This window comes from Amblyomma mixtum, chromosome 10 (assembly GCF_055824585.1).
Source record: "Amblyomma mixtum isolate Tamu chromosome 10, ASM5582458v1, whole genome shotgun sequence".
Lineage (NCBI taxonomy): Eukaryota > Metazoa > Arthropoda > Arachnida > Ixodida > Ixodidae > Amblyomma > Amblyomma mixtum.
In genome coordinates this window covers 25,940,075-26,072,930 of record NC_143021.1, presented here as the reverse complement: position 1 = coordinate 26,072,930, position 132,856 = coordinate 25,940,075, and the positions used below count along the sequence as shown (strand labels likewise).

At 47.5% G+C, this 132,856-nt stretch overlaps 2 protein-coding genes and 1 pseudogene across 2 annotated transcripts; 2 read left to right on the top strand and 1 right to left on the bottom strand.

Moving 5' to 3' along the window:
• Positions 1-18,060: 18,060 nt before the first annotated feature.
• On the top strand, positions 18,061-82,999 carry LOC149325424 (solute carrier family 41 member 3-like; annotated as a pseudogene).
• An 18,107-nt stretch (positions 83,000-101,106) lies between these two features.
• Positions 101,107-102,888, top strand: LOC149325423 (endothelin-converting enzyme 2-like). The gene has a single exon (XM_089564279.1). The coding sequence runs from the start codon at positions 101,107-101,109 to the stop codon at positions 102,886-102,888; it is 1,782 nt and encodes a 593-aa protein (XP_089420405.1).
• Positions 102,889-111,212: 8,324 nt separating this feature from the next.
• On the bottom strand, positions 111,213-127,258 carry LOC149325422 (sodium-dependent multivitamin transporter-like). Its single transcript, XM_089564278.1, has 6 exons — positions 127,196-127,258; positions 122,111-122,197; positions 117,605-117,771; positions 114,537-114,640; positions 112,525-112,625; positions 111,213-111,230 (listed from the first exon to the last, which is right to left on the bottom strand). Exons 1-6 carry the CDS (start codon positions 127,241-127,243, stop codon positions 111,213-111,215), a joined length of 525 nt encoding a protein of 174 aa, XP_089420404.1. The 5' UTR covers positions 127,244-127,258.
• Between the last annotated feature and the right edge of the window lie 5,598 nt (positions 127,259-132,856).

Genomic DNA, 132,856 nt, shown 5'->3' with positions numbered 1-132,856 from the left:
GGCACCATTACGTCGTCGTCAACAAGTCGCAGAGCAGTGATGCGTGAGTCGTCTGTGTCAGTGCGCGCCACGGCCCGTTTAGTCGAGAACGTGACCCGTGCTTCGTGCAGGTCAATGACAGCACCGTTCGTGTGGAGAAAGTCGAGACCGAGGATCAAGTCCCTCGAACACTCACGGAGGACTACAAATTCGCCGACGTACACCAAACCACGGATATCGACACGAGCTGTGCACCTGCCGGCGGGGATAATCAGGTGACCCCCAGCAGTGCGAATGCTAGGCCCCGACCACCCCGTCAGTACTTTCTTCAGTTGTAAGGCAAGGCCAGGCACATGACAGAATAGTCGGCACCAGTATCCAGCAAAGCGGTCACGTCGATTCCGTCAATTTTGACGCACAAATCGGAGGTAGCGCGTCGGATGCTGTCGCTACTCGCTCCCGGAGAAACATCGTCGCGTGGTAGTGGCGAAGGAGGATCTTCCCAAGTCCCGGCATCAGCGGCCTTGCCTACAGAGGCCGCTGGAATCAGTTTTCCCGGCGTGGACTGGGAGAACGGCGTCCGGAGTAGCCTGCGGCTTGGCGGGGGCTTGGAGAACGGTAGCGTCTCGGCGACGGTGATCGAGCCTCCTGGTGGCCTGACGTGATGTGGTTCTGGCGCGACGACAGATGGAATGCTATCTCCTGCGGTCGTTCCCCGTTCTGAGGGCACGGGTCGTCCGGCGCGAAACCACGCAGGCCCACGCGGCGGTATGGGCACGCCCTGTAGAGGTGACCCGCCTCGCCACAGTGATAGCAGAGGGGCCGGCGATCCGGGGCACGCCACACTTCACTCTTTCGCGGTCGCTGATAGGCTGGCGGAGCGTCACCACGAGGGGAGCTCGACGAGAGCACTGCTGGAGTCGCGGCAGTGACGTCGTACCCAGGGGCCTGGCGCAGGACGGACGCATACGTGGGCCTTGCATCAGGCTGGCGAGGAACCTCGGAAATGTAGTGCTGTTGTGCTGCCAGGCGCACCTCGTCCCGGATGACTTCGCTCAGTGGCATGAAAGATGGCGTCTCGGACGGCGTACCGAAGGCCTGCAGTTCCTCTCTGACGACAGATCGGACCAGCTCGCGTAGAAAGGCCGCGTCGATTCCGGGAGGCATGGAGATGGGATCAGGCCCGAAGGTGCTGACGTCGCGATTGTACTGGCGGGCTCGCTGTTCCAGCGTCTTCTCCATAGTTGCCGCCTCGGTAAGGAACTCTGCCACAGTGCTTGGTGGGCTGCGCACGAGTCCTGCGAAGAGCTCTTGCTTGACACCCCGCATGAGGTGGCGAAGCTTCTTGTCTTCTGTCATGTTGGGATCCGCGCGCTTAAAAAGGCGAGTCATGTCCTCGCAGTACATGCGTACACTCTCGTTGTGGCGCTGGTTGCGCGAGTGTAACGCAGCTTCTGCTCGCTCTCGACGGTCTGCATTCGGAAAAGTGGCTTTAAGATTGCGGCAGAAAGCTTCCCAGGACGTAAACGAAGCTTCATGGTTTTCGAACCATGTCCGAGCCGACTCTTCAAGTGCAAAATAGACATTGTGGAGCTTACGGTTGTCACTCCAGCCGTTGTAACGGGCAACCCGTTCGAAGATCTCGAGCCAATCCTCGGCGTCCTCGAACACGTCGCCATGAAACGACGGGGGTGTTCGTGGCTGATGACAGAGGATGTGCGCCGGGAGCGTGGTCTCAGTTGCCATGGCAGCTGGTGCCTCCGAAGGCCGGGGTTGCGTCGCCCTGGTTGCAGCCGGAAGGAGTCCAAATTCAGGGGACGCTCCACGGAGGCGGCGGCCGCGGCGCTGGTGAACTGGGGTGAGATCCGTATTGGTCGGTAGCCTACGCGGGTCTGGAAGCGTACCCAGCACCTCCGCCAGATTTGTCACGAATATTGCACGGCACACCGTTAGATACACAAGAACTGTTCCAGTCTGCCAAGCGGTCACCAGCAAGCAGGCGAAAACACTTCTTCTTCCTCGCCACAAGCGAGATGGCGGAGCACTTCTTCTTCGTCCACTTCTAAGCTGTATCAATATTACCTACGCACTCCTGCATGAATAGGTTTCTAACGACTATACTTTGGAGACTTCAGCCATCTTGAAGATGATGCCTCCTAGTGGAAACTTGTGTGAAATACAATCAGTTACCGTTGTCGATTAGAGAAGTACGGTAGAAAAGAAGTGCTTCCTGTCAGTTGCCATCCGCGTTACAACAGCGCAGTAAATTGTGCTGACAAAGAATTTGGCTTTACCACCTTTATGTTCTTTGGAGCTCCAAAGGCAACCTTCAGCAATGAGTGACATTCCTCGAGAACACCCAGGCACAGAAATCAAATAACCATTTCTCCAAGAAGATCGTTCAAGAGGTCCTTCAGTACTTTAGTCTAAGGGGCCTGGGCCCATAGAAGACAATTTGCTTCTCATAAAGAGGCACCACAGTTTGCAGGAAAAGGCAGCGTGCTCTGCACAGCTGTAATCATAATAAATGGAACAGGCGCTCCTCACGCAACGCATTGCTAGTTCTGCAGATTCCTCAGTGAAGTTTCATCCTTTTCGGTAGAGGTGCAAGGTTAGTTACTCTCTAGTGAGGGTCCATCGTCAATGGTACATTTTTGTCCGAGGCCGGCAGCAGTTTTTCCAACGCGTGTAGCAAGCAGCATTGGGCGTCAATGAAATTTTGGGGACTGCCTCAAAAACAAGCTTTGCTTCTGGCACGTCGACATCTCCGGGAGAAAAAGCTAAATGGCGTCCACTGGTAGCGAACCCTATCCTAGGTATTCTTGTGACGTCAATGGCGCCATTTTATGGTACAGCACGCTGCCTCAGTAGTGCAAACCTTAGCAAGTGGCGATAAGCCGCTTAGATATGCTTGCAGCCTTTCGCCGTGTTACATGCTCCACAAAATGGCCGTCACTGCGGCGTGAGTGCATACTCCCTATTCAAGTACTTCTACAAAGACAGCCAACATGTTGGCGAATGCTTCAAGATCTCCCTTCCCTCGACATAATGCAATATTGGGAACATGGGGAACTACGCACATTAAAACCTGGCTTAGCCTCCCCCAGCACTGTACAAACGCAGTTTTTTTTTGCCGACCATGACGTTTGCATTGTCGTAAGATATAGCCTGCAGGATTTTTATAGGTAAATTCGGGTACATTTTTCTTCCAGAATGAAGTTTTCGAACTGTGCCGTTCGCTTGTTCTGTTGTTAGCATATCGCAGCTTTGCTCTGACTCAGTCAACCGCTGGTAACGCTATGCAGAAAATATTGATGGTGATTTAGCACTGCTAAGCGCGAAATATTTTGCAAAAGCAGGTGTTTGCGCTTGGACCCCACAACCACCGGTAGCTGCTGCGAAGGCCCTGGCACGGTATCTTTCTCGGGACATACTGAGTCGCCCCGGCCCTGTCAAGGTGTTTTAAAATCTCAACCACGTTAGTCGTCTCTTCTAAATCAAGTGTATTTAACTATTTTTTAATTGTCGTTACCAACTTAACCAAAGAACGCCTGCGGCCGATTGCTTAAAGGCTGTGTTTCTGCAACATATTTGTCAACACCAACACCTTTTACTACGGTGTCCCATTTCTGCCAACGCATGCAGCGCACATCTCTCTGTAGATACCGTTGGTCACTATCGCCACGTAGCTCAAAGCTCGAATGGGGTGTCCATTGACCCAAAGAGGCAGGTGTGCGCGTTCATTTATTTGTGACTGTCTCAGAGGCTTCATGTCAAGCTGCGGAATTAGCGGGGTAGGAGGCTAAAGTGATTTTTACGCACGAACGGAAGCTGAGGAAGACGACTACGTGCAACGCACGGCTCGAAAGTGTGGCAGTTCAACAGAATGCCGTATGGGTTCCGCAGATAGTATGTGCTCTCGTGCAGTGGTCAGCGAAGCTGATCTGTTCGCGCCGCCCCGGGTTCGAATCCCAGTCGCGTCAATGTTTGTTTTATTTCTTCAGGTAATTAAGAGGCTTGGTACAGATGTCAAATTTTTCAGGATTACTGAGAGCTTGTGCACAAAAAGGACGCATAGGGCTCTAAAATCCAGTTTTTAAACATTATTGAAGGTATTATGTGGAACACCCTGCCTGTGTACTCATGTAGCACAAAATGGGCTATGAATAGTATGCGCAGTGAAGGGTTAAAGTAGGTAGCCCTACATAGCCTGCCCACATTCACCCTGCACTGCGAAATGCCAGCAACCTACCCATCCCCTCCATCGGTTGTAGTTCGGACAGATGGGGACAGCGCCTGAGGAAGAAAGTATGTTCTTCATCGTGGTTATCTCTCAAGTACCGACATGGGGCCGACGCCAGTTTGGTCCCAGCAGGGGCAACTTTGGCTAACTTACACATTCCCCTGAGGTGCGCGGTGTGGGTACTTTAGGGGCAGCCCTAGACACAGTTCCTCCAATCGAACCCCAAGGGCGCGGCATCAAACAAAAATTTCTGCACGTCAGCCTGATCTAGGCAGCCCGCATCAAGGAACAAGGGCATGCGCACAGTATGAGCTGCGAGCACTTATTCCACGTCGGGCTTAGTGCAGGCAGGTTTTAGAATATTGAAGTTATTGTTGCTGTAGCGAGTGAAAGAAGAATGAAGAGGAAACTGCACGGGCCTGTCCACTGAGTCGAGGTAAGGAACAATCGCTGCAGCGTTCGGTCAGAGGAGGATTGAAGAGATGTGCGAGGAAATGCTGAAAGAAAAGTCGCGTGTAGCATCAATCGCGTGTGCCGAATCGCGACGACAGCTTTACAAACAGATACCCCATTGGCAAGAAGTCCTTGCCGCAATTTGCGACAGCCCCTACATCCCAGACTAGAACCGCCATGGGTAGCTCGCCAATCACTATCATCATCATCCCCTCCCCCTATGCTCGTTGCAGGGCTAACCCCTCTCCCATGATCATCATCATAAGCCCGGCTATGCCCTCTGCGCGACAAAGGCCTCTCTCCTTCCTGTACAATTAATCGTGTCCTACGCCAGCTGGGGCCTTCTTAGTGGCACAAATTTGATCTCATCCGCCAGCCTAGCTTCCTGACGCCCCCTGCAAAGCTTCCTTCTTTCGTATTCAGTCCGTTACCCTTAACCACCATCGGCTATCTTGCCCTCGCATTACATGCCTTGCCCAATCCCATTTCCTCTGGGCTTTGACTAGATGTCATTACGCCGAGTTTGTTCTCTGACCCATTCTTCCCTCTTTCTGTCCCTTAAAGCTACACCTATCATTTTCCTTTTCATAGCTCTCTGCATTGTCCTCAATTTAAGTTGAAATATTTAGTTAGGCCTCACCTTTCGGCCCCATAGCTGAGTACCGGTAAGATACAGCTGTTGTATACTTTCCTCTTGAGGGATATTGGTTTACTGCCATTCAGGATATTATTGAGCCTGCCATATGCACTTCGCCCCATTCTTATTCTTCTAGTTATTTCCCTCTCATGAACCGGATCAGCAGTCACTACCTGCCCTAAGTAGACGCATTCCTTTACATTTCCAGCCCCTCTCTACCAATTGTAAACTGCTATGCCCTTCCAAGACTTGAACATTACTTTGGCTTTCTGCACGTTAATTTTTGACCCACCGTTCTGCTCTGCCAGTCTTACTGACTGATCATGCTTTGCAGTTCATCTTCCGAGAGACTTGGCAATGTACACTCATTAAATAATCACAGATTACTTCGTTATTCTTCATTAACTCTTATCCCTAGTTGTTCCCGCTTCTTGCATCTGAATACCTCTTCTAAACAGGCGGTCAATTACATTGACGAGATCCTGTCTCCCCGCCTGACACCCTTCCTTATTTAAATTGCTGGCTTTAAGATTGGCTGTGGTTGCTGTGGAGCCATTATATATATCATACAGCATTTTTTACATAAGATTCATCTGCAGCCTGGCTTTATAACTGCTTTATGACAATTTCTTTATAACTGCTGAGGTTTCTCCTGTATCAAGTGCTCTGTTCTATTCCATGAAGGCTATACATAGGGGTTGTTTATATTCTGCGCTTTTCTCTATTACCCGATTGATAGTGTGAATATGGACTATTGTCGAGTAGTCTTTGCGAAAGTCTGCTTGATTATTTGGTTGAATGAAGTCTAACACTGTGCTGACTCTATTAGCGATTTCCTTAGTAAATGCTTTTTATGAACCAAAAGAGTATGCTGGTCGCTCTGCAAGCTTTCTAGTCCTTGACGTCCCTTTTCTTATGGATTAAGATGATGCTAGCGTCCATCCATGTTTCCAGTACACAACTGGTGTATTCATATAGGGGGTTGTGGCAAAGTGCTACACCAGGGGGGCCAAAATCCTGCGCTGTTGAGGAAGTTCGCTTTCGGTTCTGATCACCATGTTCAGGCCGAACCCCGTCCCTGGTTACGCAATTGCATCTACAAGCTGATTTTTTTTATCCGGTGGAGAATTACGTGGCACCTGGATTTCAATCGCGGTCTCATTGCACGTGGGGAATATGCTCTACCTCTACGCCGCCGCTGCCTCTCCAATTAACCTGTCTAGTGCCAGGTGCGGCCACTCTATCTCCACAAACTTGTCAATCTCATCCGCCAACATAACTTTCTCGCGCTTCCTGCTATGCCTGCCTTTTATTGTAATCCAGTCCGTTACCCTTAAAGGTCATTGGATATCTTGTTCTTACATTACGTGCGCTGCCCAAGGCCATTCTTTCCTCTTGATTTCGATTAGGATGTCCTTACTACGTGTTTGGTCCATCGTCCCCCTTGCCCTCTGGCTTTCTCATAATGTTACACTTGTCATTTTTCTTTGGAATGCTCACTGCGTTGTCTCTAACTTAAGTTGCACCGTTTTCGTTTCCTTCTCCGTTTCTGCCCCATAAGTGAATGCCGGTAAGATGCAGCTGTTTATACTTTAATTTTGAGGCATATTTGTAAACTTTCCTTAGTGATCTGAGAGAATCTGCCAAATGCGCTCCATTGCATTCTTCTGATTATATCACACCGTGATCCGGATCTGCGGTCGAAACCTGACCTAAGTAGACGCATTCGATTACCACTTCAATCTCCTCCAACCAGTTGTAAACTGCTGTTCCCTTCCGAGAATGCTCAACATTACTCAGGTAGCTCAGCACAACCTCGTACAGCGGCACAGTTATTCCCAAGCATAGTGTGGTCACTTTGCATATTTAAGTGAGAATTAAAATTATGAACACACAGCTTTTGTAATCGATTAACACCTCTTTTGGATAGTTGGATAGTTGAATTAGAAAAAAACTAGCGCCACACCATGCACACCACAAGAAAAGAGCGGTGACGAGACACAAGCTCTAACTCACAACTGAAATTTTACTGAAGCCAGGAAGCACCTTATATAAGGTGAAGTTTCAAGGGGAAGGAAGGGTGACATGGATGAGAAGGTGAACAAAGTCAACCATCTGGGAGCGCAGAAACAGGCAGGCAGCCAAAAATCGCACAAGTAAAACAGCAGTTACTTGATAGCAGAGTCTGGAAAATTGAACTCGGAGGCAAAAGGAGATAAAGATGGAGTGCTGACACACCTAGAGCCAAATATATTTATGTAAAATGCCTCCAGAGTAACACGTGCAGTTTTATCTGTACTCTTGCAAAGAATCTTAGTCTCATTTAACCGCGCCTCGCACCCGTCGTAGCTCATTACGTGCGCAACCAAATGTGCGTACTTATCTTTGAAATGTGATAAATTTCGGGCACGGTAAGCGGAGTCTCGTGATTCATCTGTCAACCCCGCTTTCTTGAGTTGAAGATTCGGGGGCACAACTTTTCCAGCTTGTTAGGATCCGAAAATACAACGCTCAAGCTATACCTGTTGGCCACTTTCCTCAAGTTGTGCAAGGTTTTGTGTGCGTAAGCCACAACTAGCGGCCTCTGTGTCGTGAAACGACCTTCTCCGGTATTTCTTCATGATCCGTGCATCAGTTATTGAAGGAGGGTTTCGCAAACAGCGATCAACACATAGCAGGGAAACCCAGCCGCCGAAAGTCGGCTCATCTGATTTTGAAAGCTGTCTTGCAACTGGTGTGGGCACAATTTCTAAGGAGAAGACTCTAGGCACCGCGACGTTATTGCTCTTTTTACGGTCTTAGAGTGCATAGAATCGTACGGCAAAAGTTCTTTTTTTGCACGCGGGTAATAACCCCAGCAAACGTGTCTTTCAAGGAAGGTTAGTTTTAAGTCTAAAAACTGTAAGACATTAGTGTCGGGTAGTTCATGGGTAAAAGTGAGCCCAAGTCTATGATTGTAAAAGTATTTAAAACTTCGCCTACTTTAGAGCGGTAGGCGAAGGACGTCTCCGTTTTTAAAAGCACTTACAAATCGTGCATGTACCTAAAGATATTTAAAACCACCCCCACCCCCCTTACAAAGAAGTTTATCTAATGATTGATCGACCTTTGGTAAGAAAAAGTCGCCAACGATAGGCGCCACCTATGACATTATGCGCACTCCGTTGCGCTGCAAAAAAGGCAGGTTGTCAAAGCGTATAAAAGTAGAACTGAGGAAAATTGCAATAAAGCGATAAAATTATCAACCGAGAGTCCTGAAGAATTTTGAAAGGACACGTCGCCATTTGGTTCTATGCATTCCTTTAAAGCCATCAAAAGTTTATCTTGAGGAACAGAGTAAAACAAATCTTGCACATCTACCAAAAACCCAAAGCCGATGTCATTGGTACTCTGTAGGTACTCCGCGACAACTGTCGAATTTTTTGTGAAGAAGGGGTCGTCTAAAACAAGTAATTTTAGATTCTTCTGCAAGAAACTGCTGACATTATTTTGTCAAGATCCATGTTCTCTTACAATAGTCCACAAAGGGATATCTGGCTTGTCTCTCTTTCTTCTTTCACTATCTCCTTCCGCCCTTCTCTCATTGCGCGGTTCAGGTGTCCGCCGAGATATGTGAGACAGATACTGCGCCATTTCCTTTCCTCAAAAACCAATTTACCAATTTATTTATATCTGGCTTGTGGGTCTTGGCTGTAAAGAAAGCATTCCGGCAATTACCCTTGCTCGTTTTTATATCCTTGGTAAGAGGTCTGGTTGGGACCATCCGCTTAGCGCATGAAAAAAGGTCCCTGCGGAAACATTTCTAAGTGTGCTAAGCTGCGTCGGTGGTGCTGGTGAAAAGCATTTATTTAGTAATTTACAGAGAGGTGCTCGGGGAGAGGCCCCTAATGGGTCTCACCCCTTACAATACTAGGCGGAGTCCCTCATTCCGGGATCCCGTTGGTCGAGACCGCTACACAAGTCTGCAGAACCAGGGCCTGTTGGGCCGATAGTTCCTGGCAGCTGAGCAGGGCCGCCTCCCAGTCCTCTCGGGTAGGGGAAGGGGTGATTGGGGGGAGAGAAGGATTTCGTTTCAGAGTCATCGTAGTTTACATGTCTGCAGGCGTCTGCGTACCACTCATGTTATCTGGGTGAAATATTGTCGCATTTTGTAGTGTTGCTCACAGCAGTGACGGGTATTTGAAGGCCATGAACTCAATTTAGAACTATAAGCTATTTACCACGCTGGTGAACTTTAAGCCTAGTGGTCCCAGGACAGATGCTGCCTTATTGTGGGCCTTGTAACTAGGCTTGTATACGCGCTTTCTTGTGGAGGTACAGTGGAATTTCATTTCGGTATTATGAACGCCTAATGGAACAGCCAGTCATCGCATCTAAGTCATGGTTTCAAGCTTAAAGGTCACGGTGATTTTTAATTGCTGTGAACAGTATGCAGCTATCATCATTATCTCATGTCTAATAATCAGTAAAAGCGAGGAATCAAAGCGGTCCTAGGCTCGAACCTTGTGGAGAACCGAAAATGAGGAAAGAGTGCCCTGATGCGCAGCCATTGACGACTATACATTGCTGCCTTTGTGGCCGCTGCTCGGACGCTCAAGTAATAGTATTCTCTTTTTCTTTTCAGTCACAAAATTTGGAAAAGGAATACACAGCATGAAATGGTGAGCTGCGTTGCCATAGAATTAATTATAAGTCATTTCCTAATGACACTGATGGGTCTTTCTGTTTACAAAGAGTTACTGTCCCATACCGTGTTTTGTGGGGGCAAGACCGAACACAAGGAGACCGCTGTCGTTTACTTTCACCTTTCCCTTCCCCCTTATTACTGTCCGGTAGGGCTTAAAGTGTAAATGGGTAAATTGGTAAATTGGTTTTTGATTAAAGAAAATGGGGCAGTATCTGTCTCACATATCTCGGCGGACACCTGAACCGCGCCGCAAGGGAAGAGAGGAAGGTGGGAGTGAAAGAAGAAAGAGGTGCCGTAATGGAGGTCTCCGGAATAATTTCGACCAGCTGGGGATCTTTAACGTGCACTGACATCGCACAGTACACGGGCGCCTCTTGGGTTTCGCCTCCATCGAAACGCGGCCGCCGCGGTCCGGTTCGAACCCTAGTACTCCGGCGCGGTATACGAGCGCCTTACCACTTAGCCACCGCGACGGTTACCAATGTAATGATTTCTATGTGGATATTCCAGTGCAACAGATCTGTAGAGGCGGCCTTTTTGGGTGTTCGAGTAAAATTTCAAATCTCTGCGTGTACACCATAGCTTACAAATAATTTTTAAAATCGCTACTCGGAGTACCTCGCAACCGATTAGGGCGACATCTAACCGCGCGTCCCCTACCCCGATGAGGTCAGTGGGCAGTCTGGGCGAGCCCACTGAAGTCATCAGGCCAGCTCATGGAGCGTGGGCGAGTGGGCGAGATGGGGCGCGGAGCGGTGCAGTCCAGGCCAGTTTGGTTGCGAAAGCAGGGCTATGTCAGTCGCCGAGCCATTTCGCGGTACTCTGGAAAGGCCAAGCTGCGCATGCGTGAGGAGCGGGTGACGTCACACGGCGCACAGCTGGCGCTCCGGAGCAGCCATGGATAGGGTGCCACGATGCCAGCTCCGCCGTTCAGGGTGGAGACAACATCGCGGGCGCCGCCATATTGAATCACACGGGATCAGCTGCGCTAGCGTGTGTAACGACGCCACTCTTACTCCCGGCGGGCGTGAGAGTGCTTTTGACTAGAACAGTCTTTTTCATCAACATCGCACTGCGTATCTTTTCACTCATAATAGCCATTTTAACATCCGAGGGTGGAAGGCGTAATTGCATGACTTAATTTTACAGCCCCTGGTGGGTGACGTTGAACATTTACTTGTTCCGTCTGTTGGTTTGAAAAACGCGCTAATATTTTAAAGATCTGTTGCAGGGCAGGTCCTGCTGCTCCATGCGGATAGAATAAATTGCTGCCTCTGTTTTTCCGACGATATTTTGAATTTTAATTCCCAAGTTCTGTTAACGCCCGCGTGTCGTCAGCCGCCCGAGTACTGCGGCTGGTTTCGCTATCGTCGCGCAGGCTGTTTCCGTTTCTTCTTCTCGCAAAAACTGGTGTCTGTCTACTTTCTAATCTTTCAAAAGGTAACTGCGAGTTGCTCGCCCGTTTATTGCTCACAAGGGCGCAATTACATCTGCTTATGGGGTGGGCGCTGGTATATACAAATGATGCCGCCGTATACCGACGTTGCCACTGCTCCTGCGTTTTCTTTCTCGAGGCCAAAGAAAACGAATCGCCCCTTGTTGGCGATAGCATAAAAGATTACTGGAAGTTTCTCACTCGTTTCATTTTTATGAGGAGCGCACAACCACCGAATGTTCTTGCGTGCGCTCTCATCGAATACACACTTCGCTTGCGCCATGGACATACGCACCGGTTGCTCTCCCGCAATTCCTCAGTTTGTGAAACACCATTCTACACATATTTTTTCATATTTTTTTTATTCAACCAAATCAGTATTCATTAATAAACCATGCATGTCAACCTGCTCTAGAAAGGGTGGATTTTAGTCATTAAAAAACTGCAGTAATTCTGAAAATTTTAAATTCGAAATCGAATTAATCGACAGTGAAAAGTCACGCTTTAAAAAAGAATTCGACCATAGAGGGTTTTGTTAAAAAAACGCGGTTTTTAACGTTGGCTATACGTGTATTTCCTATTCTGTCTACAAAATTGTGTGCTGATGGGTTAGGCTTTTCGAAAAATAACTCCTACCTAAAAATTGACGTTTATTACTGATGAAGACAAATATGCAACATCGCTTTTCAGCCTACTCTCTAACAGAGGGTATAGAGAATAAAACAAATGACAATGCAAATTATTCATTTAATTCCAACTGTAATTGCAGGCCATGAAAAAAACACGAACTACAGTATAAGTAAGCTAGACATTGGGACAGAAAAGTGGGGCATGTACTGTGCGGTGTAACCTTAAAGGAAAACACAAAAGCAAAGCATGAAAAAAGGTTCAAACCACGAAATAAGTCAACAAGACTTAGGGGCAATATGTTGTTGTGCGCAGTGTGGTGTAACCTTCGCCGCAAACATGAAAACAAAGTATGAAAAAAAAAGATGCAAACCGCGAAATAGCAGAACGAGACAGAGTGGTAAAAAGCACAGTGAGGTGTAACATTTGAAGCAATGCACTCTAGGGCTGATCCCGCTTTACTTGAGCTTCCCATTTTTTCCTTCGCTCGGAGTCTCGGGGGAAGCGAAAACAGCGTAGACCTTTACGCGTTCACCTGGCACACATTGGCACGCAACAACCCGTCATGCTGCCTCGGTGGACTTGAGAAGCTCTTCAGTCATGCGGTAGAGCACCGTCAAACAAATGCTCCCCGAGGAGCAGTTCCTTCGGCGTTGGAGCACTCGCTTCATCGCCGTCGACAGGGGCCGCGTGACCGTACGGCTCCTGCCTTATTGAGTGTGTGCAGTGAGCGGTGTTGTTGCGCGTTTCTTATTTATTTAGGGAGCGTGCTTCCCCCGCGGCATCCGGACATTATGGACACTGTGGACATTATTACGTGCAGTGAATGACTTTTGTTTGCAGGGCGACAGGAGTCGCCGTCGTGTCTTGAGTGATCGCTTTTCGGTAATCGAGCGACACTAGTCGCGAACTGTACTCTTGTATTTTTTTGAGGGACTGTCGTCCCTTATCGTGTAACCATGGGGTCCAATAAAATTCTCTTGTAAGCCACCAGCGATCGTCCGCAGCCACTGGGCCTCGAAAAACGGAAGCTCAGCTGCTTGCACTAAGCAACTGAGACCAGCCCGACCGACCGCTGTGATTCAAAATGGCGCCGCAGGGAGAGAGGGGTGGCGTTGGAGCGGTCAAAGGATGGCACCACCCTGAACGGCGGCGCTAGCATCGAGGCACCCTAGCCATGGAGCCGCCGCCGCCACCGCACGCTCTCCATCTCCTCGCCGACAGTCTCCCTCTCTCTCTGTCTCTCCCTGTCTGATGCGTAGTAGCGATTGCGCATCGGCATCAGCGTGGTTTGTGGTGTATAAAAAATTGGCAGAGGCTTAGCTCTGCTATGCCAGGATATAGGTATCGCGAGGTGAGCGCGAGGTGTCCACATCTCGGTGGACACCTGAACCAGAGGGAAAGCTCACAACTGCCCTCTTGGAACAGTGGACACCTCAACCATGTTTAAAGCTAAGTGGCGTTAGTGACAGGTGGGCGCTGCATGCTTTGGCATTGACAAATTTGTGCCAGAAACACGGCGCTGAAGCCATAGGCCATCGGCGTTCATTGTATTCATTTGTGTTGGCATGTCAACGCTTTACACTCCGATCATTTTAAGGAAAGGAAGGCGAGCGCGCGCGGTGAGGCACACCAGCTGTGCGTAGTGACGTCACTTGCTCCTCGCGCATGCGCAGTATGGTCGTGCAAGCGCACGCGAAGCGGACACACTGTGGGCAATGCAGCTCACGCAACAATATATGACTGCGCGCAGATGTTGCTTTCGCAATACTCCCGGTTTAACCTGAACTAAACCACAGCCAATGTTTGATTATTTTTGTTTCTGGCTGGTGCATGTTTTTTTGAAGGAGCAGGATTTTAATAACCGATATCTTCGGTGTAACGAAGCCAGCTTAAAAAGGTTTGCCATCTTTATGACGAGTGACGGAATACCGATGGCTCATGCGCTTTTAACAACGTCAGTTGGTACCATTTCAGAGTCCCTTTAATATCCGCTGCAGGCCTGGAAAGGACACAGAGAGCGGGTTCCTTCCTGGAAATTCGGGAGTAACTCCAGGGGGGCACAAAGGAACCAAGTTGTTGTGACCGATGCGTGGAGCTACGGAGACGCACTCCGCAAAAAGCTGGCTCCGCAACACGTTCGCATCGGGTGATTGACTGCGTGGGCATAGGGCCAAAACTCCGCGACCGGACGTGCGACTGCTCTCTCCGCACGACGACGATGCACCCCGAAGCCATCGCGTTGATCTCGTATGTGGCGATTGCCTTCCGGGCAGTACATTCTCCTTTTTAGAGCGCAGCTCTTTGGCGTCCGTTCCTGGGTTTCGCGTCGTCGTCGTCGTCGGCGTCGGCCTCGTAACCAGCTCCGCCCCCAATGTAACGCTTTTCATATGGTCGAAATGCTCGTGACGTCACAGTGCGCGAATTTCAAATGGGGCCAATTGTACTTTGGCTAGTTACCATGCAACCAATCAAAGGGATCGTATAGTGATGCTGCAACTAAGTTGGTCTGAGTTTAGTTAATTGCTTAATTAATCAATTACCCTAATTAATATAGAGGAGAATGAAGAGGTCAGAAGAAAAGAAAAGAAAAGAAAGACGCGCGCCGCAGCGACAACAGCGTCCGCGGAAGGAGACGCTGCTGAAAAAAAACAGATAAGTACGAAGCCGCGTTCCCTCCACCACCACGCACTTCCCCACTCAGTAAGACGTTGCTCGTTTCATATACGTTGTGTCGAACATCCTAGACAGTTCCAACAATTGACAGGTTAATGACAGAACACGATGGATAGAAATACAAGAATATAAATATGAAATAGCCTAATTAACCTTTCTAGTTAGACCGCATAAATCAATAAAACCGAGAACGAAATTGGTTGAGTTGGGGAATCGAACCAGGGTCTCCGGAGTGCGATACGAGCACGCTAGCCACTCCGTAATGCAAGCTGAATGGTTTGGAATGAACAAAGGCGCGTCTAGCTAATACGGCGTCTTCGTTCACTCCCACCTTCCCCCTTTCCCTTACGGCGAGGTGCAGGTGTCCACCCAGATATGCGAGAGAGAGATACATTTCCTTTCCTCAAAAAATAAATTTACCGTCCAGAAAGGCGTCCAGCAAGGCGTACAGCCGAATTGGCGATGGCGTTCTGTGGACTCCCTGGCAGCGTTGCAAGACGCTGTCGCGTTCCACTCTTACAGGCGAAGCTTAACATGTTAACCACACATCAGTAACACACGCAGACAGCCAATGGACGCGTCATTCGCTGGCAGCACTTGATTCATCATTCACAACAACATTCTTAACGTACGCTCCCTTGCCGCACATGCCAAGGACGTACACCACGATCACATTCTGCGCCATTCCTCTGTACTTTGCTTTGCTGAAACCTGGATGGATCCCGAAGAGCCTCTCGAAATCATAGATTTCCTATACTGCTGTGGTGCTCGCAGAGACCACAACAGAGCGGCGGGAGTCGCTATCTACTTGCGCACAGGTCTCTCTGCAATACCAGTCGAAATGTTTGGCACGTCACATGAAGTTGCCGAACTGTGCGCCGCAAAGTTGCCCAACGGCTTGCTGGTAGTAGCTAACTACTTCGCCCCTACCGCACTCACGAAAGACGTCGTGCACTTCCTGCAACTCGCATTAACCGTCCATCGATCCACACCGATGTTAGTAGTGGGGGACTTTAATGTTGACATAAAGACAAACAGCAATTTCCTAACACTTATGCGGGAGAACATCCCGTTCCTCTCGCTCGTAACGCGTCCCACGGCTGTGACAACCTCGCGAGGCACTTGTATAGATCTCGTCTTTGAGAATCAAGCATTGGTGTACCAAGTCGAACATATATCAGTCTATTTCTCCGACCACAAAGCTTCCTTCATGACTGTCAAGAACTGTTAGTGGAGTCTTTGTTAAAGGAATACGTGTGAAAAATAAAAAAAAAAATCTGTGATAGCGCATACATGTGTTGCTCGATTTCTTTGCCTCAATCTATCGAAAAGGTGAAATAGCTTATTTGCTGCGCTCAAATTTCGCATTAGGAAGTAACGTAATCGTCGGTAATTTTTTTAACATTCTAACCGTGGGTCTGTTTTGTACGGTTTGTGTTTGGTCTCATAGTTGTAAGTTTACGTTTTGTTGTGCTCACACTCGTTCCTTCCGCTTTTTCATGCATTCGACTGCGTTGGCACGTTTTCTCTTTTTCTTTGTTACATTGCTTTGTTGTTGTCTGTACGAAAATAAATGTTTTGTTTATTAACCTCGCTTACCAAGTTTACTTCGTTACAGCCAACTCACCGACACATTTCCACCCCGCATGGGCTTATGGGCCATAAAAAATTAATGTTGTTCATTCTTCGCTTTTGAATAAACAGGTTAGGTGCAAAGCGACCCCTTCGTCACTACGACATGCCTTGCGACAGCAGTTCGCGGAGCAGTTTGTTGGCAGGCACCAAAAAAAATGACAGGCAATTCTTTTAAAATGTTTAACTTTCAATATATAATTTACGCTGCAATATCCTCTGTGCGCTGCACATTCGGCTCCGTGAAGAAGAAAACCTTGTCAATCAGGGCGGCCCGGCGCCTCCTTCACCTGGCCACAATGTCATAATCCGGTATTAAACTTTGTTGCTAGGTCTTTTCATGTGTTGTGTTATATCTGTTTGTTTCTTGTTTGGTTTACCTTTTATCCTTTTGTACTGTATTTATTGCCCCAGTCGCATATTCTCTCGATCCTCATTTGCCGTTGTTTGTTCTTCTGTGAACAGCAGCAGCACCCTAGAGTGCGCTGGAGATAGACAATTCTGGTGCGCACGTGAGAATGCGATAGAAGAAGAGGCAGAAGAATAGAAGCGCTTGCTGCCAAGAGGCCTGCTAGAGCATCTTTCGCCGAAAAAAGTAAGCATCGCCCCCTTCATGGCAGCCGTGATCACAGACGGAAGTCGCGTAGAACAGGGAGTGGCAGTTATAGGGTGGCCGCACGAGCTTGGGAGCTAGTGCTCAGACATTATACCTTGATACGTGGCCGAGCTGAGCATATTAGAGAGCACTGTTTGAGGGGGAGAAGGCACCCCGTAGATCTGTTGCTGCTACTCTCCTCAGCTGGGGACGGTAAAAAGTTCATTAGGTTCCAGTTCTGTTTCGGCCCGCCTTCTGAACAGCACGTCACTGTTAAGGCTTTTTTCAGGCCACGCTTAACAGGTCAAAGCCCGGGCTGAACGTGAAGTTGGAGGCTACAGGAAGGGCGGTGCATTATGTACCGCAGCCGGTTAAGGGTGCCGGTAGAGGCTGGCTGAAATGTGCCGAGAAGATTGGTGTGTGGTCAACGAGATTTCAGCAGGGGAATAACAAAGCAACGGGAGAGTTAAGCGTTCTTCAAATGGATGGAGGTCGCTTCACTTACACACGCCTTTTATTAAGGCATGATGCTCCTTCAACTGTTAGTAGGGAGGACTTGACGGCAAGGAGGTCAGCGACAAGGGCGAGAACAAGGCACGACATGTATTACGCAGTTGTCTAAAAAACCTTCAACGCGACTGCGAAACATGACCTGGAGTACACCAGCTGCACGCTGTCTTTACTGCCACCTTACCGGTGTTAAAGGCATGGAATGAGCCCATCAGCCTGCTGGCGCAACGTACAGCCACATAAAACTAGAGCTTGCATGACTAGTGCACCTGAGTGTCACAGAAAGAGAAGCGCAAAGAAGTGAAATAGCTCGTTGTACGTGCCTCTTTTCCATTTATCTTGTTGCGACCGATACCGCAGTGGTGTGGCAGCGGCCACAGTTATGTTTAGGTGAGATAGTGGGTACCATAGCACATCGGAAGGAGCGCACAGACAGGACAACAGTAAACGGTAAACATTACAGTAAACGCCACTCGTGCCGCGGTTCAAAATTCCTTCACTGCGCGCTGGTGGGCACTTCTCTTTCGCGTATGGTCTTCCCCGCTTATTCAACGCTTGATTTCACTTCATTTTTGCTGAAGTGCGCATGGTTGAGGAAGCCATCCCGCAATCTTGGCTCCCAACAAGTGCGGAGGGGAGCCGCATATCCAAGAGCGACGACGAGCGGGCGGTGGCGACTCCGCTGTCCTCGCTAGTCTCGTCGCAGCCGGTCGCCGAGGTGCCTTCGCCGGTCTCGGACGCCTGTGTTGGCACCGCTGGCGTGGACAGCGGCATCGACCCTTCGTTGGGCACCCACCTGACCACCACCGCAGCGCAGGTATTCGTGCCGTTCCTGCTGGCTGGTGTTGGCTCCACCTTTGCAGGATTGCTGCTCGACGTGGTCAAGGTACGCGTTCAGTGACGTCCTCCTGGAGGGCTCATGCATGACCTGCACGGGATGTGGAGGCGCTTTTTCGTTACGCTGCAACAGAATAAGAAACAGAAGTAGCTTTGGCGGCACACTGCTTGGCTAGCTTTAGCAAATGTGTGGCACCATTGTTGCTGCTATCAGCCACAGCGCCTGCTTTCGCCTTTTGCAGCTAAGGTTTGATGCAAGTGGTAGCCTTATATCAATCACTTTCGAATAATCAGCTCAAATGATGAGCCACATCAGACCAAGTATTGTACAATGTTACTTGTTAATGAAAACTGCCCAAGACTCCAAGCAGTGGAGCTTGGGCCGCATGTTCGTCTATGTCTCGACTGAAGGACATTAGCTACAGAAAAGTGTTCGTACGAAGACTAAAGCACAAAATTTTTCCTAATATTATTTTTGTTTCTCGTTGGCATACCCCGAAACGACGAGCGGTTGGTAGCTTCCAATATTTTCGTACGCTGGCATTCCCGCACATATTTTCTCCTTTGTAAGGAAGGGTGCCCTCGCAAGAAACGGGTGTCAGCTTGCATACCATGCTGTAGACCTTTGGAATGAGGACGGAAGGCATTATAGATATAGCAGTGTTGTTCCTCTTTGGTACGAGAGCAATTAGTGCTCTAAAAAAATTTAGAACCTCTTGGACTTGATACGCTTTGGGCGTGCAGGTGGCTGAGGGAGTTCAGCATAGAACCATTGACATTGGATGCACGAGGAGGCTCTTACTGCAGGAAGCTATTCGTGCTTAATCGAGCTCAGCTCGTTGTTGGTCGTGAAACGGGAGATTTTGAAAACTTGTTGAACGTCTTGCTACTATCAAGCTAACCGCTGCTCAGCGTCAAGGGCGTCTGTCACTGCGGGCGTATAGTTAACGGGCTTGGCGAAGGAACAGAATTTGATTATGAAGACATGCAGTTTATAAAACGCAACGCAAACAAAAAAAGGCTGGAGGTGGAATTTTCCGAAGTGAAAAAGCTCGCCGTCACCTGGGTCGCACATTTAAACGAGGAAGATAAAAACCACATGTGTGACCATGCCCGTGCTGCAATGACTACAGAGTCCCGCAATTCGTTTGGAATTCCTAATCACTCATGGCATGCCACGTGGTTAAGGTAACCAGGCTCCTATTTCGGCATGTTTGAACCGCGCGCGATTCACTGAGGAGGTAACCTCTAAACCACACAGGCTTCAAAAAAAATTCAGGGGGCACTTTGACTGTCTAAAGTTTGTAGAGGCGGAAGCGTTTTCCGCACCACCTTCGCTGTTTCTGTGGCACTGGTGGCGTCACATATAATTGAGTACTAATTACTAAGTGATGACAAATCACTAATCAATGGTTAATTACTGATTAATGCCTGAAAACTAATTAACTGCTAATTAATGACGCTTAAGCTTCGCCTTTAGGAGTGGAACGCGACAGCGCGTTGTAGCGCTGCCAGGGAGTCCACGGAAAGCCACCACCCGTTCGGCGCGATGGCTTGCCCTTTGAACGCAACGCTTTTTGAGGAAAGGAAATGGCGCAGTAATTCTCCGTCATCTCGGTGGACACCTGAACCGCACCATAGAGGAAGGGAGGAAGTGGGAGTGAAAGAAGATAGATAAAGAGGAGCCATAATGAAGAAAATGAAAATTGTATTTGAGGAAAGGAAATTACCCAGTAACTGTCTCACAAAATTCAGGGGGGCACTTTTTTGACCTGAAGTGTGGTCACTGATGTGTCGTTAAGATGTTAAGCTTCGCCCCTAAGAGTGGAACGCGACAGCGTCTTGCAACGCTGCCAAGGAGTCCATAGAACGCCATCGCCCATTCGGTTCTACGCCTCGCTCGTCGGTAAATTGGTTTTTGAGGAAAGGAAATGTATGTGTCTCTCATTTGTCGGTGGACACCTAAACCTCGCCGGAAGGGAATGGAGGAGGATGAGAGTGAGTGAAGACACCGTATTCACTAGACGCGCCTTTGTTCATTCCAAACCATCGAGCTGGCATGGCGGAGTGGATAGCATGCTCGTCTCTCACGCCGAAGACCGGGGTTCGATTCTTGACCTCGACCAATTTCTTAATCGTTTTTATTTATTTATATGGCCTGACTAGTAAAGCTAATTAGGCTAATTGGGTAATTAAGCAATTAACTAAGCTCAGTCCCACTTACTTGGAGCAGCACTATGCGATACTAGCCAAAGTACAATTGGCCCCGTTTGAAATTCGCGCACTGTGACGTCACGACCGTTTCCACCAATTGAAAAGCGTGACATTTTCTGTCGACAACTGCTGCTTACAACGATGAGACATTAAAGGCTTCCGCCTTAAAAAGAAATTGATCGATGCTAATGAATAACTCATGGCCATAAGTGCGGGCGGAGCAGATGGAGCATGCCTGGCACAGATACTGAGGCACCCCGTCGCGTTCTTTTTAATTGGAATTAGGCACTGCCGAACCGTCCATTTCAAGACATCAGTGAGAACAACCGAGACATCCTTGATGCGTGATGAGCGCACAGTTTTATCAGGTGACGTTGTTATTGAAAGAACCTTTGAATTTTCACGTGTATACCCACCCACATTGTATCCGTGCGCCTGTTTACCCAGCGACTTGCTTAATATACCTCGTGGCAGAGCTCGTCGGCCCCGGAAATGATGAAATCTTGAAAATCAAAACCAATGCTTGTGAGGCGACTCCAGTTATTGTTCCCCTTGCTGAGAGGTTTACTGGGGATCTCAAAAGAATTTTCAATTCCCCTCAGCGCACTAAACGCTTTGTCGTGTGTTTCTTCTTTTCGTGTGTTTTGTGTGGGCTGTGGCGAATTGAAGCATATACAACCAACTAGCCGAGCAGTTCATCATGATTTGAGTAGAATACACACTGATAACAGTGGCCACCTTTGTCTACGATGGGCACAACGCGCTCCACCTTGCCAGAAAATGCAGCCGTATTATCGCGCTTTTGTGACGAGATGCTTCCTTTCAACCACCAATAAGCGGAAGATGGTTCAGTGAGGTGCCCCTACGCCCTGGTCACTTCTTCTTGCTGCTGTGGTCGCCGAATAGTAAACCCTTGTAGCTGTGAGCGCCGTGACATATCCACGAAAGCTGTGTCTTTTCCCTTCGGCAATTACTCCAAAAGCTTCGTACTCTTACCCCGAAGCAAATGTATGATTAGCAACTAGCTAGGAGCCGTCAGCACTGACAACGTGTTACTTGTCTAAGGCAATGAAATATATGTTGCTAAGAACGCGGGCCGAGGGTAGCAGTGAGCGCTTCGAAAATACAGGAGGCAGGTACCAAGGACGGGAATTTTTTCTCATCTTCGAATCAAACCTCCTGATCTCTAGAATTGTTAAGCTAGGGTAATGAATTACCAAAACCCAAAGCACACAGACGTGTGCATGTTTCGTTCATGCAATTATGGAAAATTCTTACATTTTCTTGTTTGAAAGCGACAACCACGAGCAACTTCCAGTTAATGTTGCGCCAAGCTATTTTTGTGTTGTGTTCTTCTACTGTCTTCTAACTTCTTGTGTTCAATTTTACAGTTTACAGAACTCAGTAACATGTAGCGTAAATGTTCTAGGGACGTCTCTTGCACACTTGCGAGAGATGGGGCTATACATTTCTTTATATACTGATGCGGTCGCCAATATTTAGACAGATGCAAAGAAGGTATATACTTCAAGTATGCAAAATGGCACGCATGCAACACCTCTGCATCATATTTTAGACAGCAAATCACTGAAAAATGCAAGCTGATCGTGTCATTTCGTCACCAGGAGCACAAATCACTCTCATGCATTATTTGACGCAATGCAGTCAAGCAAGTCACAATCATTCAGTCCTGTTGCAGTTGCTAGGAAAAGAAGTGAGTTCAGAATGGAACACATTGTTTTTTACCAACACCACACGGTTGTCCGAAACGGACATCTGACACCACCCACAAGGTGCCCTAAGAGACATTTCTGGCTGCTCTAGGCACCCACTGTCAACGGCGTGTAATACTTTACCGTGACTGCAAGTGACTCTAATACTCTACAGTCGGCCTGTGATGCAAGCGGAGAAGCTCACGCATTTTCTACGGAGATCCAGTTCTTCGCGTGCCTCACACCCTTCGTTGACCACATGTCTGTCCAAAGGCAGTTAGGCCAGAGCCAACAAGTAGAACTGTGGCTAGTATGGCAAAAGCAGTGCGCACGTATCACGCAAGAACGCAGCAGTAGGATAAAAAGTAACCGACATTTCAGATTGACATCAAAGGTTTAAGAACGAGGGAAAGGCATCGAAGTTGAATTCACTCGATGACGAGCACTTCTAAGGCCGACAACTCTTTTAAGTATTACCATTAGGCTCCTTAATTATTAAGAGGCGTATAGCCCACCGTATGTAGTAACCATATCAGTGTTTAGAATTTCGAAAACGGGGTTACCCCTGGCGCTGTGGCCCAACAAATTTTGGTTATTTTGACGAGTTTCGTCCACTGGCGAGGTTGCTTTGCCCTAAAGTTTCTTCAAAGAGCATCTGTTTCGGCGTGATGTAGCCAAATTTTTTGGAACTACAGCGGCGAGGGTAAGCGTGCTTTCAAAATTCTAAAATCTGGTGTGAATATTACCTGCCGTGGACTACAGGCCTCTCAATAATTAAGGAGCCTAAGAGCAATAGTAAACAGTTAACTATTCAATATTAGCTAACCATCTTGCTAGTTAGCACGTCTTAACTGTATTCTGATTTCTTACAATGCTCTGCCGTAAAAAGCGGTCTTCTAATTATTCAAAAAAGACTAAAAAATTGTATACAATCTTAGGCGAAACACTCTGTGTGTGTGTGCGCGCTTGTGTGTGTGTGTGCGTGTGCGTGTGCTTCCGCGTGCGCGTGCGTGTGTGTGTGTGTGTGTGTGTGTGTGTGTGTGTGTGTGTGTGTGTGTGTGTGGCTATTTATTGATTTACATAACAAGTGTGAACGTTCTGCACATTTTTCCTGTGGGTCTCTGTGTCTGTGGTTCGTCCCGTGTTTGCGCAACCTTCACGTGTGTGTGTGTGTGTGTGTGTGTGTGTGTGTGTGTGTGTGTGTGTGTGTGTGTGTGTGTGTGTGTGTGTGTGTGTGTGTGTGTGTGTGTGTGTGTGTGTGTGAGAGAGCGTGTGTGTGAGAGTGTGAGTGTGTGCGTGCGTGAGTGTGTGTGTGTGTGTTTGTGTGTGTGTGAGAGAGAGTTCGTGGTTATTTCTCGATTTACATAACAAGTGTGAACGTTCTGTACATTTTTTTCTGTGTGCGTCCCTGTGTGTCCTTGTGGTTCATCCCGTGTTTGCGCAACCTTCACCTAAACAGAAACATGTACCAACTGGGCCCAACCGAAGTTTTACTGAATTTAATGAACATATCTTTTTCAAGTTATGTTTTAGTATAATTTAATATTGTCATTCCGTCTACACTGAATTTATTTTCTGTGTGGACAAATTTGGCATGGAAAATATTGAAAACAATAATTTTGGTGCGACCTTTTAATGCATAATTGAGAACGGCATTACTTGTACCGTGTGTGAACCTTTTGCCTTCGTTACAGCTTTTGATGGCCGAAATGGATTTTTTTCTCAGTATTGAAGCAAAACGCAGAGTTCGCTCGTTGTTAACGCAGTCATAACACAAAGAGCATTGTATGAAATCTCTTGGTCATTGCTGAGTGCTAATGCTGGGTGTCCTGTTTTGTGTGCTTTCCCGTTTCAAGCTGCAGCGCTAATCGCGGGTATTTCTCTATTAACCAGAGCAGCTCTGTTTGCACCTATTTTTACTGCTTCACGCTTCCGCCTCTCTCACTCCTACTGTCATTAGCGATGATATTCGAGACTTATTCAGCCTCTACCCTTCGTCTTGCTGCGTTCCAGGACTGGGAAGTGTACATGCACGTACGAGGGCTGTTCATCCTTATTCCGCCCCTGCTGGGACTCAATGGCAACCTGGAGCAGACGCTGGTCGCCAGGCTGAGCACGCAGGTGAGCTCGCCTCCTCCCTCTGTTAGCCTTCTTTCCGACATCATTGAGTTCATCAGAGGCTGGAGTAGCATTGGAATCGTTCTCCACATCGATGCAGGTGAGGATTGCGCTTTTATCTCGTCTGCTTAACTTGCGTGCTTACTCTAGGCCGCCACCGCAGTAAAGGTTCCCAAATCAATTCTGCATCTGAGTTATGACGATGATATCCACTGCCCTGTTTTCCTGCCGGCATAACTGTGCCGGAAAAATCGCAATGCTTCGTTCGGAGTTTCTTAGAGAGCATCGCAAAAAAATTAAAACTAGTAGCGTAGGAAGAGCTTTGAGCAGTATTGAAATAGGTAGATTCAATAGAGCATATTATTAACTCCCTTGTTACATCAGAGTCTGCTAGTACTCTGCTGAAAAAGAATGCTGAAACTTAAACTTACTCGCCTGGAAACACTGCGGCGCAGACGGCAACTAATGTAATGGTGTAAGACGGCAGGCGGGTGTAATGCGCAGCAGGTCACTCATTTATAATTACTGCAAACACGCAGTCAAGTTATGGTCGCTTGATGAGACACCCACTTAATGACAACTTGAGTGAGATATGTTACAGAGACAGCATTTTTTACGGTAAATGGCTTCGGCATCGGCGTAGTATTTAGTGGTGCAAAAACTCCCGCAGACACCCCCCTGTCATTGTGAATTTTATTCGGGTAGGAAAAGAAAAACGCAGGGGGAGCGGGAGGGAAATGTTGTCGGTATAGTTCTTTTTGTTTCCATGCGGTTCAGCCTGGCGCTTAAAGACCGTAGTGTGGCTTCTCTAAAGGGCCATAAATTGCGGAGACAGGGGGTTGCTACCACTTTCGTATATTTTTTTATGAATACTCTAAGCTCTGTTGGGCATAACATGACGTCTGTACGCACTGGCTGTACCGTCACAAAACAAGAAAACGCCACTATATTGAACTCATCTCTCGGTGTGTACTAGTTTTAGCGCTTCATAAGGTTGGTTTTGTAGAAACGAAATGTGCAGCAACGGTCTCGCGTCTCGGTGGTCTGCTCAACCACGCCGGGAGAGAAAGGAGTGAAATGCGCTGAATGAGCGTTTGATACCAACATGTCCAGGCAGAATTTTGTGGTCATCAGTTGGCGCTTACTTCGCTGAGAGCGGCTCGCTTTAGGGAGTGACAACGGTTGAGAGAGAAAGAAGCTCCAGCATCCACGCTTTGAAAGAACCAACTGTGGTTACAATTCGCTTTTTTCGTTCATTCATTCGGCTAAGCTCACAACTATGAGCCCAGTGTTGACCAAATGTTTAGGGGAATCCCCCAAGGTGGAGTAAATTTGTAATAAGGGAGTAATTACTCATTGGCATCCACCCAAGCGCAGCCATACGGCTACAAAGGAAAACTATACAGCTTTCTCAGAAACTTCGCAGTTAAAGAAAAATTCGTTCTGGTCCGGGGTTCGAACCCGGGACCACCGCTACACCGGAGCAGTCGCTCTACCAACTGAGCTAACCGGGACGGCAAGCTTATGGTAGGGCGAGAGCGAATTGATCAATAACTCGAAGTGGGAACAGTGTTGACCAAATGTTTAGGGGAATCCCCCAAGGTGGAGTAAATTTGTAATAAGGGAGTAATTACTCATTCGCATCCACCCAAGCGCAGCCATACGGCTACAAAGGAAAGCTATACAGCTTTCTCAGAAACCTCGCAGTTAAAGAAAAATTCGTTCTGGTCCGGGGTTCGAACCCGGGACCACCGCTACACCGGAGCAGTCGCTCTACCAACTGAGCTAACCGGGACGGCGAGAGCGAATTGATCAATAACTCGAAGTGGGAACAGTGTTGACCAAATGTTTAGGGGAATCCCCCAAGGTGGAGTAAATTTGTAATAAGGGAGTAATTACTGAGAAAGCTGTATAGCTTTCCTTTGTAGCCGTATGGCTGCGCTTGGGTGTATGCCAATGAGTAATTACTCCCTTATAACTATGAGCCCAGCATCTCTGTTTTTTATAATCCAGGGATTAAGGGTTTGCTTCCAGCACTTGTCATGCTCTGTGACCGCCCGGCTTTAGAGCACTGTCTGCTCACAATTATTAGCCAATGAGACAATTGTTTAGTTAAAACCAAAGAAAAATGCGCCAGGCAGATGCGCAGTGCTTTAACAGCAACGATAGAACTCCTACCCATGTTCAAAGTGATAATAAGAAGTACGTTTCGTTTTCCTCCCAGGCGAATTTGGGCAATCTCAACCGGCTCGCTGACCAACTACCCATGATATCTGCAAACATTGCCCTCCTGCAAGTAAGGATTACAAGTTCACTTATCTTGACTTACGTGCTAACGTTAGTGAAAGGTACAAAACATTGCCGAGCCCAAACAGTAGATTCGATGCGAAACTTCACTGTTCATATATTTCGGAGCTAGCGACGCAGGCTGTATTTCTACCCTAAGTGGATTGTGCTCAGCACGTGTGCAGGTTTTTATATTTTTGTCTCCTCACAGCCACCGGTAGATACACAGGCCATAGTAGCGATGCGGCGGTTCATTGCGGACAGGAACCTTGTAACCTGTAGAAGTGCACACAGCTGTGTAACGCTTATACTTTTTCTTTAAAAATAACCCAACTACCAGAAGCTAGCAAAAAATAGTACACAACACCTCAGAGCCTGGATCTAGGACGGCCTGTGCATAGTAAGCTAATTCGCGACTCTTTCCAAGCGGTGACATGTACTCTTTATAAAACAGTAATGCCTCTAGCAACACTGTACTGACTCAAAAGGAAAGCACTCGAAACAAAAGTAGAACGAACTTCCAGCGTCCTTTGTCCTGCATTCTGGGCACATCATTGCTTCTGTGTGGGCGTCTTCTTGTCCAGCATGCAGCGACTAACACCAGAGAACGCAGTTTGAATGTATGTCTTGGCACTGAGCATCGTTTATGTCATCTGTCATCGTTCAAAAGTGAGCCATTAATGTACGCGTTCATTATGATTCATAAAGTTCCTTTCAGACATGCACAAAGTGACCCAAAAGTAGTTCTTTCAAATTTGTTCTTTTATGCGAAGCATATTATTAGAGCTACACTACAGCCCGTCGAGCGCGGCGGTGGAGCTACCATTGACCTTTAGCGTGACCACGTGAAACTACGTGACAACATGACGTCACAGCAGAGGAGAGATGGCCTGCCGGCTCGCGCGGTCGGCCGCGGCGGTGGAGGCTCCACATCAGAGGCGCTGCAGCTGACCACGTGACGCTACAGCAGCGGTATAAAGCTGAGCTTGCCTCGCTCTCCGGGCACTTACGAGGCGGCCAGGTGTTGGGATGCCGCCTAGAAGCAGGGCTGATTTGAACGAGAAGCGAAAGCTTCAGCGTGCCACAGAGACCGATGAAGAGCGGGATGAACGTCAACCAAGGAAAGCCATGTATTACCAAGCCTAGCCATCAATATGCTTCGCATCTGACTAGGCTTAACCTTAGCTAAGCCTCAGCCATTTTTGTTAGAGTACTACCGCAAATTTTTTTTTTCACATCGCGTCATTGACTGTAGAGAGCGAACAATTTCCCTGCTCCTTCGTATTTAACTTGAGGCAATTAAATAACCATCCTCTTAAAACAGCCCGGTCTTTTGACAGTGCCTGTGCACTGAGCTCGAGCTTCAGGGCTCTGCGTGCCCTTTGCACGTACAGTATTTGCCAAAAGTAACCAGGATGCATGGTTTAATTCTCATTCGTATAGTAGAGCTCTTATGGCTTTCTTAAAGGTAAAAAAGTCCTTTGAAGGTGAGGACAAGGGTTTTTCTTACCATACAGTGATTTAGAGCTTGAGGGCTGGGATAATAGCCTTAATATACGACTTAGAAGAAAAAAACGTGCAGCATGGTTACTTTTGACAGACTGTACTTTACATGCACTTTACACGCACGGAAAGTGCACAAATGCAGTTACGTTGGTCCTAGAAGTCCGATGTATGGGCGATGCCTCGCAGTGCCAGTCGACGGTGGCGACCATGGCGGCCTGTACGCTGGCGCTGTTGAAGGGATTGGCGCTGAACCACGACATGGATCTGACCAACGTCGGCATCCTCTTCGCCGGTGCGCTCGCTGCTGTGAACACCGCCAGCCTGCTTCTCAGTTGGGTGGCGCACGGTTTGTTTGATTCCGGATATGCGAACGCAAAGAAGATGCGAAAGTGCGTAGACACACACGGAGGCTTACAAAAGTCAGATTTACTATTCAATTTTGAAAACTATCGAGCGATGCCTGAAAAAATGTTGCATCGGTAGACGACATCAAAGGTGCAGCAACATCCATCCAGCCATCCAACATCCACCTTTTTTGGCTGCCGCCGCGGCGGCTCAGCGGTTATGGTGCTCGGCTGCTGACCCAAAAGACGTGGGTTCGATCCCGGCCGCGGCGGCTAGAATTTCTTTGGAGGAGAAATTCTAGAGGCCCATGTACTGTGCGATGTCAGGGCACGTTAAAGAACCCCAGGTGGTCGAAATTTCCGGAGCCTTCCACTACGGCGTCTCTCATAGCCTCAGTCGCTTTGGGACGTTAAACCCCATAAACCAAACCAAGCCTTTTTCTGCTAGCCAAAGAGAATGTGGTGATCGTAGGCCCGTCACAAATGACGGGGATGCCGGGTAGCTAATCTTCTCGATTTACGTATTGGCACCTATAACATCCTTGGTGAAGTGTATAGTGAACAAGGAAGCGTTCTTGGTGAAGGTGAGCTGTGTTTTTAAGTTTTCTTGACCGGCAATGTGTTCTGAAATATCGAACGTCAAAAATACCCATTTGAAAGCCCGTTGTGGTCGGATTCCTGGATTACAAAATTATCGATTGGCGTCTCTCGCAATTCTTATGCGACCGATACAGGCGAAGGTGGTGTGTTTGATAGTGTACAAGTTAGCTTCGTTTAGGCGACGGTACCACGTATCGTGTAGCGACGCCATTTTGCAATTATCTAATGCGAGAAAACCAACTCAACGGGCATTAAATGTGTGTTTTTGAGATGCGATAGTTAGAACCACATCGCCAATTAAGAAAATTTGGAAGGAGTGCTAACTTTCGATGGTGACGGCCATGCCATCAATTTTGCTGTATAACTTTTCCCTCCAAAATCAAGAATAAAAAGGATATTTATTTTAACCTAATTATTCGTCTAATTATAAGTCCAATTGAGGTACACCCCCCCGTAAAAAAATGCACGGCCCAAGAAGTCTGCTTGTGAGGGCTGCTGCATGCCTCTTTATGCATCCTCAGCGACCGTAGCCTCTCGAAAGAGGAATGGCATCGCGTAATCAATCCTATCAAGCTGTGGACTGCTAGATATGCTAGGAAGCTCCGCTGAACACAGAAGCAAACCGCTTGGGCTGTATACTTTTGACGGGGGCTGTACATTATTTACGCCTTGCTGTAAAATCCACCAGATCGCACCGACTTATCTCTCGCGGCGTTGCAAATGAAAATTCTTAAAGGTTAAAAGGAATAAACCTCCATACACTGAGTTTCGGGCGCGGGTGACCGGTCTAGTTCGTGATTCATGGCTGCGAAAAACGGAAAAAAACGAAACCTTTACGACAAGAGCGGACAAACGGCGCGTTGAGTTTCTCCTTTTCCTGATCCTTGACTTAAAATTTACGTTGTATTTCATTCTTCGCTGCTATTAATGGCGAGGTTTCTCGGAAAGATAAGCTTTCGAGGGGTCCCTTTTTAGCAATACTTGTCTTAATCACGTTGAGTCACCGTCGGCATCAAAGAGAGTGCGCTCACCAGGTGGCTTACGCGTATCATCATTGTGCAACTTTATCGAAGTGTTATCTCGCTCAGCACTTTGAAGCAGTGTCGTCAGGCTGCCTTAGAAGAGGTGCTTTCAGGGGCTATGGTGCAGTTTTAAACCACTTTTGTCACTTGATTTCCACTCAAAAGTGTTTTTTCTTGGTTGTATAAACGGTAAAAATTAACACTTTCGCGTGAAGGTTGAAGAAATAAGCGTGTGGTTCTCCCAAACATCGCTTAGATCTCTATTTTACTAATGATTCAGTTTCATTTCGCATGAGTCCGATCTGAACGTCGTAGTTGCAGTATTGTTTGGCTGCGGTTGACGAGAATTTGGGCAATACAATGCACGCCACATATGACCTGTAACGTATGCTTGGTGGTGCACATCAGCTGTTATATCGCCATATCAAGCGTGAAATTCTGACCTTGTTTTAAGGGAAATCGTTGCTGTAACGTTCTCTAGGGCTTGATGTTAATGAAAGAATAACTGGACAATAGTGAGGCTACGTTCGGCTAGAAGCCTGGTAAATTTACGAGACTGCGGTTTTGTCGCCGTGCATAAGCTGCTGGAGAGGGAAGCTTAGGCGCTCACGGTGCACGGACGCGTGTGTTGCGCAGGCCTGCTGATGTCCTCCGTGGTGGTTCTCACAGCCAAGTACCGCAAGAACCCCGGCCACATAGCGCCGGCCATCGCCGCCTCGTTCGGCGACCTCACCACCCTGCTCCTGCTCTCCTTGTTCGCCTCCTTCCTGATGCGACACCCGTGTACGCCTCAGTTCGTGCGCTTCTCTGTGTCAGCGCTTTTCTTTGAGCGAAAAACACCTGCAGCTGCTGCGCGTTCACAGAATCATGCCGAAAAAGAAATTGCTTGCAGTGCACTGCGACCGCATGACGTGAATGAAAACGAGATCCCTGTATCGCCGAGCCGCAGCAGTGGCTCACTGGTTATGGTGCTCGGCTCCTGACTCGAAACATGTGGGGTCGATCCTGGTCGCGATGATCTCATTTCAATGAAGGTGAAATGCGAGAGCACCGCGTTCTGTGCCGAGTTGACCGGAGCCTTCCAATGCGGTGTCTCTGACATCCTGAGCCGCTTTGGCACTTCGAGCGCCTTAGGTCAAATCCTCCAATGTTATTCTTTTTTTTTTTGCAAATTTGTGCGTTGTGACTGACGTACCGAGTGGGCTGTTTTGAGTGGATTTCTTAGGAAAGGTAATTCACGTTAGATGAGAAGAGGACGAGCTCCACAGGTCGAGCCAGTCCGCGCGGCACCTCTCGCTGGTCTCGTTACCTTGGAGGTATTGGCGCGAGAATGATGCGAATTAAAGGTCCTGTCACTCTAAAAGCAATTCCAAAGCTTCCAAACTTTTCGCCTACCCTAGGGCCGGTGCATACAGTTATTCCAAGCCTTTCAAATATCAATTAAAAATTTCACTTCCATTTACGACATACAGTACACTTAAAAAGGGCATTTATTCGTGGATATAATGCTTGAAAACTGGGCAGATAAACATTCGTAGCCTGAGCACACTGGCTAATTGATATAAAAATGAAAAATTGAGCAAAATATATGCATAGACTTGGCTGGTGCAACCCAGAAGCTAAATCGTTCCATTTGATGAAGCAAGAACTCTCTGAGTAGCCAGATAGATTTTAGCGTTCTGATTAAACGCCACGGTTTGGAATTCAAGCTGAGGCCAGGATTTGATACTGTCTGTGCTTAGAAACGCTCCTATACACATGCATATCGGATTTATTATCGTAGCTGGAGACATTGTGCTACGTGGTAGTACACTGAAAGTATTAGACATGTGAACCATTTTTATATTTTCTCAACGGAAATATTTTTAGCTTTAGGAAAAGTTATACTTCCTACTTGAAGTTATGTTTACAAAGAAAGAAGGTGGATCTGCTTGCAGTCTGCTAAAAGGCAGAATAACGTATTCCTTTTTCGCGCTTGACTACAGGATGACCCTGCGGCCTGAGCCTTAATCTCGTGCTTGGGAGATGCGGGATTTGATACCCATCGCCGCCGGGCACCCACCGGCTTCTTTTAGATGCAAGCTTTCTTTTGGCCTGCTTCTTGGCCTCTCTCGGGTGCAGTATTTATAAAGGGCCTAGATTCCACCTGAAGTGTTTCAAAGACCTTTTGCCACAGTGGTTTCTGGCCTAGCTGGACTGCGCACCCCACGCTCTTTTCATTTCGGATAAGAACTTCCGAAAATTTCCCTCCTGTATGGCATTTCAGCCCCACAGTTTTATTGCAGCGTACAGCCCTCCTTAACAATAGAAAATTATACGAAATTTCACTCGTCCGTATATTCCTGACAGGCTTTAATTCCATATTCAAATTCGTCCTCACTGCGCATCAGGACCTAAGCGGGCAGTTATTGTGTTCCTGCGCTGTTTCGCCCACCGCCACATCTAGTAACGTTTATAGTTAGATAGCTCCGCTAAAGTGCCCACCACAATCATCAACATTCAACGATAGGTCATATTTTGAATTACAACTCACTGCCGATGTAAGATGTGCGTGTGGCGGCTGTGTGCGCCAGCCGTGCCAGTTGTGTGGAAGTCAGCGCATCCTATGCTACTTTGTGGTACAGTGTTTCAAAGTAATGATGTAACGTCTTTGTTTTAAAAGATCGGTTAACTTTTGTCGCGGTACTTTCGTTGTGTCAAGCGTCGTGTTCACGGCGGCGCAACGCAGACCTGACGCCGGCGGTGATCCTGAGCTGCGTAGTGCTGCTGCCGATGTGGGTTACTCTGGCCAGCCGGAACAGCGTCTCCCGAGAGGTGCTGCGTGTTGGCTGGCTCCCCATCATCGTCGCCCTCACCGTCTCCAGGTACGCGCGGTAACACCGGAGGAAGCGAAAAGGAAGAACTACTGACGATATTGTTACGGTAATACCGTAACATCCCCGTAACAATATGTTTAATCAGATCGGCTGCTCTAGAAGTGTACCCACTCCCCTCTGTAATGCTCCCACCCTTAGAGTATCAATGAATAAATTGAATTGAATTGAATTGAAATTTATTCCACAACAAAAAGATGCTGCGAGGAGGACAGGAGAAAAGCTGTGTGAACAGCTTGAAAAGCCCTGACCCCCCAACACACGGGGTAGGACAGAAGCGTGCGGCAAGAGAACACAGTCGGATATGGCAACATCGTTGAAAAAGTTAGTATAAAACAGGCAAGAAGAACTAGAAAATCATATCACAACATTATACAAACAATAAACGCAGTTCTTTTGGTGTTATATCTGATATGTCAATGTTAGCATCCTTTATCATGTGATTCAGAAGTGTAGGCAATTTAAATTTTATCATTTGATTTCCATAATTGGTTCTGCATTTTGGAACATACCACATCTCAGGATGGCGCACATTATAAGCAGAAATGTTTTTCTCTAGCCTTGCTAGGCTAGTGATGGCATCATTATTTTTTATTAAACTGAGTTTATATAAGCCGCACAGTCTGTGATCGTTCATCGATGAAACTTGTATTATGTGGTACTTCTTGAATAGGCCTGCTGTGTGGAAGCGATATGGAACTTTACAGGCGAGGCGTAAAGCCCTTTTTTGCAAGACAGTAAGTTTGCTAATGTTTCCAGCTGTTGTTGTTGCCCATACAGAAAACGCGTAATTTAATAAAGAGGAAAATAAAGAGTTATATATGAGCATGTTAACAGGTATCGGAAAATTGTAGCAGTAACGGCGCATAACGCCAGCTGTCCTGGATAGCTTACCAACGATATAGTTTACGTGATCATCCCATGTCATGTTTTCTGAGAAATACACGCCCAGTGATTTAAAGCTCTTTACCACTTCAATTTCAGTGTTATTTAAGAAAATGGAAGGTCGCTGGACATGTGTGTGTCGGGGGTGAAATAAAATAGCCTTCGTTTTATTAATGTTTAGCTTTAGGCAGTTAATTTGAGCCCAGGCATTAATCTCGGACAACGTTCTATTCGCTCGGATACCTAGATCAACACACGATTTGCCTGAAAAGAATAAACTTGTGTCGTCAGCATAGATTATGTAATGTGCCGTTGCATCAACGCGAACTATCTCGTTAATACAAAGAATGAAAAGAAACGGTCCCAGGATGCTTCCCTGTGGGACACCTGTTTTGATTGACTTTGATGTGGAGTGTTTTCCTTCAATGACGACAAACTGAGTACGGTATTGTAAGTAAGACGATATTAATTGATGCGAAATGCCTCTTATGTCGTAGTGATCGAGTTTTTGTAGGAGAATTTCATGATTAATGAGGTCAAAGGCTTTGGAAAAGTCCAGAAACAGCCCAAGTGCCATATTTTTACACTCAAAGTTTTCGAGAATGAACTCCTTTTGGGCCAGCAGTGCGAGTTCCGTAGATTTGTTCCTGCGGAAGCCAAACTGAGCAGACGTTATTAAGTTGTAACGTTCAGTGAAAGAGGTCATGCGTTTCAGATTTATTTTCTCTAAACCTTTGGAGAATACAGGTAAAACGGATATGGGGCGGTAGTTTGACATGTCATTTCTATTTCCCTTCTTAAACACAACTGTCACTTTTGCTCGCTGCATTTTTTGAGGAAAGCATCCTGTGGACAAACACATATTAAAAATGTGGGTAAGACAAGGTGCTAATACATCAATGGAAAATTTTACAGGTTTCACTTGAATATCGTCCGCGTCAGCAGCTTTACTATTGCTTAGGGTTAAAAATGTCGCTACAAGCTCACTATTAGTGACTGGGTCTAAAAATATAGTTGGATTACTTCGCTCCTTCATATATCTTAAATCAGGGTTTCTACTGGTAGCACCACCGATTGATAAAAAGAAGTCATTAAATGCGTCAGCTAACTTAGTGCCTTGAAGTTCTATGCCATCTTTTACGATTGTGGTTACCGCTTCTGAATCATTACCAAATACAGTGTTTAGTGCCTTCCAAACGTTGTTTGTGCGTCCTTGTGTTGCTTCGAACAGGTTAGAGTAATATTGCTTTTTTGCATTACGAAGATGTTTTGTGACTGAATTCCTGTACTTCTTAAACACTTTGAGGGCTTCAAGGGACTTACTCTCTATAAATGCCTTAAACAACTGGTCCCGTTTTTTAATAAGCTTGAGGCACTCTTTATCCACCCAAGGCTTCCTACTTTTCTTACAAATTCTAAACGTCTTGATAGGAAAACACGCAAGGTATACCTTAGAGAACTTGCTCATAAATAACTCATACGCTAAGTTAGGATCGCTCACTGCGAACACATCGTTCCAGTTTTCTCTGCTTAAGCAGTCTCTAAAAGCGGAGAGCGTATCAGGAGTAATGCGTCTGTATGAAAATTCAGAGCGCATTCGTGTAGGCGTGTTAACGACTTGACTGACAAACATAAATATAGGCAAGTGGTCGCTGATATCGTAAATCAAAGTGCCAGCTCTAACAAGGGAAGGATCAATATTGGTGACAAACAGATCTAAAAGTGTAGTTGATTGTGTAGTTATTCGTGTAGGAGACGTTATAAAGTTTTGACAGGAGTGAGAGCATAATAATGAATCTAGTTCTAATTTAACCCTGCTATTCTGTAACATGTCAATGTTCAGATCACCACCTAGAATTAATGTATATTTTCTTTCACTGACAAATTCTAAGAAAGAGTCTAAAAAAGGCAAGAACAGACGAACGTCATTTGAAGGCGGGCGATAACAAACACAAAAAACAGAAGTACCACATCTAATGGCAAGCGTTTCGTAAAAAGGAGTGGTTTGGTTTGGTTTATGGGGTTTAACGTCCCAAAGCGACTGAGGCTATGAGAGACGCCGTAGTGAAGGGCTCCGGAAATTTCGACCACCTGGGGTTCTTTAACGTGCACTGACATCGCACAGTACACGGGCCTCTAGAATTTCTCCTCCAAAGAAATTCCAGCCGCCGCGGCCGGGATCGAACCCGCGTCTTTCGGGTCAGCAGCCGAGCACCATAGCCACTGAGCCACCGCGGCGGCGTAAAAAGGAGTGATACAGCTGAATTCTGACATTAGTTCAGAATCCATCGAGTTAGAGATTAGCATTGCTACGCCACCACCCCTTTTGCCTGTGCGATTCATGTAATAAGATTTATACGTCGGAGGTGTAAACACATCCTCTTCCGAGGCAAACCATGTTTCTGAAAACATCATGACATTAAAGCGTATTTGCGCTTCGCCGAAAAAATAGTCAAGTGCATCCTGCTTATTTCTACCAGACCTCAAGTTAAAATGAACACAACTAAGACAATTCTGAAAACTAGTATCGCAAAAGTATTTAAGGTTTGCAACGTCTACCTGCGCAGTCGAAGGATCAAGCATAATCGGAGCAAAAACAGAGATAAACGGAAGGCTTTTTCAGGTTGAACTATGTCACAGCTTATCAAGGTCAGCCACGCAACGAATGACAACGGCGCCATCACCTTCTCTTCTCCTCACTAGGATCTTGCCATTGCAGTGCCATGAAAATCGGTAGTCATTGTCCTCTGCCCATTCCTTAGCGCGACGGAGCAGCTCTCTGTTTTGGTGTGTCATGTTTTCAGTGATCGAGACTCCAGATGAACCATTTCTGAGGGCTTTACGCTTTTCCAGCCATTTATCTCGAGTTGACTGCTGGGCAAACCTAACAAGAATTCCAGGCGTTTTGTTTGGTTTGGAAGGAAGCCTGTGAATAGCGCCAATGTCATTTGCCGTCAGCTCTGGCAGGTTAACAGTCTTAGCCACAGCATTCAACTTGCACATCAAGTCCTCATTTGGCGTAGCTTGGATGCCATGAACTTCTACGTTCAATTTCCTGCTACGAAATTCCAAATCATTGACAGTCGCTTTCAGTTGGTGAACGTCACTTGAAGTACATACAGCCTCTAATTTGTCTACACGTCTGTTCAAGTTACTAATGTCTTTCTCTTGTTTAACTTGTCGATTCAGGATATCGTCGTACTTCTGGGACAATAACTCGATGGAGTCCTTAATTTCCCCAACCTGAGCAGGCAATCCTGCTAGAGCATCAAGCCTTCGTGTTATATCTGCCAGGCAAACAGTTAGCTCAGAGTCCATGTTCCCTTTGTCCCCACTTTTAGCTTTAGATGGACGGCATGCCACGCATCGCCATGCTCTGCGGCCACTCTCTCCTTTGGCCTTAAATGTTGACTCCGACCAGCCAGAACAACTACCAATATGATAGGAGGACTCACATTCGCTGCACATCAGGAATTGGCCGTCATCTGGCAGGGACTCATTGCAGGACTGGCAAGTGTCTGCCATGACTCGTGGACCAGAAGCCCGAGGTATCACACAGTACAGCAAAGATATATAGAGCACATACCAGTGAGCAAAGCACGGAACACGGTGGCAACGGCGGTAGCAGTAACGCAGCGTTAAGCAACGAGTAAGTGAATTTTACCAACCTGGATAAGCAAAAAAGAGCAGATAAGCCAAGCGTCCTTTCGCCACCGCCACCGCCGCCGCCGCCCGTGTGTCCAGCTGTAATTCCGGCACAGGAAACGCGACAACACTTGGTGGGTGGATCACGGTTTGGATGACGTCAAGCAGGGCGCAGTGTTGCAGCCAGGGCAGCAGTTGCAGGGGAAGTCTGGAGGGTGAAGAAATTTCACGCTGAACAACACGTAGAAAAGGAACCGTTGCCTCGGAAAACAGCAGCAGGCACGACGATTCCAAGGCACGATCAGGCACCTCCTGTCCAGAAGTTGGAAACCCACCTGGATAAGCAAAAAAGAGCAGATAAGCCAAGCGTCCTTTCGCCACCGCCGCCGCCGCCCGTGTGTCCAGCTGTAATTCCGGCACAGGAAACGCGACAACACTTGGTGGGTGGATCACGGGTTGGATGACGTCAAGCAGGGCGCAGTGTTGCAGCCAGGGCAGCAGTTGCAGGGGAAGTCTGGATAAGCAAAAAAGAGCAGATAAGCCAAGCGTCCTTTCGCCACCGCCGCCGCCGCCCGTGTTAGGAAAAATGTTAGGAACTTTTCTGAACTACAAGAGCTCGTTCGAAACGGGTAAGCGCATGATATCGAGGTAGTGTTGAGAAAATGCTGCTCTATCTGGTTTAGTTGAACATCTACTGGCTCAATCTAGTCACAGGAAGGTGCTATGGAAATAAAACTTTGTTTAATCGTTTTAAAGAGCTCATGCTAGCAAAACAAAGAAGAGGTAACCTTCCGTAGCCGGTACAGAGCTTCCATAAAACACCCAGGCCTCCATCCCTGAAACAATTTTCCGTGTGTATTTAAAATGTGGGCTTGAGGTGGTTCTACCCAACTTTTCGCATAGGGTTCCCGATATTAGGGCCAGCTATTGGCGCCACATTAGACACTAGCAACAATCGAAGCCGACACCAAACAAGTTACGTGCACATGGGAGGAGACGGAGCGAAGCGCCTATACTGACAAGGAGGCTACATTACCCACTTTGAGCGGATAATTTTCATAATCATCATCATGATCAACCTTAGTACGCCCACCCCAGGGCAAAGGCCTCCCCCATGTCTCTCCACTCTGTCTTTCGCCAGCTGCAGCCACCGAATCCCCGCAGGCTTAATCTCATCCGCCAACCTATATTTTAGCCACCCACTGCTAAACTTGCCTTCTCTTGGAATCCACCGCGTAATCCTTACGGTGCTGAGGTTATCTTCACATTATATACTCTGTCCAAGCCCACTTCTTTCTCTTGATTTCGACCGGGATATTTTTAGCACGCGTTTATTCCCTAACCAAGCCTGCCCTCTTCCCGTCTGATAACGTTACACCTAAAAGTTTTCTTTCCATAACTCGGTGCGTTGTCCTTAACTTAAGCTGAACCCTCTTTGTTACCCTCCACGTTTCTGACCCATTGGTGAGTTCCGGTAAGACATAGCTGTTCAGTACTTTTCTCGTGAGGGAAATTGATAAACTGCCATTCATGATCTGAGAAAGCCTGCCGTAAGCGCTGCACTTCATTCTTCTAGTTCCTTCTTTCTCATGATCGGGATCCACCGTTACTACCTGCCCTAAGTAGACGTGTTTCCTTCGCCGTTCCAGCACCTCGTGTAATACTTGGCCACAACTTTCTATGAACAAATCACTTTGCCCTCGGCCTTCAGTCCCCTGCAGCTGCAAAGTAACTGACCAAGGCGGCCATCAGACCTGTAAAGCAGCGCAGGGTGCTAAGAATATGTCTCCAGACAAACCTCCTTTGGAAGCTGAATCCGGAAACATTCAACGGTAGAACCTTATCCGCTGACGCTAGCCTAACAGTACGGTCCGAAGAACTAGCTGGCTTCAAATGGGATGTCCTATAAAGCTAAGCGAGGATAAGTGGACAAATGAGGGGTGCGCACGAACGGTGATATCGTATATTGGCGTACGCACAAAAACTAAGTGTTGCCTTTCTCATCAACCAGGATATGTATGGCAGCATACAGGAGTTCTATAGTGTAAACGAGAAGGTGCCAACTATGGTAATTACGCTTAACATGAGGTAGAACCTGAAAGTGGCGCAGGCCTACGCCTCTTCATCCAGCCATGATGACCAGATCGTTGAAAGCTGTGAAGGCGTGGAATGACCAAGGTAAAACCCCAGTACGCTAGCCTTACTGGCGACTTCAATGCGAAGGCAGGCACGAAGCACACCAAAAACCAAGCGGGGGGCAACTATGGCACAGGCTCCCGGACTAGCAGGGGGAGTTATTAGTAGAGTAGACAGAGAGAAATAATTTACGGATCATAAGTACTTTCTTCCGGCAACGACAGAACAGCGAGTGGACGTAGGAGAGCCCCAATGGTGAGACTAAACATGAAATAGACTTCGTACTATGTGCTATGGTTTTGAGGTCAGCGGAAAGGAAAGGTGCGTTGTAGCGATCCCAGAATGGTAAGGTCTCGAATTAGCTTAGATTTTAAAAGGAAATGGAAGATACTAGCGAACTATACGCTAAGGCGAAAGTTGGGCAAGTTGGATGTGGTTCATAACGTTCAAAGTGACTTGTATAAATTGAGTATTTAAGCAATAAACCCCGATCACGAGTCCCGTTTCTCGTGTTCCTTTTGCGCTATTTTTTCATCATAAAATATGACTATCAAATGGTTGGTGGTAAGAGAGATAGTAGGGAAATTCAGGATATCGCAACACAACAGATATTGGCCTCTTTCTAAGGAAGACAACACTAATCTTCAAACAACCAACGATAATCTTACGTCAAACAAAAATAGCGCAAGGGCTGAACAGCGACAAGCAAGGATACACACGAGCGCTAACTTTTTTTTTCGAAGCCACGAGCCTGTAAATATACACGACGTGGTGATACATTGCGCAGGCGCAGGAGGACAAACAATTTCAATAGTTTCTAAGATAATCTAGTTCCTTTCGAGCCCAAAAGACGGTTTCGCGATGCACATGTCACCTAAGCAATCTATAGCGTCTGCTTCAATGACTTCACGGGTAAATTTGCTAGGTTCTTGGTGATGACGTTGCACGCTTCATAGATAGGTACGAAATATTCACCGTTTCTGCTGTGTACAACAAGAAAACCACCTCTTTTTTTCTATTACATTGTAATGATCCTCGACAAGGAGTTCGTTAAGGCACCTTCCACTCTGACGTATATAATTCTTTCCGCATGTGAATGCAATACTGTACACAATTGATTCCATATATTCAATGAACTTGGTTGCATGCTTCGTGGTACACCCACCCTTTCTGGCAGAGCCAGGTCTTGTCAACTTGCAGTTTCCGCAGCTTTTCAGAACCTGAAAAAAACAACTTTGCGTTTGACCGTTGTCTAATGATTTTAAAGCGATGGAGCAAGCCGTGAATGTATGGAATAATAGCAACTTTTTGCTTATTTGCTCAAAAAGGAGGTGGAACATCTAGAGGGGAACAGATCTGCCTCAGAAGGATTTGACAACACTTGCAAGGGCATACATAGGAAACCCGGCATGAGTTAGCCTCTGTACTTGTTCAGCAAAACTTGCTGCCATTAGCTGAGAGCAAGACTTCTTTATGACATTAGAGAGGCATAACTTTGCAGTTCCCCTCTTGACAAGTTTGAAGTGCGCATAATCATGTGAGAGCAGTGGGTTGTTGGTGCGTGGCTGATATTTCCAGTAAATCTGGTCGTCCTGGAATAAAAGGTTCATTTAAAGGAACCGGATACTGTCCCCTCATGGCAACTCATGAGTAATGTCTAGAGGCGAGAAGCCTGTGCGTACGAAATTTAGTGTGTTGGTAGCAACTGATTCGGAGGAACCAGAACCGCAGCCAAGGCAGATTAATCGTCAATGCATCTAAAATCCTTTGTCTCTTAAGTAACAAGGGGGCGGCAAAGCGCTCTCAAGTTCGGTTAAGTATAGATCGCCAAGCAGTCGGCGTTGCAAGGCCGTATACATGTCCACTTTTTCTGCAGATATAGCGACCGCTCCCAATGAATAGAAGTGAACTGGAGATAAAGGTTTAAAAGTTCCAAAAAGCCACTGCTAGACATACCCGATGCATTCTGGACGGGAATGGTTCCAAACTTGTCAATGCAGGTTTGAACACAAGGAAGAAAATTAGCTTGCGACAACGAATAACAGAAATCCTTAATATCTATAGAGAAATTTCTTAAACCGTGGAGCATAGGAGTCTTAAGTTATGACAGCTTGGAGTCCTTAAATAGGAAGGGATCCTCGATTTGCAACAGGCTGAGTTTTTCTTAAAGGAAATGAGCAATACACTTTTGCCAGGATTCACTTTCAAAGACAATCGCCCTGAAAGGAACGTTCACCTTGTGTGTTTTACCACAGAAGATGCCAAGGTGATCGCGATTGGACAATTCAATGCCCTTTAAAACTTTTTGTAGCTGCAGCCTGTTACAAAGATTAGTTTTACGCTAAGAAATACATAGCTTCAGGTAAGGCTCGAAAGCATTAGCTACTGCTCTCAGTGCTTTCGCATCGAACAGCCCGTGCGAGATGACAGCAAAACCGTCCTCTTTGTCTACAGGCAGCACACAAAGTTCGTGTTCCTGAAAACCGAAGCAAAGTTTTGTACAGATACCTTCGGAGCTGGGGCTTTTCCATAGATCAAGGTTTCCACACCTTCCGAAACACAGCGTGAGGATTCTTCTGCAGAGGCTCGGTGAGACACCTGTCGTACTCACGGCAGGAGTTCCAACGCAGTCCTGCTCTTGTCTACGGGAAACTTTGGACCCTGTGACAGCACCTGGTGCACGTCCTGCGGTAGGCTCACGCGTTCCAGGGGATGGACGGGGATGTTGGTAGCCCGACAGATCTGGGGAAACGATCCCGAAGCTGTTTGAGCTGAAGCTGCCAAAGGAACTCTGTAGTGCGATCAGTCAGGGCTGAGAGCTCACGAAGCTGCTTCTTTGCTGCATGAAGGACCCCTGCGGTGCTGACCTGTAATTCCAAGAGTCTCCTATGCAGGCGTGCGAGCCGGCATCATTCAGATTTTTTAATCCTCTAAATGCGGGTTCCATGGCCAATAGAAGAAAGGAAGCCTCCAAATAGGGCCCCGAGGCCATCTGGTAGAATCTTGCGGCGTATGCAGAAGGCAAGGGACCTTGCTTTGCAGACTGCACTGGCAATGAAGGAAAGTTTTGTCCTGGGAACACGTAAAACATAAAAGAAAGAGCCGGATGTACCTGAAGTGAAATTTATTAAGGTGGCAGTTTGGGCTCTTTGGGTACAGATGTCAAACAAAATAGCGCAGCGGCAGAACCGCGAAAAGCAAGGATTCACACGAGCGATAAATTCCAACCGTTTGTTGTGAACCGCATGGCAGTGAATATGCACGACAAGGCGATACATTGCGTACGCACAGGAGGACAAACAATTTCAATAGTTTGTCAGATAATCTAGATCCTTTAGAGATTATCCAACAATTGGTTTCGCGCTTTGTTTTCTGCCCTGCGGTTCACAATAAACTGTTGGAAGTTAGCACTGATATGAGTCCTTGCTTGACCCTCTTCTGCTCCTGCACAATTTTTGTTTGACATGTGTTACCAACAAGCCGAAGCTGCCACCTTAATAGATTTAATTTCTTGTACGTGGAGCGCTTTCCTTCATGTTTCACATGATCCTACGGTGACAGTAGCCTTCATTGCCAGTCCAATGTGGAAAGCAAGGTCCCTTGTCTTCTGTTCTGTATGCGCCACAAGATTCTACCAGACGACGTATTAGCCTAGTTTGGAGGCTTCCTGCCTTGTATTGGCCATGGAATCCGCATATGTAAGATTGAAACGCCTGAATGGCTCCGGCTCGCTCACCTATATAGGAGACTCCTGGAAGTACAGGTCAGCACCGCCGTGGTCCCTCCTGCCGCCAGGAAGCAGCTTCGTGAGCTGTCAGCCCTGACTGATTGCACTACAGCGTTCCTTTGAAAAACTTCAGCTCAAGCAGCTTCGTGATCTTCTTCCTCAGAAGTGTCCGGCTTCCAAGCGCCCCGTCCATCTTCTGGAACGCGTGAGCCTACCGCAGGACGTGCACCAGGTGCTGTCACAGGGCCCAAGAGTTTGCCGTGGACAAGAACAGGACTGCGCAGGAACTGCGCAGGGCGTTGTTGCTGTCATGTCCCACGGGCTCTTCAATACAAAAGCTCTGGAAGCAGTCGCTAATGCTTTCGAACCTCCCCTGATGGCTGTCTATTTCTAAGCTGAAAACTAAAGCAAAAGAGCTTTTTAACAGGCTGTAAATACAAAGAGTATTAAAGGGCATAGAATCGTCCAAACTAGATCACCTTGACATCTTCAGTGCTAAAAGGTACAAGATGGACGCTCCTTTCAGGGCGATGGTCTCTGAGAGTGACACATGGCAAAAGTGTATAGCTCTTTTCCGTCAGGAAAAGCTGAGCTTGTTGCAAATTGACGATCCTTTCCTAGTTAAGGGCTCGAATGATGCCATAGCTTAAGCAAAGTCTCCTACGCTCCAGGGTTTAAGAGTTTCTCTGCACATAGTAAGGATTTCTTTTATTCGTTGTCGCAAACTAATTTGCTTTCTTGTCTTGTAACCTGCATTAACAAGTCTCAACTCATTACCTTCCAGAATGCGTCGGGTACGTCTAGCAGTGGCCTTTTGGAGCATTTGAGTCCTTATCTCCAGACCACCTTTATACATTCGGGCGGGTCGTCATATCTGTGGAAAAAGTGGATATGTATAGGTATTTCTTTGCCCCCGTGCTTAGCGATCTATACTTAGCCGAACTTGACAGACCGCTTTGCAGCCGACTTGCTTACTTAAAAGTAACAAAAGGTTTTAGATACGTTGACGACTGTTTAATCTTCCTTGACTCTGATTCTGGTTACTTCGAATCACTTGCCACTAACGCACTAAATTTCGTAGGCGCAGGCTTCTCGCATCTAGTCATTACTCATGATTTATCATCAGGGGACAGTATCCGGTTCCTTGATATGAACCTTTTATTCCAGAACGATCAGATTTACTGGAAATATCAGCCACGCGCCAGCAACCCACTGTTCTCATATGATTCTGCGCACTCCAAACTTTTCAAGAGGGGAATTTGAAAGTTATGCCTCTCTAATTGCATAAAAAGGTCGTGCCCTCAGCTAATGGCCGCAAGTTTTGGTGAACATGTACAGAGGCTAACTGACAACGGGTTTCCTATGCATGTCCTTGCAAATATTTCCGAAATCCTTCTGAAGCAGATCTGTTCTCCTCTAGGTGTCTCATCTCCTCTTTCAACAAATTAGCGAAACGTTGCTATTATTCCAGACATTCACGGCTGTCCCATCGCTTGAAAAAGATTGGACAACGGGCCAAGGTCAAAGTCATTTTTTTTTTCAGTTCTTGTAAAGCTGCGGAAACTCCGCAAGTTGACAAGACCTGGCACTGCGAAAAAGGGTGGATGTACCACGAAGCATGTAACCAAGTTCGTTGAATGCATGGATAATGATGTGTATAGCATTCCATTGACATGCGGAAAAAAATACATAGGTCAGAATGGAAGGTGGTCGAACGAACGCCTTCGCGAGCATCGTTGCAATGTAAAAGAAAAAAGAAGTGGTTTTCTTGATGTACCCAGCAGAAACACCCAAGATTGTGTACCTCTCTATGAAGCATGCAACGTCATCACCAAGACCCCAGCAAACTTAACTTACCCGTGAAATCATTGAAGCAGAAGACATAGATAGCAAAGGTGACTTGGGCCTCGCGAACCCGTCGGCTGGACTATCTCGAAAGGGACTGCATTATCTAAGGAACTATTGAAATTGTTTGTCCTCCTGCGCCTGCGCAATGTAGCGCCACTTCGTGTATATTTAACGCCCTGCGGCTCACAATAAACTGTTGGAAGTTTGCGCTCGTGTGTGTCCTTGTTTGTCCCTGTTCTGCTCCTGGGCTATTTTTGTTTGACATGTGTTACCAACAAGCCCAAACTGGCACCTCACTAGAGGACCTCACTGCAATTACTACGGAGTGCGCAGTACAGGTAGGCGGTAGGATGGTTCGATAGGATACCGGCAAGCAATCCCAGAAGACGAATGACCTGATCAAGAAATGCCAAAGCATACAAGTGCCTAACCTTGCACACAGAAAAAAATGGTTGTGCTTTTAACGTTAATGAATAAGCGCAAGGTAGCCGACGTAAGGAAGTTCAATAAGTAGATAATCGAGCATCCTCAAAGGAATACAGGCAGCCTAAAATCAGCGAAGAGGAAAAAAAGCATAGGAAAAACCTGATGTAACAGGCGAAGAAGGTAATGTCATTCTCAATACTTAAAGTAGCTGCAGAGTTCTACGCAAATCTATAAACTACCTAGTGTAATCAGAATGTTAATGAGAGGGTTAGTAGAGCACAGGAATGGGACACCCTGCCTGTAACGAAGGAGGAAAGAAAGCACCAGAAGCAATGCAAAGGGATAAAGCACTTGGAGAGGGTCGGGTAACAGCAGATCTGTTCAAGAATGCAGGGGAGATTGTGCTGGAAAAACTATCCACCCTGTATACGCAATGTCTTTTGACCCTGAGTCAACCTGAAAGCTTGTATGAACGCTAACATTGTTTTAACTTATAAGGAGACGTCAAGTACCTGAAAAATTGCTTACCGTAAGCCCACATTCTGTTGCCTACAAGGAAAATTCAACGCAAGAGCTCTCTACGCACCCCACTCCTTGGCCGATCCCCCTGTGTGGGCATGCGCCATTGTACGAGGTTAAGAACACCTGTAAGATATTTACTAAGGTATAGGCTAATAGAATCAGCACAGCCTTAGACTTCATTCAACGAAATCAATAGTCAGGCTTTCGTAGCGTACAATTGAAAATAGACGATATTCAAACTACCACTCAAGAGACAAAGAAATGCGCAGAATACAGCCAATCCGAATTTCCTTGATTACAACAAAGCATTCGACTCAGCGGAAGCCCCAGCAGTCACAGGCCTTGTGAAATCACTGTTGAAAACAGTCTTATGTGAAAATACTGTATGGCATCTATAATGATGGCTTTGTAATCAGAGTCCTCCATAAAGTCAGCAAGAAAATTCCAATAAGCAAGGCTGTTAGCCAGGCAGGCGCGATCTCGCCATTTCTCTTCAACGCGTGCTTACGGGAGTTGTTCCGAGGCCGTGATATCGAACAATTATGGATAAGAGTTAATTGAGAATATCCAAGTAATTTTCCATTCACTGATCACATTGCCCTGCTAAATCACGCAGGAGATGCACTGCAAAGAATGAGTTACAGAGTCATTCATAATTAAAACTGCGCGAACAAAAACAAGGACACGAGCAAGAAAACAGACAACGCACACAAGCGCAGACACGGGACTTGCACTTGGAGGCAGCAATGAGGGATGCACAGAAGGTTGCTGCTTTGTCATTGGGCATGTTACATAAAACAGAGCCCAGGGTAATTAATTTAATTATGAATGATTCAAACCAACAAGCCCGCCAGAAGATACTTTTGAGTTACAGAGGCACAGATTAACTGGGAGCCTAAAATTAGCATGCAGAAAACCAAAGCAATGTTCAACAGTGTTGCAAGGGAAGAACGATACAGCGATGTGCAGGAAGTTGTAACATACGTTTATTTAGGGCAGGCAGTGGCCGCTGATCCGGGTCATGAGAAGGAAATTACTAAGACAATAAGAATGGGCCAGGGCGCACATGGTAGGTTCTCTCCTATCATGAATTTCAGTTTACCAATATCCCTCAAGACAAGTGATGCATCTGTATCTTACTGGTACTCACCTATGAAGCAGACGCGTGGAGGCTTACGAAAAGGGTTCAAGACAACACACCAAGCTGAGGAAAGAAAAATGACAGGTTAAGAGACAGAAAGCGCACCGTGAGGGTGAAGCAACAAACGCAGGTTAATGAGTTCCTAGTCGAAATAAACAGCAAGACATAGGCTTGGGCAGGGTATGTAATGCAAAGGAAAGATAACCGCCGGTTCTTGACGGTAACGCATGGGATTTCATAAGTAGGCATGCGAAGCAGGCTCGGCAGAAAGTTAGGTGGGTGGATGAGGCTAATACGTTTACTGGTATGTGATGGCCGTGAACTGGCAAATGACAAGGGTTATTTGAACAGACATTGGAGACGTCTTTGCCCTGCAGTGCGCGTAATCAGACTGATCATGATGAGTTCGTAGAGCAGCGGGGAATAGTTTTTGAATTTAGGAATGGGCAGTTCAGGCTAACGTGAGCCTGCAGTTTCTGCGAGAAGGTTCACATCGGCTCCACGAACTTGGAGTTAAGGAGGAAGGAATATCCCTTCCTCTATAACTAGGACGGGCAAGAAATCATCCAGAAGAACTGGTTACTAGTGAAAAGGCAGAAGCGTCTCGCTTAAGAAGTTTGTAACCGACGCCACGACAAAGAGCCATGTTCCTAAAAATGAGCGCGCGTTTCTCGTTCCAGCTTCGGCGGATACATCCTGGACTATGCAGTGGATAATTTCCTCCAATCGCCTTGCACCTCTCCTCTGTCAACGGTGAGATGATATGCCACACCCGATGACATATTGCTCGTGGGTGCGTTTGTAACGTGGCTGGCAGTCCAAGTAGAATACTCCTGGAGCGGGCATATGTGTTTAATGGGCCGCTGTGCTTTTGCGACCATGAAATGCGCTTCAGAGATCCTTAAATATGCTGCTTTGCTTTAAAGCTGTTCAGGCCATTAGAGGCGAAGGGAGTTAGCGGGAGTATGGTGCAGAACAAAATGAACACATCACGTACTCCAGAGCTGCGATCGAATACAGCCAGAGAATGGCAGCTCCAATACTGGCCCTATTTTGCAGAAGGCGCCCACAGCCAATTTTCACGATTACAGTATCTCTGCTGTTACTTCGATTTTTTTTTCGCGTACGATACTGAACGCATACGTCTAGGCGCCGGCAGGTGCATTTCACTGCGAGATATTGCAACATTGTTGAGAAACCAAGTTTTTTGCTGTTGAGGAAAATCTAGAACAGGAGGCTTGTCTGTGGTGTGCGCTGACAGTGTCCAAACTTTTATGCAATACTTTTCCTTACTCTATGCTGTGCTGTGGCTAAGGAAACTTCCCTGAGGTGGCAGCATGTGGAAAAGCAGCTTTTTTTAGTTACGCTTTATATTTGGCTAATAGATGAGAACCGAATGCGGTTTCACCCATCGGCGTAAATATCATTCTATACACCTGACCACCTTTATTTGTCCGGAGCGAAGTTTGGAAGGAATCTAGCTTATCTTTTTTTTTTAGACAGACCAAAGCAGCGCCTTTGCTTTTATGTGACGAATTATTATTGCTTCAGATGAGCCCTATTTTTGCTTTGGCGATTCAATTGTTCCTCTGCCATTGGTCCCTGCTCTGGTGTATAGACTTCATGGGATGACGTCACGCTCGTCGTGGCAGAAACACGCCCATGACGCCGCTAGTAAAACTGCGGCACACGCGTATGCTACTTTGGAGGCCGGCCGCCAACGTGCTTAACACCCCTGATGACCTTAATCTGCGCTGCGTCAGTCCCGGAAAAGAAACTCTGCGATGGTTGCGTAATAAATAGACGAAGCATGGTCCCTATGAGTAAGCCGGACTGGCTGTGAGTGCAGTTGTCCGACTAGCCGCGGTGCCACTTACTGAACGGCCGTGCTTCTGATTCGGCTGTTGCTTTCCAATGTAGGGTTGCGCTCATCGTACCTGATGGCACAGCGTTACAAAATACAGATTCTGCTGCAAGATTCTTGCGTGGATGGCCTTCCCAACTAGTCGGCTTCTGCTCGCGGGACAAACCAGCTCGGCGAGTCTCGCCATAGAGCCAGCGCGCCGGCCAGTTGGGCACGCCTAAGCGAACTGGTTGGCGAAATCAACCACAGCAGAATCATGACGCTTTTAGTTACTTTAAATGTACCCAAATGGCGGCCACTGAGCGAACGCCCACATCTGTTGTGCGGATTGCCTTTCGGCGAGGTGAGCGAGAGCCTACCCCTTAAAGCATTAACTGAAAGAGGGCAGTTTTGCGAAGAAGTGCAAGAGCCCAGCAATTATAGAGGTCTTAATTTGGATTATAACTGCGCCAGCTTCTAAATCCTACTTGTAACCGCTGCAGGCGTGGCAGTTTTGGCATTATAGTTGACCCGTTTAGGTCACGCATGCCGGCCGAACGCCATACAGTTAGAGATGCAGCCGTAAAAGCAGGCCGACCTACGTTCGAATAAATCAAGTGGAGGATTCATGGACATCAATTTTCATTTTGGGGGAAGCGTAGAATATTGTAAAGCACCGTTATAGACATATTGAAGGTGGTCTGGGCGTCTGCTTCGGCTGCGGGAGGTGGTTGGTTCGAAACCCACCGCCGGACACCCACCGGTAAAAATGGGTACAAGCCACCCCCGGCCCGGCGCCCGGCTCTTCAGGGGTGTGCGCTTGGAGGAAGCTCAGTAAACCCCGCTGCGCCCCTTCGGGGGCAACCTAGTTTCTTGCACTCAGCCTGCAAAGGTGGTTCGTGTTTCACTGCGAAGTGAGGAGTTCCGACTCAAAACTCGTACGCTCTAACCAGCGTGGCTCAAGACAAACACTGTAAGCGATCCTTCGTTTCGAAGAGAAAACTTCAGAGTATCACAGCTGACTAGACATGCCGGTTTTTCCGGCTGTCTGACTTGGCTGTCTGACTTCCGGCTGTCTGGCTTCATTTTTCCGGTGCATAGCAAGACGTTTTTTTTTTTTAATTTGTAAATCGCTCCCATCGAGCAACAAATCAGCAGGACCGGATGAAATACCAAATGCTTTTCTAAAGCATTACGCAGAACAGATATCGGCATTTCTGACTAACCTTTTCTAGTTATCGCTAGATTCAGGTGAAATACGAAAAACTATGGCGCACGGCACGTGTTGTCCCAGTTTACAAAAAAAGATGAACCGTTATCTGTCGTGAATTATCGACCAATCTCGATCACGAGTACGTGCTGTAAAATGCTGGAACACGTTGTAGCATCATATATTCTGCAACACTTAGAAGGAAACACGGTATTATCTGAATTTCAATATGGTTTTCAAAAAGGGCTATCAACTGTCACACAACTGCTATCGACTGTGCATGAACAGGGATGTGTGTTAGACGCGAACGGTCAACTCGATGTGTTGTTTCTAACTGTTGTTTAAACTGGAATGTATTGGTATTCCTCAAAGTATTGTCCCCTGGATCAAGGCCTACGTTAGTGATACGAAAGAATACGTCACCATCAGGAACTGTTCGTCTCGGATGTTAGATGTTACTTCTGGTGTGCCTCAGGGAAGTGCCTTGGGCCCGATCCATTTTTTAGTTTTCATCAGTGACCTGTTAGATGTTATTCCTGCGCAGGATTCTGCCCGATTATTTGCCGACGGCTGTTTTGTGTTTAAAGAAATTACGTGCACAAAGGATCAAGAAATATTACAGGATACTTCAGAAGCTATTTCCCACTGGTGTACAAATTGGTGTATGCAGTTAAACACTGATAAAACGGTACTTTTAAGAGTAACGAAGAAAATATCCGGTGTTCCTTTACATATCAGCTTAACAACAATAATATCGGAGAGGTGGAGTCATATAAATACTTAAGGGTTACGTTTACAAATAAATTAACTTGTCAAAACACATATCAGAAACTTCTGCTGCTGCACTTCGCCAAATGTGGTTTCTTAAGCGAAAACTTAGAAATTCTCCTGCCAGTACTAAGCGTCTTGCCTATAACAATTGCGTAGGTGGCGCTGCAAGCAGCAGTCTCGAACAGGCGCACGTTCGCATCGCTCCGACTTTTTGAAGTTTTTGGACCGGACGTTTTTGGGCTAGACTCCCAAAAATTAATGGGCCACCCCCATCGTGTTCCTCGCCACCTGTGGACGACGGTTTCAACGCATCCGTGTCAACGACTACCCCAGGAAACCATCCGGATGCATCGGATACGCCTACCGCCGAAGCCGCCAACATGGCTTCGCAGCAGCCTCGGCAAGACGCCGCGGTAACATCGCTTTGCAGCGGCACAGATAACGCGGCCAAACCTGACGCCGTGCTCGGCGCCGACGAAAGCATGGCAGATGACGAAGCCATTCAAGTGGTTGCGACGATACCTGTCTCCAACCCATTCTCTGTTCTTTCCACGGAAAACAAGCCGGGAAGCGCCCCTTCTGAGGTAGGATCTTGCACTTTTCCGTTTTCGAAATTTTCCAAGCAACCTGGGATGGGGTCAGGCACCTCGCGGATGGCTCAAGAAAGCACTCGCTTTGAGAACAAACGACACGGCGTAAAACATGCCCACTCGCATATAGCTATAAATGCTCGCTTCACGGATGCGCATTATCGATCGCTAGGCTGTGCCTCAGCGTCCATAGTCACCCCTATGGGCAGAATCGATCACTTGGCTGATAATGAACATACTGAAGAAGATGATTGGCAGCCTGTTAGGCGAAAGAACAAGGCCGCAGCCGCCGATCCAATCAGTGTTAAATACACTGTGATAATTAAGCTAACCTCATCTGGACAACTAGGGACCCTCCCCGCACACTGGCTGCACGAAGCTGTTGCTAATGAGCTTCGTAAAATTCATTTTCACTCTGGCTTTCAAGTACGGCCTCTTGAACGAAGCAAATCAGTTTACTGTCGACATATCGCATATGCATGCCAGAGACCATCTGATTGGACTGCAGTCTCTCCTAATTTCTGGAAAGGAGACACCTATCCAAGCTTATGAAACCATACGCCCCGGCCAGATCCGCGGGGTCATTTATCGTGCCAACGGGTTAACAAGCGAACAGCTCATGGCCAACCTCACGTGCTACTTGTGCAGGATAATAAACGCCAGGCCTATGGGCAAGAACGGAGCAGCTCTAATCACGTTTCAGGGCTCCAGACTTCCCCGAAAAATTCATCTGCACAGCCTACTCCTTCCGGTGACACCTTATCACCCGAAGTCTATCATATGTGAGACCTGTCTCAAAATCGGACACAGGGAAATTTCGTGTCCACTAGTCGACCAACGTCGATGCTCGTACTGCGGTCGCCTTGCACATGGAAACCTCGAGGTTTGTCCGACGGAACCACTATGCCGCAATTGCAGAGGTCCCCACGTAGCCACGGACCCAAAATGCCCTGCTCGGCGGCAGGCCACAAAAACCTTGAGGAATGGCATTTTCCGTCGTATCCGAGTGTCGCGACGAAAAGAACGGAAACAACAAGCCGAGATTCTACGTGGTAACCAAACGGTGTCGATGACGGCGCACAAGAGCCCTGTCAGTACACAGCAATCAGCCTCAGAGTCAATTGTGCTTGTTAATCAGGACTTTCCTCCACTACAAAGTCAGCCGATGCAGAAGACACGAGACAGCGAACATAAAACTAAACGGCAAGGCGCGCACAAGCCCTCCACACAATCTGAGAGCAATAGTCAAAGGAATGCCACCTCAACTCTAACCGCAGTTTTTGAGCATACCGCGACGGCACCAAAGCAAGCGCGCATTCATCGGGTTTACGCTGAAACACTCCGTGATACGCAACGCAGCGCGCAAACGAATCTTGCAAAAGATAGTTCGCGTACGCTACACTTAGATGAAAACCAGCTCTCGCGCATTATCGAACTGGTCACTGCCGAGGTGATCAAGCGTATGCTCCCACTCTTGGGAATGTCACCGGTTTCTCCGAATCAAGAGCCCGAAATTGGGCACACATCATCTTCACTTCCGCGTACCTTTCAGTTTAATAATGGCAGGAATTAGCGCGAAACCACTTGACATTTTTGCGTCGGACTCTCCTATATGGTTCTTGCAATGGAACTGCCGGGGAATCCGTCGCAAACAAGCGGAACTTCAGAGCAGAGTGTCCATCACGCCAACGCCTCCTCTAGCTGTCCTGCTTCAGGAGACTGGCATTAATAAGCCCAATCTAATAGGGTACAAACCTTACTGCACCCCTTCCATAGAGCACCGGCGTCCCGTTCCAGGATCGCGATCTGTGCCTCCAATAGCCAATGGGCAGGCATGCGTTCTTGTTCTGTCGCGCACGGCCCACACTGAACTAGATACTTCCGCGTGGTGCACGCAGACGCAGGAGGTAGCGGGAGTGCGCCTTAGCTTAGATGGCGACCAACAAGCCTTAGTTTTTTCAATCTATGCGCGATCATTCGGTACTACGACATATCGAGTAGATATGTCTTTTGTAGAACACTTCTTAAGGATATATCCCCAGGATCGCGTTGTAGTTGGGGGTGATTTTAACGCCATGCACAGCAGCTGGGGATATCATCACTCAGATGCTAGGGGAAGGCACCTTTGGCAGCAAATTGTCAGAGCGAAACTGACCATAGCCAACGACCTCACGCTACCTACTCGCCTTGGCCAGCACAAAGGTCAACAAGACACTTCCCCAGACTTGACACTAGTGACTCATCCCAGTGAGATCCTATGGTCGAGGGCTGATGATGTCATGGGCAGTGATCATTATCCCGTGGTGGTCTCATGGGCTCCTCGAGGGCGAAAGTCATTACAGCGGCAACAACGCCGTTGAATAGAGGAGCCCGTCTCATGGGACGATTTTCGTAGAATGCTCGGTACGGTGAACGCTCCCACAGGGTTAGACGAGCTCATTACTCAGATCAACGATGCCAAGAAGAAAGCTACAACGAAGCTTTCAGTCAAGTTTGATGCCCCAAAGCCGGACTCCCACCTTTTGAATCTGTAGAATCGTAGGCTTCGGGCTCTCAAGGCGTATCGCCGATCAGGCCGGACACCCCATCGGAGGCGTGCTCTCACTCGCATCAGTCAAGAAGTTGAGAAGTATACTCTGCAGCTCGCTCCCCAAGACTGGCAGCTGCTGCGCCACCTACTCAATGGAGCAGCTAACTTATCGAAGGCCTGGCACATATTTCGAGCTATCCTTGGACGCAAGAAGCCAATTTCCCCTGCCCAATGCATGGCCTTGAAATTGAATGTCTCCCCGGCGAAGTTAGCTATACAAGCAGGGAAGGTATTTTTTCCCCAACCTGAAAATGTAGATGCCTTGCCTGCGGACCCCGTATCAGGTACATCAAACGATTACGACGTTCCCTTCACATTAGACGAACTGGAGGCAGCTCTGTATGACTCCAATCACAATAGCGCCCCAGGGCCGGATGATATACGCTACTCAACACTTCTGAACCTTCCCAAGTCACATAAAGTTGCCCTCTTGAAAGAGATGAACAAGTACTGGGCCAACGGTGATCTTCCTCTTGCCTGGAAGAAATCAGTGGTAATACCAATTCCAAAACCTGGCAAGCCAAGTCGAACATTACAAGACCTGAGGACAATATCGCTGACGTCCAACCTTTGTAAGGTCATGGAACGTATGGCTCTAAGAAGACTTGAATGGTACTTAGACAAGTACAACGTCCTGTCCCCTATGCAAGTAGGTTTTCGTCGAGGGCTCTGTGCCCAAGACATTCTCAGAAGGCTTTATAACGACGTTCTCGCATACCCTAGCAGCGCACAGCTCCGAGTGGTTGTTGGGGTAGACGCCGAAAAGGCGTTTGATTCCGTGCCCCACTCGACCATAATTCGCCGGCTACAGGAAGTGGGGATAGGCGGCGACCTCTACCGCTTCGTGAAAGCCTTTCTTGCAGAAAGAACTTTCTCAGTAATGGTTGGAGATACTCAGGGTGAATGGCAACATCACAAAACAGGTGTCCCCCAATGCGCTGTCATATCAACGGCTCTTTTTAACATTGCTATGTCAGGTCTCCCGCCAATGCTGTCGTCGATATCCGGTCTTAATTTTGCCGTGTATGCGGACGATATAACGTTGCAGAGCAAGAACTAGCCCTACAAACAGACCTTAATGCCGTCCATGAATACATCAAGGAGTGTGGAATGGAAACCTCTCCCGAAAAAACCGAGTATGTGGTTGTCTTAAATGGTTCGCGGGTACGAGCCGAGGCCGAACGCAAACTTAACTCTCTTCATTTAGGGCACTTAGTAATCTGCCGGAAACAAACAATCCGTATACTCGGCATGCTTATTGACGAGGATGGAGGAGCCAAAAGCTGGCTTCATAACACGATGCATAGCTGCCATCAGGCTTTACACCTTATGCGCCGCGCCTCTGCGCGTGGATGGGGAATCAAGGAGGTGGGGCTCCGTCAGATTACCCTGGCACTCATAACATCAAAACTCCTGTACGCATATTCGTACATGCGGCTTAACGCAACCCAACGCCTTCAGCTTGAGCGAATCAATCGCAAGGCTATGCGCCTGGTTACTGGTCTGCCGCAGTACTGCCCAGTAGTGAACCTACACGCATGCAGCAAAATCAATGCCCTACAGGATCTGGCAGAGCAGCAATCGCTAGCCCAGCGAGTCCCTCTCTCCACAACGGCAGCTGGCCGACAGATCCTGCGGGCATTAGGCTACAGCGTTGACAACTTAGAGCCACTTTCGTCCGCTGCCCCGCCATGGGAACTGATCGACTTAGTAGATGGTTTGCCATTACCAAAGAATATGAGTTCGGCTAATCCTCAAAGGCGCAAAGCTGCCGCCAATCGGCACGAGAAGACATCATACAAGTTAACCCAGGAAGGAGCCATCCAACTATACACAGACGCCGCTCAGTTTCAACATTGCGCCGCTATAGCTTGTCACGATTCTGTGTCAGATACCTCTGCAGTTCAACAGCTTTCCGAGGAACACGCCGTCACCAATCTCGAACTCATTGCCATACGACTTGCCATTACTCGAATAGTAGAAAGACAAGATCCAGCTCCTTGCACCTACCATGTTTACACAGATTCACAAGCAGCCTACACCGCCTGCCGCGCAGGGGGTGCTGACTATGCCGTTCTCAACACTATTAGAACAGAAGCCCGTCGCCTGCGAGAGGAGGGCTACACTGTCATTATCAAATGGATTCTTGCACACGAAGGAATCACTGGAAACGAAAAGGCACACCAGGCAGCGCGCACAGCAGCTCTTTCCGCACCTTTGCCTGGATCCACAATCGTTTCCGCTTCTTAGCCCCCTGATGACGTTGCGCACCCGTCGTCGCCCCATATGGATAGGGCGGAGACATGGCATCGCGCACAACGCTATCGTCGCAGCATAATCCAGCACTTGGCCAACCCTGAGCAACTATATCGCCGTCCGCATAGCGCATTAAGGAGAGTGGAGGCAGTGCTCCTTCGCCGAGCCTAGACCGGCCAGCTTCTATCACCAGCGAAGTTGCACCTCATAAACCCGCGCTCATATCCGACTCCTCAGTGCCCGACGTGCCCTGCCAGAGGCACGGCCGAACATCTCCTGTGGAGCTGCCCTACCTTTGACGCAGTACGGAAGAGAGCACTCAAGTCCCTGGGCGGGCTTCGACCTGGAACCCTGCAGGAATGGGTCGATCAGCCATCGCACATCGGGCCATCAGACGCACTCCGGCTCTGGAGAACTTTTCTTTCCTACTGCAAGGAAGATGAAGGGCCAGGCCATCACTTCGCGGAGCCGACCTCGGGACGACACTACCTCGAGGAGGAAGCGGACACCGGTCCCCAACCCGCGCTCCGACCTTCACCCCCACCCCCATCCTCACCCCCACCCTTAACCACTCCCCCACCCCAACCTCCATGAAGCACCTTAGTTCTGCCGCAAGGTATCGGCCTACGAAATGCAGAAATAAAGACGTTAAAAAAAACAACTGCGTAAGAGCTAAACCTGAGTATGCGGCGGTTGTATGAGACCCCCATAATAAAAAAGATATCATACAACTCGAGCGTGTGCAAAGAAAAGCTGTGCGATTTATATTTGGTAAATATAGAGGACACGATTCACCATCTACGCTTATGAAATAACAAAACGTTCACACCCTAGAATCCCGAAGGAAGGTTAGTCGCCTCATCTTGCTTCATCACTGCCTGCAAAGAAAAATAAAAATGAAATTGCCTAGTTGCGTCAAAGCTCATTATACGAGAAGAACCAGACATACGCAGGAAAACTCACTGGCACCAATTTTCGCCCGCACAAACACATTTAAAAATAGTTACTTCCCTAGAACTGTATCCGAATGGAATGCATTACCTTCTCATACTTTTCTGTCCAGAAATTTTTTAGCAGAGTTGGAACGTCATCTCTTTATTTCACGAGTTTGGTTTGTTTTGTGTTGCGATGCTTGTCTATATCTCCAATTCTGAATGATTTTTAGAAGTACTGAAAGGTGGGCAAGTTGGTTATTACTATCCATGGTAAAACAGCGCGGAAAAAACACGAGGACGGAACAAACACGACAACACGAGCGCTGACTTTCAACTGACGATTTATTACGCACATGTGTACATATATAGCATTCCCGCCAAACACTAAACAGAACAAAAAAACACTGCATCATCACAGAAAATATTAAAACTACATATCTACATATGCATGCTCCAAAAAGGTGATTTCGCGGTTAGCCAGTGATAATGAGGGCCTACTAATGCATGCTGTACCCCCTTCGTCAATGTGATATGCCTCTACTATTTCCCTTACTATCTGATCCTTATGTTTGAAGATGACGGATGTCTGATGAAGCAATGGGGCGCACGTGTGCTCAGGTTGCCTGCAGTGAAGCGCCAAATTCGAACCGGCTGCCTTGTCCAAAGAATTATGGTGCTTCCTCAGGCGTTCGTTTAGACATCTCCCAGTCTGGCCAACATACCACCCACCGCAAGAAAGGGGAATCTTATAAACAACACCCTCGATGCACTCAACCCTCCTCTCTACGTGTGCTGTGGTACAACCACCACCGATCCTCCTTCCTAGTAGGGCCTCTCGCTTCCACGCATTTTCACACCGTCTGAAGAAGGTGGGTGAAAATTTCAAATTGATGTGGTATTTTCGTCTCGCAGAAAATTAAGCAACATTTGCCGAGCAGTGCAGCGGAAGCGAGAGGCCCTACTAGGAAGGAGGATCGGTGGTGGTTGTACCACAGCACACGTAGAGAGGAGGGTTGAGTGCATCTAGGGTGTTGTTTATAAGATTCCCCTTTCTTGCGGTGGGTGGTATGTTGGCCAGACTGGGAGATGTCTAAACGAACGCCTGAGGAAGCACCATAATTCTTTGGACAAGGCAGCCGGTTCGAATTTGGCGCTTCACTGCAGGCAACCTGAGCACACGTGCGCCCCATTGCTTCATCAGACATCCGTCATCTTCAAACATAAGGATCAGATAGTAAGGGAAATAGTAGAGGCATATCACATTGACGAAGGGGGTACAGCATGCATTAGTAGGCCCTCATTATCACTGGCTAACCGCGAAATCACCTTTTTGGAGCATGCATATGTAGATATGTAGTTTTAATATTTTCTGTGATGATGCAGTGTTTTTTTGTTCTGTTTAGTGTTTGGCGGGAATGCTATATATGTACACATGTGCGTAATAAATCGTCAGTTGAAAGTCAGCGCTCGTGTTGTCGTGTTTGTTCCGTCCTCGTGTTTTTTCCGCGCTGTTTTACCATGGATCTGAATCATTGTCTGACTTATTATTTTTTTTCTCTATGCATATGCTTGTCATTTCTTGTATTCCAAAAGGTTTGTAGGTGCCCCTCCTGCTAGGACCATGCATGGTCCGCAGTATTTCAAATAAATAAATAAATAAAGACTACATAGAGAACGTTTCTGACGGTATCAAGAAAGTTTCAAGCCTGCCGAGGGGAGATCTGCGGTTATGCTGATTGTTATAGTCTAATTTTTGCGTTCACAAAAAACTTTCCGTAAATACGTATGCTTGTCCGAAATTTCTGGGTGTGACTGCAGCGTGCTCATCTTGGTAGAAAAATTAGTAATGATGAAAAGGTACCGAGAGTAGGTACGAAGGAAGGTGCTGCGGTGGCTCTTCAGTTGTAACTTTAGAATGCTGCACGCAAGGTCACAAGATGGAATCCTAGCAGCGGCGATCGCATTTTGATAGATGAGATGTCATCAAACGAGCGTGTGCTGCGCAATGCTAAAGCACTTTTAAGATCCCCAAGCGTTCGATATTCAATCGAAGCCCACCCCACGACATCTGTGCCGATGTGTGGCTTTGGAACGTTAAGCCCACATACCATACCATACCATACCATACCATTCCATACCATACCATACCATACCATACCATACCATACCATACCATACCATACCACACCATAGCATAGCATAGCATAGCATACCATACCATACCATGCCATAGCATACCATACCATTGAAGATCTGGGTTAAATTGGCTTTACAAGCTATATTTTTCTACGAGCGCCTATGAAACTAAGACATCCAGAGCTTGTGGTTTTTAAGAATCACCCACATACAAGAACTTCTCTCCTTGCACTCCTCTTTCCTTCGTGTGCTACCACTTGTCTAAGAAATGAGGGCAACATCTTTTACCCTGTCCTATATGCGCTGAGGGCATCCCTCCTTCCCTCTTCCTGTTTAGGAAATTTTCCACCGTATTATATATTTAACAAAAACGGTTGGGTGATGCTCGCCTCCTTGCGCAAATAAACCCATTTGGATAACATCAGACTTGAACGACAGCAGCAACACTGCACGATTCGAACCCCACTGACGACAAACGCCATATATCCGGGACCAGAAACTGCCTCATGGAGCTGTCTATGCAAATTGAAAACGCTGTGGCTGACTGCTATGCACGTAAGAAATTAACGTGTTTTTTATAATGCGTGGTCATGAATGCTGCGAGTTTCAAGCTTTTCTTAATTATTTGGTCGAAAGCTGTAATCCTTTCTTCGTAAATACTGTCCGCAGATAAAGAACGATAATGCGTGCACAGGAAAGGGGAAAAAAGGCTCTATTATCCTTGGCTGAAATGGAAGATCGTGGAGCTACATATTCATGTTGGTTAAAGGAATAAAGAGGACAAAGTGATATTCGTCTGTATACACAGAATACTGCGTTCTTGTGACAGATGACGTGAACGCATCATTATGCTGCAGAAGATCGTTCACTCGTCATCTGGCATTCAGGCACCCTTCACATTTCCGTCCTCAAGCGCACGTGCAACCCGACGGAACCACCCATTAAACATTGTTATAATGGAGTAATTACTCATTGGCATCCACCCGAGCGCAGCCATACGGCTACAAAAGAAAGCTATACAGCTTTCTCAGCCGTAGCCTTTCTCAGCTTTGTAGCCGCATGGCTGCGCTCGGGTGGATGCCAATGAGTAATTACTCCATTATTACAAATCTACTCCACCTTGGGGGATTCCCCTAAACATTTGACTAACACTTAAACATTGTTCCTTTCAAACCACGTATAGATTGATTTAAATATTCTTTTTTCCCTCTAACTGTTGAAATTTGGAATGGATTGGACGGCTCACTTCACTTATTGCCAATTGAAGAGTTTGTTGTTCAGTTGCCTGACAATTTGACCTGTTGATCTATTTTTAATACTTCTGTGTTATCTATTTGTATGCTACCCATGTTACTTGTTTTTACTAGCATATGTACCCACTCCTGCTATATCTCTCCTCTGCGACAGCAGTATTTGTAAAAAAATAAATAAATAAAATACAGCAATTTTGCTTAAAACGGAGGTTTTAAAGCTACAACAGTCCAAAAAATGAAATAAAGATATCGACCCCACCGGTTGTTTTCGCCAGTAACGCCTTATAAGACAACAGCTTCTTGGTAGTCTATCCCTAGGTTCGGCCAAAATGCAATTTATTTGCACATGCAAATCACAGAGTCGTTCTAGGTTTTCACGGTACGGGTTTGAATGGAACGCCAGCAAAGTTTTTGGATGCAGTTAGTTGAGAAAAGAAGATCCGTCTTTTGCAGCGAAAAAAAACAGCCAGGAGGTGCCGCAGGCTCAGTTATTACGCAACTTACATTCGTCATCGTCATCTGCAGCCTCACTACACCCACTGCTGGATAGATGCCTCTCCAATATCTGCAGCCCCCCTAACTCCGAAAACTTCTTAATTTCATCTGCCCATCTAACTTTCTGTCGCCCTCTGCGATACTTGCCTTCTCTTGTAATCCATTATATTTCTCTTAACGACCATTGGTTATCTTGCCTTTGCATTACATGCCCTAACCATGCCAATTTCTTCCTCTTGATTTCGACTAGGATGTCATTAGCCCTCGTTTGTTCACTGGCCCACTCTGCCCTCTTCCCGTCTATAACGTAATACCTATCCTTTCTCTTTCGTAGCTCGGTGTGTTGTCCTTTAGTTGAGTCCTTTTAACTATCCGCCACCTTTCTGCCCATAGGTGAGCACAGATGACATGCATCTGCTCTACACCTGTCTCTTGAGGGATATTGGTATACTACCATTCACGATATGAGAGATCCTGCCAGATGCGCTCCACCGCCTTCTAGTTAAATCGCTTTCGAGATTCGGAAGTAGACAGATTTAATCCCTTACCACTTTCCGCACCTGGCTACCAATTTTAAACTGCTGTTCCCCTCCCGGACTATTGAACATTGCTTTGGTTTTCTGCATATTAACTTTTAGACGCACCTTTCTGTTCTTCCTGTCTAACACATTGGTCACGCTTTACAGTTCATCGCCTGAGCGACTTAGCAAGGCAATGTCACTAGGGAATCACAAATTACTAGACTAAATCAAAATAAGATGGATCATCCTCAATATCTCAAGGACGGGGAAGCTCCTGGCCATATTTTGTCCTGCGTCCCCGCCGCAGCGATGGCGGTTTGCATACATCCCCGCGGCAAGCTTACCTACCATCTGTCATTAATTTACGCCACCAGTTACGTGGCGTGAGGTAATGACAGAGATAATGGCACATTATGGGTGTTGAAGGCTCAATGAGTAGAAATGAAAGTTGGCGTGTACCGATGGGCTACCGCGTTCTACGAGGGGCGTTCATAAGGTTCGTAATGTTGGCATGAAAGAACACAGGTAACGAAACGAGTCTTTAGTGGGAGTTTTATCTTCCTCGACATATTCCGCTCCCGAGTCTACGCACTTTTGCCATCAATAAAAGCCGTGCCGTCGGCAGTCTGTCCTGTGTTCTTCATAATCCTTCTGAGAGTTCAGAAAGAGCTCCACTACTTGAGCAATTACGTCTACCTTTCCCGCGCAGTGTTCTCTTCATGCGAGGGAAGCGGATAAGTCGCTAGATGACGACGTTAACAGGGGAGTTGGAGCAAAATTTCATAGCCAAATGATCCGGCGCGTGTAACCGTCACCTGCTCTGAGTCAGCCGTGGTTTCGTGGAGCAGGCGGACGCCTTCGTGAGAGCGCGGCACCCTTCGTTATGAGCATGTTGTTGCGGGGTTCGTGAAGTGAGCCTACACCCATTTTCCTTTTGCAGCATTTCTTACACAGATATTCTCCGGTCAGCAAGACCCATAACTTCCATATGTGCAGCAATTTGTGCTACGGAAAGGAGCCGGGCTAGTCGTTACATGGTTTTAGTGAAAACAGCGCGCAAAAAATGGGAGAGCCAAGAGAACAAGCAAACACAAACACAGTGTCTGTTTCCTCACTTCGCTGTCCCGTTTTTTTTTTCGCGCCCTGTTTTCACTATCAGCAGCATGTAATTGCCAACTGAGCGACGGTCGACCACTCTGTTCTTGGTGTCGAAGCTTGTCTGACCGGGTTGAAATTGTCTGAGCCATTTGAAGTATCATGAGATACGGCATTGTCACCGCACACCGCCACCAGCTCGTCATGAATCTTCTTGACGTCGAGCCCTATGAAATAAGAAAAGCACATTACCCCATGTGCTTCAGCTTTTGCTATTGGTGGTGCCATTATTCTTTTGATGCTGTAGCGGTGTTTCGTGGTACTCTACTGATGACCATTTCTACATTCAGCTAAAGCTAGAAAGACGCACATTCATTTTTATGTCTATAGGATCCGTGTGTTATAAATATACGCTACTGTTAATACGAACTTTATGAGCGTCCCTCGTAATCACGAAAAGAGTGCAAAAAGGCGGAGCTTTTAGAGGTTAGAAAAAAAAAAAAAGTGAAGCACAAGTCTCGCCATCATCGGCAGAAATCGGAAGTAGAATTCGAGCGTCAACACCTATTTTTGGGCGCGAATCTCAGAGGCTACGTTGCCCCGATGTTCAGTTCATTACAATGCCAACAGAAACATTTCAGTCTGCATAGCTAGAAGGGTCTCCATAGCTAGAAAAAAAAACACAGTCTTCTTTTACTCAGAGGAACAATCAGGTGGAGGAGGGTGGTACAATAATCTCTCGGTAGTGTTGATGCAGAACAATGCCCTGCCGTTTCGTCCCGCCTTGGCGCAGCTCTGGGAGGGAACCTGGCGGCCGTGTTCTGCTGCAGCCTGTCCAGCCACCTGAACCGCGGGTCGAGCCGGGGCTGCCTTCCCTCGGGCGAGCGACTATGCGTGGGGCCTTTGCAGATGTACTACCAGGGCGGAGACATGGCCGCCGTCGCCTTTGTCCTGCTGGGTGTCGTGGTGCCGGGCCAGACGCTGTTCGCTGTGCTCTCTAAGGTGCTGCGCTTCGGCCGCGTCTCCATGAGCATCGCTTTCTTCGCCGCCTACATCACGGCCTCGATAGCGCAGGCAGGTATTCCGAAGAGAAGTGCCAGTGGAAGCTGCCGCATGAAATATCTTCCCGAAAACTACTTTCCTGAACAAGCGGCCGCATTGAGGAAAGGAAACGTGCTATGCTAAGCGTTTCTCGTTTACAACAAAAATTTTATCCCCTGCCCTCCTTCCACTTGCCTCTCCAGGAGCATCACGAAGGCTTTGGCCGTGACCGTTACCCGCGGCCGTTCGGCTTCCCCTGCTGTGTTATGTTCCAAGGGTCAATGACCCTCCCTTCTTTCCGCAGATACCGATAGCACCATGAAGTAATGATGACGCAGCAGAAAAGCGGAAAAAAGGGGGAAAATCCCTACTCTTTGCGGCTGGCCTGTACGCTTTGCGTGTCGCGCAGGACCATGCAACTATGCTGTATTGTAAAGGTGCGAAAGGAGCAAGTGAGCTCCCAGCGCGCTCTAGTAGCGGAAGCGGATGTGGACTGTGAGAGTCCGGCGGTCCCATCCTGCAGTTTTGATGCTCGCTTTATCGCCGGCACAGGCGAGCCTGCGCTTTATCCGCTAGTAATCTGCAGAGACGCTTTTGATCTAGGAGGGGGGCATAGTTGAGGCAGTTATCATAAGCGTGCTAGTCTGCATACGGAGCCCTGAACAAAAAGGAAATACAGAAAACAAAAAGGGAACGAAAATGAACCTGGGAACTCATAGTGCTAATGGCAGCAGGCGTTCAGGCTGCAGAAGATAAGCGCCGCTTGAAAAAATAAGATTATATTCCGATTATACTATTCATCAGAACATATATAAAATTAGAGGTGACAAACCGCTACAGAAATGAAAGACAGCCACGGAGCTGGTGGGGTAAGAAAATTAAGGAGGCCATTGAACAATGACGGATGGCTTCAAGGCAGCACAAGGAGGCAAAGAAGGCGCAGTATTTTCAGGACAACCAAAAATGTGAAGCTGAACGACAAAAAAAACGAGGTACAGCCACTAGTCCAGGGTAAAATAAAGCACTCCACTGATCACTGCATGTGTGGCGTTCGCGCTGCAGCTAAAGGTGGGCCAAGAAAATTCAACTGCATAAGCTGTCTTACCTTCAAGCCGATTACGATAACATCTATTATACACAGGCTGTTAATGCTGGCGGTGAAATAAAAAAAAAATACAGGGGGCGCTTAAGCTCCGCCTTTAGAGTTTCAAGCGACAGCGCAATGCGTTGTTTGAACATATATGCCTAAGGTCATTCTTTTATTTGCATTCTTACATCGTTGGGCGCCCTCATGCTCCAACCAGTGGGGCCTTGTGCGACCCATATTGCTCTTCTCGTGCGACCAATCCATAATTTAACTGCCACCAGTCACGGTAAGCAGTTTGCTCACAATCCGGTGGGCAGTTTGTGATGACACCGCAATGTCACGTGACCTATTTGGCTCACCTGTCTCCTAGTTGCTAGTCCCTATTGAAACAGTCCCATATGATTTTGTGGGGGCACATTTTAAATCGTATGGGAACATATGAATGTATATTATATACATATGAAACCATATGGGACACACAGTAAGACGAGTATAACTTCTTATGAAGCATAAGTAAGCAAGTGTAGTTGCCGTGTCAGGTTATATGAGCCCATACGGTAATATATGATGATATACCTGGTAAGGTTAAGAGAACTTGAATAACCCATTTAGTCAGTTGGTTTATTATGGTGGAAATCCACATCACCTAAATATCTATATTGTCACGTTGTAGTGACGGCAGTCCAGCGGTCAGGAAGACACCAGAAAGACTTGCAAACGAAGCCCTTTATTTGGGCTGACTTGTGCCCGCAAAAGAACTGAATCACTCGGTGGCGGCGTAAGCAACAAGCGTGCTCGTCAATCGTCGAACTACGAATGCCCGCTGCTCGCGGCATCGTTCAATTTAAAGCCGGCAAGAAAACTTCGAGATAACAGGTCGAGACCATCTAGAGTAATCTGGAAACACGTAGATGCCGCTCTTCGTGGCTGTGATCAATCGAGAGTAGTCCGGTCGCTTCTCGCGTCACAAACAAAAATGATAACAACCCTTTCGTGCGGCCTTGCGCGAACGAACGGACATTACAATGATACGTGGCATTACCCCCCTCCCAAAGAAGCATCGTCGCGATGCTTTAAAATGAAAATAAACACGGATAATGCAAACTTCGAGTCCTTTAGCGTTCGTAAAAATTCAGGGGGCACTTTGACTATCTAAAGTGCGTAGAGGCGAAAGCGTTTTCCGCACCACTTTGACTGCTTCTGTGGCACTGGTGGCGTCACATGTAATTGAGTACTAATTACTAAGTGATGACAAATCACTAAATAATGTTTAATTACTGATTAATACCTGCATACTAATTAACTGCACCACTTTGACTGCTTCTGTGGCACTGGTGGCGTCACATGTGATTGAGTACTAATTACTAAGTGATGACAAATCACTAAATAATGTTTAATTACTGATTAATACCTGCATACTAATTAACTGCTAATTAATGACGCTTACGCTTCGCTTTTAGGAGTGGAACGCGACAGCGTGTTGTAGCGCTGCCAGGGAGTCCACGGAACGCCACCACCCGTTCGGCGCGATGCGTTGCCGTTTGAACGCAACGGTTTTTGAGGAAAGGAAATTGCGCAGTAACTGTCTCGTCTCACATATCTCGGTGGACACTCGTCACAATTCAGGGAGGAGGGGGGGGGGGGCCTTTTTTTTACCTAAAGTGCGGTCACTGATGAGTGGTTAAGAAGTTAAGCTTCGCCTCTAAGAGTGGAACGCGACAGCGTCTTGCATCGCTGCCACGGAGTCCTATCGCCCATTCGATTCTACGCCTCGCTCGTTGGTAAATTGTTTTTTGAGGAAAGAAAATGTATCTGTCTCTCATACCTCGGTGGACACCTACAACTCGCCGGAAAGGAAGGTAGGAGGATAGCAGTGAGCTAAGACACCGTATTCAGTAGACGCGCCTTTGTTCGTCCCAAACCATCGAGCTGGCATGGCGGAGTGGATAGCGTGCTAGTCTCGCACTCCGAAGACCGGGGTTCGATTCCCGAGCTCGACCAATTTCTTACTCGGTTTTATTTATTTACATGGCTTGACTAGATAAGTTCATTAGGCTAATTGGGTAATTAAGCAATTAACTAAGCTCAGTCCCACTTACTTGGAGCATCACTATATGATCCCTTCACTTGGTTGCATGGTTACTAGCCAAAGTACAATTGGCCCCGTTTGAAATTGGCGCACTGTGACGGCACGACCGTTTCGACCAACTTAAAAGCGTGACATTTCTGTCGACAACTGCTGCTTACAACGATGAGACATTAAAGGCTTTCGCCTTAATAGGGTTTAAGATGTACGACATATACGACTTCTGGGCGTGTGCGTCGTCGCTGAGATGCTGTCGTTCCGTCGGGGTTGACTTCATAGTCCAGGTTACCGATGCGGCGGAGAACCAAAGTAGCGTCGCAGCAACTTTTCTCTCAATCCACGGCGGCGAAATGGTGCCCATATCCAAACACGATCACCTGGCTTGTACTGCTTTTCTCGTCGGCGCATATTGTAGCGTCGGGCGTAGGTGTGCTGCTGGTATTTGATGCGAAGCCGTACAAGTCTTCGGGCTTCCTCGGCGCGATGAAGGTAGGCGGCGACGTCGAGGTTGTCTTCGTCTGAAACATGCGGGAGCATTGCGTCGAGTATTGTCGTCGGCTTCCTGCCGTATACAAGCTCGAATGGGGTAGACCTGGTGTCTCCAGGACGGCAGTGTTATAGGCGAAGATAACGTAGGGCAGAATGGAGTCCCACGTCTTGTGTTCGGCGTAGATGCACATGGAGAGCATGTCTGCGATGGTCTTGTTCAGACGCTCTGTGAGTCCGTTGGTTTGTGGATGATAGGCAGTTGTCCTCCGATGGCTTCTCTGGCTGTAGATTAAAATGGCTTGCGTCAGCTCCGCTGTAAATGCCGTTCCTCTGTCTGTGATGAGCACTTCGGGGGCGCCGTGTCGCAGGAGAATTTTTTGGACAAAAAATTTTGCAACTTCTGTTGCGGTACCACAAGGCAACGCTTTTGATTCGGCGTATCGGGTCATGTAGTCGGTGGCCACGTTGATCCACTTGTCACCTGATGATGAAGTCGGAAAGGGGCCGAGGAGGTCCACCCCCATTTGCTGAAAGGGCTTAGTTGGCGATGGTATGGGGTTCAGGAGTCCGGCTGGTCTAGTCGGAGGCTTTTTGCGTCGCTGACACTCACGGCACGTTTTCACGTAATGGGAAACGTCGGTAGCTAGCCGCGGCCAATAGTACTTCTCCTGGATGCGGTGCAACGTGCGAGCAATCCTGAGATGCCCCGCAGTCGGCTCATCATGACATGCATGAATAATGTCTTGCCTGAGATTTTTGGTCACGACAAGAAGATGCACTGTCCTGTTGGGCGCGAAGTTCTTCTTCAGGAGGACATTATTGTGAAGGACGAAGGACGACAGTTGGCGCTGGAACCCTCGGGGAGGCTGTGCGGTCTTGCCTTTCAAATAATCAACTAGGCTTTGCAACTCAGGATCCGAGCGCTGCTGCTGCGCGAAACTGCTGGCGCTTACCGGTCCTAAGAAAGCGTCGTCGTCTTCCTCTTCCGGTGCTGCGTCTACGGGGGCTCGCGATAAGCAGTCTACATCGGAATGCTTGCGGCCAGATTTGTAGACTGCAGTTATGTCGAATTCTTGAAGACGCAGGCTCCGACGAGCAAGGCGGCCGGAGGGATCCTTCAAATTGGCCAGCCAGCACAGAGCATGGTGATCGCGCACCACCTTGAATGGTCGTCCGTTGTCACCCAACTTCAACGCACATTTAGCGTGAAGCTCCCAGACAGCCTTAGAGCGTGGGGGGGGTAGCGGTCTCGGACTCTAAGGAGATGCCCTCGACTCAGCGTGGCAAGCTCAGCGAAGACCAGCTGCCAAGTGACAAGAGGTTTTTGGTCATTTGGTGCCCAGCTTTCGTCGGTCGCAAGCCAGAGAATGGGTCGGAGCCAAAGGTTCACAAACAAAACAAAGTTTATAAAGCCAAGAAACGATACAGAGGATTACACAATCACTAGTGCAAACACATACAAAGTGATTAATGAAACAATTCAACTCGTGCAATGTTAAACTCGAGAGAAAATGCAATACAGAGGAAATATTGCACCTAAAGTGCACTAACACACGAGACAGAGGTAAATTAACAAGACATAATTTGTTCACCGGGCCTGCGGCAGTCCGACGACCAGAGTTCCACGACGATGCCGTCCCGCAGACTGGCGACGGTTGCCTCGTTGGTGCGATGCTGGCCGAGTGGTGTTTTCCCGGGAGTCGAATGGGCGCGCTTCGATGAAGCTTAAACGGCGGTCCGGACTGACTTGACAGCGGTCGACGCCTTCTTTTATAGGCTTGCTTCGACATCTGTTTGTTCTACGCGCCAGAGTAGGCACGCACATACACTCAGCATCGGCAGTGCTGTCTCCCTTCCCTCTTCTCACCGGCCGCGCTTGGTCAGAGGTGGCGGGTCGCATCTCGAAGATTCGAGCGTGTTCTGGCGTGGCGCCGTCGCCGACGGGCGAGGGGGACGTGTCTTAGTGCACGCAAGGCTACGCCCTTTTCCCCCCGTCAGCTGTAGAAGCAACTCGGATGCTCCAGAGAAATCTTCGAGATGGATGACTCCTTCCCTGGGCGCACGCCGTGACGGTGAGCGGTGGTGAAGGGGAGAGGGAGCCACGCGCTCAGCGGTTTTCCTTCTCCCCCGTTCGGCCCGCGGCGGCGAGGCGCCGTGCGCGCGGCGGCGTTTTTCTTTGTTTGTTTCAAAAATGCGCCGAATTTTGTGACATCCGTACAGGTAGGGGCGAAATTTCGACGTGGCCCAAATAATGGCGAGACATTTTTTCTCGGTCGTCGAATAGTTGGCTTCGGCTTTCGACAGTGAACGGCTAGCGTACACGATAACTTTTTCCTCTCCACCATTTTTTTCTGGACGAGCACCGATCCTAAGCCCACACTGCTTGCATCGGTATGGATTTCGGTTTCGGCGTTTTCATCAAAGTGCCCGAGCACAGGAGGGGACTGTAAGCGGCGCTTTAGCTCTTTGAAAGCTTCCTCTTGCGGCATTTCCCATTTAAAAGGCATGTCCACCTTGGTAAGTTGGGTCAAAGGTTCAGCGATGCGCGAAAAGTTCTTGACGAATCGCCGGTAATAAGCGCACAATCCAAGAAACCTGCCTATAGCTTTCTTGTCATTAGGCTGTGGAAATTCTGCGATCGCGGCCGTCTTCTGGGGGTCTGGGCGTACTCCATCCTTCCTTACGACGTGACCAAGGAACAGCAGTTCCTTGTAGGCGAAGTGGCACTTCTCTGGTTTCAGTGTCAGGCCTGAAGACTTCATCGTTTCCAGCACTATCTGAAGCCTTCTAAGGTGGTCTTCAAAGCTTGAGGAGAAGACAACAACGTCATCTAAGTAGACTAGGCAAATCTGCCACTTCAAGCCTGCGAGCACCTTATCCATTACTCGCTGGAACGTCACTGGGGAGGAGGAAAACTTTTATTCCTATTTGTAGTGAGAGGTCGATGGACGCCCCTTACAAACACTAGGAGGGATCCCTAGTCCGGGATCCCTGTAGCTTCCGCAGCGGCCCGGGCTCTAGCTACCAATGCCTGTTGGGCATGTAGTTCGGAGCAGTCGCGCAGGGCAGCCTCCCAGTCCTCTCGAGTGGAGTGGAGGTGGGGTGGGTAGACAGGATTGGAAGGGCATGCCCACACCATGTGGTAGGTGTCCGAAAACTCCTCCTCACAGTGTGGGCACGCGCCCGAGAAAGAAGAATTGAAGTGCTTAAGTACTTCCGGGCACAGTACAGTATTGGTATAGAGGCGGAGAAGCCAGCGCTCCTCCACCCTGGTGAGGCCTTTACAGGGAGGGGGATAGAGACCATGAAAGTTTTGATAAAGAGAGGTGATCTCTTTAAAGGTGATGGCCGGATTGAAATTAAATTCCGGATCAGGCTGCGGATGAGGCGACGTCCGGTGAGTAAGCGCGCGGGCGGCAGCGTCGGCTGCCTCGTTCCCCTGAAGACCCGCATGAGCCGGAGGCCACACGATGGTACGATGGGTCGGAAACCCTGTGTATTCGCATGCGTGGACAATTTTGAAAGAACGGTCTGGAATATACCCTTGCTCAATATTTCGGCAGGCGCCCCTGGAGTCCGTAATAATGACTCGGGACTCTGGATCTGCGGCGGCCAGTGCAATGGCGATCTCTTCCGCAAATGTAATGTTTGGGGCACAGCAAGTAAGGTCCTGAACTGTAGTGTTTTGGTGGATGACGGCCGCCGTGTACCAACCCTCATGGTGTGGGCCGGCCGCATCCACATAGAAGAAACCTGGCTTATGGCCATATTGTTGAGAAAAAGCCTCCGCCCGCGCGAGACGGCGACCATCATGGGTGTCTGCAGTCATGTTCTTCGGAAGGGATCGCACCTGGCGTGCAAAGCGCCAGGCTTCAGCGATGCGGACCCGTTCTTCTGTATGTGTTGCGTAGGATGTGTGTAAGCGGGTCAGAAGGCGGCTCCACGCAGGTGTTTTGCTTACGCACAAGTAATGATTGTTAAGATGAGCTTCTCGTAACTCCCCAAAGGTGTTGGTCATCCCCAGACCGAGGAGATGCTTTTTGGACGTCGTTATGGGGAGGTCGAGCGCTCTCTTATAAATCTTGCGGAGAAATACTTCTAAGGCATTCTCATCGCATTTGCGTAGGTGGAGGTAGGGAGCCGAATATAAAATCCGGCTGGTTACGAATGCATTGGCCAGCCGCAGGGCATCTTTGCATCGTAGTCCCCCCCCCCCCCCCCCTTTTATTGGATACCCGGCGGAGCATCCGACCCACCTGGCCCCCCACCTTACGTAGCTTGTTTAAGGTAGTGTCTATCTTGCGCCTATGAAGAATGAAAAGCCCCAGTACCCGGATCTCCTCGTGTTCGGGTATCGGTCCGCTAAGTAGGGAAAGGGCAATTTTGGTTGTGCACTTTGAGTTGGGGCGTATGTGCACAAATTCCGGTTTGCTCGGGGAGCATTCAAGACCACAGCGACGAGCGTATGCGTCCACAATAGCTGCCGCTTGTTGCAGGTTGGTCTCGATGTCTCCAACCGATTGTTGTGTTGCCCAGAGGATGATGTCGTCCGCATACAGAGCGTGCTGCACACCGGCGACCTCTGCCAACTGGGTAGGGAGCTTCATCATGGCCAGATTAAATAGTAATGGCGAGAGGACAGCTCCCTGTGGGGTCCCTCGTGTGCCAAGTTGATATGGGCCATATTCTGTGTCTTGCAGCCGGATATAGGATTGGCGATCTGCAAGGAATTGTTTGATAAAATTGAAAGTATTGCGCCTACAGTCTGTTTGCGACAAGTGGGATAGGGTGATCTCGTGGGTCACATGGTCGAAAGCCCCCCGCAAGTCAAGTGCGACGACTACTTTATCATTGCTGGGGTGCTCTACGCTGTCGAGAATCTCCTTGTGAAGTTGCAAAAGCACATCTTGTGCGGACCGGTGTGGGCGGAAACCGTACATGGTGTCTGCGAAAATGTTTTGCTGTTCCAGGAAAGCCGACAATCTGTCGCGGACCATAGTCTCCATCAGCTTCCCCACACACTAAGTGAGGGAGATGGGCCGGAGGTTGTCGGTGTTAATGGCTTTACCTGGCTTGGGAATGAAAGTTACTAGTGCCGTTTTCCAATCTATGGGGAGTGGTGTGCCTCCAATCCAGATAGTGTTGAAGTAATCGAGGAGAGTTTCGTAGGCGGGATCTGGGAGGTTGGCAATAAGCTTTACCGTCACCTTGTCCCGGCCCGGTGCTGTACCTCGCTTCATTTTAGCCAGGGCCGCTTTTAGGTCATGGAGCTGGAACGGTTGATCCAAATCCGCGTTCTCGGAACCTGCATACGAGTACGCCTGACCACGGGGATCCTGGTGTATGCTCAAATATTTGTCGCGGAGCGCATCGGCCAGTTTAGCCGTGTCTCCAGTGAAGTTATGTATAGCCCTTTGAAGCTGTTTTTGTGGCTCAGTGCGTGTTTGTGCCGGATCAATAAGGGCGCGGAAGAGGCGCCACGTACTCCGACTCGACATTTGCCGAGCTGCAGTGTTGCATCGGTGCACCCAATCGGAGTCGGCGAGTTGGGCCGCGTATTGTGCCGCCTGTTGGGTGATATCCGAGATGCGAATTTTGAGTTTCCGATTGTGTTTTTGACGACGCCAGCGGCGGACTAGGCTGTGTCGTGCCTCCAAGAGGTGGAGGAGGTGGTTATCCACCGCCGGGCTCGGCTCTGAGAGTTGAACATTTTGCTCGACTGATTTCAAGTGGGATACTAGGTGTTGGGACCACGTTGAGTATCCTTGGTCCATTATCGATTGAGGATTGGTGTAGCTGCTCCTAAATTTGGTCCAGTCGGGTGGTTTTGCATTGGCCTGTGGTCTTGTGAGTGGCTTGGTATGGATTGTAGTGGTAATTATGCAGTGGTCGCTACCGAGGGATTCTTCGGTGTTCCTCCAATCTGCATAGCGAATATGTTTCGTAAAGGTGAGGTCCGGACACGTATCGCGTGTAACGGAGTTACCTATACGAGTGGGTTGCGCGGGATCCGTGTGAAGAGTAAGGCCTAGTGTGGAAACAAGCTCCGCCAACTTGCGTCCGCGTTTCTCTTCACGTGTGTACCCCCATAAGGGGCTGGGAGCATTAAAGTCCCCAAAGATTATGAGGGGATCCCGATTCGCGACCTTCAAAGCCCGGCTGAAGATATCTGCGAATGTAACATTTGGTAGCTTTGGGGGACAGTAAATGTTGAGTATGTGCAATGGGGGGTCCTGTTTGCGTAGCGGAAGGATGGTCACCATTACATAGGAGAAATTAGCGCTAAGATCCAGGTCAACCTGGGAGGCCGTGTAATTTTTATGTACGCAGAGGCAGCTCTGCGCATCCTGCTGGTACACCGTGTAACTGGCAAGGGTGGCGCCATTTCCTGGCTCCTGAAGGGCCACCACAGCAGGTAATTCTGGGAAAGTTGTAAGGAAAAGGCGTAGATCGGCTCGCTTTGTGCGTGCCTTGAATCCGCGGCAGTTCCACTGTACAATTTGAATAGGGATTGAATTGCTTCGCTGATGCTTCCTATTTCTAGGGTCGCCCGCCATGATCAAGGGTAGAGTTGTGAGTTTGGAGAGAGGAGGCTTAAGAGCCAGTGGCTCCAAAGAGAGGAGCGTTCTCTATACTGGGGATGGCACAGGGGACCTCTTCTTCTTCTCCGGCGATCCGACGCCTAGACGCTTTGAGCTGCCGGCCTGCGAAGGTTTTGAGCGGGTCAGCGCGCTTTGGAGCGCGGGTAAGTTGAGCGAACTGAGCGGTGATGAGGTTTGGGATAGATGCGCAAGGTGGCTAATTTTGTTGAGTGCTGCCGTAAGTGTGGCATTGATTGGCGTCTCCAATGCGGATATTCTGTTGTTAACTTGAGTTCAGAGCGCGCTCACTCTCGCCTCGAGTGCCGTGAGGGCATGCGCAGCCTGTCCTGAAGGGGTTGCGTCGCTTTCCACTGCCTCTGCGGCGGGTGGGGCAGAGGTGTGGTTGGGGGAATTTTGACGGGCCTCAGCTATTGCGAGGTGCTTTTGAAAATTTGCAACCTGCTCGCGGAGAGCAGATATTTCTTTTTGTTCGGCAGAGATTGCCCGTGGTTGGGATTGGGAAGGGGGAGGGAAGAGAGAAGCTGCCCTGCCCGCGCCGCTCACCTGCGAGTGTTGCTTGACAACGTTTGCCCAAGTCTTGGAGCCGCCGTTCTGGGAGGTCCGAGGGGCTTCGCTGCACCGGCTTGAGGCGGCGGTGGCGCAGCTTGAGGTTTTCCCTGGCTCCCGGTAGAAGAATTCACAGGCTGGTCCGTGGCTTGGTCGGCAGCCTTGGCCTTCGGCTTGTCCGGGCGACGCTTGCAACGCCTACGTCGGTTCCGCTTCTATTTACGCCCGCGCTCGGCATGCGGGGGCTGGATAGCGCGATATTTAGCCGTTGTAGTGCCGGAGCCCACATTTCGCTGGCGGGCCTGTCTACACCAGCGGTGCGCGCCCGCCGGCGCTCAAAGCAGGCCCAGACTTTCTCGGACAAGTCGCGACATGCAGCGTGACTCATCCCGCCGCCGCGGCGCCGACACGGACCCTTCCTCCTCTCCTCCTCTCCGTCGGTGCGAACTCCTCCGACGCTCGCCGGCTCTCGACCATTGGTCTAATTTGAACGGTGGCCAGTGATTGGAGGATTTGAACGGCTGGCTGCCGTAACCGTTACCAGCGGCTATAAAAACGGAGCCGCGCTGAACCCGAGCAGCAGACGGGCAGCAGAAGAGCCATCACGCCGGAGCTACGCTCGCCGCCGGGGCCGCTCTTCTTCTTTGTGCTAGCCCGTGGGGCTCTTGGCCCTTGTATCATGTTAAAGCCCTTGTACATACTGTACATAAAGTTCATTTGACTCACCGTCGCCTCGACCGTTTCCTGGCTCGGACTCCCAGTCCCAACAGTGGATGGCAGCTGCGGGATCGACCGGCGTCAGCTACCTCGGCACGGTGAGTGCCTGATGTTTTCCCCTGAATTCGCCAGACTGCTCTAGCACACGTGATTGTAGTCTAGAGTAGGGCTGTGTGTGTAGCACTGTAGAGAGCTTTGCTGTTTCAAGCCAAGTCGGAGCGCTTTGAAGCGAAAGCTGGTGCAGAGGGAGTAAACGAGGCGTTTTGGAAAGAATTACTTGCGCGTGTCATACTAGTAGCGCTATAGTAGTGAACGGCAAGGGAATTCTAAGAAAAGGGCAAACTACAAGAGGCTATTGTGAGCGATGGAGAACTTCAAAGTGAAGGAACTCATCGAAATTTGTGAAGAGTTGGGCATTGATTTGGGCCCCGCAAAACGAAAGCATGCGATTCTTGAGATCATGCGAAAAGAGAATGTAACGGCTGAGGAAGCCAATGAGGCCTGGGAAGAGATCACTGAACGCCGTGAGCGCGAGGAGGCCGAAAGACGCCGTGAGCGCGAGGAGGCCGAAAAACGCGGTGAGCGCGAGGAGGCAGAAAACAGAGGCAGCTTCAGAATAAACGACGTGCTCGCGCTAAGAAACTGATGGACCTGGAGTTTGAAGCACACGAGATCTTTTATGAGAGAGATAGAACATTGTTTGTTCGCTCTGCGTAAGACCAACGGTCATCAGCTGAGAGACAGGCCGCAGCCCTTCGTGATCGCCGAAGATATGGCGAAATATCTTGCGGAGTTCGAGCGCGTCTGCGAGAGAAAGCGCGTTGAGCGGAATGGTTGGGCACAGAAGTTGGTAGCCCTGCTTTCCAGCGGAGCGTATGACGTTGTCAAGCGCCTGTTGGACGACGGCTTGGCGGACTACGATGAGCTGAAAAGCTTCTTACTGGCGAGATATAACGTGTCACCGCTGGACCTTCGCCAAAGGTACCTGCGAGAGAATAGCACCCCATCGTTTAACGATTTTCCGTACCAGTTTAAAGCCGACATTTTAGAGTGGCTCGAAAATGCTGAAGGGTCGGAAGATCGTGACGCAGAGGTAGAGTGCGTAGCTGTAAAGCAGAGCTGCCAGTGCGGCACAGGGAAAGATAGTCCGTACGTGGCAGATGTAACTGCTGCTGTAACATTGGGAATTGCCCCGCATTCGCCAACTGAGAAAACCTCTACACCATCGGATAAGGTAGTCACAGCATCGGACGATGCAGTAACAGAGGTCTCGCCCATTGAGATTGTGGCGGAGTTACCGGAAAGCGAATCTCCTAGCATGTCGAAAGCAGGAGAAGTTGCCGAACAGGGCAGAGAGGACGTCCGTCTGGACATTAGTGAAAACACTTGCGCCGACGCAAGCGAAGTAGACGAGGACGGCACACCGTGTTGTTCAGCGCGTTCGGCAGAGATGCAGAAACCCGAAACTTACGATCAACGGAAGCAGGCGCATGGAGAGTTTGCGGACGCTGAGTGGTGCGTTAGTGTCTCTGGCGAGGAATGCAAAACGAGTCCCGTGCTTTCGCACTGCTCTGAGCTTTGCGACATTCCAGAAAGCAGCTGCAGTAGCGGGAACACCGCGACTGAGTGCACAGCCGACCCTCAACCGAAATTGGCTGAAACACGTCAGGAGCATGACGAGAGCTGCGTGTCAGCAGTAATGTCGACAGAAAACACTGGTTCGTCTGCGCCTGAAGAAACTAAGGTGCTGGACGACAGTGGAGAACAGAACGTTCCAGACGACATAGGGGCGGTAGACGTCAGCCCGTCCGAGAAAGATGAGGACGAATGCGCACTCAGTGACGCTGACAAGGAAGAACGCAGTTTGGAGGAGGCTAGTAAAGGCGCCAAAGACAGGCCTGATCTAGGTAGCACATATGAATCGGCTGACAATCAGAGTGATATTGTCAGAGAACAGGAACCTAGGCGACAGAAGCAGCACGTGCTTCCTCAGGAGAAAATGAAAGGAAAGCACAAGAAAGAAAGCTGCAACCGGAAGGAAAGTAAGAGCCAGTTCCGAAAAGTGAGCTATCACCACAAGGTGATAGACAAACAGTGCTGCCGTCGAAAGGAGAGGAAAGGGAAGCTCAAGAGAGAGAGCTGTCACCGAAAGACGATGAAAGGCAGGCATAAGAAAGACAGTCGCCGCCGAAAAGAGAGAAAGGGCAAACGCGCGAAAACGGGTTTCCACCATCGGAAGCGCCAGCGTCGCCGGCAAAATGACTTCAGTAAAGTCAGTCACGTTGTCAGCCCTGAAACTAGCGTCAGAACCAGAGCTAAAGAAATGTGCGAGGCATCACTATCGCCCAAAGCGAAGCGCATAAGTGTGTCGCGGCACATAGATCTGGGCAGTAGAATAAACTGCAAAAAGAAATCGTACGAACATTCGCGCGGAAAAGTGCACCAAGGGAGCAAACCGAGATTCAAGAGAGCGCTGCCAGGGAGGCGAAAAATTAAGGAGCGGGACAAGTGTGAATCTAGCCGCCAGCACAGAGAGAGCGAGACGCGCAAAGGCACGTGCTCTCATGCGGGCTCTCGCTTTCCGCTGCATTCACGGGAGAAACCGCGCTCCCATAGAAAGCGGCACGCGCGCGGAAGGAAAGCGCGTGTACGGCTCAAAGAGCGAAAGATTGTACGAGGCCGCAGTGCCAGGGGCAAGAAAATTGCCAAGAAGAAACCGTCTAAGCGCTCAGCCAAGCACAGTTATCGCGATAGAAAGCCGCGATTCGAAATGACGCCACTTAGTAGGCGTAAAATCAAAAGGCCGTGTAGAGGCGAACTACACACCGAGCGGAAAGGCAAACGGATGCGCGAGAAAGTCAAGACTCGTGCAAGGTCTGACTTGCCACCACGAACAGAGAGAAAGAAAGAACGGTCCCATCGGAAGCGTTGCGCACTCGCTGTGGGACGTCGCGACTGGCGCGCGAAGCGCAAAGAAAGGGACAAGTCGCAAGTGAGTGAAAGCGAATCGCTCTCGTATCGTACTGTACCTCCCCTAGAAACTGGAAAGACAAGTACAGGGAGAGAGAAAAGCGCGTATACCGCGAAAGAGGCAGAGATATTAGCTACCACGGTAGTAGAGAGAGAAAGAAAAGCGCGTCTACCGTGAAAGAGGCAGAGACGTTAGCTACCACGGTAGTAGAGAGAGAAAGAAAAGCGCAGCACCGCGAAAGAGGCAGAGTCATTAGTTTCCGCTGTAGCGGGTGTCGTTTACCGTGCGTTAGAAGCGAGGAAAACGCCAACGTAGACGCACTAAGCCGTGTGTTCTAAGCAAGGCTGGCTTCGCCTCCTCGTGACCTACATTTTGTCTCTTCGCGAACCGCTGTTAAGTTCGCTCGTAGATCCGGGAAAAATTTATATCCTCATTTGTGGCTTCAGCTGAGTGTTCTTCTGGCCGAGTGATCTCAAGAGAGCGAATTTATTTGCATTCATTTCATTCCGAGTGTTTCATGTGTTTTACACTTTGTCTGAGTTTATTACTTTCAAGTTCTTGTATCCCACATGTGTCTCTTGTTGAAGAGGGAACAAAAAGGGGGCAGAACTATTGCTAACGGAGTTTTGTGACTTTAAGTCTGGTGTATTGACGGGTGACGGAGGGCACTTGCTCGTGTTGGGTGTTGCCTGTTGTCGGTCGGTTCTTGGCAACATGCAGAACGATCAACGACCGATGCTGAGAAGCAAGCTCTTCCGAAGGACCGAGCGAAGCTGATCCAGTCACCTGGGCGACAAAGCTGCGGAGCAGTGATCCTGTCCTGACGAGCCGGACCTGTTCATGGAAAGGAGCCTGGAGCTACCTGCGGCTGAACACCGGACGAGAACATGGAGGAGCCTGGCGTACGAGCGCGCCCCGCATCCGAGCCACGCGGAAGTAGCTCGTCTTCGTGGCGCATTGTCTGGCGGCGGTGGTGCTGTAGTGCCGGAGCCCACATTTTCTGGCGGGCCTGTCTAAACCAGCGCTGCGCGCCCGCCGGCGCTCGAAGCAGGCCCAGACTTTCTCGGACAAGTCGCGACATGCAGCGTGACTCATCCCGCCGCCGCGGCGCCGACACGGACCCTTCCTCCTCTCCACCTCTCCGTCGGTGCGAACTCCTCCGACGCTCGCCGGCTCTCGACCATTGGTCTAATTTGAACGGTGGCCAGTGATTGGAGGATTTGAACGGCTGGCTGCCGTAACCGTTACCAGCGGCTATAAAAACGGAGCCGCGCTGAACCCGAGCAGCAAAAAGGCGGCTTCGGCCACGAGGAGTATCTGTTCTCGCTTCGGCGAGCGCGGCTTCGGCCGCTTCTTTTTGAGCAGCGTCCGCTCCGGCGGACGCAGTTGTTGCTGCGACGCGCGTCTTTTCTTTCCTTTTTCTCTTTCCTGAGCTGGCTGAGGGCGATAGGGGTTTGGGTCTTGTCGTCTAGGTGCAGGACGGCGCACTGCTGCGGCGTAAGTCATGGCTGGGGGCTGCATAGGCTGCGTGGGTGTCGGCGTCACACCCAAGGCCTGTTGAACTTCATCCCGGATGGCGTCTGTGAGCGATGAAAGCTGCGACTGCGTTCCCGTTGGCAGCAATCGGCGGAGCCCCCCTCGCACAACTTCACGGATAACATCCCGCAGATTATCGTTGTTAGCGGTGCCCAGGCAGTTTTCTGAGAAAATGCGCTGCTGGCGGTCATACTGGCGTGCTCGGGCATCAAGAGTTTTTTCCATGGTGGATGCCTCTTCAATGAATTCCGCGACGGTTTTGGGTGGGTTCCGTACGAGGCCCGCAAAGAATTGATCTTTAACTCCTCGCATAAGCAGCTTGACCTTTTCATTTTCCTTCATGCTCGAGTCGGCACGCCGGAAGAGACGCTTCATCTCCGCAGTGTACACTACGACGGTCTCGTTTGGGTGTTGTATGCGAGACTGTAGCAGCTGCTGGGCTCTTTCCTTTCTAACGACGTTCGTGAAGGTCTTGACAAGCTGCTCTTTGAAGGTTTTCCAATTCGCGAGGCTGGCTTCCTTATTCTCAAACCAGACTCTTGCTGGTCCCTCCAGGACAAAGAAGACGTAACTAAATTTCATGGCATCGTCCCAGTTGTTAAAGACAGCCACACGGTCGACCTGCTCCAGCCATTCTTCGGGGTCGGCGCCAGCCGAAGCGTCGACGGTTGGTGGCACCCGGGGCTGCTGCAGAATGACTGGAGTCGTCGTCTGGGGCAAGCTCATGGTGGACGTTGCGGCTGGTTTTCGCTTCCGGGTAGGGTCCGGCAGAGTCCCGAACACAGGTGCGTCCCCTAGCAGACGTCGGCTTGCGCGGTGGACTGCAGTCAGATCCTCCGGTGAATGACTAAGAGGGCTGGCGTCACGACTTGCTGGTGGTGTCCGGTACATAGAAGGCTACCCAGCACCTCCACCAGATGTCACGTTGTAGTGACGGCAGTCCAGCGGTCAGGAAGACACCAGAAAGACTTGCAAACGAAGCTCTTTATTTGGGCTGACTTGCGCCCGCAAAAGAACTGAATCACTCGGTGGCGGCGTAAGCAACAAGCGTGCTCGTCAATCGTCGAACTACGAATGCCCGCTGCTCGCGGCATCGTTCAATTTAAAGCCGGCAAGAAAACTTCGAGATAACAGGTCGAGACCATCTAGAGTAATCTGGAAACACGTAGCTGCCGCTCTTTGTGGCTGTGATCAATCGAGAGTAGTCCGGCCGCTTCTCGCGTCACAAACAGAAATGATAACACCCTTTCGTGCGGCCTTGCGCGAACGAACGGACATTAAAATGATACGTGGCAATATGTAAACGATGATGTACAGTGCCACTATCGCGCTTGTACTTGCCTGTGGTTTGCCTCTGAATGCTTAGTCGTAAATGTATTGCCGGCGCCGCTACTCCGCTGGCCGCATGGGGAGCTAAATGACGCATTTTGTCAGGAATTGATGAGCTAGGTAGCCGTGCGTAGCAAGAATTACATACGTTATGAGGCGATGACATGAAAGCTAGCATTGAGAAATTATGGCATCCTCAGACGGTTCTACCACAACCTATATTTAATAAAGATGCAGGGCATCGGTAACCCCTGCTGAGGCGCGCAGGGGAGACGCACGGGACTCCGGTTTGCGATCAAATGCCGTGAAGGCATTTGCTAGTTGCTGTCTTGGGACCACCTGGCTCCATACCCGTAATTTTTTGCTCACAACTCTGGCATCAGGTTTTCTGGGGAACAGATCCTTTACCGCTATCCCGTTAAAATTAATGCCCATATGTGCGGAATTGGTCATGCTTGAGTTTATGTTCATTGATCCTTGGGAGTCGTCAGCCACTCCTGGCGCATTGTTGCAGGGTTTAAGCAATTCGTCAATGCCCTGCGATGCCAGGTGCTGCCATTGACTGCGGCCTCCCACAGTAGTCAGTTCGACCACAATCCGGCAGGCAGGTTGGGAGGACACCATAAGATGGCGTAACCTAGGTGACCCATCTTGGATGCTTCTCTCGAGATATTCCCCTCACAACACCGTCGGCAGATTTTCTGCAGAACGCAAGCCTTAACGCTTTCACGTGGAAACGCGTCCGTGCACAGAACCCCGGTACTCATTACAGCGCCCCAGCTGTTCGAAATTAATACGTAGTCCTTGCAATTGAAATTTATTCCGTAACCAAGAGGAATGTTGCCAGGAGGGCAGGTAAAAAGCTGAAAAAAAAAACATCTTGAGGAGTCCTGACCTCCTAGCATACACAGCAACGCAGCAGCGTGCCGCGAAGGCGGTACACATCAGCATCAAACGAAGGGAAGAAACAACAGCTTGTACAAACAAGGTACGCAATTTCTGTGAGGAAATCGCGGAAACGTCATTATTTGTTTCAGTAAAAAGATAATTTAAAGCCGTCGACAATGAGTATTTCAACACTTGTTTCCCGTAGTTAGTCCGGCATTTGGTGACATTCCAGGGTTCCAAATAACTACGTCAGGACTGCTTCTTTACCACGTAAAAAAAAATTATGCCTTAGGAATGGAAAGCTGCCTATTGCATATGACAATTGCTGCCTTCGCAGCACAGTTAAGCAGACTCTCCTTTCTTGACGGCCTTGTGCCGGTGCAGGTGGTGGTGTTGCTGTACATGGCTCGGCTGATCGTGTACATGCTGTGGAAGTGGAGCATCGATCCGGACAACGCCGCCATCCCCTGCCTCACGGGCTGCGGCGACTTCCTTGGCACGGGATTCCTTACGCTCGCCTACCTCGTGCTCGCCCGCACAGGCGACAATTCGGCCATCGAGGAGGAAGAACTCAAGTGGTACAGTGCGCACTTCGTCACGCCAGCCACAGCGTCTTCTCCTCCGCACGTGCCTTGGCCCGTCCTGGTCTCCTACGGTGCTCTCCGCCTCGACAATGCCACTACTGCCGCGCCTTAGCAAATGCCGAAAGACGACTTTCGGCAAGGCTCCCGGAAATGCGGCAGCTTTGGCGGAGGAAGAAGAATGGTGGATGATCTTTTTATTCGCACAAAGATATTTTTTTCCGATTCAAGGCGCCCTCAGCTGCGTCTGCACAATGGACGTAGACCTAAGGGCAGATCTAAAACTTCACGAGCCAAAAATGTAACGATGTCGCTATTGGCCATTCGCGCAGGCACACTGGTTGGACACATTAGCAGTGCACATGGAGTCGTCAGTTGCATTCGGCTTTTTTTTTTTTCAAAGTGAATTCATGGATAGTGGCAACGCTTGCTGTCGGTATTATAATGTTTAAACAGAACAATTTGACAAACGCTTATAAATACACGCAGCTAAGTAGGGACAGTGGTGGTTTTAATCACCCTTTATATGGAAAGGATGTTACAAGAATCCGCAAATCGAAACTTCGTGACATCTCGTTGATTAGTTCCAGTATCTGCGTTCACTGTTCAAGAAGATGACAATACACAAAAATAAGTTTTATAACCTACTTCTTGTTGTTAATTTATCGTTTTTGTTTTCGTTATTCTGCAGTCTTTAACGCTCTTACTTACTTAGAGCACGCTCACGTGTTGCGTAATTATGCGTGTGTGTGCAAGTACGTGACTCAGTGCCTTTGGGGTCGCATATGTATTGCGTTCCACGAGTTGCGTTCCACGCCTGTGTATTGCGGCCCAAGCGGCTCAAACAAGAGCAAGCCCTGTGGTTCGGCTCAGTGCGACAAAAGGTGACACAAAGAGCAGATTGCTCTCTTTCTCCTGCCGTCTTTATAGTTTTGTGTCGTCTTGGAGCGCTTATATTCGTCGACCCTGTTAATACTATTACTAGCTTCGGACTCGTCGTTGCCAAAAATGTCTCCTCGTCCTCTAAAAGCTATAGTAGAGGTTAGTCACTTTTTTCCTACTGAACAGCGCTGTTCTGGTAAGATCGGGCATGGGATATACCGACGACCCCCAAAATAAGGCAATGCAAAGGTCTTGACTGCTTAAATTACCTCAGAAAAAACTATGCTGGCGAGCCTCGTTGTCGGCGATCATGTTGACAAGGTGGAACACACCTTTTGCAGTGCAATTTCTTGATTATCATATACCTAGGACGCCTTGGCACGAGATGTCAGACTATAAACGCATAAACGCAATAAATAGCTCTTTAGAAGGTCGAACGTCTCGCACAACTGTCCCAATATATTTGAGAGTATGAGTGAATCTCATTTCAAGACGAACATTCACTTGACAGACGGCGGCCAGTATTGCAGCGTAACGTTTCGGCCCTCAAGGTTTTTCTTAATTGTGTGGTGACCGAAATATGCCGTTCTTTCGTCTTTAATACACGACCAATTTTTTCCAAGCATACTGGCTTAAGATTTACGTTTACTTAAGTGTGTGGAATGTGGTTTGGATGCCAACTGACTACGTGTAGCCTATGCCGTTCAGTGCCAATTTGTGCGATTCCAGACATCACCGAGCAGTGTTTCTGACCATTTCATTGGGACTTTTTTTACCAGAATCAAGCTGATTAAAACCGAAACATTTTACTAAACAGTTTTGGGTGGTTCACATGACATAGCGTTGGGTGGAGAGCGCTATGTACAGTCATGAAATTTATGAGCGTGAACACGGCAGCGCGTGGCAGATAGCCTCGAACCCTACTCATGGCGATACGCGGCGGCCGCTTTCGTAAACAAAGTGGAAAGGGAGGTCTGTCCTTCGGCTTGCCGGAAGCAGGCAAAGCGGCATACCCCTTTCCACCACGTTGCGGAAAGCAGCCGCCGCGTATCGCCACGAGTAGGGTTCGAGGCTATCTGCCACGCGCTGCCGTGTTCACGCTCATAAATTTCATGACTGTACTTTCCAAAACGCATAGTAACATTATTGATCGCCGTCCTATTCGTTTTCTAATATTCTCTGAAGCCAGCAGCAGCCAGCTATAAAGTGCCCAGGATTAAGTTTATCGTCGCCTCCGGCAGTAGGCGCGAGCATGAAATGCATTTTACGAAATCCAATAAATTTTCAAGACGTTGGCTTTTTGAATGACATGCGTTCATTTGTTCGATGAGTCAAACGAGAGCGGATTCACCGTAATCAATGGAGAATACCGAAGTAATCTGCGATTCACTGACGACATTTCTTTCCCAAGTCACTCACGAGATGAAGAGCACGTCATGAAAATTGAGCAAGGAAGAGCAGAATGGTGGTTTTAAAAATTAACATGCAGGAAACCACAGTAATCTTCAAAAGTTACCCCAGAGGCTTCTGAGGCCCTTACAGCGTGCTTCCATTCGCAAGAGAACAGCATTTCACAATTATCATGCAAGTGATAAGGGAATACGTCTACTTAGGGCAGGTAGTGGCCGCTGACCCGGATCATAAGAGGTAAATTACTAGAATAAGATTGGGGTGGAGCGCATATGGCAGGTTCTCTCAGATCGTGAACGCCAGTTTACCAATATCGCTCAAGAGATAAGTATACAAAAGCGGTGTCTAACCAGTACTAGCCTATGGGGCAGCAACGTGGAGGCTAACGAAAAGTGTTCAGCTTAAAGTTAAGGACAAGGCAGAGAGATATGGAAAGAAATATTATAGGTGTACCGTTAAAAGACTGAAAGCGGGCGGAGTGGATGAGTGAAAAGACCTGGTCATTGACATCCTAATCGAAAGCACGACCAAACAATGGCCTCTGGCAGGTCATTTATTGCGAAGGTAAGATAACCGCTGCTTAAGGGTAACGGAGTGGATTCCAAGAGAATTTAAGATTAGCAGGGAGCAGCAGAGTGTTACCTGGGAGGATGAGATAAGAAGCTTGCGGGTGTACGGTGGCTGCAGCTAGCAAAGGAAAGGTTCAATTAGAGATACATTAGAGAGGTTTTTGCCCTGCAGCAGGCGTAGTCGGAAAGATATTTGTTTTACAGGCACGCCTATGAATCTATGATGTGTACTGTTTAGCGACGCTAAGAACCCTTTTATTTACAGACGCACCACCTCTGTTCGTTTAGTAGTGCTAAACTCCAGTGCGAACATGCAAAACTTTGTACATTTGAGCCACTTGCACTAGTCTCGGCACCGAGTTTTCTGAGGTATACGGAGAGCAAATGAGCATAACACACGCAGTGGTGCTCGAGGCCGCCGACAATGTGATCATTTTAGTTGCCCTAGAGGCTTCGAAGGCGCGCACCCCACGCATCCATTCGCTAAGGTAAGCATGCGGGCTAGCTCAACATACACCAAAAATGACGCTCAGGAAAAGTTTACACACGAGCGCTGGTTCTTCCATTCATGGCACACCGGTTCATTTTGTGTGCGCCAAGCCGCATACTCTTGGCGCAGAAAGTTTCAGAAAGTTTTTTTTCTTAAATCTACAGCTTCAAAATTCGACCTCAGGGTGGCCATGGTATCCGGACGACGTTCGATTCAGCTTGCCAGGAACTGCAGCAAAAACATTTCATGCTTTAGAAAACTTCATGCATTGAGTCATCCAAACGTTCAAGCCAGACGTGCACAAACGGCAAGGCAGTGGATTTTAATGGTGCAAAGGCAGCGTAGCCAAAGAACGCCAATATTGATGTGCTTTTTGTCAACCTGAGGTGGGTGCAAGGAAAATTTCCTGAAGTTTTTCACCCTAAAGAATCCTTAAACCAATAATTTCGAACGGAAGCTATGTTTTCTTTGTAGTTATCACCAAAGTAGTATGTTTAAATATGGAATGGGTGAGAAATTGGAAGCTCCGATCATTACGGTGACGCCATTATGATTATTCAGTTGTTAAACTTTGATACTTAAACTTTAAACTTAAACTTTAAAACTTTGATAGTGCCACCGTTCTGCTCTCTCTGGGTAACTCATTCTTTAAAATTTGAACGGTATTAGAAGAATCGTTAGACGAGGTATATAAGTAACTCTAGTTTTCAAGTGTACGGCGGATTTATGATCATCATCGTCGTAGCCGGTCTACGCCCACTGCAGGGCAACGGCCATAAAGTTTCAATGGATACCGAGCCATTGCGGCATAGCGGGAAACGAGCGTGCTGACGCCGAGGCTCGGATGGCACATAGTGATGGTGCTTTCATTGAGATAGCCTTTTCTAGATCAAACATTGGAGCCTTGTTGGCGCATTTAATGCAAGCGGCAATGCAGTCGCACTGGCATGATTCGAGTCATCAACAGGACCGCGTCTGTAAGCTTGACGCTGGCTCACGATTACATTTGCCATCTATGGTGGTGCGACGTCATGGGACTTTACTCCACCGGCTACGGCTTGGCGTTGCCTACACCAAACACTATCTTCACAAGATCGGCATCGAAAGTAACCCAAATCGCGCACAGTGCCACACTCCAGAGACTATTGGACACCTTCTTTGCGAGTGCCCGAACTATACTGCTGAAAGAACAACATTGGAGGCGGCCGTGAAACGACTGGACTCTCGCCCTCTCTCTGAGGAAACTCTTCTGGGCGCCAGGACGAGACGTTCTGATTGGTGCCGTGTGACAAAGGCCCTGCTCAACTTTTTGTGTGAAACAGGCCTGGATACTCGTCTGTGACCGCCTGTGCACAACCTACATGGTTAATGACATGTGTCGGTGTTTGTGTTGCTGACACCAGTTTTATGAGTTTTATGTGCGTCTACTAACCGCGATGCGAGTGCCAGCCAGTGTGGTGTGTGTGGTGTGTGTGTGTGTAGACATCACCCGTGAAACTCATTGTATTATGCCATCATCAGCCTTCATTCGCACTTTCCCTTTCCTCCTCTTCCCTTTCCCCTGTGTGGAGTAGCAGGCCAGGGCCATGTTACCACCGGCCGACCTCTCCACCTTTTCCCTCATTAAAATTCTTTTCTCTCTCTCTTCAATTAACCCTGTCCTTCGCCAGGTGTGGCCGCCGTATCTCGGCAGAGTTCTTAATTCTATCCAGCCACCTAACTTTCTTCCGCCCCTGCTACGCGCGCCTTCTCTTGGAAACACAGTTGGAATTATCTTGAATTCTCATTGCCTGCCCTACCAAAGCGGCTGATTACTTGGAGCCTAAATGCTGAAGAAAAAAAAACTGTTCGTTATCTGTATGATTTTTATACAAAAGACGGCACTTCTTGCAACGAAGTGGCGTAGGCTGAAAGCTTTCCAGTGCTCGCTAGCAGCTGTCCGAAATACCTTATAACATTTTTCTGGGCACAAGAATATCGCCCGACAGCTACACAAAGGCGACTTATTAAAGTTTCACAGTAATCAACACAAAGACCATACCCTCTAAGCTGCAGTACATTCCGCTAAATACCGACCAGCTGTTCACCTGCCACCATGTTTTATTATTATTTCCCACAAATTGTGAGAGGGGTGTCGGATATTTTTTTTTTCATTTGCCCATTTCTTCCTGATCGACCCCCCCCCCCACCACCCCCCCGGAGTATTTAGATTCCGAGAAGGTCACATGATATGAACTTTCCCTCTATTTTGCCGACACCTGTTTCCCCTGCGGTTCGCCGATAGGGCCACCGAGTTTCTGTGAGCACGTATCCCTGTCTTGTCAGTAACAACAACAGTTGTGACGCCCAGGAACGTCTCTCTCATCTACCCGTGCGGCGGTCGTCCATGTTGTCCCCTGGTAGAGGTGCACATACCAAGAGCGCGCGATATGTTGCGTTGAAAAGTCCCACAGGAGGAACGCATAAGACTTAAGTTCGACACTCAGTCGTGAAATTTTGAGTTAACAGTTAATACAATTACAATTAACGAAGGAATTTCTCGGACCAAATAATGTAATCACGAAAAGAATCGCACACTGGTTTGGGCCATAGCCTTTGGCGCTTCCCTTAAGTGAGGAGATAACCGGAACAGAAATAGGAAGCCTTAAGCGGGTGAGAGGGAAGAGAAGAAATTTATCAAGTGATTCAGCTTCACCACATGACTCGCAAAGGTTCGACATAGAGAACTATTATCGGCGCACGTCAAGATTTAAACCTGTTATTGCGCAGCGCAAAACGGTCACGGACACCTGGCATTGTCTTTAACTGCATAAACGAATGCTCCAACGGAAGTTGTCGTTGTAAGCATTTCAAAATATGGCACATACCAACAACGGCGGGGGATCGGCCAAGAACAGGGAGGAGGTTGATGATGATGATGATGCCCTCAGGCTTAATGGAGGTTACGCCAAAGGCTGAACATGCAGGCCTCTTTCTCTTCGTATTCGTCTACGCATGCAGCGTGGATCGCATGCATCCACTGACCTCGCCACCTCCTGATTGCCTCATTTGCGTAATAAAAGAGTGGGTCTCGAAAATATTTAGATCACTCCGCTTTTTTAGGTATACTTGAACCTCTCAATTTGCGTTCTTCGTCATGGAGTTTATAATTCAAGAATCTATCTGAATTTGGCACTATGCGTACCAATTCATGAGCGCGCACTGTTCTTGATAAAAATCATCATCAGTGCGAGAACCACACCTGCTTCCGGGCGACATATTGGATAACCTCGGTGTCCGATCTCCCAGAACTTCGAACCGCTGCGGCCTGCTGAGCTGCTTACAGGCATCGGATTCCCAAGTGTTGAAAGGTAAGCATGCGCGATCAGAACTGTGAGCGAGGCGTTTGTATTGCGAACAACGTCCGGCCAACCCATACGTTTTGTCCGTAGGACAATCTATGTGCTCCGTAACCCTACCGCTAGCGTTCAGCCATGTTCAACTCGGATAGTAAATGCACAGTAATTTGTCCGATAAGAGTTGTGTGCGCGCCAGTCAGGCATGTTGTAACCAATAACTCTCGGTTTCGTCAACCGGTCAACGAAAACGTTCTTCGTGGATTTCTAGGAGCAGCAAGCTGTCAAATGCGCCAGCGTCAGCTCTCATAAGTCTTCTAGCGGCCACATCCCTTGGGTGTGTCTGATTGGCCGGTCATGCAAGGTTTTTGCAAGATTCTTCGCGCACCATTAGCTTTCAGTGTTGCCGGACTTATCCCTCCTCGATATGGCCAGAGATCTCACACGATACGGATGGAGCAGGTGCTAGCAGACGCCTTTCTGGACCGTCTCTTAAATCGCTTTAGGCGCGACAATAATTCCTTTCCGCAACGGCTAAATTGCGGTCTAGCAGTTACCCGTGTTAACTAGGCAATGCAAACAGCTACGACGAGGCAGAGGGTGGACTAATGCAGCGCAAACTTTCGAGTGGGTTTAAGATGGAAACATTAAAGTTTAGTATCAGCAGAGGCTGGTGAATAACGATTAGAAAAAGGAAGGCACAATGCGTAATCGATTTATACGACAGAAACAGCAGTACCTGCTTCGTAGAAGTCATTCACTGCGGGAAAGGGAAGGTCTAAAATGGAGATATGAGAATGCGCCTGGGACTAAATGGAGCAAAGTTGAGCATGCCTTATTTTCAAGATATCTATACGAACAGCGTAGTTAACAGGACACAACGAAGAGGGACACATACACACATAGCGCTGTTACTGCGCTGTTCCTACAGATATGCGTTACAACCTAGCCCGCGACATCACTTTTGTGAACCTAACTATATGTGGGGTAGTTTTGTTTCATTTTCCGGATCTTATTAACGAATTCTATTTACGGTCCATTTAGTATCAACCCATGTGAAACTATATTAAGTTGACAGAACAAGAGCTACCAGAGGACCTAACGAAGTGAAATAGCAAGATCTTGACATGAGGGTTTGGTTCCAGGAAGCGGAGACGAGTTTTTGGTTTGAGGTTAAAGTTTGTAGGTTTGTTTGGCGTGTTTGCTTTTTCGGAGTCGCGGCAGGTTAATAAACATTTTGAGTGCGTGAGCGGGGTACATTTTTATAACACACTTTTTATCTTTTAATAGCTTTTTCTTTGTTCAGAACAAGCGAATAAAAAAAAAAAGATGACACTGGTTTGTCACCAAAGCGTTAGCAAGCCTCCACGGAGGTTTAGTGGTTAGGGTGCTCGGCTGGTTATCCGAAAGACTCAAGTTCGATCCCGGCGGCGGCAGTTTATTTTCTATGGAGGCGAAATTCTAGAGGCCCGGGTACTGTGCGATGTCCGTGCGCGTTAAAGAACCCCAGGCGGCCGAAATTTCCGGAGCCCTTCACTAAGGCGTCTCTCATAGACTGAGTCTCTTTGGGATGTTAATCCCCATGAACTAAACCATAAGCCAAACTAAAGCATTAGCACATTCCTCCTGATCGCACCAAAGCAGTCGATCACTCTTAATGGTCATCACCATTCTCTGCAGCACCATCCCGTGTGTCCGCGAGGGTTTCAACGAAACACCACCGGTCATTCAAGCACATCGGAAGCTTCCAGCAAATCACACCAGGCCGTAAAAGAAGAGTGAGTAAGCAAAATAACTGCAGTGCTTACCAAAAGAGTTCAAAGCGTCTAAGTGGCAGATTTTGACGGGGTAATTCAGTGTCGTCCGTCACAAGATTAACTGCTCTACCCTATAGATTATCCTTTTGAAGCGTTGTCCGCAATATGCAACAAATGCGCAGCTTCTTCTTGGAGTGTGCTCCAGCTAGCACCGATTCCTTTGTTGAAAGCGAATTCCGTAGACATGTTATTGCAACTGGGGTGCCTTTTCGATTGAGATAGCCACTGTAGTGAATATTTCCCAGAACACTAAGCTGACCAGCACGTCTTTGGACTCTGGAGAGATTTTGTCACCGATACAATCATTTTTGTTGCGAAAGCAACACTACAGAAGTCGCCAAGCCATTTCGCGGAACTGAGGAAAGGCGATACTGCGCGTGCGCGAGGAGCAGTGACGTCACTGCACACAGCTGGCGCGCCGCCGCCGTCGCTGTGCGGGTGACTCAGAGGTGGCTCCGACGCGCTCGGCAGTTGCGCATGCACAGTAGCGGCGCATAGCTAGCGTGTCGGGGCCGCCGCCCCTGCCGCGCGCTCTCAATCCCCCCCCCCCCTCTTTCTTCGTTGCTTTCGCAATCTGCTAGGCTTAACCAGAGCTAAACCACTGTCAATATATTTTTTTTCTGCAATTTCTAGCATGAAGACCATCTTCAAAAAAAATGTGAACCCCTTATCTCTCACGTACTCGTCTAACTATGGTGTTTTGCTGTGGCGATTTGCAGCCATTGGGACTCTTTGCACGCTGTTTTTTACCTGGATAAAAACTTACTTTGTGCTTTAAAGTGCAAATAGGCTGTCACTTGGGGCTCCAGTTTCTAGACCTCAACCTCATGCTCGGAGAAACGTGTGTACGCTGGTGCTACCGCGCTAGAGCCAAAAAAGATGTTATCCTTTTGCTTCGGCCCAATGACAAACTGTTAAGAAGGCTATTGCGGCCCCTTCTCTAGAATCCGCACTCGTGAAGTGATGCACTCACATGATGCAAGAGAGCTTTCGGGGCGAGGTAGCCAGACTGCGCAATGCAGGGTTCCCTGCCTATGTGTTGACATGTGTGACCGAGGCACTGCTACAGAAATTTAAGGGAAGGGAAAAGAAAACACGGAGACCAGGAAGACTCGGGAACGCCAAAAAAGTTGCTATTCCATACATCCACAAGGTGTCCCACAACCTAAAATGGTAAAAAGGATAGGCAACAAGTACGGTGTCCCGATGGTTTCTCTCGGTGTCGTGTAACTTGGCCCAGATGTGCCCTAAGGTCAGCAGTAGTGGCCCTGCAACATCTGGCTCTAGAGAAGAAGCACGCCAAGCCCTTTTTTGTTCGATGTGCCAGGGGTGTGGTCTCTGAGATGCCCCTTTCTTGTGGCAAAGTGTACGTTGGCCATACTGAGCGTTCTGTTAATGAACGTGACAGGAAACATGAAAGAACGTTTGGAAACGCATTAGACTCAAGCACCAATCGACCCGCCCACTGCCCTTCTTGAAAGGGTCAAAACGATCAGAACTATGAGCCACAGCTTGACAAGATAAAAATGCTGACGAGGGGGAAAGATAGATTAGCTCGGGAAATATCGGAAGCCTTTTTTTATGATTGCAAGAGGCCATATGTGTCAGCACCACCTCTGTCTCCCTGCATACCAGCGAATTCACAGTGCTTAGAAATGGGGGAAGAAATGCAGTACCATGTCCTTAATATACTTTGATGTATTTGCTGTCATATTGAGTAGAATAGACAAAGAAAAAAAGTGCGACCTCACTTTCCTCTCCCCCCTGTTTCTCCTTTCCAGTTTTCCTGGCCGTTTGTTCTGTGGCCAGTTATAGATGGGCTTTTGCTAACTGCTGTCTTTCTTGCATGTGAAACAAAAATACGTGTCAGTAAACATTGTTGGAGTCAGCGCCAGTCATGTCTTTCTGTGTATTCGTCTTAAATGTAGCGCTATCTAAATTTTAAGAAAAGAAAATGCATCACCAACTAGGCCCGCAACGTGTTTTATTAATATACTTGAGGCTTGCAGAGTACTGTTTTGCAGAAAATTATTTCCTTTTTTCGAAGCTTTTATCCCTGAAATAATAAAGGCACTGAGTACACCTCAGTGATATGCAACCGCATATCAACGGTGGGTACAGATCTCTGGTTCTAGCTGACTAATCCGGTACTCTGCTGCCTATACGGCTCCTTACTCATCCGACCGAAAATGGCGCAACAGTAGCGATCACTCCTACACGATCGTGCGTCTCTTTGCCTTGCGTCACGTCGCCCAGCTGCTGTTTCTGTGCCACGTCACCGGCTTCGTGTGGTTCCTTGACACGAAAGAAAGTCTCTCGATGCGCGCGAAACATTATCGCGTCTGTGTAAAAAAGTGCGGGCTAGCATGCTTAAAGGGAGACTAAAGCACTTTTTTTGAAAATCTGGCTGGCAGCGGCATCCTATAGTTTTCATGCTGCATACTGGAATATCCCATCCAAATAAGGCAAAAACAAGCGCGAATTGCGTTCTTTAGCCGAAATATGCGGCCTGTGCCGCGGTGCACGCCGCGCGGCGCGCCGCCGCCCGTGATTGGTCAAGAGAGGTCGTGACGTCACTTTGAGGACTGGAGAAGCTGCCGATGCGGATCCGGCGCTGCGTTGAGTGCAGATCGCAGCTTTCCATGTCGTTGTAAAAGCGGATACGGCGACTATTTTTTTTTTACTGACCTCCGAAGAAAAGGATACTACAGTTTGCTCATTCCACGTATCGCCTGAAACCAAAAAAGACGCAAGCAAAAAATTCTACGGCTAGCACAAGCATACGCCAGCGTCAAAGACGCGATGCAGACCATGCGTAAAAGGTGCCAGCACAACCTCGGCTCGTATTCTCGGAAAGGAAGTGGTGCGAACAATACTCAAGTCAAATACCCCCACCGGACGCCTCCTGGCTCGCCCGGAAGAGCGTCATCCTAAAGAAAAGGACCAAAGCACTGTGTACAAAAAATCCTGTTCTCAGTACCCGGCGTAGCAGGTTGGGGCAAGAAAGTATTTCAAGGAAACGATGAAGGAGCACAAAGTTGGCGTCAAAATTAGCGAAGCGCAGTGGCCAAGCACTGCGAGGCATGTGACCACAAGATAGTGACGCAATCATAGTGCGCTGGAAAACAAGCCAAATACGCGCACAAGGCTGCTGCTTCACTCATGGCGCGTTCAGCATATGCCAGAAAATATTAATCGCTGCCTCGGAAACATTCTCCCTTCCTAGATTTGCAGTTTAGGTTCAGTGAAGTAGTTGCCAACTATATATGTGTTTAAAAGCCAAGCTAGCTGCAACTCGCCCGCTGCCACAACTTTATGAAGAAACCGAGTAAGGTTGCGGTGTTTTCTTGCAAAAACTCGGTTGGCATTCATTTCTCTCATAAATTTGCATCCGAAATAAATGTCGAACGCTTTCATTTTAATTGCTGAGCTACGATTCAACGAGATGCCGCATATGAAAAGCTTCGATGATTGCTTGCTTTGCTTTATTGTGCTTTGCTCTGCTTGCTTGCTTGCTTTGACACGTCGAACCGAGTATAAAATCTCTAACCGAGCCTAGCTGAGCACGTCTCAGGTGGTCTGGCCGCACCTAAGCTGAGGATAGCGACACATGCTTGAGCCTCTATAAGGTTTCCTCATGGGCTAAGTGAGCATGTTTCTACTTTTAAAAGAGGCGCTTCTTCGGAATGGTGACACGCCTCTCATGCGCACGAAAATCGAAGGAACTGCGTCATGGTTCAGCCGCGCCTTTTCGACAGAAATCTCCAGAGGTCACATTAGGGACAAGCTCTGCATGTAGCCGCTCTTACGAAAATGCTTCGAGCAGAGTAGGCTTGCTTTGGTCAGCTTGAATTCTTCGTCACAGCAGCGAGCGCTTGCGCTGCGAACTTTTGATCTTGCTAAAAACAGTGGAAGACGACACAGTCTCGGCCGTATTTGTTCATTGACACGAACGCAGAGTAGTACCTCGTGTTGAATCTGATTCTCAAGGTCGGCTGACAGGCTTTGTACGTGACAACGCACGCAACACGAGAAACAACGCGCGCTGAAAGCTCGCTCGGGTGCGCCGAGGTATCCCCGGCTTCTCAACGTGACGTAACGTTGGCCGACATGAACGAGGTTTCCTTCTCCGCTGTTCTCCTCTCCTACGCTTGCGCGGGGCGCGGGAGATTTGAACATCGCGTTTTTAATTGGTAATTGCGCCAGTGTTTTAGCCAAAATCGAAAAAATAATTTCAGAGACGTGATCAGCAATGACACTACTTCAAAACCCTAAAAAATTAGCCGATTCGAAAACCGCCTCAGTATCCCTTTAAACGTTACCTAACGTAACGGCGACCCCTACTGGTCTCCTTGGTAACGGTCATACAGGAGCAGTAAATTACGATGAAACCTAACGTCCAGCAAACAGCCTTTACAAGACAACTTCGATCAGTGCTGTTTGCTATGCCATTTCGCGCTGTCCCGCCGTCTGGTGCTTAATGATGATCGCCATTTCATTGCACCAATGGCAGCTTGGTTAATGCGCGTCACGTTAGCCCTTGCGTTTAGTCTAGGCAGGCCGGCGTCAGAGACCCGTGTTTCTAAGCAGTTCGCGCGGCCACAACGCCAGGTTAGAGTCCGAGGGCAGGGTAAAGGTTGCACACGCGAAAAAATTCGCGAGCACCCACGGCTACCTGGAGTGAAACCCCGCGCATTACCCATACGAGGAATTTGCTAAACTCGCTGTGCTACCCCTGCGGTCGGCAATGGCTTCGCCGGAGACGCTTATACCCATGCTCCACAAGACGGAGACACAAAGAAGTTCTAAATCTTAGTCTGCCCTCTCAAGCTTTCAACTAAAGTGTTTTCATAGCCGCTCCATAAACTTTACCGTGTTCTCTGAGACTTGCCGTTAACTGGTGAGCGCGCATCTTAATCAAGCCAACTTTCTTTCATTTTTATAGTCGTAGCTGGTAAACAACAACGCGCCAATGCTTGCAATGGGTCACGACTGACCAATAAGCCTTTTTCTTGCACTTACTTACTCTGATCCGTGAATCGGTACCGTATGGTAATGCAACATTCCCAGTAATGGTGATCAGATGCATCTTCCTATGCCAACGAGTGCCTTCTATAATGGGTCATTTGTGTTGAGGCCAATGGCCGCCTACACGACAGGAATGAAGCGCATGGACCTTGCAGTACGCTCTTCATTTTGCAGGGTTTGTTAGCCATCACTGACACATGGCGCCAGGCTGAACAGGTCTCAGTTTGTCAATATACGCTGGAACGACGTAAAAGCACAAGTGTCATTTGATTTATTCAGAGGCCGAGTATGCTGAAATATGTCACTAGGTCGAGTATCGCAAAACACTAAAGGAACGCCCATACCCAAGAACATGGATCCTAACCTGCTCAAAGCACGCAGTGAGGCAAGGGCTGAATACCTACATAAGTCATTAGCACCCCAAGCAACGAAGGTATACGTGGACGCAGCCACATAGACCAGAACAGCGGGTCAACACAACAGCAATGCGGTAACAACGGTGATTGACTCGAACCTACGCTAGATCACCAGCGCATCACTACAAGACTGTACGATAGTCGAGGCTGAGGAAGCGGCTGTCGCTCTAGCGGCAGCGGAGGGCTACCGATCTAAACGGTCTCTAACCATCCTTACAGACTCACAAACAACATGCCGCAACTGCCTACGCGGCAGAATAGGGCACAGAGCGCTCCGCATACTCCGCTCTGGGGCCACATAACACAACGACAACCAAACGAAGAACCAATCAGGCATACGATAATAAGGACGCCGGGACACGCGGGAGTAACAGGGAACCAACAGGCGGACAGGATAGCTCGAGGGTACACTTACTTATTACCGAGCATCCAAAGTAGGCGACCTCGAGGGGAACGAACCTGTAGCCCCAGATTATTCGTCGATACTAAACTAATACAAGGGCTGCAGAAATCGGTATCCACCACCACACAACTCCCTTAGCTGTAGGCTCGTGCCCGAGCCTGCACGTACTCAACAAACTGTATCCCACACAATACACTTACAAGTGCCCTTGATGCAAGAAACCACCCACGCTGTACCACGTAATGTGCGCATGCCAGAGGATCAGTGTGGTACCCGTTATAACAAACCCGAGTGCGGAGCAATGGGAGGGAGTGCTGTGCAGCGTTCGCCGAATCGACAAAGAAGGTCTTCTTCTTCTAGCAAAACTGGCACCAGCTTCCAGCGGAGCCCTGGACTAGGGGCAACCGACCTTTGTACACGTAGATGGCCGAAGCCATCTGAAAGCCGCAGACGAAAAGCAAACCTAGACCTTAATAAAGTTTTCCACTCACTCACTCAGTAGGTCCTCCAAAGGAATTTACAATGCGCGCTGCGTGCCTCTGGGTAACCAAACCAGCTGCTCTGGCGAGAACAGAGCCTACTTCCGGAGTAAACATAATGGGAGCTGCCTAAGGACCCTGTATCGAACACCACCAATACAATCAGGCACAAGAGACGAGGAAACATACGAACACACGCCTGTATTCCTCGTCACTTGTGCCGGTTGGCGTTGCCGCTGATCGATACAGAATTATTAACCAACTACCCCCCGAAAATGTTCTTACTCAAGGATTTTTTTGATAAACCATACTTCTCCCAAAAAAAACTTTCTTTTAGCAGAAAAGAACTGCGAAAACATCTTGATGTACACCCTGGGTGTCCTGACCCCGCATACTCACAACAACAATATATTAATTTCTAGCGACGCACCTATTCTCTCGCACCTTAGCTCTAGAGGCAGCCATCTATGCATCAGTAACTGCGAGCACACGCGGAGTGGCCACGACTCCGCTTGTAAATCCTTCATTACAGGTGCTCCGTACTCAACGCTCTGCCAGTCTAGTTCTGCTCAGTGGAACAGGATATGACAAGCACGGAAAAGAAAAAGCAGCGCCAAGCATATAACCTCAGAAAGAGAAGGTTTCAGGCGTTGGCTCTACTGTACTTCATTTCTGGCATCACATGTTTCGTGCTTCTAACGTGTCGCCGTGAAGTAGTATGGAGTGCAGTATGATGTACTTTTCTGCAGGCTATTATGCATTTCCACTGAAGTAGCGATGGGCGCTGTTGATAGCTGATTCTGAAAGGATAAACTAAACCACTTTCTAACTTTTTTCCAGAGCTGTGTAACAGATGTCTGTCCGTCTTTATTAGGAAACACAAACGGCATATGGCTGGCTCATACAGTTCCGCACCATTGTGTTCGTTGTAGGCTCTGGCTGTGCCATACTCTGCCGCCGAGACGTTATGTCTTCTGGACCAGGTGCTCCCGACAAGGAACGTGGCCTTTCGAAGCCAGACGGAGAGATGTCTAAGATGTCCACTCGTAAGAGACGCAGGCCCAGCGCGACAGCCGCCGCAGAGCAAAAGAACCAATCTCACCCTCCGCAAGGTACCGAGGAGGCAGTCAAAAAGGGATCTTCCATTAAGAGGCCTCGCAGGCCGTCAACTAGTACTGATGACAACCGCAGTCGACGCGTATTAACTGGCAGCTCCACCAGCCGCCTTAAGGGTGCAACCATCAAAGTGGAAACAGCAAAGCCAACCTCAGATAACCCCGCTTCGAAGCCTGCAAAGCCAAGCGATGCTGAGAGGCGTAAAGCGCCGCATCCTGAACGTGTCGCAGAGAATCAGCCATCGTAGCAAGCTCGGGACAAAGCTTCATATCTCAAGCACTCGCGGCAAAAAACCAGCGAAGTGGCCTTCGGCGTGCAAGAGGCTCCCTCGGGTGGTGAAACAAAGCAGGGGGACGTAATCGTCACGCTGACCTCCACCCAACCTCCTGGCGCTCATCCCACGATGTCTACCAAAAAAGACGCGGCCGAGACTTGCCTGGCTTACCCGGAGAGCGCAGATGTCCCACCAGGCGACCCGACACCCGCCGGCCTAGTGCCGGATATTGCACCTGCCGAGGACGCGGCCCCTCGCACCAACGGTTCTAAGGCGATTCCAAGGAAGAGCACCATTTTGAGTCCCAATTGGCTGGACCTGAAGAACTTTAGTTTGGTCGACAGGGTAAGTTGCCGATTTGAACACTTCAGGCGGCCGTGTCTTCTAATATCGGGGGATGGTAAGAATTGAGCTGCATCTGATTTTACAAGGTCAGCGCTCTGATGCAACGGACGACAAGTAGATGGTGTCGCACACTGACGCCAACAATAACTTTGTTTCACTTCTGAGCAGGGCGCTTTAGGATAAACATTTGGAGGAGAGCGCTACTTCCAGCAGGAGACAATTCGCCATGTAGCGTTTGGTTCAGGGCGGGAAAGGAAATGAAACGCAAGCAGAGAAACTTAGGGGCCTTCTCAGCCATATTGTTAAAAAAATATTATATCGTTTAGATTGCCAGCTATGGTGTCTATAAGGAGTGCCTAATGTTCTTGCAATTTTCGGGCCCAAACATGGCTTGGAAACTGCTGCATTGGCTCTATTTGGTATGCAAGAATTATAGCCTTCAAATATGATAGAGTACCTTCTATTTTATTATCACGTGAAGTGTGACTAACTCAACTTGCTAATCGACTTGATTTCACCCACTAATCCCCTTAATTAAATATGGGAGTGGCCCTGCCAAAGTTTTTAGTGTCCTTAGGAATTCTTGAGGGTGGGAGACTAAAATTTTGGGGTCCTCACGTCTTCAACTTTGGCGGTGCTCTACCATAGATGTATTGGTGGTCACGATGTGTTCATGGCGTCACGACCTTTTCAATGGCATTCATGATCGCGGGGAGGCCTCGTACGAGTCTTGGCGCAGTGGCGCAGCGGTTAAGCGCCACTGTCGAGGATGGTGGCTACATCAAACGCGGCCACCGGTTGGGCTTGTGCAACCCAGTTTGCTCATTCGGAGCGCGCGTAGGGCTCATGCGCAGCGCCACGATGGGCCCGTTGGAATTGCATCGAGTGTTGCAACGGTGCGTGGTCTGCTCACAGCTCAAGATCACGTGACCTCTTTCCACCAATGAGAGAATTTGTTTCAAAGTACGCATGTTCTTCTGAGAGGGCTTACTAAACTCTTTCGCATTTATAACTATTATCACTTGTGCAACGCTTTACTGTTACATCTTTCATTCATTTTGGCATCAAATCTGTCTGCCTTCACTGAACATTTCAGACTTAAAAGTAATACGTTCATTTGTAACACCGTGAAAGTCAAAATACCACTGATATCTTAGGCCGAAGCTACCTAAATTATTTTTAGCCCTGCAAAAACACTGTCTTGAATTTGTGTTTCACCCTTTGCAAGATTTTCTTTACCCTATCAGGACACTGGAATGCTAGAAAGGGCCCATTAACAGACTCTCATATTTAATGACATAACTCTGCAATTCCGGGTCGAGTAATACAAAGCTCCTCTTCGTCTTCAGGTGAAAAGTCCTCGCGAGACCTTGGCCAGCAGCGTAGGAGTGCTCCTGAAAAGGGAGATTCTCATCAGCCTCGTTGCTATAGCGACCATGCTATTTTTCTTAGGTACCCTCTTCTTCCTAATCCCCACGACGACGCCGAGATTAAAAAGCGGCTTCTGCGTTACAGACGACTGCTTTTCACACGCAAGCCTTCTCGAAGAGACTCGAAGCACAAAGTTTGACCCCTGCCACGACTTCAGTGCCCACGTCTGCTCAAACTGGTCACCGCCCAGACAACGAGAAGAAATCAGAGATTTTGACACGTCCGCTATGGTAGACATGGTCTACTCATGGCTCCTGGACCTGAGCATCACTCTGCAGGAAGGATCCAAGGCATTTCCCGTGGCCAACAAGGCACTGGCTATGCTACAGTCTTGCATGAGCAACTCCTCCACGTATGGAACAAACCTGAAGAATTTCCGCCAATTTTTGAACGATCTCAGCCTGCCTTGGCCGAATCCACCAAAACAAGATACCGACGCGCTTGGCGTGCTTGTAAATCTGGCCTACAATTGGCAGGCTCCGTTCTGGTTCAAGGTGAGGGTGTCTTTGATGTATAAAGGTGTATTCAAAGGCAGGCGCAGCATTATTTTGACGCCGTCTCCTCTGATTACCCTCTACCGCCAGCAGCACCGCGCTGTCATAAGAGACGGAAAAGACGCCTACGTCAAGTACTGGATGGACTTCTACGTGGCCCTCTTTGGTGACGCCAAATCAGCTCACAAAAAACGGGCGCTTCAGACAGCCGAAATGGAGGGCGACATTATTGAGGCCATCAATGAGGCGCTACAAGCATCGCCAAAACATTCGGCCGTGTTCCTCATAGGAGATCTCGAACTGTACACAAACCACATAAGTTCCCACCGATGGTTGCAACAAATTCAGGGCGGTACCGCCTTGAACCCTGAACTCACCTATCAGGACATTGTTGTTACGACCAATGTACTTTTTCTGCAGACCGTGAGCAACCTGTTCAAGAGATACACCAACGATGAGATCGTGGATTTCCTAGGGTGGCAATTTGCCCAGCACTATGCCCCTGTGTCAGACAGCAGCCTTCTGGTTTCGCGTTACGGCGACCACAGGACAGCCAAAAGCTTGCGACCCGCCTTCTGCGGATTCCACATCGAGGTGCCCTATAGGGTTCTCCTTCTATCCCTGCGCTTTGCGTCGCGGCTAACGCACAACGACAAGGAACTGGTTGACGCCGGCTTCGACCGCCTTGTATCGACGGCAGTGCACTTGCTCAACGATTCGATTTGGTTGGACTCAGAGAGTAGATCCTTGGCCACTGACAAACTGCGCGCTGCCAGTTTGCGGCTGTGGCCTCCGGCCAAATTTCTCAACGACTCAAAGCTGGAGGAGCTATTTCGAGGGTTTCCTGAAAAACAAGAGTCGTTTGGCGAATACTTCATCAACTCGCGCCGGAGCTTTCGAACAATCAAGAGAACGCCGGAGTTTGACACAGTGCTTGAGATGCCGGAGAACTATGGCCTGCCGTATTTCGAGTACGATTACGTGGAAAACACCGTAGGTGTCGCGATCGGTGCGGTGGCTAGCCCGCTATTTTACAGCAAAGGCACTCTGGCAATGTTCTATGGCGGATTTGGCTTTTCGCTCGCCTTAGAATTGGTCAAGGCTCTCGACCAGGAGGGACTCCAATGGCACCCAGATGGACGGCTGGTCGACTCGTTCCTCAGCGCAAGCTCGCAGGCTGTTTTCGAAGCCAAAAATAGGTGCTTTAACAACAGCGAGCTGGCCGACAGCAGGAGTGTGTTTCCAGAAATACCGGCGCTGCAGATAGCCCACTCTGCCTTCCTCGACGCAGCCAGCGAAGCCGGGAACACAACGCAGATAAGCAGCGAGCTTAACGAAGAGAAGGTATTTTTTATGACCATCTGCCACATGACATGCACCCGGCAGGACGTGAAGAACCCCTTCTCGATTGACTGCAACAAACTTGTGCGCCACTCAGCGGCTTTCGCAAAGGCATTCCGCTGCCCGGAAGGATCACGGATGAACCCGAGTAATAAGTGCACCTTTTTCGACTGATACGAAAATTTTTTGCGATGCTAGAATTTTTTAAGCTTTACGACGGTACTGTGAGTTTCTGTGCACACCAACTAGCATTGACTAGCATGTGTAATGTTGCGTAATCTATAAGCAATGTCTTGTGCAATTTATAAGGAAGTGGTGAGAACTTTGGAAAACTGCAGTGATTTTCATCTGTTTTGTTTGTATTTTTATTCACCTTATGTGACGTTGTCTCATAGGCGTTTTCACATTTTTACGATAGCCTTGCTCTCGGGCATAAAATGGCGGCAGAGATAATTTTCGAACTGCCCTAATGAAAGCTGGGCTCATAATATTGAAATATCCTTCTTAAGCAAGGAAACCGAGGTGGGTGCCAAGCTTCGTACTTAGCTATATTTGGTCATGGATCTGTGGCAGGTTTTGCAGACGTTCTTCTGTATTTTACTATTGAAGTCATAGTGGCCAAGGCCAATAAGTGACGTAATCTTACTAAGAATTCTACTTCCAGTTTGCAAAAGACCTTAATCCTACGCTGAGATTTCACTGTCGTTACAAACTGATGGCCCCTTGTGTTAACGTGGTCGCAGACGTTCAAAGTGATATCTGATCTCCTTAGCAAGTCGCTGTTTGCACACCATGACACTTCGTCGATGGTAGACCTGTTAGCTTAACCTGGCGACTTTTGTGCTTTTTCTTGTGTATTTAAGTGGACAAGCGGTGCTTAATTTTTAAATTACGTTATTTGCTTAGCCACTGTTAAGTCATCCATTTGCATTTGCAGTGTATCCAAGTGTTGATTCCACTGATGCCACGGTCGGTTATTTCGCCACGCTATGTTATTTTGACCTCTAAGTTTTACTTTTGTCTTGAACAAAATAAAATATTTAAGTCAGAGCTGGTAGCGTTGTGGTTCTCTTTAAATGCATTGTTTTATTTTCGGTTAACTCTTAATTTGCGGACGCTAACGATTCTTTTCTCGCTGCAAAAATGGAAACTGAGAAGTGAACCGCATCCAGCATAATAAACTTGAAGTTTTTTTCTCTTTCTTGGATCTAATGTCGCCTGAATGCTGAAGTCCTCCGGGGCCTCTTTGTAGCCAACGTTTCTGCTCCAGAGTACGACCTCTCTGTTTATGAAGTAGGTGGCTTTCCATAAAGCGGGAGGAGGAGGACGAGAACACCCCGGAACGTTGTGCGAATGAGTTACATACATACATACATACATACAGGAATTTTATTGCAAGATATATATACACAGTACATAGCGTGTGCCCGCAGAAGCGCAAGCGCTTGTGGGCGGGCCACGGCAGTCACAACAGCATGCGGTGAATACAAAACGCTGAAAGTGCACACTTTACAATCCATAAAGAAGAAAAAGAAGAAGAAGAAAGAAGAAAAAAAAGCAATAACACAAAGTCGAAATATTACATATAGTTCAGTCAACAAATTTAGCGATTGAGAATTATGTAAAGCAAAGAAAATCTGCAGTTAATAAATGGAACACAAATTGAAAAACAAGATAGAAATTACAAAGCAACTCAGTATTTCCTTTCTTTGAAACTTTCAAACCACGCTTGCAGTCCAGATTTCACAGCCGTCAACGAATCACAACCAAACACCTGAGCAGGTAGTTTATTAAAATGGTAGGGTATATAGAACTGTCGTGTCCTTTTACCATAATGTGTGTAAACCCTGGGAACTTTATAACGCGCTATATGCCTAAGTGACTCTGGTTTTTTATCTGGCTGTTTAAACTGTGCTGAAAAGTAATTTCTGAGAACTCACCTGTAAGTACAAGTCATGCAGAGGAATAACTCCTGCTTTAGCCATTCTGGTGTTATGGTCGGACTTCTCGTGAGCAGTGCCATACAATAAATTAGTGGAGATTCTGCACAGGAAACTATCTACCTTCTTAATCTTACAAGGTGCACAAGAACCATACACTGAAACGCCGTATCTAAGGATAGATTCTCCTAAAGATCTATATACATTCTGACGCAAGTTTATAGGTGTAGTGTATTTTATACGATAAAGCTGGACAGAAAGAGCACGGAGTCGTTTTAATAAATTGCTATGTCTTTCTCACGCAGTTACAGTTGTTGATCTTCGAAGCCACAGCCACGATCCTAATTTTCGCGAGCGCCACCTTTATGCTTGGCAACCACGCTCATAAGTTCGCAGGCGGTAGTGTACAGAATTGTGTGCTCCTTGAGGCGTTTTCCAGTGTAGTCTATCGGAAGTACACCCCCTTCCCCCCACTCCCGCGCTCGACTGTATTATTTGTGCGCAATATTTTCAGGTGTCGAACTTAAATATACTGAAGAGGAGCACAGGGGACATTGTTTGTGAGTCGTACGTTAGCTCATCTCTAAAGTACTATGTCTACTAACCCCTTTAAGGAAGACATTTAAAGCAAATTGCAGTTTTCCAGCTTTGATTTCGTTTTGTTCTGTCCGCAAAGCTTATAGTTTCAATGAAAACTGAGCGTTTATAAGCTTGGCAATGTTAAAGTTATCGCTGCCGCATGTCGTTTTCCTCCCGAGCAGTTAAGTGAATCATTTCGTGTTGAAAGACGAGAGGCACTGAGAGGCGGGACCGGGCGAATTCCTGGGGCTCTATGTCTCTTGTCTTTGCGCGTTTCACGCCGTGTAGCACGGTGACCAACTGGCACACCTGAGAGAGAGAGAGAGAGACTTCAATGAATAAAGGAGAGGCCTGCATGGTTAGGGGCCTGGCATACAACTCCGGGTGAGGGTGGAAGAAGAGGGTAAGAAGAGAGAAAAAGAGAAAAAATGGCTGAGGCTTAACTTGGTTAAGCCTGGAGAATGCGAAGAATCATCGTGTCGCGTAATTTGGAGGCGCGCAACCACAGCGACGACGCGAGGTGGGCCCCCGTTTCTCCACTGTCGTGACGTCAACGTGTCACGTGGTGTGACGTCATGTATCACATGATTTGGAGGCGCACAACCACAGCGACGGCGCGAGGTAGGCCCCCGTTTCTCCACTGTCGTGACGTCATCGTGTCACGTGGTGTGACGTCATGTATCACGTGATTTAGAGGCGCACAACCACAGCGACGGCGCGAGATGGGCCCCCGTTTCTCTACTGTCGTGACGTCATCTTGTCACGTGGTGTGACGTCATGTATCACGTGATTTGGAGGCGCATAACCACGGTGAAGGGCTGGAGTGGTAGCTAAAGTAGTATGCTTCGCATAAAAAGAAAGGCGACGTGAAGCATACTGAACCCTCACGCACTCACAAACACACGTGATTATCAAAGGATGTCCACTAAATCCATGTCCCTAAGAAACACTAACAATGTTTTGTCCCTTGCGTAGCTGAAGTCGCATCACTCCAGAGTCATAGGACATGCTCCAGATACACAGGGCCGTCTTGACGGAGTCCTCAAGCCCATAACAGTGCTTTGCGATGGGGTCTAAAGATTTGGCAGCGGCATATCAAGAGCTCAAGGTTCTCGCGCACACCACTTGTCGAGCACAGAGGGCTACTTGAGGCACCAATTTTATAAAGATAGAATTTAGTGAAGGCAACATCGAGACGAATTCGGTGCAGGCAATTACGATCACGTCTATCTATATTGCATGGCATGCGAAATTCACAAGAGAGGTCGATGCGAAGAAGGGGTCTGATTAACGCTGCGGATCACACCACAAAGAGCTTTGCATCTGCCGGGGTTTTACAGCCAGAAGTCTCGCGCCATCACTACGAGTAAAGGTATGGGTAGGAGCAAGGATTTGTTGCTATGCGCCGACCTCGCTGCACCGTCAGCACGATCGTTGCCTGCGAGGCCGCAGTGAGCGGGTAAACACTGAAGCAGAATACGGTGACGTAGCTCACAGGCCTCAGTGTGTAGTCTGTTCAAATCATCGACGATCTGCTCCTGAAGGCTTCCTGAGGAGTTTATCTCTTGTATTGCAGCGCGAGAGTCGCTGACCCTGTTGGCGGCTGTAGAATGTAATAAATGCTGTTCGCAGAGCAGCCAGCTCGGTAGCAGTAGTCGAGGTGCTGCGACTGAGGGTGCGTTCCAATACTCCCAAGTAGACGTCTACATAGAAGTCTTGCCGGACAGCGGCCATTTTGAGACTCGTTCCATTTTTCACGAAGCCGTCCAAGAAGACTGCTTCGCCGAAGTCCACATTGATGCAGGCTAACTTCCTGTCTAAAGATGGCGGAGCAGTTGTTGCAGTCAGAGCTGAGTGAGCCGTGCTCTTGGCGGGCACTGGAGCCCGGAGACGCACCATCTTTCAAGTGTCAGTCATTCCGTTAAGTTGATTTTTTATAGGAACTGGTGGCAAATAAAGCCGTCTTTGTGGACCTACGATTATATTTGTGAATCGAGCGAGAGGAAATCGTGCGGGTGAGATCGTCTGCTATGCAGGTGAGATCGTCTGCTGAAGCGGTAGCGATGAACGCACCATTATTGCAGAAAAATTAAAAAAAATAAGAACTAGCAAACTACTAACAGCGCGTTTTTAACTTGTTTTATTAAGAATTTTTAAGAACATAGGAATGCAACTATTCCCAAATGTTAGTTCAGTTTATGTGCCGCAAGGTGGCGCGTGAAGTAGACACGTTCCAATATGTAGACATGTAGACGGCTTCCTAGACGTCACACTAGACGTCTTGTCGGACGTCTAGAGAATTGGAACGCACCCTGAGTGTCTCCGATATTGTGGTGCGCGTTGACAAAATCGATATGCCATTCGGTCATGAGATGGATGGGACAGAGCCATCAGTGTACACGTGGCGGTACGCACTGTAGCAACCATAAATGTGCTCAAGAGCAAAGTATTTAAGGGCAGGATCTGGGGTGTTTGTTTTTTCGCGTTTAATGCCAGGGACTGTGGTATTGATTTGCCACGCTGCGTACCTTCAAGCTTCGGAGGAGTTTGTGACACAGCGCTGGTACTGTGATGTGAGAAAGTCAGAAATGTCCTCTATACAGTATTGTGCGAGTGGATGGTTAGGTACACGAGCCACAAACCGCAGCTGGGCACGAAGGAGCTCCTGCGTTAACAATACTGATGCAGATAGACGTCTTCTCTCTGCTCCAGTACCCACTGTGGAGGTGTTTTCAGGAAGGCCGAGGCAGATTCGCGATGCTTTAGCATGCATAGCTTCTAGAATTTTGATATTGGTTAGCGAAATACCCTTAAGAGCTGGAAGACTGCAGCTCAAAAGACCTTTACAGAGAGCGCCACGCAGTCGTGGTAATGAAGTTGTAGATTAGCCTTTTCCTGATTGTGGAAAGCATACAAAAGATAGAGGCGTAAGAGCAGAGCTTGATTTTCAGCTGTTGCACATGTGAGGACCAGCACAGTGACATGTCAAGCTTCACGCCCAGGAATTTATGGCTTATGACGCACGGTATTGGGGTGCCAGCAACTTTCAGCACGTAGCGCAAAAGATGGCGCCTCTAGAATACAATTACTGAGCTTTTTTTCTGGCGACATGGTGATACCATGCTTACTTACAAATGATTCGGTGCAGCTTTCACGTAGTGGACAGTAAAGAACCCAGCATAATCGCTCTCCTGGTACGACGGCTGCTCCCGGTGGGTCTTTTCCATTCGCAGTCTCAGTAAACATTTACGGGTGAAAACCAAGAGTGAGAAAGGCAGCTCGAACCACTTTCAGGCCTGTAACTACTGCTGTTATATCAAATTGGGCCCCCCATGCAGGACGTTCTTTGTAAAAGACAATTTTTACGGCGATGTCAGTTGCTCACTTCAAGCCTAAATGTTGGTGTCTTGCGGTGGAGCACGTGATCTCGTGACAGCTGCGCCCTATGTAACCTTGAGTGACGTTAACAGCAGCCAGAGCCTTCTGTGCTCTTTCTGCAGGGGTGTTGATGTCGCCTCTTACTTGAATCGCTAACAATAAAAGCTCCAGTCGTAAAAGCACCAACAGCTGCGCCTGTCAAACGCACTAAAAGAAGACATAATCATGGTATGTGGGGTTTAATATCCCAAAGCGACACATCGTCTTTGAGGGACGCCGTAGAGAAGGGCTCCGGACCCGCGAGCTTATGATCGGCAGTCTATTGCGAAAGCACTGAGCCATGAGGGTAGGTAATGAAAACAATACTAATTATCAATATTTTTCTTTTGTGCGCTTATGAAGGCCGTCATCAGGGGCTCTAGTCTCGTGCTTTTGAGGCATTGTTAACGCGATCTCTAAGTAATTTCAACGATTTTCTATAGATATTGAACGGGTGGCTGGAAAACCAGAAAAATTGCGCTTCTTCACAATTCGTATGTCATATTGCCACCAGGTGGCCCCAAGCAGCATCAAAAAGACAAGGCGGTGAAAGTTGGCTCAGGCACCCAGGGCTTGGCGACTTTACATCCCTCCGCAGGGAAAATTTTTAGTTCGTAGCTGTCTGAGGTAGAACTGAAAATGAAAAAAAGGACAGATTGAGTAAAAAATATAAAGAGACCGTGATAACTCTTCACACTCATCTGTATATCTTTTTAACTAATGTATTTGCAGGAACTTCAAAGCAAGTAAGGTGGAGCCTTTCAGCTTATGCTGATTGCCGAATCGTATTATTACACAATGCTTCCAGACTCAGCAACTTTCTCCGCTGTGATCTATACATTCAGAGGCAGCTTCGCAAGGAAGCTAGCTAGTGGTGCAACATTTTTCTAAACTTCGGCCACTTTTACACCTTTCTTGCGTTACGCGGGGCTTGTCGCGCGACACAGCCACTCCTTTGTACCGAGTGCGCACAAATTGCATAAGATTCAGTGCGCCGCCTAACCAATGTTTGCCTAATGTGATATGAGTGACTTGAACAATTTTGTTTTAGTGCGCCCGCGTTTTGTGCCGAGCGTGAGGCACTCCTGGAAACCCTGAGTGGACTGAGTGTTCCCGTGGATGACGTCTCACGCATCGTGTATACTTAGCACTCCAGAACGAAGGCAGGATTATGTCATGATCACTACTGAAGTGTTTCGAGGACACTGGCCGTATGGTTTAGTGATAGATACGCAATCTCGTAAACCAGTGACTAAGGCGGAGCAGTTGCCGACAAGCCCCTGTAAGGCAAATCCCGCTTGTATAAGCACCACCTCCACCACCACCCACCGCGAAATCACTATGGTAAAAAAAGAGTAGAAAACTGAGCTAGTTGGTTCATACTTCTTGGTGGGAACAGCCGAAATAACAAAACGCAGACACAGAAAGGAACACACAGAACGTAGACGAAGCTGACTGTCAACTAAAATTTTATTGGAAAACCCGCGCTTTTTGTTTCCTTGTCAAAAAGATCTTGCTTTTATCTCCCGTTTTTATCCCACGGGAGATAAAAGCAAGATCTTTTTGACAAGGAAACAAAAAGCGCGGGTTTTCCAATAAAATTTTAGTTGACAGTCAGCTTCGTCTACGTTCTGTGTGTTCCTTTCTGTGTCTGCGTTTTGTTATTTCGGCTGTTCCCACCAAGCCCTATGGTAAAATATTTCTTTTTTTTTCAATTCTTAAACAATCGATGTTTGGCGACACGCATTGCTGCGTGGTGACCGCTTCTCCGTGACACTCGCATCGCCCGCCCATGAGCTCTCAGTTGCGGCGCCTTGAGCCTTCACTTCAGGCTTGAGTTGGCATTCGCTGCTCAATAAGGCCACAGTTTGACATTTATCAGTGCTTCTCGGTTCAGCCTGCAAACGGAGAAGGATCGTGGGTAGAGAAATATAATTCAGTCCTCCTACGCTCAGCACAAGAACAGAGGGCTGTATCTTACGACTAAAAAAGCAGCAATCCTTTCAAATAGCTACTCAGTGTACTTAATTTTGCTACGTGCCAATTACGGAGGTGCAATCGATGTCTCCCGAAATTCTCACAGCGTAATCTTCCCGCAGCAGGACGACGGAAATGAATGTGTTAGGATAACAATGTCGTAAAAGGCAACGAAGAAAATGGCAAACCTGGGATGAATTTTATGTCATGATCATGGTTTTTTATTGTTTTAGTCAGTTTTTCCGCGGACACATCACTGGTGCTTAAATTCGCCAGCCCCCCTCTTTTTATTGCCATTGTGAAAAGTTGATGCCCGCGAGTAGCCAATGGAAGCTGCCCCAGGGTTGCAGGTTGTGCCCCCTTGTTTAGGTTTTGACACCACTTCTTGATGCTCGCCACTGACGAGTAGCAGAGTTATTAAACTATTTTCAGCATCAATTTTCTCAACATTACACTGAGGGAAAGCTGACGGCACTGCACTTCATCCAGCATGGAGAGGCAAACCTCGAAGAAATGCTCTGAAATTTCTCATACCAACTTAACAGAAATTCCACTTGCGTTAAATTTATTGAAGTGAAAAAAGCCCTACTGAAATATCTCAATCTGCACACAGAGGAGACCGTCGCACCACAGCTAACGAACCCGAGGCAGAACCCAAATTTTGGGCCCAACACTAGCCAAACCAGGTACGAAACCTCGACTTCTCGAAGTTCCCGCACCGCATGAAGTGCTCTCTAAGGAACTTGCATAAGCCATGGCACCAGTTTTTCTATTAGGTAATATTGATAAACTTTTTCCTCCACTGTCGTAGTAAGCTCGACGCGATTTTTTGCCCTTCACAGAGCATGACAGCGCTCGCGAATGCATTTCATGTGGACGATAGACACTATGTGCTAGGTCGCACGCTTTGGGTTCATCGGAAGCGCCTTTCTTCAAAGAGGCTCGCAAATAACTGAAAAGTTATCATTCCTGAGGGCCCCCAAAAATCAAATAAATGCAGTCTCTCTCGCGGTGCACACAAATTTTCGGAAGAATCGCAGACATCGGGTGTGGGCGACACTGTGGTAAATTCATGGTGTTTCTGGCTGATATATGTCTGCTATTAAAGATTAAGGCAGGAAATGATAGTGAGCTATGTGCATTACAATGTATGGTTGGTATTCAAGCACGGCAACAAGCTTTTGGAGTAACATGACGGAAGGAGCGGAGAGCATTCGTTTCGCAACACACGTCGAGGAGCGATATTTTTTTAGTGGATGGCAGTAAAGTGAGTTAGTATTAAAAGCGCACGTGGAATATATGTCTTTCTCAGAAGTTTGTGCTATTAACCTTTGAAATTTATTAGGAAATTGGTCAGTATTGGTTCTCCTTGCAGATAATTTCACGCCATTTTTTACTGTTTTGATCAAGCAATTTTAAAGAGGCCGTACTCCTAGGGTTACTACATCGTTCTACGCGGACACTGCGAAGTCAATTTCAGCGCCTGCTAATTAAGAATAAATGGTTTCACATTATGTCTTGGAGCCCAGTTAAAAAACCCGGACGGGTTTTGCTGCGTTTAACATTATGCGCAATCCATAACACCCAGCATTGGACTAGCCGCTCGTATGCTATTGAAGAATACCTGTGTAGTCCTATTAAAGAAGACCTGTTGCCGGTCCTCCTGAGTGAAGTGTGGTCCTGATTGTTAAAGTGTGCGCCAGCGGCATCCACACCTCCCAAAATGACCATTTCTTACATGTACAGAAAGTTCAGATAGGAGTAATTACTAACTCCCAATTGCAATGTATTTAGCGGCCCTTTTCTTGGCAATCACGCCACACAGGAAAGAACAAATATACCACCAAATATATCGAAAATAGAATGTCAAAATTATGCTTTGTACCTGTGCACCTACCGCAATAATTTCCTCAGAATCCATGACTCCCAGCTTTTTCCAGAGTTTAATGAAGGAGCCGTGGATATGAGTGACGTGTGCTGGACGCTGTCGGTGCTCGCCTGAAATGTTATCATGTAAAGAGATCATCGTCCTGGGAAATTTATTCATGAGGGAAGGCATAAAAAGATCCTCAGGGCTCTGATGTCTAACGCACGCAGGGCAAGAATGCACTGCGTGCACATCACGTGATGTCAAGAGTGTAGACACAAGCGGCGCTCCTCTTTTGGCATACTGAGCCACAGCTGTCGAGGTGACCGTCAGATACCAATCATGTGCAGTTTTCAGCCGCAAGATTAAGGTGCAATAAGACTGAAATTCCTAGAATGTTATTCCGTTATTACGATTTACTATGCATTACTAGCACTACCATTTAGTATTTTCAAATCCTTTTATTCAGCAGCACACTGCACTATAAGAAAAAATCGTGGAGGAGGACAAAATCAATACAAAAATATGATAGCATCTCAAATACTTCTTTATATCTGTAGTAGCGCTGAAACATAGGTGCTGTTGTATCTTCTGTGCACAAGTTCTTTTCATATCATGAATTTATAAGGCATGGTGAGAGCGATGTAGCATAGATAAGATATTGTTACGTGACGGGAAGCCGATGAAGCGAGAACGACATGAGAAATGACGACGGAATAATTTAACGGCGGTGGCCCTAACGCGAGCGCTCCGTGCCGCACCACTGCCCTCATTGTCGTCTTGTTCTTGCCACTATAATAAAGATGAACTTTAAATCATCCATTGTCGAGCCGGCCAGCCTATACAAAATTATGATATATATTTTTGCCGTCAGAGTCTCACATTTACTTTTATAAGCTAAGTGAGGAGGATCATGGCTGAGGTGTAATCTTGCATTAAGAATTTCGAATATTCAAGTGCGTAAAACTTGCGACATTTTGTTAAGGATGTACTGGAGCCGCTCCTGAAGGCCAAATATGAAATTTCCACGCCGACTTGCCGAACAATTCGAAAATTCCCACCTCGAATCTCATTCTACATTAAACAGCCTTGTCATGGATTGAAATTTCAGAGGGGTGACGAAAACCATATTTTAGCTGCGCGAAGACTGCGAGTTGAAGTGCTTCATTGAAGTAGGCATGCACTAAAAAAAAAACGTGGGCGCCGCTATAACAAATAGGTGGTCTCGGCACGAACTTCACAACAACGGCCAGGGGAATGTGACCCTTCGGCTACATCTCAAAAACAGAGCGTAGAACCACTCAGATGAAATAAGTGGTAATAGTGCCAACATTTCCCGCCTGTCGCGCCGCAAAAGTCGTAGCATTTTTTTTTTTTCGTGTGGACGCACTGTGAGCGAGAGCATTCCCTTGAGATTGTTTTACAGCACAGCTAACAAAGGGTACAAGTGTTAAAAAGATGCAGACCCTGAGTTTCCGCCCATGAAAGAGAAGAGCAACATTCGCGGAAACTCATGAAGCAGGTGCATAACGTCGCTCACGCGATCCTACGTACTTCCCTCATGGAACCAGAGACATGTCACCTTCTTAAGCTGGCAACAATAATTAATGGTTCATATCTGATGTGCTGAACGGCAAGGAAGAGGTTCCGAGTACCGAAACGTCTAGACTCTCTGCAGTCGTTTACGTGCTCGAATCACAGCAAATGTGTTTTGTGCTATTTGCCGGTCTGGTGAGTTCTTTTAGCAGACGCCGACTGTACTAGTGCCGCTTCTGTTTTAAAAGCCAGCATTGCTTACCGGATCTAAATTTGAGTAAAATGGCGTTCCCCGAACGTCACCAACCTCTTAGAAGTGCTGCTGTGCGCACGTCGCATGTCCGGTAAGGCTGGAATTCCGCTGAGCTGAGCTGATCACGCCAAGCCCGCATTGTTGAAAGCCTTACCGTATGATCAAGGTCTAGTCGCACTAGCACAACAAATTATTCATGTTTCGAAAAATTTGAAGTCCAAAGCTTATGTGAATGAAATAGTCACTCACATACCTGTTAAGATGCTTATTAGCACTCCAAGCACAATTGTTGCGCATGTACTAAAAAGATAACTCCACATAGGGGACAGTTGGAATGCAGGAGTGATTCCTTGTGACCTGCGCAGAAGCATGACCAGTAGTAGTAATGACCGAAGCGAACACTGCATCGGCGTTTGCAAAAACACCTTCAGCCCTCCGAAGAACAGGCCTTTAAATTACGACAGTAACGTTGCTGATAAGTGGACCTGATGAGGAGCGAAGAAAGGCGAAATGACACGCTGGCATTGCATGCGCTGTCATAAGCAACTCGGTGCGTTCTCGCAGTAACTGATAGGCCAAAGAGGGGCGAAGAGTAATTTGCTAACAATTAATACCCAATTCTCTTTGTTCTTTGTGAGGCATATAAGTACGTACGCGAATAGAAGAGTATCAAGAGCACTGGTATTCTGCTGCTACTCTTTATAAGACAGCTTGCATAGGTCTTCAAGGGTCTGCTCGCCCTGTCCTATTTACTGGGATTCAATTTTTTCAGCGCCAGCAGAAATAGCTGCTCCTGTCACAACTACTGTTACCGTTATTATTTTCGATGGACAAGTAATGCACGTTTTGAAGTACAGTTGCCGTCGTCCTTAGTTACTTTCTTGCAATTAAGCGCTCCTTTAGCAGTGGTGCAGAGCTTCTTCCAAACAAAATATTTGCGTGCGTAATTCACTCTTGGTGACTAAGCTCAGTGGAAAAGTTTGCAAGGCAGGGGAAAGAATGAAGGACAAACTACGTCCCACTATACCTGCTTTGGATTAGGAGGAGGAGGATTAACTTCATTTCTGTCGACAAAAGTAGCAGATGGTGTAGGGTTATAGCCCCATCTAGTGGGCATGAGCCCGTGGCGTTAGGCGACTTGAATCTTATAGACACAGAGGGAGGCAGTAAGGAATTAGCGCTTACGTGAAAGTAAAAAAGCAACCTATGTAGCCTTTAAATTGACAGATGACACGCTCTCGCAATTGCTACGAAACAACCGTACGACGGCAGGAATAGACAACAGAAAGGCCGCGCATTGCTGTGTGTGGTCTTTCACTTGCCCACGTTTCTCTTTACGCTGTAGTTTTCGTTGACCACGTTATTGCTCCGCGCCAAAGCGAGCTCCTATTTGCTGGTTAGTTCTGGTGTGCAACCTTTTCATGAGAGTGTCATCGCAGATGTCTTCTCAGAGACAGACCACCTTTCAGCGTTCTCAGAACCGTCAGTAAACTGTTAGGGCAAATTTCACCGAAGGCACTGCAAGAAATGGAACGCGTACAAGACAATTGAGCTATGAACAGTAAATTAACAAGCTCTTAGCTAGGGGGAGCTCAATGCTACCGAAGGTTAATTTCACTTCGAAGGCGCGAAGAGTTCTTCAGAAGTGTTAATCATCCTCGATTGTATTTGCTCGCCATGGAGCTAATATGGTTACGCTTTGTCTTGCCACCTCAGTTTTCTTCTTCATGTTTCATTCGTTGCTTAGGTAACTTAGGATGTCTGTCTCTCATGTTTATGCTGGGTTACGTTCACAGTTAAGCCGTATGATGGAAAATCTCCGGAACCAATGTTGAAGCAACACATTGAGCCCGATAGTGGCACTGATGAGTTTTTTTTTCGTGGATAATGGAATATATCTTAATTGCGCGCGCACACTCTAACCACAAATCAAGGAGGCATTGCAACTCACATCTACTGCTATGGTGAACAGACGAGCCTCTTGCATAAGCCGGCAATTTGGAGAAGCTACAAGCAAACAAGGCGTTAACTGCTTGTGCTAGTCACTACTTCAGTTCCACACATGTGCGTCACATCTCAGCGCTACTTCATCCGATTTAAGCTCGGATGATTTAAGTCTCAATTTTTCCCTTTTGCGGAGACTAATGAGGATGGCTACGACGACAGCAATGACAGCAACAGCAACAACGCAAGATTAAATTGCGAGATTTATATCATTGCTCAGCATTACTAAGATTGTCATATACAATCGCCGCCAACTTTAAAAATTGTTCACATCAGTAAAGCGACGGTCGAAGTGAAGTAAGAAGGCCACTGGTCCTTAATTATGTTGAGTACCAGCAACGGCTGCTCTACGCTGGCCTATTACATAATCTGGTAATTCTAACTTACTCCTTTGTGTCCTCGGCCACACGTACCGTCTTTGTCAAAAGTAACCAGGCTGCGTGGTTTGCTTCTAGCTTGTATAATGGAGCCCTTGTGGCTTTCTTAAAGATGAAAACATGTTGGAAGGTAAGAAGACCCCCAGTCCTTACCTTTAACGACCATTTCAGCTTCAGGGAAGCTGTAAGGGCTCCACTGTACGAGCTAGAAGCAAACCATGCAGCCTGGTTACTTTTGACAAAGACTGTACATACATGCGCATATGCTCGGTTAGCTTTTATAACACCAACGGTAATATTTTCTGCTTAGATTTTGCCTTGACGAAAGCGACGTTTTCCTGTTACTTTAGCTAAAGCGACATTAAATTCATTTCGTCACTCAGTATAGGCTGAAACCACTTTCTCTCCTTGATGCAATAATCATTTTTCCCAGTTTCGTCCCTGATTCCGAATGCCGCGGATTGTTACGCACGGAAGTAGTATAATTTTGCACGGTAAGCAAATTGCAGTGAATTCTAACGCAAGCGCTTTTCGTTTGTCTGAAAATAAAAGATAGTGTAGTGAAGGCAAACTTGCTCGTTTCTGCGAATATCACTCAGTCATCCTTTAGCGCAAGGCAGCGGATTTACTTTTCTTCAATTGGCAGCAGCCTACAGTAAAGCAAATTCTCCGCGCTTTTTCATGTAATCAAAGGACTACTAGGGTGATTCGCATGAGGAAAAAAGAGCAATACGGTGTAGAGAACGTTTCGTCAACTGTTCTTTTTTTTCTACAAGAAGACATAAGGGTTTCCTTCTGCAAGCAACAGTTGCTATTAGCACTGGCTTTGTCGGACCGACTTATCCGTGCTTTGCATTGGCCTAGATTTTCAGTGAGCTGGCAGACAGCCCGCGTAACAAAGACGGCTTACTGCTGTGTTATGCCTATCGCGTATACGTACCCATCTTCGGAGGGAACAGCAGTGTAGTTGTGACCAGTGAAAGTGCTGTTCTCCGTGCAGTAGTCGAGCGAGAACGGCATGTGCGGTGGCCGCGCTCTGTTCCGGATCATGTGCCACATGAGTGCGAACTGCAGGACGAGCGTCACCAGCGTCGATATGCCGGCACCCTGTGGAGTTTCGGTGAATAAAGAAAGACGGCTTATTTTTATTATATTTGATGACACCCTGGGGAAGCAATAGCGTATATTTCATGCCCAAAGAAGCAGAAAATAACAAAAGGCATTATCATGCTCCCCCTGAATAAAGAAATAGAGTTGATGCTTGCACAGTGATTGATTTCGTAGGAGTCATGCGGTTCCTGGCTAATTGCATCGCAGTCTGCTTTTTTTTTATTACACTTTCGAAGAAAACAAAGCTCTTTATTCTGGTGAGCCGCAAGGATACTATAAAAATATTTGAAAATGTATCGAATGCGGAAGGCTTCTATTCCGGATGATGGTAGTGAATTTTTATGGCGCATGGGCATGTGCGGCCAAAAAGCGCCATCGCACAAGGCAGCTTTCGTTGTACTCATGCCCGGGCCAAAGAAAGAACATTTCCCAAGCATTCCGTCCAGATTAATCAGAGAACCGGGCTAGCGGAGTTTGCACCCATTGTAGCACTGATGGGTACCCAATGGCTCTAGGGATCGAACCCCGCACCTTCCGCATGCGAGGCGGACGCTCAACCGCTAGGCCACCGCTGCGGTGCAAGGCGCCTGTTCTTACCCTTACAAAAATGCTTCTTGAGGCAGTGTTGAAGTTCTCATGAGCACACTCAACACGCCATGTTGAATTTTTGTTGTGACCAGGATGGGCTAGTGTTGGTGAATTATTGAGGCTGAGTTGAAACTCATTGGAAAAGTGGCCACTGTGCTAGAGTTGAGCATTCTCAATGAAATTTCGCTTTCCGTTCATGTTGAATTCATGTTGGAATTACGGGAGTGAATCAACACGCCATTCTGAATCTTGGCTGGGGTAAAAAAGCAAAAAAATCCTGGGAATACATTCGTATTGCGCCAGATGGATCCACTAACAATGTAATTTTCGTCGGTATATTCATATTTATTGCTGCAATTTCTCATTAACGTGAAGCCGTCATCCCCTGTGACGTGGTGCTCCACACATACGCACAAACACGTATGTATATAAATATACATACATACATACACACCAGCCCTACACATCCATCAGATAAAGAGCATAGGACAGTACTGCACACGAGGCTATAGGAAGAACTGAGAACTGAGTTCATCTTACGATCTTAAGTGCAACCTCAGCTTCGCCCTTATATAGTTCTACTCAGGGGTGTCCAGACCTTGCAGGTTGTGGCCTGCCGATCAGCAAAGTTATGTCAATTATTACTGTTGATATTTATTTATTTCATGTGTAGTAGAAGTAATCAAGTTCATATGCAACTGTCTATTATTTGCTGACCTTGATTTATTCATAAACAACTTGAATAAAGCATTAATTAAGCATCCTTTTTTATGAAAGCACATACGAATCCTCCAAAGTAGGTATGCCTGAATGAGCATATTGCCCTTTTTTCTATGCAAGAAAATGACTTTGAGCTGTTTATGAGAGTTTTAAGGGGTACTGCATGCGTTCTTAATATGTGTAATGTGATCAGGTTCTGTTTACACGATGCATGTCGAAATGATTTCATTTAGTTAGGCTTAGAAACGGCTGCCTTGAGATCATTCAACTTAAATTCAACAGAAATTGCTCAACAGTAAATCTCTTGACTACGCTCAACAAAAATTCCGTGTAGCAGGTGTTGAGTAGGCTCAACATACATTAGTTCATGTTGGTTTCCAGTTGATTCAACAGGAGCTCAACAAGGTGTCAACTGAAGCTCAAAAGTCATTTTTGTAGGGCAGTGACCACAGTGCAACGCGAGATTTGGCGACAGGTGCTTGCCGTGGTGAATATTGTTGTATTCCTTATTATTACCCTCCTCCTTTTGTTCAGTGCGCGTGATATCACTATGCCTTCACTATCACGTTAATGTGTTCCGGCCACTCATCGTGGCGCTTTGTCATTGCGCGTTGCTCTAGCGTCATGCGTATTCCCACTGCATACAGATCAGTCAGCGCGGCGCCGTGTTATGCAGCGCAAACGCCACCCAACCGAAAAAAGTGTCCTTAAGAGCTGCCGCTGTGAGATCTGATTGCATCGTTCTAGAGAGTTATCAAATCACAGAAAGCTACTTGCATTATTATAGCTGCCATTTTCGTTGTAACCTGGTTGTTATTGTGTAAACTTCTGTAAAGAAACATTCGGTGACAAGCTCATGAGTTAAAGTTCTTCTCTGTAATGACTCTCAGGTAGATTAACAGCACACTAAAACGCGACTGTGCAATTTCGTCCCAAAGTTAAGAGAGCAGCTGGTGAAATAAAAATCGTGCAAACTAAAAATAGACTAAGAAAGGTGATATAACTGTCAAAACATTCGGCGAAACCCAGGTTCTCTCTTTTCTGTCCTTTTCTTTTGCCCCTTCCTCCTTCTCTTTGTTGTCTTCTTCGCCTTCTTTTATTTCCACCTCCTTTTCCTATTCGTCTTTTTCTGTATTAGTTTGCATTGTCTTCTAAACTTCTTTCTTCTTTCTTCCTTGCTTTATTATTTGGTCTCCTTTTCCCTTTTTTGGCGTGGCTCGCCTTCGCGCCGCATTTCTACGGCAACTACGAGAACGGGTTTCAGAACAGCTACAGCTTGGGGAGTGGTTCCAGTAAGGGTTGTCACCATGAAATAAAATACCACGCCTGCAAGATCATCAAAACTGGTTTTTGAAGCATAATTAAAAGTGTGAACAGCTGGAGCAAACCTGGATTCGATTAAATTTTTGCGACATTTTTTTTTTCCCTAAAGTTGGCATGTTGCTGATCTTGAGATATCGGCTGAAGCATACCGCAAAGTATACACTTTGGAGGATGAGAAAATTCCAGCCCACCAAGAAGATGCGAGTACTTGAATAATTTCAATACTTCAAAATTGCCGCCGCGGTGGCTCAGTGGCTATGGTGCTCGGCTGCTGGCCCGAAAGACGCGGGTTCGATCCCGGCCGCGGCGGCTGAATTTCTTTGGAGGAGAAATTCGAGGCCCGTGTACTGTGCGATGTCAGTGCACGTTAAAGAACCCCAGGTGGTCGAAATTTCCGGAGCCCTCCACTACGGCGTCTCTCATAGCCTTAGTCGCTTTGGGACGTTAAACCCCATAAACCAACCAAACCAACCAATACTTCAAAATTGAAATACACTCTGATAAGATCGATGCCTTTCCTTCCTTGCGGTAAAATATCTGGGGTTCATCGTGAACCCGCTAGTGCCCTCTTCAACACATTAAGCGGTGAAAGCACAGAGAGCCTCAGCGGCCTGTTCAAGATGACGGTTGGGAATGTTCCGAAAACCAGTGGGTGATGGCGGCATACGACCTGAAACCCAGTACCTCATGGATTCGAGATTTTTGCTGTGTAACCAAATAATACTACCGGTGGGCGGCTTTATCATTTTATTTGATGCGTGAGATTCGATCAGACTTATCTCCATTGATCCAGGCCGCGAACAACTGCTTCCACCTTTTTTTCAGAATGTTGTAGTACTTTTTGGTTCCTTATCTCGAAGGTTTCGTGCGAGCTTTAAATTGAGCGCGGCCAAGAATTGCAAGCAATCAGTTCGACGACCGCAGTGCACGCTTATTGTTTTCGCTGCCGGTGAGTCATTGCCACCTGTACTGCCATCACCACCACGTGACAATACCATTGTTGTCGAAACATGATCAAGAAAAGAAAACAACGCAGCACATTCACTCTTTCATTTACGATAGGTTAAAATTATGACTTCAAACAAGAACTGTTGCATTTTATTGTATGGCATGAGCAGCGCCTTAACCCTTTCTCGCCCACTGTCGCGAATTCCTCACATATGTTTTGCAGTCCTTGCACTATTTATACATGGAGTCTGCATATAAACTTTAATATGAACATGTTCTCCGTAGCCAGAGCTTTCCGATCAAAATCTCTGGCGTCACTGCGACCATGGTATGTGAAGGCAAAGGGGTGGCGATTGCGCGAATTCTAACCATCTCTCAATAATTTTTCGTCTCTTATTTCCTGTCAGATTTCGCGAGCAAAATAGGACGATATTTGTTGGACAACAATAGTCTAGAGTACGATGACCCTTGAATTGATTTTTCATAAAACTTGTAATAGCTGCAAAAAATTGACCAAATGACCTTGCTGACTTAATTTGCGGCGTGCCGGTTTCACTAAGTTATAGCGGCGCTGAGAATTTTTAATATTTATTTTATAATGTTGACATATTAACTAGTTTAAATGGGAGATAATTATTTCCTTTGTTCAGTTCCTTGAGAACTTTGGCATTTTAGAGCATTAATGAAAGCGCGAGAGGCACAGCAGCAAGTGCGTAGGAACATTCTTAAACACAGAAAAGAAGGTAGTTTCATCAACCTTGGAATGCACGAAGGGGAAAGCCACAGCCAGTATTAGCAACCCGACGAAAGGACCACTGGCAGCGCAGTACACCAGCACTAGGACCTGGGAGGGCAAAGAGAAAAAAGGCATTAATTGCATTCTAGCTCTCAGCCTGACTCATTGTACATTCGTAATGTGTAGACACTGAATGTGCATATGTGAAGCTCATATGCGAGCTAACCAGCGATCAGCTGATCACGGCGTCGCCAGGAAGCGCGGATTGTAAGTGGCTGACGAGCGGCAATTCGTCAATTTCAAAAGCCGCGAGGTGCATAACCGTGCTTGAAGTTTTGCAGGGGACATGTGTAGTCTATACACTTCTGAGAAACTACAAAAATGTGTAAGGAATCGCAGCCAGGACGGCAAAAATGTAGCTCTAGCCACGGACATGCATTACAGCCCTGCTAGACGAGCAAGTTTGTTCACAAATAGAGCCGACTCCCCCAGTCTCATAATGCGAAAGCGTTGCACGACTCAATCTCAAGGTCGTGTCCGCAAAAAGTGTCGGCAAAATGCATCCGTTCTATAACGCCACAACTTGAATGTGTAATTGTGTGTGAGTGTAACGTAGCTGGGTAATAAATTAATTAGTGGAGAAATATGTCATCACGAAGATTGATGCCGTCATGTCACTAATTATATAATGCTCATTAACATAAATATTTATTAAGAATGAACAAAACAAAATTAAGGCAAATGAGGTTTATAATAAAGGATTTTTAGCGCAACAAGGAAACACAACACAAGAAAGACAACAACACGTGTTGTGTTTCCTTGTTGCGCTAAAAATTATTTATTATGTCTGAAAACCAACTAGCTCAGCAGTTAACCCTCTTAATAAGGTTTGTGTTCATGGTTTATGGTTTATTGAGGGTTAATGTCAAAAAGCGATAAGACTAGGAGGGACGCCGTAGTGAAGGGCTCCGGAAATTTCAACCTCCTGGGGTTCTTTAACGTGCACTGACATCGCACAGCACACGAACCTCTAGAATTTCGCCTCCATCGAAATTATACCGTCGCGACCGGTATCTAACCCACGTGTTTCGGGTGAGCAGCCGAGCGCCATAAACAGTGAGCCAACGAGGCGACTGAGATTTAAGATGATGACAATGATGAAAGTGATGATGAGGCGTGACGTCATACCAATGACACGTGGCAAGATGCAGCGAAGAACTCCGGTCACGTGACATGTTGATGACGTCCTACCAAAGTCGCTGACAAGATGACTTGAAACATTTCAAAATGGTACCTTCACCTCAGAGTAATAAAAGACCGGTTTCTCTACATTTCCACCTGCTTGTCGTTGAAGCAATGCCATACGGCACCAACTTCTGTTACTTAACACTTTGGCCAGTCAGGCCACATTTTATGTCTTCTCACGCAACTATAAATAAATGTTACATTCTTGTATTTATAGTTAACGTCCAGGTAGGTAATATTTATACTGAATGCATAGTGTGCTCTACGATAGAAGGGATCGTTTCGGGTAAAAAAAGCGCTGCCATAGTATTCAATGCATCTGCGGAGAAAGAAAATTTTTCGCTGATTGCTTTTCATATCAAGCAGGTTCAAGCTGATTGGAGTGCAGTGTGTCAGTGCCACGGAATTTGTATATATTAGTCTAATCAACACGAAGGTGGTGTCATTGTTGTTGCCTCCAGCCTGCTACGTCTTTCTACCGTCTACCGTAAGCTGTCCAGAACGCTACCGAAAAAAAAGGCCTGGTTCGTCAACACACGAAATTAATGTTTAATCTACACCCTTCATTTTAAAGGTGTTCTAGTTTTGTGATTGCAGAACGATACGAAATAATCTGCTTAGATTATAGCCAAAGTGAGCACAACTTCACGTCAGACCACTACACTCACACTTGACTTCGTTTTGAACAGTATTTGCGAAAGAATATTCCTGTTGAGTAAGACGGATAGTCACCAGGGCTAGTTGGTGAATGAGAATAATGGCCTAATGCCCCAAAGAAAGTCTACAAAAATGTCTGAACACTCAGCCCTGGCTTTCAATGTGTCGGTTCTTGCAAACAACATTCATAGAATATAGTTCAGGACTTCAGGACAAATACTAAAGTAGAAATACTACGAAAACAGTGGTCGGACAGACAACTATTCATTTCGCGACATTAGTAATCCCCTTCTATCTTGTGTTTACCATATCTCAATGCAAGGGGGTTTGTTACAATGTAGAAGCGGTCCGTTGATACCCTTTTTTTATCACAGTACTATTCCTAATTTGCAGGCATCGGTCGTAACGACGACAGTGTGCAAAATAGAGCTGTTAATAAAGAAACCACGAACTATAGGGTAGAAATGTTTTTGTTTATTTGGTAGTTCTGATGCGGAAACTTTTTTTCTGTTTTATGTAAAGGCACCTTATACAATGTACACCTCCGCCGCGGAGGTTCAGTGGCTACAGCGCTCGGCTGCTGGCCCGAAAGACGCGGGTTCGATCCCGGCCGCGGCGGCTGAATTTCGATGGAGGCGAACTTGATTCTAGAGGCCCGTGTACTGTGTGATGTCAGTGCCCGTTAATGAACCCCAGGTGGTCGAAACTTCCGGAGCCCTTCACTACGGCGTCCCTCATAGCCTCAGTTGTTTTGGGACGTTAAACTCCAATAAGCCAAACAAAACAATGTATACTTCCTGGTATTGAAATTCCTTGAAAATAAACATATATATTTAAAAGTTGTATTTTCTAATTTAGTGAATTTTAAAAATACAAATTTATATATTTTACTTTGTTTTCTTTAGGTTACTGAAAATTCTCCATTTTTCTTGATGGCAGATCGCAGCATCACCAAAAAAGTTCTATTTCTGAGTTAAACTGTGGTTACGGTAGCGTGGGCCAAATGCGCATGTACCTCACACTGCACTCTATGAGTGGGTGCTGGAGAGACTATGGATGGTTTACTTGCATCGACGAATGATGGAAATCAGAGAGCAAAAGTGTATCACACTTTTTGGAATGCACCATTGGTGGGCAGACCTATATAATCATCATTATCATCATCAGCCTGACTACGCCCCCTGCAGGATAAAGGCACCTCCCATATCTCTGCACTTAACCCTTTCTTTTGGCAGCGGCGCCCACCGTGTCCCGCTAAGTCCTTATTATCAGCCGCCCACGGCGCCCCCTGCCACGCTTGCCTTCTTTTGGAATTCTTTCCGCTACCTTGAAGGACCAGCGGTCATCTTGCCTTCGCATTACACGCCCTGCCCAAGCTCACTTCTTCCTCTTGATTTTGAACCGAAAAGCCGTTTTTTCCCTCACCCACTCCGCTGCTTCCGAGCTGTTAACGTTAAACCTATCATTTTTCGTTTCATAGCTTGCTGTATTGTCCTTAGCTTAAGCTGAACCTTTTTCACTAGCCTTCACGTTTCTGCCCAATAAGATACTACCGCTAAGATACCAGTGTTGTGTACTTTTCTTTTGAGGGATATTGTAACTTGCCCTTCATGATTTGAGAGAGCCTCCCAAATGCACTCCACCCCATTCTAGTTCTTCAGGTTACTCCCCTCCGATGACCCGGAACAGCGGTCACTACCTGCCCTAAGTAGACCCCCTTACCACTTCCAGCACCTAGCTCCCAATTGTAAACTGCTCTTGCCTTACTAGGCTGTTGACATGACTTTGGTTTTCTGCATGTTAATTTTAGAACCCACCGTTCTGCTCTGCCTGTTTGACTCATTGATCATGCTTTGAAATTCATCTCCTAAGTGACTCAGCATTGCAATATCATCGCGAATGGCAGATTATTTTTTACCTGATCCTCACCAGCTGCTTTTCCTTTGCATTGCTCCCAAGGCTTTCTTTACTTCCTTATACCGGGTGTTTTTTTTTTACAAGGTCCAAAACTTAAAAAAAGGGTAAATTGCTTTAGATTTATTTTAGCACTGGGGCTATACTGGAGGCTACGGCGGGCGCCAGGCAAGAGGAAAACTGCTTTAACAGTTCGCTGATTTACTAAATATGTTAATGAACTTTTCTAACCTTTATTTTAGGGGTTATGTTGTATTCGCAGAATTGGAGATCGTCCTCCACACAGTCCAACCGAGAAAAAAACAATTTTCATTAAAAATTTCTCACGCACGTTACGAGGCGCGAAAAAGCCACCCTGGTAGGAATCTTCCCACCGTAACTCAGCGGCGGTGAGCACCTCTGACGTAGTTCGCTCCGCCCTGCGCTTTGCGTCACACGGCTGATATCACCTGAAGCCCGGACGGGCGGCCTGCGCTATCGCTGCTTGTTTCACTTCGCTCCGCGGCCTCACAGAATGCCGCGTTGGAACAAAAACGCACTGACACAAAGCGCAGGGCGGAGCGAGCTACGTCACAGGCGCTCACAGACGCTGTGTTACAGTGTGGAGCTGCCTACCAGGGTGACTTTTTCTCGCTTCGTAACGCGCGCAAAAATTTCTTCATTAATTTTTTTTTCTTGGCAGGACTGTTTGGAAGACGATCTCCAATTCTGCTAATACAACATTTCCCCTAAAAAAAATTATAAAAGTTATTTAACGTATTCAGTTAATCAGCGAACTAATTAAAGTAGTTTGCCTCTTACCTGGCGTCCGCCGTAGCCCTCAGTATAGCCCCAGGGTTAAAATAAATCTAAAGGAATTTATCTTCCTGTAAAAATTTTGGACCTTCCAAAAAAAAAAACACCCGGTATATGTGGCATATGTATGCGAAAGCCATTAAAACTTCGGTGTGCTGAGGACATTCGATGACTATAGTTTCAATAGAAAACATTCAACCGACGTCGGTCTTATTGGCAAAGGAATTTAATTTAACTTAGAAAGAACGGCAACAAAAAAATGAAAAACGAGAAACGCGACATTTCAGAACCTACTCGATTCCTTGCCGTTGCCGTTGGCCGTTTTAAGCCGTCGTTTAGACATCCGCTGGGTCAGTGAATGTAGACCATGAATGGAAGCACAATAAGCTAGAGACATTCTGAACAATCTAGCCACTGAGCGGTGGACGCATTGTTCAGAAGGAAAAATAAAGAAGTGACAAAAATAAAACAAAGGGCAGAAGAAAAAATGCTTACGCTTGTGAGGGAACCCATGTAGAAGCATACGCAGCTGTACAGAGTCATGACAGCGCCAAGAAAGAACGCTGGAACAACGGGAAGTTTAACCTAGCATGCGTTATCCGCACAACCTTATTCCACAAAATTTGAAAATCTCACACCGCTAAAATGTAGATTCATTTGCCTTCTTAGCTGCTGGAGAAAAACAAACAGGCCAGTAGTCTCACGTCTGAATATGGGACGGAACATAAGAGAACTTCTTGCTGGGCTAGTTGGTAATTCATTGTAAAAGTAAAGGCGCCCAAAACCACACACACACACAAGACAAGAGAACGGGACAGAGCGCCTAACGGGAGGCGCTCTGTCCCGTTCTCTTGTCATGTTTGTGTGTGTGGTTTTTGGCGCCTTTACTTTTACAATGGGAGGGAACGAAGAGTTTTGTGCTGGCGATATTGGTTGGGCCATCATTGCAATAGATATTTGATCACGAAGTACTGGTGCATCGAAATATAATATAGAATAATTGAAAAAAGACGTTTTAGAGAAGACAAGTTTTCAGTGAAGAAGTGTATTTAAATGGAAGAATCTGGACCAGAACCATTATGAAAAGTGGTTTAGTGGTACTCACCAAGCCCACGTGTTATCCATCGCACATGAGAATCAAGGTTTTTGAAATGCTGGGACAGCACATCGACGTACAGAACGGCAGCCTGCGAATTGATGATCGACGATATTTATTTTATTTATTTATTTGAACATACTGTAACTCCCTTCTTGGGACTGTTACAGGAGTGGATTTATAAATAACAAGATGCAAGTTAACAACACAATAAAACAAAAGCCAGCAATCAGGTTTAAAAGACAAGAAATCAGCATTCATATGCGGAATCACATCAAATGAAAAACAGAAAACGGAAGAAAGCCAACTCTGGCCTTCAAAACATGTGTTCAAACACGTATCAAAGTATTCATTAATACAATCATACATTTGGTACATAATCGAGTGAGCAAAAAAAAAATTGTGCTGCGAAGAGTAGAATCATTGTTTTAAGTGCTGTTGAAGCACCAAGCGGTGAGTGCGAACAGATGTGAAAGGATATGCTTTTTTCGGCTCGGACCAATGTGTCCGTTTGTGCGCCAGCAAGAATGCATCAGCGCTAATTTTCTAAAGTTTCTCCACCCGTCCTAAACAACAACAAGGTTAAATATAAAAATGGACTGATTCATTCCAACACTAAAAGAGAAAAATGTTTTGTTCACCTAAAAAAAAAAACTGGCTTCAAGAATTTATAGGTGTAACTTTGCATACATCGCGGTCATCCTGTAGTGCGAAAAGACTAGTTGATGTGGGCTTAAATATATTTAAAATTAGTTACTGGAATCAGCAGAAGTGTCTCGCTGATCAGACACTGAGAATGAAACGTTGGCTAGTGAGAATCACGCCTATGGGCTCTCTCATCATTACCTTGTCGTAGAGCTTACGAGTGCAACTAGAAAGAGGCCAGTGAATCCCGTAAGCAGAGAAAGGTGTTCCTTTACGTAAAACGGCAGGATCTGCAAAACAAGGCGAAGGAACTTTTTGGCCGCCATCGACTTCACTGCATATTTGCCTAACAGAACAGTAATCATACACCTCAACTGATTTATAAACCTAATGTGATGCCCTCCGAGAATCACTAACCTACGCTTCATTTTATTCTTTGAAATGAGGTGTTCCAAGGCACATCATACTCTACCTTTCAGCAGCTAGTAACCAAATGGGAATTTTTTAGGCTTGAAATTTCGAGACATTTAGGGAGCCTCGAGAGATACTGCATGGTCATGATGGTTATGTTGGCTGGTGGCCAATTCTTGCTTTTCGCTGCAAAATGTGACCTAGAAAGTCCTTTTTGCGTTAACAGCAGATATTTGTGATGGTCACAGAAAATAAATTCATGTATCGGACATTCTATTCGCGGTCATTTTGAGTGTGCCGCGCCACGCAGCACGTTGCTATAGTCATGCAAACTAGAGGCAATTCACCACATTTCCTGGGCTTCTTTATAACGTCTTTGATACGAGATTAGGCATTTTATACCTTAAAAAATCGAAATTAAATTTGGACGTCACCACCAGCAACCTACAGAGGGCACCGTACTAGCGCAAAGAAACAAATTGTACGGATTGTGACCGGGCACGAGTGTGTGTTTTGCCATCTTCCCGTTTGTACGCATCTTTTTGAGCTTTCATACATGCCTCAAATATCGACCGACCAACTAACCCAACTTAGCTGCTGAATAGACGCTTTAGCAAGTAAGGGAATTGGTTAAAACACGTTTTTATATTCAAAAGAAAGGAATTTTCACTTCATAAAGCGTTAACCAGACCTGTGCGCGTTACCCTTCTCAACCGAGCAAAATTTATTTTTCTTACACTAGAGCATATCAAACTAAGCGAGAGGAGATAACGTAGAAGCGTCAATGGCAGCTTCTCGTGACCGAGACAAAGGTTACAGAAAAGTCGCGCCTCCAGTTTAAGTGATTAAAAAGTCATGCAGTCACGTGGGGTTTACTAATTTAACTCAATGTATCTTCATTCACATGACATTGCATTTGAGACTACAATAAACCTAAGAAAGGTTGTGAACGTGATAGTTCTGAATAAGCAATACCTTATGGGCACGCCGGGGCCTGCTCCCATAGAAGTAGACAAATTTTTGAAAATGATTTGCAGCTTCCTCACAAAACGAAGAACATTTTACCACTTAGGACTAAGTGTGTCGTATATGCATACGTATTCGTACGTTGGCTGCATCAGTATGATAATGACAAAACCCTGTGATAGCCTTATATACACGTAAAGAGGAATGACTAAACCACAAGCTACGCAGCCGCACCGTGGCCAACGCAGCACTTAAAAAAAATTAATGATGTTTCTCTCGCTTTATCTGGTTTCGTACGCATGTTGTTCAGAAATAAATTTGGTCCTAAATGTATGCGCATACGGAGCTTCATAAAGCTTCTTATGGACCCTAAGGGGCCTTTATTTTAAATATGTTAATTTAATTGTTGTTTCACCCTCACCAGTGCTTGAAGTTCCGCGACTCTGCACTATCACCAAAATAAATAAATATTCCTGCGCAAGTTTCTGCACGTATGATGGCCTGCTCCTCTTACGTGTTACTCCCGGATGGCGGCTTTCGGTATAGGATTCTGTTGCCAGGGGACACACGTTGTGCCAACGAACCTGGCCAAGGAACTAAAAGCTTACTGTCCATCATGCGACACGTATCTTTCGCAGTTGTCTAATGAACAGCCGACGAGACATATTACTGGCCAGCATCTGTTGGTCACGTGAGAATGACATTCACTGGTGGAGACGCACGAATCCGCCACAGGTTTTGCCAATTATCCACAGCCGTTAAGAGATTTAACAAAAGACGCAGGTGGGTGAATGCTGGCGTGCTAAATTGCAGCGGCGCCAGCATGCAGCAGGCGCTGATAGAAAAAGTGTTTGCTTGCCTGATCGTGGCTTTTAATGGCGCCGTACAGTTGAGGATCGCAGCCCCAAAACCAAAATATCAGTGCTATTGTCATGGCCATGTGTATGATGTCCACGGCAGTCATCAGTAAACATCCTGTAATCACTGTTCTGGAAAAAAAAGTAGCCGAAAAAGATGCATTTCTCGATGCGAAGCAAGGCACATTACAGAAGGTTTTTTTATTATAACGTTTGCAGATATTTGTGCGTCACCCACAAGAAGACGGAATGGCTGCGCATCCATCATCTCACCTTTGCACACTTGTTGCGTGCGCTCTCAGACACGCTTAGAGTTTGCGCTGGTAGCGGTCTCAGTCTCAGAGGAGTTGCCCTCGACTCCGCGAGGCAAGCTTTGCTAGAAACCAGCTACGAAGTGACAGAGTGTGTGTGTGTGGGGGGGGGGGGGAGAGGGGGAGGCGGTGCGGTTGATTGGTGGCCACTTTTTGCCGGTCGTAAGCCAGAGAATCAGTCGGACCCAAACGTTCACAAACAAAACATGCGATATATAGCAAAGAGACGATACAGCGGAATTTCTGAACACTCGCAAGAACACTCACAAAGTTATCTACAAAACAATGCAACAAATGCAAAGCGACCCAAGCGATAGGCTACAGTAACTCAAGCGAGAGAAACAAAATAACGCAGTTTGTCCACCCTGGGCGGCGAAAGTCCAACGACGGGAAGATCATGCGGGGCCCGATCCGAAAAATGGCGCACACTGGCTCGCTTGGGGCGACTGGTGTCTGTGTAGCATGGAGAGTTCTCTCAACCCGGGAGTCGTACGGGCGCGCCTTTCCGCAGTTTAAACGACGGCACAGATTCACAGACAGCGCTAACAGCCTTCCTATATAAGACGCATCGTGTCAGTTCGTTTCTTCGCAACAAGGCAGGGCGCACATAGAGTAATAGCCGTACAATTGCACTCACTCTCTCGCCGGTCGCGCATCGTCGTTGGTCAGGCGCCAAAAGAGGCTTCAAAAAAGCTCGAAACGCGTCTGTCCGACCGGTCTCCGCCACGTGAAAGCGGAGTGGAGAGGGAATCACTTAGCACCAGGGTGTCGAACCGGAACCGAACCCGAACCCGAAACCGGAACCGAAGCCGAATTTTCGCCCGGAACCGGAACTGAACCGAACCCGTATTTTTTTCGCCATCTTGGAACTGAAACCGAACCGGAACGATTCAAAGGAACCGTTCCGAACCGGTTCGGGACCCTGTTCAGCCCCACTTTTTTTTACATCCCGGCATACTTCTTGTTTTCGGACAAAATGAGATGATTTAGCGCATAGATTTACCCACCCGCAGCTGTCTGCTTTGGGAAGTGTGAAGATGGTACCCAGTATATGCGACAGCAAACTTACAGGAAGTCTGGTGCCAAGGAAGAAGCCTAATGGACGCTTCTGTAATGTACTACCGCCAATTATAAAGACTTATACGTCAGGTTTATGTGAAATCTTGAGTTATTGCTCCTCCCCTTTTACATATTTGCGTAAATCTTCATTCAAATTGTTAGGCCTGCTCTAACTCAACAAAATACCATAGACATCAAATTTTTACTTGCGTGCTTTCTTCTTTCAAACGACGCGTTAGACAATGGTGTACATGGAGCACCGCGTGGTATTCACCAACACAGAATAAATAATTTTTATTTGAATTTCTTCTTGACCCTGTTTCGGTTTCACAACATAACGATGGCTGTGACGTGTAGTGGAAATTAGGTCGCACGAGGTGCAATAAAACCGCAATATAACTGCTGATACATAGTTCGTTTTAATTATAGGTCTTGGAGCCGGCTGATTTAAGTGCTACAGTGATTAAAAACAATGTATCAGCGTTTGTATTAGTTTTCCCGTGCCTCACGTGACCTAATATTGAACTCACGTCACAGCCATCATTCGGTTGATGAAACCAAGACAGCATGGGAGAAAAGTTTTTTTTTCTAAATTATTTAGTGGCAGTGGGCGAATACCACACGGTGATCCATGTATTATAATATCTATGGCATCATATAAAAGGAGAAAACACGCAATAAACTGAGTGTCTATAGTCATTTAATCACCTACTGAGAATGCTTTTCTTTGCGTCATTCCCCACAAATAGATGAAATATTAGCGCGAGGAATAAACAACGTTGTGATGGTGGTTTTTGAGGAAAGGAAATGG

What these genes read in the sequence shown, in the direction of transcription:
- LOC149325423 (XM_089564279.1), top strand. Translation starts at nt 101,107, where the DNA reads ATGGTAGACATGGTCTACTCATGGCTCCTGGACCTGAGCATCACTCTG.
- LOC149325422 (XM_089564278.1), bottom strand. Translation starts at nt 127,243, where the DNA reads ATGACTCTGTACAGCTGCGTATGCTTCTACATGGGTTCCCTCACAAGC. An exon ending in ACATGGGTTCCCTCACAAGC is followed by an intron (nt 122,198 to 127,195) that starts GTAAGCATTTTT and finishes TTGCCCTCCCAG; the next exon opens with GTCCTAGTGCTGGTGTACTG. An exon ending in GCTAATAAGCATCTTAACAG is followed by an intron (nt 112,626 to 114,536) that starts GTATGTGAGTGA and finishes ATAACATTTCAG; the next exon opens with GCGAGCACCGACAGCGTCCA.